We start from the raw sequence: 125,499 nt of genomic DNA, 5'->3' as shown, positions 1-125,499 counted from the left end.
CTGCAACACATGGTTAGTTTCCGCCTGAGTCGGCTCCATAATCCAGCCCAGCTCATAGTTACACAAACACAAGTGGGGCAGGACCACCGCTTGCCACAGTAGCATCATCATCACGGGACTAAGCCGATCGGGAAACTACACCTTGAGAAATGCTACTCGTGCAGCCTCAAGATGAGTGAAGAGAAAGCTTTCTGAGCTCTGTACTGCTTAGAAGCGTGCTTTGGAATTCAGAAACGGAAATTGTCTCTTGGAAATTGTTCTTAGCACAGCTGCGGGAAGAGGCCTTTGAATATGTATTTTGTCAACAATTAAAAAAGCTGTTCTTTAAACAATTTGCATGCACGCAGTCTTTCTGTCTTGATACAGATACGTGCAACATCATCCAGAGTACTGACTTACTACTCGGGTCAAGAGAAGTAAAAATATTTTATAAGATACTGAGAAAGAGTATGTGACCTCTATTTAAACACCGACCTTGTCATGCTGAAGGGGTAAAGACAAAGTCACACAGGAAACTGATTTCTGGGGGTTCACTTGCATGTGTTGGCATCCTGTTCTGTGCATAGTCTGGGCTCAGTATCATACTAACACTCCACCTAGCAAACATCTGTTTTTCTGGAAAAGTGAAAATCGGTGACAGAATGAGCTTTTCTTTTAATGTTTATTATTTATTGTTAATACATTTTTGTAGGACCAAAGACCCCAAGTCAAAGAGTTAAGAAAAGGCTTCACAAGTAACAGAGACAATTCCCTCTTCCAGGGGACAGCTCATGAGGGGCATATTCCAAAACAACAGCAGTACTGTGGCTCTAAGGGTGCTCTGTACCAAATGATACCAAAACTGCTCAGCAGCAGTACTATCCATGATACTAGTCTTTCATCCCACCCTGATAAACTTATCCCAGCTCCATGTCTTGCCCTACTTTTGTCCCCATGCTCCTCCCCGCTGGCAGAGCAATGCTTGCTGGACGCTGTTTCTGCTTCAGCAGCTGAGAGACAGATCCTACATGCCTTGGGGATGTCCTAGCTAGCAGGCAGGAGAAGAGCACTACTTCTTCTCAGCGCTCTTCTGTCAAGACTCAGTTTAATAAGCCTGCTCTGGGGCTGCGGGATCACATTCAGTTTCCTTTGACAGCTGAGCTCACCCCACCTAAGGAATTTCCATCTTGGCTGTTTGCACACTCTCCTCTATGTCTACATCACAATAATAAACCAGGTCAATGAACTAAATATAACCCAGCAAGAATGAAATTACGCGTTGTAGCTGAGGCAATCTGACAGCCCTTTGGTACCATCACATTCCTCCCCTCCTTCTCCACCCACCTGGCTGTCTACTTTACACCAGCTCAGGTCTTCAGCGGGCCCCGACTCCAGTCAACCTGTCTCACCAGCAGAAAAATTACACAGGATAAAGGAAGAGAAAACTGGATGGGTGAGTGAGTTGCATTGACTCTGATCAGCTGTATGGATGGCCCAGAGGAGAATGCAGGAGTTTGAAGCCAGAAGAAAGGAAAGTCTTGGAGGTCTCAAATGACTTCTTGAAAAATCATTCCCTTTCCCAACAACATCTTACTTTTTCTCCAGGGCACGCTCTGATTCACTCAGCTGCTCATTTTTTGTCTCTTTTTTCCTCTCTTTTTTCCTCATTTTTTCTTTTCGGCTAACGAGTTTTATATTGTTTCATTTTTTAGCTACGAACTCTTGAGGCAAGGATCATCATTGTTCTGAGTCTACAGAGCCATAAGTAGAAAGAGGCACTGATCCTGCGCTGGTTAGGGGAAAACTGCTGCACAATTGTAAGCCATAGGTTTTCAGATTTTTTTAAACATTCCCCTGCGAACGCTCATGATGTCAGTAGATGGTGCTATCTACATATTTTTAGGAATTCTCTTCGGCCAGGTTTACCCAACCAGTAGTATTTCCTTTGTGTTTGAGTGTGATATCCCTGGAAACCTAGAAGCTACACAATTTAAGAAATACTTGGCTTTTGTCAGGGAATCACTGCAGAGATCTAAAGGCTTTCCACTCCGTGGCATCATGTCGTATAGTACTACCTGTACTGTATGACTAATCATGGAGTGATTCAATGAATGCAAGTGTTTGATGTATGCAAGTGCTGTAGTTCTGATATTTCATTAGCTGATACATATTTTTAAAAAGTGTGAGGAACTATTCTTCATGCACTTTTCTTTTTTGAGAAGTGTCTCGACTTCCCTCTCTAAACCTAATAACTCTCAGTTTCCTTCAAACAACCTCATGTATTGTTCACGTGGAGCTCAAATACATCTTGCAGACAAACTGTGGTCATCAGGACCAGCTTTCCTGTATCTCAGTGTCAGATTGATTCCTCTTTTCGTTTCATCTTTGAGATGAAAATATTTTACTCCCTTACATACTTCATTTAAATTTTCTCTACTGCTGCTAACTGAAACCATATTAAGGAACCATATCATGAAAGCTATATTGCAAGGCTTTTTTGTGGTAGAGCAGATAATTGCATTTTAAAAAGACGAATCAATATTTACCTTTTATTTCTGTGGAAAAATAGAGCTTTTAAGTGTAATGTTTTTGGAAGATTAAGGCTAAAGGAGAAAAAGGCTTCAAAATCTTGTTATAAAACCAGTCTAAAAAGCTCAGTTAGCAAGACGCTTTTTACCTGTTATGGAGATAGATCACTTTACAGCAAAAAATTACTATCAAACTGATCATATTCCTTTAAAATCACAAAGAGGATGTGAGCTGTAGGGTTAAAAGAACAGAGAGGGAAAAATATGTATAATATTCTAGAGAAAAAGTGAAATACAGCTTAGTACAGTATGTGCCTAGTCACTTCTAGCCACTCTGAAGAACAATAATTTCCATCAGAAAAAAAATAAATCTGTTTCTCAGTGTGGAATAGACTTCTGTGAATTCCAAAGCATAATGGGGCCATATGCAAATAATACGGATGTGTGGGTTTCTATTCAGACTGCAGGGACCCTGAAAAGGCTCACTCTGCAGTTTTAAAAATCCTGGCCTCCTTGTGCCAGATGCTGACTATACGTATGCATATATATTGTAATGCAATTTAGCACACTTCTTCCCTAGGAAAGAATCAGATTTTTTTTCTTTTTGCCTTTTTAAAATTAATTTACATGTCATTATAGACACATTCTGTCTTTGTCTGCCATAAATGACTTAATGCCCCTGTACAGCTACACCGGTGCAGAAAGTTGAACTATCTAAAGCCTCATTTTTTACCAGTGCCATGAACTAATGCCAAGAAGCAGTAAGAGGAAGAATATATTATCCAGTAAACAGAGGTAGAAATCACTTATTCTGAGCTCTGAACCTTTTGAAGGTTTTTTTCTTCTTTGGATTGCATACTGTTATTAACGTACATGTCATATTTCTGTAACAGACTGTAGGCAATCATCGCTCTACACAAATACTTCGTTGCAAATGGGTGCACAAGGAGACTGCATCTCCCATAGCTCCTATAGGATTGTCTAGGAAAGAGCCAATAAAGAAGCTCGCTCCTTCCCTAGCACACAGGGATGCAAAGAAATGTTTATAAATAAAATCAGAGACTGATCAGCATTTCAGCTGCCTGTGCTGGACTTAAAGCCATTGAACTCATCTCTTTTCCTAAACCCCAGTCCCTTCTCCTTTGTAAACCAGCTGAAACATGGAGTACTTCAGATAATATTCCGAGAGAATCCTTTTTTATCACTCTTCCCAATTCTTAACATGTCTCTCTTTAAGAGAAAGCCAGAATTTCTGGCCTCACCTTTGCTGCAGACTAAGGGTTTTACTTGCACCAAGTACTGGCACAAAATTCTTTAAATTATTCTAACAGAATTTGTTATTATAACAGAAACAGAAAAACCTTTTTGCTGACATCACAGATTAAACCAGAGAGATTCTTTTCCCACGTCGCTTCTCAGGTTTTTAATTTTAGAGCTGCCTGGTTTAATCCCCAGGTTGTGGAGGGAACAGGAATGCTTTGGGATATTAACCTCACAGTAGAATCTTAACTCTATCGATCGGTAACTGCAATGGTAGGAGCATTATGGGAGACTTCTCCGAAGCAGTTTTGTTACTCTTTTCACGTCAGATGTTGAAGAGTCTGAGGTAAAAATACCAGAAGGCTATTTACAGTAGTGCTTTCATCAGGGCTACCACTGATGATTCTTGTCAGGGCTAAGGAATAGTGAAATAGATTCAGGAAAAAACCTCAGTATAAATAAGGCCTTGTTGATGAAAGTGTGACCAAGAAGGATAAAAAGCAGATTTGCTAACAGTGACCTCATACACGTCATTCCTTAAAGGCCAGCTCTGCCCCAGCAGAGCAGCGCCAGGCAGGGCAGACAAAGCAGCTCTTGTCATGTCCTGTCACTGGTACAATAATGGGTATCAGGCAGGACTGCACAATGCTGCTTATTTTGCCAGAACAGACTGAATGACACTTTCTGCCTAATTCAGTAGATACCCATTGTTGGGGACTATTGGTCATTATTCTTTGTCTTTTGCTCTCTGGTATCTTATTTCCTTTTCTCCTAATACTTTTTTGTTTGCTTTTCAACTATTTTTCCCTCTTTTTTGATATTTAGCATTTTTCCTTCCTAATCTCTCATTCCCTTTCCAACCTGCCTCTTCCTTTCTCTTTGTTAGACCACCCTGTTCCATGCCCCGATTTCCTTTGATCTTGCCTGAAGGCAACTGTCTGTTCTCTCCAGCTCAATGCAAAATGAACCTCTCCCCTCGCTCCCAAGCGTTCAGGTCCTCTCTGTAATCAGTCCTAGCTCATTCCATTTTTGTCTCTTCTTACTCTCAGTCTTACATTCAGTTTTCTGTTCTCCTAATGTGCTCCTCACTGGCTTCTTGCTCACTTGAATGTCATTGTTGCCATGTCTGGCAGGTAGCCACACTCTTCTGAGTTCTCCCCCGAAAACCTTGGATGTCTCCTAGCACATCCTATGAATGCCAGTAGTATTAGAGCAGCACTTGCAGCATGAGAGAATGTGATGACCACTAACCTGGTCTGCTTGAGGCAACATTCACAAGCTTGCCCAACAACAACCGGGTGTCCTTTGTCTTCCTACACATATCAGGTAAGCCTTACCTGACCAGCATCCTAAAGACTTTCTGACCAAAGGGGTCTCATTCAAAATGATCAAAGATAAGCCAAGAAAAAAAAACAGCACACGTTATTTCTGATATATGTTTACCAGAAAAAAAGCTGAGTGTGATAGGTGCCGTCAACCAGCATTAAAACAACAATCAGCTGAGGCATTATCTAATGGCCAGGGGCAGCTCTTCAAATATGATGTCTGACTCAAAACCAAAGCTGCTTCCATCTCCAGGTGAATCTATTGTGACACTTGTATTACAGAACAGCTGCATGGCAACAGCCACTCTAAGACACATCCTATGTTTTATTCACAGTCTCAAATGCCTGCTTGCCCAGTGGTCCAGCTAAAAAAAACCCAAAAAAACTATGCTGCATCCAAATGTGTTCCTTTCTGCATAGTATCTTGAGAGCAGAGGCCTTAGGACTGACTTGAGGGGTAGGCAGAGAAAAAAAATAAATCAGGCCACGAGGACATTGGCTGGCCAAGCATATCACCCTCTTGGTTCTTTCTTCCTAACAGCTATGGAGATGCAGATGCTTGTTAATTTTAAATTGTGTTGCATAGCCAGTTGCAATAATAGGCATGGGTTAAGATGCAGCCATGCAGAGCACTCACTGTTAGGCTTCACTGCAGTTTTCCTTCCAGCTGTCTGCTTTTGAGTTAACATCTCCTGAGACAGCTTTACTTGACTGATGGCGCTCACTGCAAAACAGCCAAGATGTGCAGGGCGATGGTAATAGCTGCACTGAATAACTGATTCCCACAGTGTGACCGCCAGCACTTAAGCTGCAGCCCATGCTTCCAGACAGGCCGGTTCTGTCTGGTTCATCACCCCATCTCTCTGGATCTGGAGATGCTGAGCTCGAAACAACCATAGAACGCAGTTTGGATTAATCTCATCGAACACCATGCTGCTGCTGGAGGGGAAGTCATGCCTCCACCTGTGACCCCACTCCCTTTGCTGCCCCAATGCAGCCCCAGGGGCAGACAGATGAGGGGGCTGACCCAATTTACCTGCTTTCCTTGCAGGATCAGTTTCCAGCCAGCTCACTTGAGCCAGCACGATAGGAAGATAGGGAACATAGGGTATGAAGGGCAGCACCCCGCTTTTCAGCAGCAGTGCAGTTTTAGATTGGCTCAAACCAATGAGGAAACCTCTTGTGGCATTACTAGTGGATTATTTCAACCTGCACTTCATCGAAGATGAGTCCACAGGTACATTACAATAAAGCACCCTGCTGTGAAAACCCGGTGGGCACACCAGGAAAAGTTCATGTGGCTCCTGCTATGGTGTTTTAGAGTAGTGTGGTGGTTTTCACTGATGGACAGGACATGCCATCCAGCAAACGCACTGAGCCTGCCTCAGCGCAAATTCAGCTGGGATAGCTTGCATCACCATGGAGGTCTGCACAAAGCACATGTGGCTACAGATAACGAAATCACTTGTCCATCAGCCTCTAGCCAGCACAATGTTTTGATGTTGACCAGGCCAGGCTATAATCTGGAATGAAGGCTAATAGCATTTGGATCTCCATTAGCACTTTCTTGAGTTGCAATAGTCCTGCAGTCAAGGCAAAGATAATATGATACTATGAGAGGTTATATCTTTGTAGGCAGAAATTAGAACTGTAATTCTGTAGTTGAGAGCAAACAAGTCTTGTGTTGCAATGTGGGGAACTGAAGCGTTCGGTTTTTGAGACACTGACCTGTACTGCGTGTGGTCAGAAAGAGAGATACTTGTAATGTTCATGAGCAGGTCCAGGATCAGCTCTTCAGAGAAGTCCTGAGCACTGTTACAGGGTCAGGTCTTCAGAGAAGAACTGAGCAGTGTTACGGATGCTTTTTGCCCCAGCTGGTCAATGTATGGTGGAGGGAAGAAAGGAAAGCACTGGTGCTTTGACTTTGTTTTTTCTTTTTCCACACCTGTGCCTTTTGACTCACGGATTTTTGCATTGGAGTGGGTGGATCTGATGGTGAACCAGTGAACCAGTCTCACTGAGAATTTTACACGTGGCCAAAGGGAATGCTGGGCCACATGGGAGGCTCTGCAAACAGGAACTGAGCAATGGGAACCAGCCTAGGAAATGCTTCCAGTCCTCCCACTGGGATCAAGCCCTCTCCTTCCCCAGGTACAAAAACAAATCCGGAACTTTAGTTTGGGTTTGGGAAGGTCAGCTGCATTATCATAACTGCTGTGTCCTGATCTGTCCACAATTATCACAGCAACTGTGACATGTAGGGCAAAATCCTGCTGATACATGGAATAACATGGGCACCAAAAATTCTTTTGTCAGGGCAGTGTTTGACTCCATGCAAAAGGCGGGGGTTCAGTGTGCTGTACATCGCTGCCGAGTTCCCAGACCTCCCTGTAAGCTCTCCGCCCCTGTGGTAGGCACTGTACAAGTTGACAAAGCACTACATACCAGGAGCGGAGCAGAGAGCTGTGCCTCAGGACTGGTGAGGTGTCCTCATCCAGACCAGGGAAAAAAGGGTAATAAATTCAGACCCTCCTCTGGAGTGAGTGCCTTGCAATTTGTGCACTAGGGCTGTGCACAGCTTTGGCACTGAAGGACCTGCAGAATGGAGCTACAAAAGAAACACAGACCCTTAATAATCTTTAGTTTTGAGAATTATTTCAGGGAGATTACCCGCATGAGCAAGACAGTCAGGAATGCACCTCCTTCCACTTGGCTCTTCTGCTAGTGCAAATCAATGTTTTTCCATTAAAGTCAATGGAGCTTTGCTGATTACATGAAGTCAAGATCATAATGTACCATTTATTGGCTCTAGTCATTTGATAATACTCTACAACGGGAAATCTTTTACCTCTGCTTCTTTTATAAAACACAAAGGACCCATACAGTTTCAGATCACTATATTTTGCTCTAGTCCCACCTTCTCAAAAAAATTCCTTTTGTTATTTCTCACTTGAGGGGGCAGCTATGACGAAGCGGCTGAACAAAACCTTCAGCTTTACCAAACCTGCAGTGGAGCTCATTTACCACCATTTAAGGCAATGCTATTCTTGGAATTCGCACTTTGAAATCTCCCCACCCAGAGAATCAGTGCTTTAGGACAAAGGTAGGCACCACTGTAAAGCCCAATTGCAAATACACCAAATAAAAGTTTCAGGTTAAATTTTGCCTTTCACATCTCATAGAAAAAGAGTTTCTTTGCTGTATTTCTTATTTTACACCTCCATATAATCACCCAACTGTAGCACTAAAGACCGAGGAGTTCCAGTAATACATCCTGGCAATGGATTTCCCCTCCAGTCTGGGCTGACCTTTCTTAGCTCTGGACTTCATGTAATCCTGTCTCCCAGTCATACAGTCACAAAATCAGCTCTGAGCCACCAACAGCTAAGACTTTTGCTTAATCATGACTACTTTATCTTAGAATGTACATTAATTTCTGCTCCATAAAACACCCCAGTGTGCTGTAGTAGTACAATACTGTATCAAATCCTGCAAGCACAACAGAATTTAGTTACACCAAGTCGGTACCTGTGGGACAAGCTTATGGGAAAGGACAGCAAAAAGTGTCATACTGGGGATTCATTAGGTGATGCTCTTCCCTCCACAACGATTGGACTTGGCGATCTTACAGGTCTTTTCCAACCTTAATGATTCTGTGATTCTGTGATTCTGAACCAAAGCCCTAAGGTACACAGGGCTCAGACTTCCACATGAATCATAAAATGTTTTGGCTGCTTGAGATGTGATTGTGTGTGACATGCATGATCCTTGTGATGTGCAAATAACAAGAGCAAGTAAGGTTCAACCAGGTTCAGTAAGGTGCTCTATTAAATCTACACTTTTTCAGGTCAACTCCCATCCCAGCAATCCAGCAATTCTTCTAACCCCCTCCTCTTTGGGTCATCTGCAGTTCACATCTGGTTATGAATCTAAAACACATCAATGCTGAAATTTATTTTAAGGATGTGCAACGTCACAGCTTAGTCTGAAGTGCTGCCAACTATTGATTCGTATCGGGCAACAAGGCTATCATGTAGGGCTCCACAGTTAGACAACAGTATGCCCCATAGTTGAAAGCTGGCTAAATGATGCTTATAGAATTTGTGAATGCCACCCACAATAAAGTTTATAGCTGTTTCATTGTTTTCATATTGCCCCTCTTTTGTACATTTCTGACATACTGTTTTATAACTATTAATAGAATATTAGAAAATCACTTAATTTGTTCTAATTATCAGTATTTTTCTTTTGAATGAAGTACCAAATATTTGGGGCTTAATTTATTAACAATAAAAGTGAGATACCAATCTCTTAGCATTAATTTTTAGATATATTCAAGAAAGGGAATACGTGAACTAGGCAGCTGCCAAAGCATGTACATCTGAGCTGAATAATGATCAGGATTTTATGACACATTTGGAAGGGAAACGTAGTAAAAGATAAAGCAGGATATGGAAGTGGGATAAAAATATCCACTTATCATTGATAAATTATTCTAGACTTGTTTGATATATTTATTTGATAAAATGATTGCCTGTTCTTTACAGAGATAGACACTAGACCTAATCTTGCTGGACTCCTGAATGTATTTTGTATAACATTAATTAAGATGAAAATCAAGAATAACATATGAACTGTAAAGTGTATAAGAAACTGACTGAAGAGGAGTCTTGTGTCAGGAGAAAGGGGAATTATTAATGGAGTTTCCTAGAGTCACTCTGGGAACAATCTTATTTAATCTTCTCATTAATGACCTTGGCACAAAAAAAGGAAGTAAATGAGCTAATGAAATCTGCTGACAACACAAAACTGGAAGGTACTCTGATACAGAAGAGGACGGGAGTATCATGCAGGAAGATCTTCATGACCTTGAGGACTGCAGTAACAGAAATAGGATAGAATTTCGTGGTGAATAACGCAAAGTGATGATCTTAGGAGCCAAAAGAAATTTCTATAAACATGAGGAAAGAGCAGAGGAGGAGAAAGAAGTAGATGTATCAGTCACATGATATATATCAGACTTTAATGGAAGAAGGCATAGGATTCTGTGATGCAGAGAAAGCAAGGCATTAATATCTTCATAACATGTAGTGATAAGGCCTGGTCAAACACGTTCAGGAAAGATAGATTCAAACTGGACCAGGTACCGAGAGGTGCTGCTAGGACAATTAAGGGGATGAAGAAGGCTATCTTACCAGAAATATCTTGGTGTGAACAAATAAAAGAAGAGACTATAACATCAGGGGATTAAAAAAAAGGAAAGGGAAGGCTATTCAAAGTAAAGAACAATACAGGTACAAAATAAAATGCCCAAGAAGATATTTAGGCTGGAATTAAAATAAGACTTCAAAACATCAAAGCAGGATTCTGGAACATCATCTCCATCGTAGTAGTATAAAGAAAAAAATTAACTAATTTTAAGGTGAACTTGCTAAATGTGGGGGGAAAATAGCAATATTGGCAATTACGCAAAATGGCAATAGCAAGTGGTTGGAATGAAAGCTCCATTGGATGGCATCAGGTTCTCCATTCCCCGTCAGCCGGATTTGCATAGAAAAATGATGTGCAAACTTTCACAGGCATAGCATAGAGTCCTGACCTGTCCTGCAACTGCTTACTACAGGTTTGGAACTCTGTGATCAGACTCGCAGACATTTCAGGTGCTGTGGAACCTCATACGGGCAGAATATGGGCAGGGGAAGCCTGTGTTCCTTTGGCTGTGGCAGCCCCATGCTTCAGCAACGCACAAGACCAAACAATCCCCACGTGGGAAGAAGTGAACGAAATAGCTTTGACCTGTTCAGCGAGTCCACTCTGCAAGCCCTGGCAACACGGGTAGTGCTGTATTTGCAGCAGGAATTGATGTTTATAGAAGTAGCTTAGAGGGATGCCTCTCTCACTTCCCATACTGTGAGCGTGTGGAAATATTTCTTGGCACCATCATTGGAGCTTAGGCTGAGAAAAACACATTCACCTCTGATCAAAGACAGTGATCGAGAGATCATTTCTGGAGGAAGTAAATTAAACACACAGTGATGTTATGCCGTAAAACTAAATAAAGAATTTTTCTGACAACTGAATCTGATTCCTTAGAAAAACCCACCAGGCTTATTAAAGAGAAGTACTAAGCAGACAAATAACATGAGTAAGACACGTGTTAGATGTGGAGATGTTCATGTTATAATCTCTACGAGCTGAATCTACGAAGTGCAAAGTGAGCTGGATATGATGATACATTATCACCACGATGATACAGACATCACCATGTCTGATTTCTAAATGTCTGCTCCCTAATCACTGACTAGTGGCTTCTTCATACAAAACATTTGTACAGTTCTGGAGGCAGAAACCAGGCAAACAGGACCCTAACCAGTAGTCGGTGTCCTTCAAGATGTAAAGTTCTGCAGCATTCAGCGTGAGAGTGACTGTGTGTTAAAGCACTTGAGAGGGTGATGTTTGCACCTGGGCAGCATCAAAGGATGAGTCTTGGCCATCAGGCCAGGCTGACACACAGGAATACCAGTGAAACCCCTAACCTGCAGTCCAAACAGAGACTGGATTCCACAGACCAGGCTAGGGCACTAACATGTGAATCAGAACTGTAACTAGTCAAGAGAGAAGTGAATTCAGGCTTCTTCCATAATGGGTGGATTTTCTAATGTTTTTTCTTATGGTTTTCACAGAATCACCGAATCACTAAGGTTGGAAAAGACCTGTAAGATCATCAAGTCCAACAATGTGTTGTATAAAAAGGTGTTTTGTATAAAAAATGGAGGGGATTCACCCATTTTCTAATTAATATGACAGTAAGACTGGGCTGTGCAATGTTTGTGCTGAATCCAGTGCTGTCAGTGTACACTAGTCACATTTAAAGTACCCTTACTACACTGGGGCACGGGGGAGACTCAGACAGGAGAGCCCAGCTTCTGCCTTACAAACGGGCCTTGATGTCAATGCTGTTGTCACAGATTCACAAAAATGAGTTGCGCTTCTGTGCACATACAGAACACAAGGAGACAGTACATGGGTGCTGATCCAAAAAGTTTGTAGTAGATATAAATGGCCACATGATAAAACAACAGCATTTATCATTGCATTTTGTGCATTTAAAAAGTGAGCGCTATTAGGTTAAATTAATACACCCAGAGCATTCCCCTGCTGCCATTAACATCACACCATGCTGTTCTAATGATTCCAGACACTAATGAACTTGTAATAAGCATTTCTAACTTCCACTGATTTTAATGGACCTACCCCTGATTATGCCTGGATTACATCAATCCTGACAAAAAAACCCCCAGCCTCATATATACTTAGCACATGCATGCACTGGTTGAATTCCAAATACTCACCAATCAGGTGAGCTATATTGCCTGTTACTCTTGTTTTCTAACTAGTCTGTAGCAAACTCGTAATTTACTTTTCCACTCAAAACACCACTAAATACAATTCACCTGGAATGCTAACAGAAAGCTGAAGTTGAGCAAACAAAGTTTCTCTCACTAACTAAACGAACAAAGCAAAACCCAAACGCTCTAGAAGTGCTGGCCCTTGGATATTCAAAGCTCTGTGACGTGCTGTACACGGAGCAGGCTTGCCTACACCCTTAGGAATACTATGGCATGGCAGGACTCCCAGTCTCTGAAAAGATTGTAGTCAGGACTTCAGAATCTGAGGAATTCAGTTAATTCATATTACGGATCTTCATGGGGGAAGGGTGGCCAGAACACTGTTGAAAGGAGTGAAGAGAGGAAGCGAGAGCTGGAGTCAGGCACACACATGTCTGATGTACTGTAACTCCAAGTTTCGTCTTAAGTTAAACATTAAAATGTCTTTACATGTCTTGTGCGGCATTATCAGACGCTGAGATTTGATGGACCTAATTTCTCCACTGCTGTATATACGTACAGGAGTACTGAAGAATATGCAGTTTAAAGTATGTACATGACAAGAAGCTGAGATGCAAGCGATCATCAGGCTTTCCAGATTTTTGCCTGAGATTTGCCAGCAGAAACGCATATGACTACGTCAGAAGCATTCAGTACTTACCAGAGACCCAAACATCCGATGCTTCTGATCTATGTTAAATATATTGTGAGTGTTCATATCTGCTGTGTAATATACAGACAGAGAACATCCAATTCTTCCTGGAAGAGCTGGACTTACTGTACAAGATGTATGTACACAATAGCCTGGCGTCGCCTGGAAATGCACAGAGCAACACGCAGGAGCACAGTGGCTGTCACGACCACAAAGTAGTTGAGCTCCTCCACAGACACCCCACATACCATATACCAAACTACCAAGACTGAGGCAATTCTCAGAAACATCTGAAACATTTCAGGCATTGTGCCTTCCTAAACAAGCAAAAGAATAACCTTTCCAAAATAAATGAGAAGTGTAGATTCCTAAATTCACTGCCTGGTCAGGCAGGTATAAGGTCCGGTAGAAAAGAGGGGGAGCATTCAGCCCAGCTTCTGCAGGAATCCCCCTCTCGTCCCACATGTCTCATTAGATTGCCTTCACTATGTTGTCGAACAGCACCCTCAGACGGCCCTACTTCATATATCTCTTCATCAGACTTTTTTCTTTTCTCTTTAAGATCAGGAAAAGGAAATAAATCCGCACTGCAATGCTGTTGGTTTCTAGTGCTTGTGACTGCAGGGAAAAGCCCAAGGAGATGAATAAGCATAATAAAAGGTTTCAGAAAAGGAAAACTCTTAAAGGATATTATATTACTATAACTTCTGATTATACAAAAGGCTACTTCATGATTTATTGAACTTTTTTATTTTTTGAACATGTGAGATTGTAATAAGGCCTTTATCCTTGTAGAAGTTTTCTATACATTTTAGAATACTGAGATTTTTGTTGATTTGACTATGCAGCAGTGCATTTGACTACGAACCAATGAGCTGTGCAATTAACTTCCAGGTTTCTATGTTGATACACAGTTTATTTCACACTATTTCTACAGTTTCAGTTTTCAATATACCATAAATTCATGCACCTGTATCATTTCCCCACACTGTAAGTACTTACCACTTTTGTGGAAGTTAACAAGTGAAACCAGATGCTTTAATGATTGCAAAAAAGGACGGTTCAGGCTTCTGGCACTGAGGAAAGCATAAAATAACCCAATACAGCAGTTCCCCGTCTAAATGGTGGAGTCTGGATTTCAGAGTTAAATCCTGTGGACAGAATGGAACTGTTCAAACATCTTGAGAGATTATTCCAAACTGTTTGCCACTTTGGTAAACTGTAGCCAAGTTTACCCTTTGAACAATTTCTTCATAAGGTCACATATTTTTAACAAGAGAAAGCAGTAAATGGATCAAAAGTGGTTTGGGTTTTTTTTTTCTTGTTTGCTTTATGTTTATGATAAAGACTAAAGCACACTGCTAATATGAGGGAACAGGACCAGAGGAGAACTGGAGCTAGCAGGGAGCGAAAAGGGTGATGATGAGAGGAGGTGCAACTGAGGTAACTGAAATAAATGGGAGGATTAGAGGGAGCAGGTGAGTAATTTCTGCATGTAGGCCAGAGCGGGAGAAAACGTTTTGGAGGAGAAGGGACACAGAAAGCAAGTCAAAGGGAGGGGAAAGACTCAATTTTGTCATTTTCCTCTTTAAGGAAACAAAGGCATAGCGGGACACTTACACCTGTTCAAAGGGAACAAAATGTTACTGTCTATGAAAATGACAAATTCTGATCTGAGAATATTTTTTATTCCTTTTGCATACAGAATGACTTGCACCTTTACTACCATTAAATGCATTTAACGTCAGTGATAACAGATACTATGTCACCACAACACCCTATGTACTCTTTCACACGGTGCCCAACAGATGGAAAAAGCAAGCTTGATAACATTATAGCAATTCCCCAAAATAGATTAAGTGAACTGGTTGCTTCTCTAACCTTCACTTTAGTTTTCAGCCCTGCAAATGACATTGAAGAACTACATTTCCACTAGTTATGAATCATCTTTTTAAAAACATAACATATGTGAAAACATCGAAACATTCTTCACAGGTATAAATAGTCTATATTTATCTGGAGAGCTCCAAATTTATAACAATGGAAAATGATCTCAGACTAATATCATGAAGTAGCTAGAATATTAATCTCTCTCAAATGCTGGTGCAAGGTTGATGAGATGGTCTATGATTATTTCAGGATTAAGCACTACAATAATAATCTCATTCCCACTGAGTGCTCCTAAATACTCGCAGCAAGCCCATTCGTCCCTTTCCTTAACTGTGATCCCATCCCTGTAGAAAGAAATAGCTCCATAAAACTGGGTCAGGCAAACAGTTTACTCTTTCCTACAGTAACTGTATATTTTACATACATAATACCTTCTTCCTTTGATAACAATTGCATCCAGTCCATATTAGACAGAAACACAATGCATTGTGGGGAAAGCAAGAACACCAAAACCAAGTAACAAACAAAACAGAAAGAACAGAACTTCATGGGCAACTTAAAGCATAAAAAACTTGTTAGCAGAGAAAAATACAAGCTTTAAAAAGTTACTAATTTTTTCCCCCCAACTATGCCCTTTGGTAATTAAAAGTTTTCATCTCATAGCTCAAAAACATGTGCATGTTCATATTAATACTGTAAAATGTGACTTAAAAAAATCCTATGTTTTTATCCATTAACCACTGATTGTGATCCAAACACTATTTTAAGAAGAAACTGAGGGGATCTGTATTTGCACAAAACGTAAGATGCTGATGCAAAGAGAAATAACTCTTCTCATCTTCCCACAGTTTGCTATTACAGCGGAAAGACTGGTTATTAACACCATTTCTAAAAAAAAAAAAAAAAAAAGAAAAAAAAGAGGTAAAAGCAGGAAGTTCCAGGTTCCTTAAATATCTAGGCAAATAATATTTAAAGCACAAACACGAAAATATCTTATTTCATTTCCTAGATATTAATTAGTAAACCTTTGGAAAAATCTTATCCTCGCTATTTTCCAAAGAAAACAGCTGTTAAATTAAAGTAAGATTCTGAATTAGTATCAGTGTTAAATATATTTTTATGTATCTTTATTACTTTGTGCACAGGATAACTGCAGATAAACACAGAGCCATGTGCTTCTTCAAGCTGCTGTGCACAAAGCTGTTACTGGAAATATCTCGACTTCGTATTTCACTATTAGAGCAACAGCAGTCCTAGTGTTCCTGAAGATGTCTTGAGCTATCCATCACTCTGACTTCTGAAGTAGGGTAGCACAGCAATGTATGATTCCTGAAAGAGAAATTCTAGAGCAGAAATAGCCTCGTGATGTTACAGAGGTATTGCAGGGACAGAGCTAGCGTGCCAGATACTCAAGACTCTCACCGCAGCTCTTTTCTGGAGTCTACCAAGACACGCGCACAACTCAAGTTTGACAACTCACATTTTGTACCCGCTGCAACAGCCACAATAGCTGAAAACAATTATGATGCCCGCATGTAATTCCGGTGCTGTACTTTGGCCTTATGCTGCACAGTGCTATGAGAAGCGTTCTCTTCTCCCTTCTCATTACCAGGAAAAAATAAAATTCATAGCTGAGACTGTATTACCATAAGAAAGAGCTGTAATTGCAGTCTGTCCGTTCTATTCAGAATGAAAAAGAAGGTGAAATGCTTTAGACCTTGATGCCACAGTAACCTCAACATATCCCAGGACAGGAAATTTATCCAGCTATGCAAGAAAGCAAAGTAAACTGCTCTATATGCATGCTCCAACACTTCTTCAACCCTATCATGAAGATCTATGCAGGTGTTCAGTCAGGAGCTCACTGGAAGACCACTTGACTTTCAAGAGAGCTGCCATCCTGCTTGCAAAACTGAGACCAGGCTATAGAAATAAAATTGATTTAAATTAGTATTAATTTTGATGATGATGACTTTTAAATGTTTTTTATGCTGTGTTGTGTTATATTGGCAATGCTGATCTCCAGGCAGTTAAAATTGTAATGGAGTTGAAGTGACTGAATTAAAAGAATAATGAGACCAAAGCAACTACCAGAATTATTGAAAGGTTATATATCTAAATATAGCTTGTCCTGAAGATACTTCCAATCATTGCACCTGTCAGGAGTAAATCTATAAAACTGGCTAGAATCAAAGCCAGGTGTTTTTGTCAGAACAGGTAAAAAATTTTTTTTAAAAAGTGGTTATCGCTGTGACACTGATAGCTGTTTCACTCAGCCTTACCGGTGAACAAGGCATTCAGACAGCTTGTAAAGACTTTATCTGAGAAAAATTAAGACATTATTTTCTGTTTTCCACAAATTTTCTGGGTTGGGTTGTTGCACACGAACCTGAACGGGCTGACATTCTCATCAGAATAAGCCAACAGTCAGAGATGGCACACTGGGCCAAACATGTTCAGTGGCCACGTAGGCTAATGCCATGCATTTGTTTCCTATGGGCATTCTACAAGATGCCTTTCTACTTTAGTCATGCAGAACAAATATTGTTTAGGAATTCTGGTTACTTGGAAAGAGAGTTCTGGGAACCGATTTTGAAGTGTGGATGCAGAGAAATAATGCAGGACTACAAAGGGAATTCACCAATGCAGAAGAATAAAAACCTTCAGGTGACAGATTCTGCATCAGTATAGTCAACGAAGAGCTAAAATTATGCTACTGCTTCTTAAAAGAATTTATGCAGGCAATGAATTCTGTGGACCAGGAAGTGTTTCATCTCTAAGTCACGCTTAAATAACAGGGCTAAGACTCTAAAATATGACCATAATTTATATTTGTCACTTGCAGTCTCCTAATTAAGAACTACACCAGACCATCCTCACTCCCAGTGTAATAGCTTGATTATTGTATTTGGTATAATCAAAACATACACATTTTTAAAGGGTTGTTCAAATGCAGCTTAGGTGCACTGCCTATATGATATTGCTAACCAAAAGCCCCATGGCTTCGTATTTATAGGAGCAAAACAAATTTCACCAATACAGAGCTGTATGTTCACATTTCATTGCTTAAAAGCATCGAGACGCTTGAGACTGTGGATTCAGTATGTTCAGGCAGAGCAAAAGATAACATAAGCTCAGTCTTTACAGTTACAAGCTCATGCTGAAATTAAAAGGAAACAAATCCTGTGCTGTAACCCTTCTTTTTCCCCCTCAGATGTACAGGTCTCTGTGAAAAACTGCTTCTTCTAAACCTTCCTCTGCTTCTCTGCACCTTGTTTGCTACATGGACATTCAATTTGCTGTTGAAACAGCTAAAATGGAAGAAAAGCTTAGCTCTCACATTAGCCTTAATAGAAGGTCACAGATGAAAGCAGTGCTGCCACGAAGAGGAAGCAGACACAAATAAGGCTCTCTAAACCGGTTCTCAAAATCCCATCTTTCTCCAAGCCAATGTATACCCTGCAGCTGTGCTCACCGGAGAGTGACTGATGCTTTTAACTTTCTGCATCATAGAAAAGCTTTTGAGGAGCGTAATATTACCGTGTTTAGTTTTTCTAAATCAAATCGCTACAATCACAAACAAGAGAGGGGAAAAATAGATACTAAAAGGTCCAAGTGGAGATTGTCTGTAAAGCTTTACAGAAGATGGTGGGCAGATGGTAGGGATTTGCAGTGACACAGCTGTTTTTAAAAATAAAGAGGTGGAAGAGGAGAAGGCATGATTGCAGCTACACACACATTCCTAAGCCTGTTCACACAAGAATAAAAATTAAGCTAACAGCAGGAAATTGAAGTTGGTGTATTTTTTTTTATCATCTGAATTGACATTTAGAAACTTTTAAAAATAATCAGCAGCACCTTCGAGTTTCTTTTCCAATCATTAGTTTTCTGAGTAACTATGAAGTAAAGCTGACAACAGAAACATTAACCTACAATGAGATATTAAAAAGACGTCAAAATTACTTTCAGTGCCTCCAAATAGCAGAGATTTTTGCTGTAAGCCTTACAACATGAAAATTCTATCATATCATCAACTAACATAATTTATGTTACCTGTTTGAATTTCCTATGAAAGGCTTTTTCACTTTTGTATTTTTTCAGATATTAGTAGATGGCAGAGATAAGCAGTGCAAGGAATAGGAAGATGTATGGGGGTTATTGTAGATTTAACAGCATGGGGGGACGAGGCAGGGAAATGCCCAAATTCAATAGGGTATCAAGCACTAGATATGAATATAGTAAGAATAGGGCATTTTTTTAACTAAGCAGTAATTTGTATAAAGATACTTAATTTCATAAAGAAACCTTTCACTCATTTTTAATGCGTATTCTCATATACATCCTCTACAGCCACATAGAAAGCTTATGTTAGGTAAACACTAAAAAGATTGTTCCTGTACAGCGTAAAAGCCTGTCTTCTCCAGAGAATCCAATGAAGCTGTTTCTTGACAACTTTGTTTACAAAATTAACTCTCTTCCAGTTAAGCTATTCCTAGATCCAAGAAGTTTTACATTAACAGGAGAGATACCACAGATACCAAAAGGGTAGTATTTTGATCATTCTTCATGGAGTCACCTTTTCCACACTGCATTGGCTCACTTCCTTCTAAGTATTAAAAATGATTTGTCGGTGTAAACATACTTTTTGCTACCTTTTTAAAAAAAAAAAACCATCTAATTTTCTGAACATATGAGCTGGGAACCTAACACAAGGAAAAGGTTATCCAGCACCAACCCACTAAAAACTTCTTTATACCTATCTCCAGAGCCACCAGTGCTGGCTTTTGCTATAGCTGCTTATTGAACTGAACGGGCTGTAGGTGAAACCCATTTCAAAAAGACACATATTCCACGCATTTACTCCATCATCTCTCCTTTCACATTGTCTGGGCTGCTCCCAATCCAAAGACAACAGCAAACTGATCAGTGTAGGTGCTGCCTAGCACATAAACATAGTCAACATCTTAAGACATTTAAATTAATTTTATTTATACCAGGTTTTCAAAATCAGAAATATTTCAAAGAAATTCAATACTTATAGACAGGTGCTACATTGATGATCTTTCATCCACCATTAGTGCCATGTTTTCATTCTAGTCATTAACTCGCCACCACAAACTAAAGGAAACTTACAGAAGTTTATAAAAAACAGGCAGACATGGAAGTTTGGTTTATACTGGAATTGGCATAAGAGAGTAAAGCTTATTATCAAATTGTGGCAATTGCTGTATTCCATCACTTGTTCTGAGGGAATGGTACAGCAGAAAAAGACTCCTCCACTTAAACACTTTGGGTTTTAACTGAACATACTCAAAATCCGTTTCATGATCTGACTAGGAGTCATTCTTACACTCAAGTCCATAGAAATTTAAGCTTTGCATTTCCAAAATCGCCACAAGCATAAACCTCACCTACTCACACTGGTCTTGGACCAATTTCCCTTTTCAGAGAAATCAAACCCATATGTCTATACCTCTTCCAGGATTTACCAAATCAAACAAAGCAACTGCTGGTTTTGAAGTCTTTTTTTAAAAGAAAAATGCCATTTCTGCAGAAGCTACTCTCATGAAAATTTTATTTAACATTTCTTTATCAATAAAAGAACTGAAGCCAAGATACCCAAAAGTCACGTCTACACGGAGATACAGAGAAGATACTCAACTTGAGAGGATTTGCCTCCACTTCTCGATCACAATGAGGCCCTCACCATTTTGCATAATGACAGAAAACAACAGCTGACAAACCATTTTGGAACAGATGCCAGCTGTCTTTCATTTGTTTTATAATTCAAACAGTAACAGTTCCGTAGCACTTTATTGGGTTTTTTTGTGGTTGGGTTTTTTGGGGTGTTTTTGTTTTTTTTTTTTTTAAAAGCAAGCCATCTGAATTGGACCTCGCATCAGTCAGTCAGTCATTTCAAGAACAAACTGAAGGCAGGCTGATCCTTTTGGATCCAAAACTTGTTTTGGTAGGAATCTATTACATAAATACATTTTGTGCTTCAATTTTATATCTACTTGGACTAAGTGAACCTAAGCTAGTTTAAAAAAAAAAGTTACCTTTAATATTCAACTTAGAAGCTACAGACATCTTTCCAGACTGTTTGCAGCAGAGACAAAGAATAAATTTAAACACAGTACTGCTTAAAAAAGTTTACTGTCTAAAATGAAATTCAAATGGTTTATTAAAATTTAACATTTTCAGGTTTGGCTTTTTCTAAAGAAACCACCTATACCTTGTGAAAATCAGTTAAAAGATCATTTCATTATACTGTACTGAACTCAAGTCAAACATAAAGCACAAAGTAGATCTTTACATTAAACCGGGCTTTGCACACAACGTGAATAATCAGAAATAAAGAGACTATTTTGAGGAATAAAAAGTTTGGGTTTTTTTAATCTAGACAACATGCATACCATCAGTTACTTCTGAACCTTAAAAGGTACCTGAAAGGAGAGTTTCGCAAAACAAAACCAAGACTCATTAATACACTTTAGTAAGTCAGTGGTCATCATGCCTTTTTAGTTAAATTCTAGTAAAGTTTAGTCTACATAGAACAGCTAACACAATGAGGTGTGCAAGTCACAGGGATAGCCAGAAGCCTGAAACAAAGTCTTAAAGTTCTACAGGACAAGAGAGCCTAAACACAGTACCACTAGGTTATTTAAACTACTTTAAAAGAAAAAAAAAAATATTTTGATGATTATCCACTTCCTTGTTGAAAAAGGGCTATGGACTGAACATAAAGGGCCCCTATTTAAAAGCTCCACAGTTCTACTCTACCAACTCTTTAAAATAAGGTAATGCTAGAGCATTCCTTCTAGTAGCACGTACAGTTCAGCTGCGAGTGGCTGCCTAACAGCGCTCCTTAATGCATACCAGGAGAATCATGTCCAGTTTTGCCATTTGTGGATAACGATGACAAGATACAAAAGCATGTGTTTGCCATAAATAGCTCTGGCTAACGGAGGATTGCTCACACAGAGCAGATCAAATTCTCTATAAGGAGAGCATTATCTGGCTCCCAGCCAAAACACGTCCCCGATGCAAGCCTCGGTCGTGGCAAACACTTTCCAGTTCTATTTACATAGAAGCTAACAGTAGAACGGTTCATTTAGGCAATTTCTTGTACCGAGTCCGTCTTAACTGCCACACTCAAGAAATAAAAATTATTTACCAGATTCATATTTGCATATCACATAACTGTCATTACACATCATCTTAGCGAAAAAGACAGCGAGCTGCAAGATTTTGTGCAGTTTTACTCTGACATGTAGAACTTTAAGAACATTCAGGCACGAAACACACTGCATGGTTAATTACTTCGTATTTTTACATTTCTGACACAAGTGTTTCATAGAACTAATGGTCTCTAGTAGTGGTAGCTTCTTTAACGGTAAACTAGGATCAGGTCCTTTATCAAATGATCAGAACAGAGCCACGAAGTATTGTAAAGCAGTGCCTAAATCATGATTAGGAATTAAAAACTTGCATTAAGATGAGATTAATGATTATCTTTACAATACTTTCCACAGAAGTTATCTGAAATATGCTTAAATTAAACATACTTAAAAAATGTATTTTCCAATGAAAACAAGGCAACGTTCTGTAATAAGCCACAAGTTTTATTGCAACGTGGCCTGTTTTTGATCTCAAAAAACAATGTTCCATTTAAGGCTCTTTTTAATACAGAAATTGCCACCATGACTGATGTTTTACAAAACTTTAGTGTTTCAAGACTCACATGGTGAACACATAACCTCTACTCCTGTTCAGTAGTGTACATTCAATGGAAAACAAAAGGCATCATAACAGCTACTTCATTTATAAAGATATGCATGTAACAGGAATGAAACTGAGGTACTACAATAATTTGATGACACAGTTACAGCAACTTAATTGGCATTCCTTTGGGGGGGGGGCGGGTCAAACATATTACAAAAAAGTGCTTTAAATGCATAGTGTTGTGTGCTGCCATGTCACAAAAATAGGCTTGTCAAGGCAGGTGAGGTGTATGAATGCACAAGAGCCTCATGGAACTGCAATCAAGTGCAACTGTAAGTAATACTGTATAGAGTCTACCATCCGACCAGTGGACAATACTTTCAAGGCATTCAATTAGCTTACCCTTTGCTGTCTGCTAGACTATTCACATTAACTATCACATTCATTGTACAATATTGCAAGGAATGCCTGCAAGGTCAGTTTTGGCTAAGAGTATGACGTGAAAGCATTCCTTGGATCCTACATAAAACTACCAGGATTAAACAGTCTAATGGCAATCACTGGTAGACTGCTTAACAATGACATCTCCTTCAGGGGCATTAGGGAAGGGACTTATTTTCTGAGGCGGGAAGGGGATGGGGAGACTAATACTATTCCAATTGAACGAGCTGCAGAAATGGAAGCTCCTTAGATCCAGATGGCACTTGTCTGTCTTTTTATAAGGGTTTTCCTTCAAGTGAAACTACCACGTTGCCTCCCAATTTCTCTCCGAGTGTTGAACGGTCCTTAATATCATCCAAACCATTTACTTGCCACTCATGTTTAATACCTGAAAGACAGACGGACAACAACATACTTGTGAGAACCTCAACATCTAGGCGGCATTATAATTAATGAGTGAAACATTTTTAGATCTGTACCTGTAAATTTCTTTTTAATGGCATCTTTAGAGCTTGCGTAGATCATCTTGCTTTTTAACGGTGCACTCTCAGGAGCCCTTTAAAGGAAAGAAGAAAAAACACAACAGAATAGTTATTCAGTCATCCAGTGTTAACTCCAGAATACTCAATTTTACAGCAAGCTTTGCTTTTACACACCAGAATATAAATACCAGGTCTTCTTTCTTAGATTCCTTTGTCTCATATGTGGCATCATACAAAGCATATCGGCAATCATTCAAAGGTAGCAACTTCACAAAGGCTGTATAGGGGTCCTCCACAGTATCTCCAATGTCACCAACCAGTATCTGCTTTGACTCCTCCACAATTATCTGTTTCTTGTCATCACTTAAGCAGAAGAGAACTGCTTTCTTTCTTTTTTTAATCTCTTCCGGGGTTGAAGATTTCCTTACTTTCATGTCATTAAAAACCTTTATGACTTCATCATTCACTGTTACTCCAGAAGCCTGTAAAATGAGATCAAACGAATAATTTAAACAGCAAAAATTAACAGTCACTAGAAACGATGATAGCCCACAGTGCTAGATAAAGGTGGCTGCCAGCCCCCGTAAGAATAAAAATACTACGCTTAATCTGAGCACACTATGAATTTAGTAGTACTTGTAGGATTGCAGCAGAAGATATAAAAGAGGTGTAAATTCTGTACTCTCTTGTTGCAGAACTCAGCATCTTCAGCCATGATTCTGGATAGCAGTTTTATACAACTAGGCATACAACTGTACTACTCAAGCAGTTTTCCATTACCTTATCATGCATTTGGCTTACTTGGGGGCAGGAGAGCGGGGAGGGGGGGACCAGACTGAACATAGGAGAGGAGGTTGTAATTTTAGGTTGGGACGGGGGGTGGGGTGGGTTTTTTTGTTCGGGGTTTTTTTGTTTGTTTGTTTGTTTATTTAGCGGAACAAACGCTACAGCAGCAGCTCACATCCAGCACTGTCACGACTCTCTTTTTGTTGGGTGATGTAAGGCTCTACAAGCAGCAGAAATGCTTTCTGCATTGTGTCAGCTTCAACACCGCGCGTTAAAAACTCCTGAATCTTACTTTGTACAGGGCAAACGGGAAGCTCACGGCTAAAAGAAAATAATTTAGCAAACCCCACTGCCAGCGAGCGAACTAAACCCATCTGCAGCGCCCTTGCTCTCGGTCCAACAATTACATCTGAAGAGGCGGGCGCTGCCAGCGCAGGCTGTTTGGGGAAGGCAGGTGCACGGCTCGCTGGGAGCCGCCGGCTTTGTCCCCGAGGGAGCCCGCCCGCCCCCTTTCCCCGCTTTGTTCGCGGGGACGGCCCTCGCCTCCCGGGAGCGGGCGTCCCGCCGCGCCGCGTCCTCCAGCCCTGCGCTGGGCCACCCTCGCTCCGGCCCCAGCGGCACCGGCGCTTACGGACGACCGCTCCGCCGCCGGCCGGGAACCCTCCTTGGGCGCAGGCCCCGGGCGGGCGGCAGCAACGGCTCCCCCGGGGGGCCCGCCGGGAGCCCCTCTCCCCGCGCACGCCGGCGGCGGCCGGACGCTCGCCCCTCACACACACAGTCAGGCACTCGCACGCCCGGGCGATGCCGCAGGGAGCGCTGCGCCGCGCCGCCCGGCCCCAACCGCCGGCTCCCGGCCCCGCCGCGGCCCGGCCCGCCCCGCCGCCCGCTCCTGCCCGGCGGCCGCTCCCACCGCCCCTTCCCCCGCACCCGGCTAAAATTAGACTAAAATGGCCGCCAAAGGCCGCGGGGCCGCGCCGGGCCGGGCCTGCTCAGCTCAGCTCAGCCCCGCGCCCCGCCGGGCCGGGCCGGGCCGCGCTGCTCCTGCCCCTGACCGCGCTGCCGCAGGCCTCCCCCGCCGCCCTCCCCGCTCGGCCGCGCCGCGCCGCCCTTACCATGGCGCCGAGTCCCGGGGCGGCGGCGGCGGCTGCCTGCGGTGCGGGGCTGCTGCACGCAGGAGAGCGCTGCGCTGCGCTGGGGGCGAGGCGGGCGGGGACTCAGGCCGGGCGGGGGATGAGCCGCGGCGGCCGGGGAGGGCCGGTCACATGGGCCGCGCCGCCACCACGTGCCGCCGGGCCGGGCCGCGCCGCGCCGGGCCGGGCCGTCCCCCGCGGGGCAGGGCAGGGCAGGGCAGGGCTGGGCCTGCGGGCGGCGGGGCCCGGCCGCCCTCCCGCCGCTCTTCCCCCCGCCCGGTGGCGGGGCCCGGCCGCCGGCGCAGCGCGGCGCGGTGCGGGGCCGCCGCTGCCCCGCGGGTGCGGATGGCAAGGCGCGGGCGGCCGCCTCGGCCTCGCAGCCCCGGGCGTCCCGCCTTGGCCGGCCCCAGGTCTACCCCGGCGGGTCGCTGGCTGTTGAGGGGGAGATGCCGCCCCTCAGCCTGATGCGGAGCAGCAGCAGCCGCCAGTCGCGGCAGGTGGGGGCACGATGGCGGCACGGCTCCTTGTGGAGCCAGCCACCACCGCCCGGAGCTCCCTGCCCTGCCCCACACCTCCTGCCCGGTGCTGCTGCCTTTGCCAAGGTGCTTTCCACTGCTCTAAAGTCAGGGTTTGGGCATCGCCCCCCCCGTTCGGCCCTAACGGCCCGGCGCTGCCTGTCCGCCAGCACAGGCCTGACAAGCCGGCGCAGGGGGCGTCCTGTCGTTGCTGCTGCTGCGGCGGCGGCTCCTTCTCGCCCCCGGCGCAGGGGCTGCGCTGCTGCCGCGGCTGCCTGGGCCTCTGCGCGGAGCGGCCGGGCAGGGCCTGGCGCAGGGGCGGCACCGCCGTGCGTTTGAAAGAGCTGCTCAGGCGGCGGGGCGGGTCACAACGTGTAGGGCGGAACAAGCAGCATTAACAGGCAGGAAGATAACTTACAGGAAAAGAAGGAAGGGTCACGCTCGCTGGAGTGTTTCACTCGTCCGTACTGAGCTGGACGGGGCTTCAGGCACAGGACACCGAACATGGAGCATTTTATCTCTAGCCCATCCAAGTGGAGAGGAGGATTGTCAGTACTACGTGGCTCTCTGTGTTACAGGGCTGTCATCTGCTTCCTGAACTCGTGAGTCTGAAAGCCAAGAGATCCTAAACGGGCAGGATCTTGACCAGCAATACGTATGAGCAGCCAGCCTGTGTTGTGGTCAGTCCGCCATCTCTCCCCAAACACCTGAATTGCTGATAGTACCTTGGTGGAAACCAGCAAACTAGTGTTTGTCAGCATGCATGTAGTATCTGTATACGTGTATATACATTCATACTGCACTGCGGCAGGTATGTGGGACTTTTTCCCCTTTCTGCATTGCTATACATCACCATGTTGACCAGATGAGCCACTATATTTCCAATCTCCTTTTTGAGTTACATCCTGCCCTCTCTGTATGCAGAATTCAAGACTGAATTGCATTCATGAAGATTCAAAATTTGGCCCATCAGCCTTGAAATCACTGACCTGGAGCTATGTTACCCCTCAGCTCCTTACATCCACGCATTCAGGAATCCCCACCACCACTCAGCTGAAAACAGCAAGTCTATTAGACTCAACTTTTTTCCAGCTGATGGCCACTCATTTAATCTTACTGCCTGTTCAGTGCCAGCAATGTGGGCCCCAGGAGGGAGCACCTTCATTGCATAATTGCATTTAAAGAGTCAACCATTACCTAATTCCATTTTCAAAGACAATACATGCTGCTTTTTGATCAAACAAGTAATTAGTTAGCATAGGTGAAAAATCATTATGGCAATTAATAGCACCAATCCTAAAATGGGTAACTCTCAAGACACGGTTTTATGGTTGGCTTAAACCAACACAACTCCATGTGAATGTCTTGACAGCCTCATTTCTGGGCATCTGCTGCTCTCGTGCAGCTTCATGGGCTGGGGTGGACTTCAGCAGTTTCAGATCCTCATTGTCAGGATGGTTTAATGTATCCCAAAACAGCCTTCATGACACTGCAGCATGTCATGGCACGCTGTGTGTGACACATGCCCTCCTCAGTGTCCCAAAAGAAGGTCTGCATCCTTGCAGCCATACACAATGTTGGGAGACCACTGTGGCAAATAGCAGCACGGGGTTCCTTCACCTTTGTAAGCAGATGTAGCCATGCACGTGTGCAGTACATCCTCCAGTGCCAGTGACCACAGTCATTACCGTGGGCTCAGCAGGCTGCTTCTAACGCTTGTACAATACCATGAAACTGCTGTGTGTCAGTGCCTTGATCTCATGCCCTTGCAGTGGACCCTCAGCCACCCAACGCAGGGCCTCTGCACGGCACATCCCAGGCTCGTAAAATGAAAGGTGGAGAAAGAGTTACCAGCTCCAGAGTTGCATGGCCAGGTAGATGCTCCAGGGATGACAACTCCAAAACTGCACATGACTCACCCTCCGCCTTCACTACCATGGAAACTGAATAATGAATCAGAAGTCCTCTTCACCTCCCAAGGTGCACAGCTGAGGCACCCAGGCATGCAGGGCTGCTGCTGCACATCACTGACTGGTATCTGACAGTCGTCAGAGTACAGAAGAAGCAAGGGCTGAAGAAGGAGTATTTTATGACTTTATAGAAATCTCTGAGAAAGAAATGCGTTTACCAGAATTGGAGAGCATTTCTCAGGAGAGAAAAACAGGTCACAGGTAAACAGAAAGGGGCTTCTCATTTTCAAGAAAATGAACGATGGACTCCTGGTGACTGCAGCGATCAGAGAAGGAACTTGTGATAGAGGCCAATGGTGACCTTGGAGGCCACAGAAATGGCCAATATCCAGCCAAGAGTAATAATGACCAAGCAAATCTTATTGCTGGAGCGCACTCAGGCAAAGCTGGTTCCCCACCTTGGCATCTCGCTGCACTCAGGAAGCATCAAGTTTCACTACCCTTGTGCCACAAGACCTCCATCCCACCAGGCACCACCGAAATAGCCCTATGATTCAGAGAGCCCAGCAGCAGCAGCACTACTAAAAGCTTTGTGAATGAAACCCTATGCGGAGCGCATGCCTCTGAGGAAGCCCTCCAAGCCTCCCCTCACCCTCCGTGGATGGAAGAAATGACTCACCGTGAAGCAGAAGTCACTGTTCATTTGGATTCGTCTCCTGGATGCTCATTAGTGCGAAGTGATTATAATGGACTAAGTTGCCTTATGCATTGAAGCTCTCTGAAATCATAGTCCTTTCCATTTGTATGATGTACATCCTCTTTGCTTCTCGGTCAATGTCACTAAACGCAATGTTACCATTTCAGCCTCATTTCCCATGGAAGCAAGGCCTCTGCTTGGCCTCCTCGGGCATCCCCTCTCTCACTTGGGCTAGTCCTTGTCCCAGTGACTTTTTAACTTCTTAGCTTATTTGAGTTAAATCTGGCAGAAGGATAGAGGTCACAAAAGTAATTAAGATCCTTAATTACGTAATTAAGTTTCATAAAATAATTCATTTGAGACATAAGAAAGTGGGGCTGTATGTCTACCAGTTCAACTCAGGAACTTGTTGGTTTCTGCTAGGAGACATTAGATCTCTTACGGTGTAGCCAGATTACCTTCAGGAAGAGGACTACAAAGGGAAAGCAGAGGAACTTGCGTAGGTGTACACGGAAATAACAGAAAGTCTTAATACTGTTCAGTATTAAAAATTAAGAAATTAAAAAATTAAAATTAAAAATTCAGTATTAAAACAGTCAAGAGAGAGAAATCTATAGGAAACTGCATTTGATGAGATCTGTTGCTCAGGGCACTTCTTTTTCCCCATTGCTCTCCTGAGAACCTCTGGAAAATGTCCAGTTTCCCTCCAACAATTCTGTACTTTCAATGGGAGTGCAAAGAGTGCCGGATAAAATCTAACTTCTTGTAATGTATTAGTATTAGAGAAATGAGTATCAGAGAAAACTGGAGTGAAAGGCAAACACTGAGTTTTTATGTCTTTCCTCACACTGCAGATACATTTCTTTTAAAAGATTATATGGTAAATATAGTTGAGTATAAGTGGTGGATCCTAGCACGATTTTGCTGCAAGTTAGCCAGACTTGCGGTGTCTCCCATGTGCGCTAATCCTGAGAGCCTGCAGCCAGGGGCAGGATGCGTGGGCTGGTGTGGAGCACGGATCCCCAGCCAGCCCCGACGTCAGAACAGGAGACTGGATTTGTCCCTCGGGGAAGCTCCAGCTCCACGTTCCTTGGCGGGGCCACTTCTGCTGGTTTAAGCAGCTTCTTCCACCAGTGTGGTCCCAAAATCCCTTTGGGGCTCCAAGCTGTCAGTCAGCTTTTCAAAGGCTTGGGCAGGGGTGAGGACGAGCGAGGCGCTGGCCGCTGCTCCCCGAGGAGTCGGGCCGTGCCTGCTGGCCTCTGCCCACCGCGGAGACGGGAGCGAGCCGGGCCCGTTGCATCACCCTCGCCGGGCGCCCCGGCCTCCCGTGCCAGGACATTCCTCCGGCTGAGTCACGCTCCAGGCTGCCATCCCGCGCGCCAGCTCTCGCCATGCTCGGCAGCCCCAGCGTGGCCCCGAGGTGCTGCCTGCCTGCCAGCTGCCACCCCCAGCATGGAGGGGCTGCCTGCCTTCCCCTCCGCCTTCCCCAGCCACCACCCAGGGCTCCAGGAGTCCTCCCCTCCGACGCGCTCGCTGCAGCCAGGAGATACGGCTGTAAGAGGTGGGGTAGGATTTCCTCGAGCTGCGATGCCGGCTTGAGTGCTGTCTGTCATACTTCGGTTGGTTTAAGCAGCCCCTTTCCCTGCCAAGTGGAGCTGCTTTTCTGACCGTGCAGTGATGTGGCTGAAGAAAAGCCACTTTTTTTTTGCCTTGGAACGCTCTTCAACCGTCTGTATACCCTGGCCCGGTTCTCCTCACGGCCGTACGCCGGGAGAGCAGGCAGAGGGAGGCAGGAGGAACCAGCAGCAGCCTAAGTCTGGCACGGCCAGCGCGGGTGCTCGAGGAGCAGCAGCCACATGCTTTTCGGGGCAGGGTGGAATTCCCCCCTCTCCCCCGGTGACTCTCAGCGCCGTGCTGGTAAGTCACCCGTGCTGGTGAATCATAACGCCGGGCAGCCACGGGCTTGTCATTGGTCAATGGACAATGAGAGATTTAATTAAAATGTTATGTCTTGTAATGACATCATTTCAGGGATGGTGTTTAAACATAACAAAAAAGGAAATAAAAATTCCTCCTATGAGAGAAACGTGGAAACTAATGGCAGAAAAATGGCTAAACGGAACAAAAAATTCCCCTGAACAGGGAAACTTTGCTCAGCCTTATTAATAAAAACAGAAGATAAAAATTACTTTGAAGTACTTAGCACATATTCAGCGTTTACAAATGTTTGCACATTTATAGCACTAGAAAAAGTAACTATTTACTCTGATAGCCTTCATAAATTCCTGTATGCCCTGCAAAGTGCATTTTCCCCATGAGCAGTTTCTTCCCAAGTCTCTCTTCTTGCTGCCTCTTGTTCACAGCTGAGATAAATTCACAGCATAAACCTCAGGTAAGGAAGGGTTTATAAGATCAGCCACTGGCTATATCAATTGTTCAATTCATTCACTTTGTTTTTCAGACAACGTTCACTTCCATGGTAAAGACAGTATTTTTTTTTCACTTCTACTTGTAGCACTTTTATTCCAAGGTCTCAAAACTCTTTATTAAAATTATTAATGAAGTATCCCTGCCTGATGAGTATTGTCTGTCCTTCTCGATGGGTTGCTCGGGGTCACCCAGGAAGGCTGTGGCAAGCCAAGGGGCAGAGCAGGGAGGCTTGGCCCCCCGTCCCTGCTTTAAACCCCAGACCATCGCTCTGCCTAAGGAAGAAAATGTAGGTCAGGCAGAACAATTATTTTCTTGAAACCTCGGTTTCAAGCAAACAGCAAAGCCAGACTTTCCTTCTCAATAAGCATCCTCTGACGACACTAGGTCTGAGGAATTTGATGTTGGCTGTTATCTCCAACTACCGATGTGTTGGAGAGACACATATCTCTCTACATACAGCGAGGCAGAACCCGGGCTACATAGCAGACATGGATGCAATATGGTAAATCCTATCTAAAGAGAGGAAATGTAAAAAGCAGCATAATTTTCTGGGAGCACGGTAGTTGCTGTGCATCCCAGAATAATGCTGATTACAGTGAAACGGCAAGAAGGGAGCCAAAGCGACCTTTAGAAAACCAGACGTATGTAGCTGACCTATATGCTGGGTAAGTGGATTAGGGGAAGAGCTGCCAGAGTGCTTTGGAAGAATAGGCTGTAACACTAAACAAGATATAGATTTTATTATTTGATTATTCTAATAAAATAAAAGTCCAGAAGTGTTCTTCAAGCAGCCATAAACCAATGGCGTAATTTGCTAGATGTATCGGTCACCTGGAAGAACATCTTCTGGAGAATCCGTTCCCTTCGTGTTCTTGTTTCGTATATGTAACTTTTTCCTGTAAAATGAGCTAATGGCAGAGTCCCCTAAAAGTGAAAATCTCTCACACTAAAAGCATGCCATCTGTGAAACCAATATGAATAAAAACCAAAACGTTTTCTGGTACTGACATCTTGTTTTCAGCTGAAGTACACCGCTTTTAGTTTGAAATACGTTATTCTCGCTATCTGTGTCTGCAGCGGAGGAGCTGCTGCGCAGAGGAGGGTAACGCATGGGAAGTCACGCCTGGGAGCTCCTGTTTAAGCACCTTTCCCTCAGCCCACGGCATCCACTCACAGCTGCAGATGAATCCAACAGCCTCGTACTCCTTCCCGGCACTAGTCAAGGACGCGCATACGAGTAACACAGAGGAGATGCCGTTAATAGTTTTGCTGGTTTCTGTCAGGAATTTCTAGCGGAGCTATAAAACCGGGATGCCTAAGGTTAGTGGGGATGTTAATCAACGCGATCTTCCCAGGAGGTGCTTCTTCAGTAGCGATTTCACCCCTTGCTAGCCTCTTCAATTTTATGGCAAAAATTCCGTGCCTTTGCCACCAGAAGAACTCTGTCTGTTACTACAGTGGGTGTTCAGCACTGTTCAGCCTTGCTCAAGCCATGTGTCTCTTACTGCTGCAATGTCCTTTTCCTATGCATGTGCCTCAGCAGCATTCAGCAATTTTTGCTCTTTCTCCGACGTCTTACGCTGGCAGTCTCCAAGTTTCTCCCTCCAAGCTTAGGAAGTCAAATTCTGCTGCCTCTTACGCTAGGATTTCAATAGACTTGCCACAGCACAGAAGCAGAATTTTTTGTTTCTCTTTAAAATTAGAATGGAGATTAAAATGTGGCCTGTTTTCTTACTCTGTGCTGTGGCTCAACACTTGGTTCTTTGCTTGCTCACAGCATGTAAAATTTAGTCCATAAATGTAATAAAACTTACACAAAGAAGGAGTACGGACAACAGTAGTGTCACCAAAATAAAGTCCACATCTGCAACTTTCCTAACAGTGTTTCATTTTATTCAGGTTTCTGAAAACTTGTTCAGCCACAGAGCAGCGACTCCTCTCAGCAGAGGAGCAGGACACCTGGAAGAGGTAATTTCTTGAACGGCTTCAGCCTGGTTCGCAGGAGGGCGACTGCCAAAATTTAGGATGCGGTCAGACATCTCAGCAGATGACACTATTTAAACTGGTGCACCTCCAGGAAAAGGTGGCAATGATTTCAGAAAGCTCTTTCCCTTCTGGATAGATGCATGCAGACCTTCAAGAGGCTGGGGCTGGCTGGCACATAAGGAATATAACGATTCAACTTTGTTACACTTTACAGAAGAACCCCCAAAAAGTGGGCCCCCTGAGACAGCCAGGGTTCCTGGTGGGACAAGGAATCCCGTGTTTTCCTGTGGCTGGACAAGTGCAAAGCTGCACTGTACATAGATTGCACACAGATTTTGGGCACTAATCCCAAGTTTTGCAGCCTTGACCTGACCCTGCTACTAACCTTCATCGTTCCGTGCTTCCCCTCCTACTGGGGTTATGTCATTGCGTTGGAATAAGGTCCTTGGAAAATGGACTGTTTCTAATCATGATCAGCACTTCTATGACATTGTAGGTCTGATTTAAGGAGACATCTTTGCAATACAAAAAATAGTCACCAGGAAAGGATCAAATCCTGTGCAGGAGATGATGGAGGAAGCCATCACAAAAGTGCCAAGGCAGGGGAGATTAATTCACATGGCCTGTTTAGATCGGAAGTCGCAAAGGCCAGACAAAAAGGAGGACAGACACTTCTGGTTTTAAGTTTTAACACTCTTAAAATTGCTCAGGACAGACCTAGGACTCGGTTTGCAGCATCGCATCTGAATGGAAGGAATTCTGTTTGATGAAGGTTGAACCCAAGGACTGGTTCTAAGAAACCTCTTAGAAGCAAAGATGGTCAGCTATGGAAACAAAAGATGCACAAACTAAACCTACTCAAGCATGGCAGAGCCCCCTCACAAAGTATGTTGCTTAAAAAGTTGATCTTGCCTTTTAAAACCGCTAAGTTTTTCTTCTTCAGATAGCTATCTAAAAATAAAACATTAGCTAAGCCTAACATGCTAAATACATGAGTTGAGATCACTTTCTGGTGGTTGAGGATGGGCTTTAGGATGACTGGGGCACAGGAATATTTATAACCATTGCTGGATCGCGGGACCTGTTGGTCAGTGCAAAAGTGTCCTCTGGTGACAGCAGCGCTCTCGAGTGGTGCCAGGACTGCAGAGCCCAGCATGTGACTCTGATGGTGGGACCTGCACAGGAATGCTCGCGACAGGCGGCTGTGAAGCCCAGCTCCCACAGGCAAATCCCCACGCTGCCCGGAATCGAATGCAGAACTGTCATCCAAAATCCAAACGTTTCAGCATCCTGGGTCACATTTCTGCCATTTCAAACGCATGATTCACAGCAGCCAAGCCCCAGCACAACCCGTCTCTGCAAAGTCCTTTCCTCTCCAAATGAATTTCATCTGTAAGGCACTTGGAGAAGAAAAATAGAAAAGCACATAGATTATTATGTGTGTTCTTATAGGACTGTTAATCTAGGAAATAGCGATATAAAGCCTAAATAAATTGGTAAGCTAAGAATAGCAAATTGACAAAACTCAAGTTGGGCTGTGTATTGCCCTAGCAGAGCAGGAATACCCTCTACGAGACAACTTTGGTACAAGGCACATTATAGTGCAAGTGTGCCATTTTCAGTTCCTCCACACAGCACTATTAAATCAGGCTGTACGCAGCACCAGAATACTCTGCGCTGCGACTTGATGCTAGCGCGGTGTCACTCAGCTACTCAAATAAAGACCCCTTCTTTCGTGGTTCTTTGAAACAAATCTAAGAAAGGAAAGGCGAACAACTGTAGAGAAGAATAAGTGAAAGCTGATCTCCTGTGGGCAGCGGCCAGCGCTTTGGAGAGCATGCTGTCATGTAACATCCTTGTAGGAAACTTGGCCCAATCAAACATTTCTATCATCAAAAGCGAGTGACCTGAACAGCTGGATATACTCCGTGAGCGGCGGGGAGGGCGCAGGCAGAGCGCCGGTGCTTGCTGCCTTCCCCCCTTCTGGCAAAGGGTGAGGGACTCTCGCGTGGGGCCAAGCACCTCCCGCCCCAGCCAGCCTCCCTCCGCATCCAGAGCCCCCTGCGAGGCAACGGCCGATACACTCCTGCATGCGGAGGCCCAGAAAACACCGGGGTTTTGTTCTTCTTTCGTACCCCAACAATTTTAAAGATGGAGTTGCAGCTAAAAAAAATATCTTAAAATTAGTTTCAGCAATTTTCCAGAAAAGCAGCACTACAAACCCAGGAACGTGATGTATTACGGTAGAGAAACAAACCCAAAGTTGGCCTCAGTACACTTTTTGGAAAACATATGAAGCCTGTGGCCTTCTGCCACTGAAAACATGTCAGGCATAGTTCGTATTGATGTTTAGCATTTTACTGCACTCCAAATATTAAAAAGCATTCATTTGGAAAAGTATCTGTTTGCCAGAATGCAGCTGCGGGTGTGTGGCCGAGGGTGGAGTGTTTCACCAGCAGCAGACCAGATTTATTTGATTACTTAAAAAATAAAACCAAGTTTAAATGCAGACCCAGCTACACAGTGTCACTGACGCTCAGACTAGCGGATGCTGCGGGGAGCGGAGGGAGGCAGGAGGAAGCTGGGCTTTGCTCCCAGCATCACTCATGGTCTGAGTAAATCACAGTTTTACCAGCACTTTTCGCAGGTACTGGAGATGTACCTTTTAAAGAAGTACACCGAAGTACAACGTTCAGGAATGATAACCATTATTTTAATAGTTGGTGGCTTACAGCAGTTAAAAATACAAAACTTTGCACAAGTATACACACATGCATCTACAAATAGACACACACGTTTTAGGGATGGTGCTACTTCAGCATCCCTGTTAGGAAACAGATAGGAAACAAGTTGACAGCTTTGCTTATCTGCCTTTTTAATTTTTCTGATTTGCAGCACAGTCATTTTACCTTTTGCATTTGACTTAATCCAAACATCTTCAAACCTGACTGCCTCAAAATGGGAAACTTTCTTATCGGTGGTAACTGGAGATTCTCCAAGAGAGGTTGTTATGCAGGCCTGGTATTGGACATACATAAAATCAAGCACTTAAAGGTGAAGTTTTAATAGAGCGCTGTTTAAGGAAGTACCAAATTGAGGGAAGTGGGTTGCTGATGAAGGGCCAGAGGAAGAAGACATCAGTTGGTCCGATGGTAGCAGGCTGAGAAATCTCAGAATACCCCCATGCAGCAAGGTGGGAAAAGCACAAGGAGCACCTCTGCAGAACTAGCCCAAGTCGTCAGCGCTGTGAAGATCCAGGTGGCTGTTTAACCGTGCAGGGGAGAGATCTCCCAGAGTTACAGCAACCGAGCTGAGTGCCGCACAGAAAACTACCTGTAGTTGTCTGGACACTGGCAGGTTTTTTAGAGTGAGAAGCCTCTTGCAGAGTAGAAACAGTCCTTGGTAGCCTCAAGAAGTGTTAGCTGAAATACTTGCAATCAGTTGTGACAGTGATCCACACTAGGCAATGTGACTAGTGTTAGATGTTATTTATTTGAATACAAACAGATAAAACTTAGGAGATATAAGATTGTTGCAGGGTAAGGGTTAATTCAGCAGTTACATCAATGATCAATCATAAACCACACGTGTAATCTCCTAAATCCTAAAGTACTAGATTACCAGCCCAGCAGCAACATGACGTTAGGCAGGACTCTGGCATGGTCTGGTGTCCCCAGGGATCTGCTCCCTGCACACGTCCATAGCAGAATCTCCACTCCTGGACAATGATAGTTTCAGAGATGGCTGGTTGGGGGCAGATGGCAGCCGGTGACTGCCAGGGTCTGTTCAGAGTCTGGCATTCTCTGCCTCCCTACAATTACACATGCAAGGTCAGGCTGGTTTTCGGCTGCTTCTTGCTGGTTTCTAATACCCATATTTGCTAAGATTATGCTAAGGTCATCTTCTTTTACAATTAACGTTTATGTGCTCTCTCCTATGATACTTAAGACTTCACCCTCCGCACAAGAGCCATCCAACACTGGATGCAGGGGTGGTGGCCCCAGCCCAAACCCTTTACAAATGAAGAGTGCTGGCTCACATCTGTCACACGGTCTGCCAGACCAAAGCAGCTCAAGCTTTCCAGTATCGCTAAAAGGTTTCCAGAAGTTCAACTTCCAGCAGGTGAATCTGACACTGGATGTGCCAGTCAAGGTGATCACCTGCCTCCTAATACAGGTGAAGGGGCCTGGCACAACAACTTCACTACGCTGGTGTTGCTAGCTGACACCTAAGCATGAACAGCCAGTATCAGCTTGACTGCAACCACCACACAAGGCTACATCCAGCATTTGAACAGACCTTCTCCTTCTGACCTTGTCCTGCTGGGGTAGGAAGGGCAGCTTCCAGTAATGGCAGCCACCGTAGGGATTTGTCTTCTGAATCTTTGACAGCCTGTGGTGGCCAGGAGCTGAGTTAGATGTCTTTGAGGAAACACTGAGATTTCCTGGAAGAGAGAGTCCTTTGGGTTGGAGCCCAATTCCTCCAAAGGAACTGGCCCCATGGTTATTAGAGAGTTGTGTACAGAAAGCATCAGAAGAAATTGCCTAGGGTGGTTACTCAGTAATTCCTAGCCCCGACATGAATGAAAGGGGCAGAATTTGCACAGCAGGAAAAACAGCTGGTACAGCAGTCTCTGGATACCTGCCAGGGCTAAGATATATCAGAGCTGCCAAGAAGGGAAAGACTTTCACTACTGGATCTTGTCAAAACGCTGTTTGGAGGACAGACACTAGGCTCAGAGCTCAAGGAAGCCTAGTGCCTGTTTTCCCAAAGAGTCTGGTACAGCCTGATTAGTCGGGGCCTCTGAATCTGAGATGAAGCCGTTGACCCTATCCATTTCTGCACCTTTTTGGCTTGGAGCCCTCTGCAGATACCACCAGGGTAAAGGATGTGCAGTAACAGCACATGGGATGGCCGATCACGGTAAGACACGGGTTTGTTTTGGGGGAAAGGTGGATGAGGAACATGAATATCTCAGCCCCTATGACAAGGGGGGAGCTGTGAAGCAATTCCCCTTTTTCCAAAGAGATATGCACGGGGGAAATAAACAGCCATAAAAAGACATCTTGACATAACTCAGAAAAAGCATAGCTGAAGTTTGAAAAAGCTGCAGTGAAGTGCCAACTTGGGCAGTCTGCTGCCAGGAGTAAGGGCTTGGTTGACGGCCTGTGAGCACCACGAAAGCCAAAGTTGGTCAGATCTGCATTGCACATGCAGCATACCTGAATATTTTAAGCACAGCTGCTCAAAGGAGAAGTGGGCACTTTTCTGTATTTCACCTTCAACATGTTTAACTGAGGCCCTAGGCTTGCAAACTTAATGACAAACTGATAACTTAACTCATAGCAGAAGCATACAAACACTACCATCACAAGCAGAGATTTGGGTTAAATGGTTCCCATCTGCTCTACCCAAACTCAAAATTACAGTTGTGTTGCTGAGGGGAAGCTATTGAAGAAAATAACCTTGGAGAAAGAGCGATAGGAATGAACAGCTGGGAGTAGGTCAGGGACAGTAACAATTTAAATTGCATCTGCCACAGATGGACTTGTTCAGCTCACTGTGCCCCCCCCCCCCAAGTATTCACGTTTAAGTCAATGGGGACTATTCATGTGAACAAAAACTTGCACAACTGTTTGTGCAACCTGCTAGTCACGATGTTCACATCCTCTTGGGACTAGACAGATGCAGGGTTATCAAGTACAACCTACATCCTGCAAAGAAGTCTTCTGCTGCTCACGTTCGTTACAGAATTCAGCATTCTTTGTGGTGGAAACAAGAAATACATCTTTGATCTGGACAGGACAGAGATGTCAGCTCTGAACAAGGAAAAGCTCACATAGAAACACTGAAGTATTAACAGACATTTCTAAACAGTATCCTCCACTGTTCTCATTCTTAAGACTTAAAAAACCAACAAAACCCCAAAAATCCAACACTTCAAACTGATCAGTCTCCTATCTACAACCATGCGTCCCCTAGGCTCAAGGGAACGCCCATTCTTGCCACCTCTAAGGCAAGGTAAGCACTACAGCAGCAAAGAAAACCCACAACTACACAGCAAGTAATCGTTCAGGTCTGTAGCATATACAGATCTTAATGCTACAACATAAGCTAGCACAAACATAGAGAAAAGTTGCTGTGACAGCAAACCTCATGTTTCAGTTTTTCCTACCCCCAAACTTCAGCTCCACACTGTTTTTGCAGAGTATGGCATATCTCCAGGTAGGCAAAACTGGTTTTAAAAGGGCTTTAAAGCTATTGATTCAAGCTGAGTTCAGTAAGTTTAAATTAATAAATACTGAAAGTAAAACTATCAAGAATAGTAATGATAGTTTAAAAAGAAGCTGCTAGTCAGCTAAACAAAGCTATGAGGTTTTACACTGTTAGAATAAAGATCCTAATTAAAGAACCATACAACTTATACACATACTTCTTACATTACTCCTTACATACTGATGAAACATTTGCATCACTCAGAGACCAGGTACCACACCGGCTGCAGCTGCTGTAAGTGCTGATTAGGGTACTCACACTGAAACCAAATTCTGCTGTGTTCTCTCCAGCAACATGTCCAAGTAAATTAATGGGGAAGATGATGTAGCAGTGTAACTCAGAAGGAAATGCCAGAAGCTCAAAATACTTTGAAAAATGTGTCATTTTATTGGTACACTTCCAAAGTTGTACGTAGAAACTTATAGTACAGTCCCGTAAATTTACTCATTGCTAGAAGAACTGCCAAGGACAGGGGAAGGTATTTATTGATTGATCATCAAGTTAGAGGGGAATAAACAAAAAAAAACAAAAACCACACCTGAAAAAAATTTAAAAAGTTATGGAACTCTCTCTTTTTTTCCTTTTTTTTTGTTTTTAATCCCCAAGTACAAATTTTATAAATACAAAACAAATTCACAAATTACTTTGAATGCTAAATAAATATCTACTTAATAAACTCAGACTGAATACCTCCAGCCAGCACTGGTACAGTACTTAGAAGATATGCAATTGTACTCATTCATGTGTAGTGTTGAGAAGATAAGCTCAAACAAGTTTTAAACATACACACAGTTTCTTCAACTGTGCTACAGCAGAAGATTTTATCTGAGTTGATAAAGCCCTCAATACCACAGCTCCTACAAAATCTAGAGGATGAAACAAGGTCATTGGTGCAGGAAAAAACAATGTACTTCTGGAAGATATTTGGACACATGAATGTATTAAAAATGTACAAAACCTCTGTAAACCAGTACTGTATCCAGTACATCTATCAAAATTATTAGACACTGAATAAAACTGTAGCAAAGGTAATCTTTCCTACATTCTCCTGAGTGCTTAATATTACATTGAGAATATAGTGCAGGCCACACTTCAAGGTGGTTAAACAGTTGTTATTGCTTTATACAGGTATGACGACTGTGTGATTTAAAATTTCATTTTAATGAACATAACAGATTTCCTCAAAAAATCCTTTGGAAGGCAGAGGTTAGATTCGCGACTTCTTCACCGCGGGAGCGGCGTGGTCCACGTTACCAGGTGTGATCGGAAGTCCAAGCTTTTGAGCCTGAATGTGGAAGAATGCTTGAAGTCTAGTTCCAGCTTTTGCTTCACTTGTGTTACGAGGGTTGTATTCAAAGCAGTTTGAAAACATCAGCTCAATGTCTTCAATGAATTCCGCTAGTAAATAAAAAGTAAATAAATTAATTGTGCATCTCAAGTCATCAGAAAGCCGTATAATAAAGCAGTATGACACCACTGAATAAGTACAATGATGCTACACAGAGTCGCAACACAAAAATGTCTTTACGTATGTGTCAAGTTTCTACCATTGTATAGTCAAGTGCCACATAAACATTCTGAAATTTCTCTTATTATCAATAAAGGAAATACAAATCAAGCCGTAACAACAGTACCTTTTCTAAATATTTCAGTGTCACTCACTGACACCAAAGGCTTGATAAATTACCAGCAGTTTCTCAGCTGCTCATTTCTTATCTATCTGTACATCAAGTATTTTGGTAGTAAAAGAATTATGTTCAACAGATCTTATTTTAAAAATATTAGTAAATGCTCTTAAAAAAACCCCACAAAACAAAACAAAAACCACCACAAAACCCCAAACCAAACACAATTTCAGCTTTCTAATCCTCTGACACAAATCTATTTTAGGACAAGAATTTATTTGAAAGTGAGAGAACAATAAATAATACTTACAGGCTAACTTATATTCACATTTATTCACTTTTTCACGGATTATATTTAAGGCAATAGGTTTTTTGATGATATCATAGTAGTCTGGTACCTTTAAAAAGAACAACCAAACAAAAACCCGAATGATTCATAGACAAACAAATGGAAACTTAAAATTCTAGTTATGTAAAAAGTTAAGCAAATCAGTATTAGCAGAAGGCATTTTAGTTTTGTTTTTAAATAAACAGAGGACCCCCAAGCAACCACCTCCATTTCCTGAACTGAATATCAGTTTTCAGGTATTGATTTTCCATGTTTTATATCATTAAAGTAGCAGACCACAACAAACATTAGCCAGCAATTCAATGAATACATCTAAGCCTAAATACCCTGTGAACAAGAAAATTGTATGACCAGATAAGCATTACAGTGTTCCAGCTATTCCCATCTGTCAAGCACAAAAATTATTTCCAAGATTTTAAAACTTTTCTTTTTCCTGTTACATATTACAGTATTAAAAGCTCCTTAATTATGAGTAACAGCCATTTTTACTCCACTATCATTCATCGGTTTGCAAGAGAAATGAAATCCTGAGATACCATTTAGCTGTGCTGAAAAGAAGGTAGTGAACTTTTCTGTAGCAAGCAGGACACAGTATGCAAGTACCAGAGATAAACAGCCACTCAGAACAGTGTTTATGTGATAAAAATGAGGGGAAGAAAAGGATTGCTTAACCCTTAAGGGCACTGATCATTTGGATCACAGATTTTGAATTTCAGATAAGCACCAAGTTTAGGGTGACTCCATCTCACTCACAAAGCAGGGCAGGGGGGGTGAATGAAAAAGGTATCTGATCCAAATTTGACCCTTTTTTAAAACCAAGTTCTTGGTTATAACCTGTAACTTTACTGTATCAAGTGCAACCTGCAAACAAACCTAGAGAAAGCATTAGTAGAGAAATAGAATTACATTGACACATTTTTCATTCCCTTCCCTTTAGGAGTGCTGTTTATGTAAGCACTAAAAAGAAAGGTGATTTTCTGGCTTGCCGTGCACTGATCAGTCAGTGTATCCTTTACATTGTCTTACAGGCAGCAAAAAGTTTAAAACAAGATTTCTATAATGATAAAGAAAATTTGGGTCACTCACGTATGGATTTTTCTTTCCGAACTATACAGAGACTATCCATTACTGACTGATTCAGGCAAACTGGAATGCACTGAATTCTAGCAGTTTCTTTTCAGGATCAAAATTAAGTTGAACTCTCCATCCCTCCTTAAGAAGCTTCCTTGCATTCATCAGATTATTGCACTTTCCAGTGTGATTCCCATACTTTAGTAGGGAGACACTAGTCTCTGTTTCATTCAAAATTCCTCTCCTCCTCTGTGCTTACATCTTTCATTCACACTTGTACATCACTCTTTTGGTCCAGATACATTAATCCTTCCAGCTATCTGTGACTCTTCAGAGTTTCAAATCTTCATTTAACAGCTATCACTGTTAATATTATTAGAGCACTTAAAAACATCGAGCTCTAGATCCTGCAAGGATGTCTACGCAGAGTTGCTCCAGAGGGCTTGGAGAGGACAGGTACTTTTGTTAGGGCAGGATAGTTCCAGCAGTGCCTTACAATTGACAAGCCAGTGCAGTGCAGCCTGCAGAAAAGCAGACATGCTTTGGGAACTTTTATTATAATACAAACCTCTAAAGCAGTGCTTACTTTGGGTACCTACTTTACCATCAAGTATTTTAAAATCTAAACAGAGGGAAATTAAATTAAGAACTAAGCTAAGAAATCATCTTTTTACTGCATTACAGTTAGCAGAGTGAAATTGTTTCTACCTTGTTATTTTACTGCAGGTCTGTTCTCAAAATACCTTTGCATAAATTGAAGATCAATTTAACTAAGTAATCAATAACCATAAGCTTACCTTTAGCCATCCTGTGCACTACTTGGGGGTTTGGGTCGTCCATCCCCCCCAAATCAAAGCATTTCACATTTTTAAATGCTTGATGGCAAGCATATTTAAAATTTTCCCAATTACAAAAGTTATTTCTGGCACCAAGTATTTGAGCTGAAATGCAAGAGTTCTCCTGAATCCCATTGGTTAGCTGTATCCCCCTGTTTGGGCAGTCCTATAAAATCCCAAGTTTTACTGGCAGGAAACAGGATTATCATTCTCTCTACAGTTCTATCAGTTACCTGGATTTTGGAAACCAGTTTCATGAAAGGCCAGCTGTCATCATGTCGTACCAGTTCCACTACGAGCTGTTCAAAAGCTGAGAGTTCATGGACTCCTCCTTGACGTCCTGAACTTCTCCTGTTCGATGAGATTTGAGGAGATGATTCTGGAAAAAAAAAACCAACACCCCACCAGATAAAAATAAAAACCTGACAAGTAAAATAAAAAACAATAAAAAAGTGAAACACCGTTATTCTTGAGTACTAAAACTGTAGTTTCACAGCACAACTCATGTAGTTTGGATTCAGCCTTGTTATTAACAAATAAATGTCTCTTTTGCTGTACAAAATGCTAAGTACCAGGACTTAGCTGGGTTCCTCCTCCATTCTCCTTCATTGCATTGATTTTGGAAAGGATTTTTAAACTGATTTCAATTTTAAAACAATTTGTTAAACACTTAAAGAAAAGCCTTATTAGAGAAAAACAGAATGAGCTGCCTACTCATAACTTTTACTTCCGTAAAACCTCTATTCAGAGTGGTTTTATCTGCTTTCAAGAGTAGTCAGCAGGGCAGTTAAAGGATAAGCCCAGAAACTCCCAATGGTGAAGAACAGAAATGGTGCAGAATACAAGGCTGCCACACTGGGCTGCAAGCTCTTTTACATGCTTCAGTCTCACACTGGGTCCTTTTTGTTTTTAAAAGGTTATTGTAGCTTTCCAAGTATTTCCCTACCATCAAATACGTGGTATTAGCTTAACAAGCAAGACATTGTTAGCCCTATACCAGTTAGATGACATTTTTCTGCTGGTAGCAGTTTCTTGTTGTACATGTATATCTCCAATTTCACTACCTTGCCTACATCTGTGTTCTTCACTGTTGAACTCTTTAATAAAACAAAACCATAAAAGCTGTAAGTAAAGATTGTATTTGCAGGGGTTAAGGCATAAATATTACCTTCACATTTTCTATTCGCTTATTCGCAATTGTTCCATATTGTGTGCAAATATGAAATATCAAATATGGATATGATAAATCTCCTTGGCAAGTTAAGTATTTGTTTTTAGATGAAATTTTTTTTTTAGGTTCACTTCCATCACTGCAAAAGAAGGGAACTGTCTTGTTGGAAGTGGTAAAAATGCCTTCAACCACCACTTCTAGTCTCCTTGCTCTACCACACAAGTATTTTAGCAAGGAACAGAACATAGTTTTCGTTCTGGAGAAACACATTTCTCTAACCTGTGGATTGTCGTTTCCTGCCTCTTCTCTTGGGTTCAGTAACAGGAAGAGAAAGCTTTGAAGCAGAAACTGGATACTTCCTAAGCCGTTCATTCGAGTCTGCGGTATCAACAATTCTAAATCCGAGAGAATTGGAAGGGCTGTTTTCCAGTGTGTTATCAGCACTCTTTCTTCCTCTTCGCCTTCTCCGAGGACTGAGTAATTCCACAAATACATCTGCTTGTAATGAACTTTGGCTCTGACGAGTGGTCCGGCTATTAAGTCTTAAAGAAGGCTTTGTCACTGATGTAGGGGCTGATTTTACCCTTCTTAATCCCCTTCTGGTCACTTTAGATGAAGATTCAGTTTGCTTAGGTGTGTTTTGCTGACTCCGAGAAGCATATCTTGCCTGACGCTGGCTGTTCGGACTTGAGAATGGATTGTTGAGTTTCGCTGCTCTCATTTTTAATGGAAACTTGACCTGGGGTCTTCCTTGCTTTGATGGGCTACAAGAAGTGAACAATTACATTTATTTCTCCCAAAATTCCATTCCTCTCTTTTCCCTCAGTTTTCTAATTCAGGATTTAAAAAGCCCAACCATTCAAGCTGGCTTTCAAGCTCATGCAGTCATCCAATCACTATTATCTTAAATACTGCTCTGAAGTCTCTTAATTAAATATTATGTGGAGCACATACTTTAAAGAAATGCTCAGAATTCTGATCACTATGAATGCATTAACTGAAGCACCAGCTATCAATTTCTTTAAATCACTTATTTCTCACAGCAACTGTAACTACTAAGATTTTTGAACAATGTTTTCAGCTACATAAAGTGCAGTTCTAAAACACTAAGTATAAAAGTTATGCTCTAATCAGGGTTTCTAACTAATACTCAATATTCTCCATCCATTACAGGAGAGAAGGAAGATCCCAGAAATAAATTTACTTCAAGGAGATGCAAGTTCTCTCCAACTATTGAATCCCAACTATCAGAGCCACAAATAATCTTGCTTCAGTTAATTCAAAAGACCGTACCAAAAAGAAGAAAAATACTCTGAGATCAGGAAAGTTTCCTTCAACTTTCACGCTCCTGACGTGTATCAAATCCATCACTTGACTGAAATTATCACATTGGATTATTCAGTTGTTTGGGTAGGTTTTTTTGGTTTTGGTCGGTTGGTGGGGGCGGTGGGGGGAGGGTTTGTTGTGGTGGGTTTTTTGTTTTAGGTTTTTTTGAAACAGCTGAAGTCCTCAAGTCCTCCCAATGTCACATAGCCTCCAACAGATGACCTTGTCTTCCCTAATGTTCCAATACTTATAGTATGCATCTAGTCCCCCAAAATTCAAAACTGGACAAAGACAACTCCAGGTTTTCTCCAGAAAATCTTTACTGTTTGAAACTCTCTCCACTTCATATTCAAACAGTAGCTGTACAGAACTGCAACTCTGATGGCCATCTCTCACCCACACATCCAATTTCAGGAATTTTCATCCTGAAAAGTGAGTCTAAGTCCAGCGGACCCAACTTTTGTTAATATTAAACACATGAATAAGAGCCAAATCCATAACAAGCCGTGATTTTCTTTAATAAATGTCTTTTTCAGACTGGATTTTCAAGATACATGCTTATGTGAACAATTACTCCACCTAATAATCCAGATGATATTTCAGTAGGAAACCACTTTAACAGATGTCTATTTACCTTATCTCTTCTTCTTCTTGAGATTCATCCTCCTCATCTTGTTCTTCTTCATAGTGCTCTTCCTCACTTTGTCCCATTTCATCATAGTTTGCCTCTTCTTCCCCTTCTCTTAGTCGTTCAGCAGTCTCTTCATCACTTTCCACAGAAGGTCTCTGTCTGGAGGAGAGGCGCCTAGAGCGCTGTTTTGGTCGGCACTCTGGACAAAACCAGTCTCCTTCAGGAATGACCTAGAAACAGAAGAAAAAAAAAAGAGAAAGCATTAGTAATACGCAATTAAGTCATAAGAACTACTCAAGTTTTGTGCGAAAAGGGAGCACTTCTTTTTCCTCAGATACCTTGAGTTTGGGCCTGATACAGTAAGTATGATAGCCTCGATCACAGCCATCACACAGCACCATGCTTTCTGCATCGCCTTTCTTTCGACACACTTTACAGCGAGCATTGAGGATGGACTTTGACCAGATGACACTTCGATCCAACGTAGACAGATGAAGGAAGACTTGGGATAAGCTGGTAGAAGAAAGAAGCGACTCTCTCCAGCGATCCAAAACTGTTTTATAGGATCGTCCACCATCACTGGCATCTTCCATTAAAGAAGAGGATTAAAAACAAGAAAAAAGAAAAGAAAAAAGCAGGATGATCAAACTTCTTTTTCAAACATCCATGTTATTCTAGACTATGAGGTAAGCTTCTGACTTTCAAACAGACAGCAGTAGTACACTGGGATAATATTATAACCTTTGTCACATCTCTTCATTACTTGAATATTTCCTCCTTAGTTTCCAAGCTGCTGAAGCCATAAGAATTTACTCTTCAATACCAATTCAACTTAGAACTTGCATATACATTGGACATGAGTAAGACATAAAAGTCTTACTCAGATGTCAACCTGGAAACCTAATAATTTGATGCAATTTTAAAGTATAAATGGAGATTACTTAAGATTTAAAAAGAAAAAAAAAAAAAAAAATCACACTCCCAATTTACCTTCCCTTGTATGCACATTTTGAAATCCCAAAATATTTACATTTAAAGAATGTACGTGGCATTAAACAGAGACTTCACTAGCAAAAAAACAGCTTAAAGGGCTTTTCTCACCCGCACTTGCCCCTGCCCCTGTATAGTCTAGCATAGATTTTTCAGCCCTCTCCCCACAATTCAATGCCTTTATTCCTGGCCTGCATAAGAACCTGCAAGTCTATGTGGTTAACCAGATTGGATGACCCGCCTGATTGAAATAACTGTTTTCTTGATATTTTATAAACAACATTGCACACATGAATCTGTGGTACACACCTAGTGGCAAACCAAGCAAGACCTGGGATCCTAATTAAGTTAGAAATAAATGGGGGGCTGGGGGGAAGGGGTGAGAAATTATATTGTATTTTAAACAGGTTTGGTTTGCAATCCAGGCCACCAAAGTAGCCACACAAATACACACACAGAACAGTGAGGGGGGCAGTACCAAACGGGAATGAACAGCTGAGAATTACAGAAGCAAATGGGCTGTTTGAGGAGCTAGAGAAATGAGAAGGTATAAATTACACCCTGCACTGCTACTGCTGAGCAGAAAGGGAATTTCTTTATGAATGTTGAAAGCTATTTCTTGCCTTTTAAAGCAACAAGGTTTAGGGAGAGGAAGAAACAATACTGCTGTACATTTGATTATAGAAATATCCACAGATTTCCCTTCTAAAAGTCACAGTCCAGTTATTACTGTGTGATCTCTAGCTGATTAATGATGTACTCCAGTATAAAATGTCACCTTGCCTGCTGCACTAGTCACAGTGGGCACAGGAATGGCCTACAATCCACCTGTCTGCCAAATGATCTCTCCTCAGGAATAGGAGGAGAAAATATCTAGTAACAAGTAAAATGAAAGAACAAAAATGAGACTAATTGCTTTCCTGTCAAGGCCTTTCTGCCTTCTCATCAACTGGCTGCCAGGATTTGCCTAATCTTGCATACATTTGCATTAGCAGCAAGCAGCACAAGAGAAGTGATGGGAGAAGGCAGAGGATAAACATGCAACACAGCTTCATAAATGAAATATAGCCACTCCTGAACTGCGAATACAAATCTGGATTTCCTAAAATTTCCTATTACTTCATCCTCAGGTTTCCTGTCGCAAGTTCAGTCTTACTAAGGGTAGTGGACAAGGTCCTTTTCACAGCATTGCAGTCTATATCTCAATGTATTTTTTAAAATACAGCAAGAAGAAAATTAAAACCGCTTGTCAGGACACTAGAATCTAACATGAGACCCACTTCAGTTCTCAGTTCTGCTGCAGATTTCTACTATAACTCTGGCAAAGACACTTTATCTTAAGTGTATATATAGTTGGGCAAGCATTTCTCTCTTGCTGACAATGGCAGCTCGAGCATTATTACTTTTTTTTGGCGGTTATTTCTAGCCTGGATTGCCTCATCAATATAGTTCATCACACAACACAACAAATACTTGCACTGCAAAATGGCAGTTGCAATATAGATAGAAATTACTGACCATGACCTGCTTCAGCACATCCTGTTGCTGAAACAAACGACACCCACTGTTTCAGATCCCAATTTGTAAAATAAGAATAACACTTTTTTCTTTCATCCATCATCTTCCTCATTTATATTGTTAACTTGGAGGAGAAATGGCCTCTTCCTTTGTGTCTGAGCAGTGCTACATTGCACAGTGGGATACCTCTCTGCCAGCTAAGCCCCCCAAGCCTTGCTACAATGCAAATGAAGTTGTTTGACAGATCTATGCACTCATCTATCAATAGCTAATTGAGTTCAGGGAAGGGTTTTCCATTTTAGTATTTCTAGAAAGGATATGCAGTTGCATAATGCTGCGAAGTTTCAAAAAAAAAAAAAAAAAAACAAACCAAACCACCACCAAAACAACCAAAAAATCAAAAAAATCCCACCCAACAAAAAATGGGGACATTAAAAGGAAGGGAGGGGGAAGGATTATGTGAACTGGCAGATTTCTGTCCCAAAGTGATAAAAAAAAATACAGTTCTTTATCTCTGGTTGCAGAAAACTTAAGAAAAAAAAGAATTTTTTTTACAAAATCTTTGAGCTGTATTTGTTTTACTACCCATGTTTAAAGCTTTGGCTTCAATACTGCAATTCCTTCAATGTAAGGAACTGGCTACAAAATTATTAAGTAAAAGAAAGAAAACCTGATAAAATATTCAATACTTTCTAATTGTTAGCAATACAAGTAACATTTAAAATTTACCATCTCTCTGACTAGTCTTGTCTTCCACTCTCCTCCTCTTTTTATCCCCCCAGTGGTTCCTTTTATCATCTTCTGCATTACCTAATATTAAATTCATAAAGTTATTTCAAATACCTTTTTGAAGCACGGTGGATTATTTTTTAACTAATTTTTATAATCCATACTTGTGTAGTCTAAAAATGTAACTACAACAGTGGTTCCCAACATATGCATGTGGAAAAATCCCAGGATTTCCTTTGACTCCCACTACAAACAGAAGGCAAACAGAAGGTTTAAACTGAAAGCTCTTAAACCTACCCTCCCTTACCTTTTGGTCTGTCTCCAGTACAAATAGCTATAGGAGCAGCTTACTGACCACAGGTTTCTCTCTCGGCAAACAAATTGTCTGGTCTGTGCCACCGTGAACCTCCTAACATCTCAAAAATATAACTAAGAGAACTATCTCATCTGTCAATGTGAAATGACATACTTAAGAAATTTACTATTAGAAAAATATCTTAAGTATTTTAAGTGTTCTTGAGTATTAAAATGATTAAATTACTCTCTGAGTAAATAAGAGCCACAGTAAACCTCATCTGCCCCAAACGCAAGGTACCTTCTTTGACTGCCTTCTCTGAAAACAAAAATTCTTCAGCAGAAAAAAGGCCCACTTCCACCTTCGCTGCCTCTGCTCATGAAACTCCGCAGGGAAGTAATGAAAGCACGAGAACAAAGCATGCATATAAACTAATCCTATCCCAGTTCACTGCTGGAAGATGTCTGATGCCATTATGAGAAGAACAATTATAAATAGAAAAGGAAACAACTTTGGGAGTAGAGGAAACAAAAAAATAATCAAAATCTAGAAAGAAAGGAATGGAATAAAGACAAACAAAAGGGAGCAAAAAAGCTGTGGTTTTTTTTGTCCCACAAGAAGTGCATGGCACAATTTACAAAGGAGGTAAATGGTTCCCAATATCAGTCACAAAGGTGCTCCCATGAATTAGAATCCAACCTTTCGTATGGAAATCTGAACGATGCTTAATGACTGAAGTCCTACACTAGTGCAAAAAGCAGGGATTTTTTTCCGTGGCTGCCTCACTGAACTCCAGGGCAACCAAATCACTTTGTTTTATATCTCAATTTTCACATTTATGTAATAGGAATGATGAGATCTACTTCTCCACTGCAAAGTATTTTGAAATGTAAGAAAAAGTAATTTATACTAAAAAAGAAGCAAAATCCACAATAAAAACTGAGGGGAAAGAAATACAAGCAAACATATTTTTTATCTGAGAAGTAGCACTTCAGAGTTTCCATCAAACAGCTTTTTTTTTTTTTTTAAAAAAAGGCTTTTTTACATCTTAACACAGAATTTTTGTGGGAAAAACATGTACTGCAAGCTGCATCCCCTTTTGTGATTCTCCCCAAACATTACCTTGGGCTGGACTGAAGGAGGAAACCCCAAATTTTCATAGCTAATGTGTAATGAAAGGCTTTCTAAAACACAATTCATAATTAAGAAATGCATACAATTCAAGTCATGTCACATTTAATCACCAGACAACGTAAGATTAGCGGCCATCTAGCAGCTCTGCAAGGCAGAGGGTGCTGTTTCTAGATCTCCTTTTACATTGCTATCTTCTGCGTCAGTCTTTTCTTGCTCTTCCACTTGAATATTTGGTATGCACCTCAACTCTAAACTTATCAGAATCACCAGCGAGGCTCTTGGCAGCCTGATAGAGCCTCAGAACAAAAACGGAGCAGAGAGGAGCAGCTGGTCCTTTTATTGCTGTGCTGGGTCCCTTTGTCTGCCCTGCACCCTGGAGGCCATCGGGATAAACTTGCCGGTGACTGCAGTGAATTTCACTGTGCTGTCTTTAGTACTAGAAGCTGTAAATAGAGTGAAAACTAAAAATTGTTAAGTATGGCTCCATTCCGTAACAGGAACGGAGCACAGTGAAGCGGGAGGAGAGGGAAAAGAAACTCTGCAGTGAAGACAACAACTGAAATAATGACAAAGCCCGTTCAGTTTGGTTTAAAGCAGACAGTACAGGGGAACCCCTGCATGTTACCAAAACAGAACTCCCAGCACTTGCTTGACTTCCAGTGTTTTTACTTCAGTGGTAATTAAATCAGCCTAAAAAGTTCGGTTTGTCAGATTTAACATTAGAAACACAGGCATTTCGTCTAGGGGACAGTTCCATTAAGTAGTTCGAACTACTATAAAAATAATTCATGTCAGAAAAAAAAAATGAGTGCACGGACACAGTGGTCTATATAAGAACAGGCAAACAAAAACAATACACCCACAAACCAAAATCCAGTGGTTACAAACTAAAAGCTTCCTTCTATCATCAGAGTACTGTTGGCCACTTCACATGGGGATCAATGAAAGAGGGCATCACAGTTCTGAGCACAAGGCAGTCCCCGAGCAAGAAGCAGTGTCCACTTTTTATTAAAAGTTTAGTAACACTATTAACACCTCCTTGTCAAGCTAAGTAGAGAATTTTTCTTTGCCTGTTATACATATGCGAGTTGCAAACTAAGAAACAGAACTTGCTGTGATAGCATGTAAAGACATTGTCTCCAGTCAAGGAGCATAAGCTGAATGTAAGATTATGCAAATTTTAAAGTCTTGGTTTTTTTAAGCATGTCTAACTCATGAAGAGTTATGTCCAGAAAGGGCTGCATCTAGAACCGCTGCTTGACCTCTAAAGTGCCTAAGTTTGCCAGATGCCTCTCAAACACACAGGTTTCCTTCACACTTCGCAGTTGCACCTTCTGGTCACGCCCAGAAGTTCCCCAGTCAGAGCATGTTTCATATAACTAACTGCCTAGCAGTCAGAAAATCATCGGCGAATAGGTATGTGTTTTAAACTTTTTTTACTATAGAGCCACTCAAAGCCACAGCTCCTCCAAGAGCTCTCTAGTGACAAAACTAAAATCTTGCCTTCATTCAGACTTGTCTCCTGCTAAAAGTGGCCCATTACGCAACTGAAAACATGAGACACTTGGCACTAAAGGTAAATTAAGGAAGAGGGAACCTGACACTGTTGCTTAATGGCTAGGGCAGTAAGCCAGAGCAGAGGAGACCTGGGATCCTTTCTGCTCCCTCATCTATGTAGGTTATTCTATACATTACAGTAGTCTTACAGTGGTACCATTTTTCAGAGCAGAAGAGATGCACAGGCACAGTATGGTAAATGAACATACAAGATTTAAGACATGCAAATCACGTAAGATTGCTTTCTCTATATACCTTCTTTGTCACACAGTGTAAAGCACCTAAAGGCAAACAGGATTCCCAAGTTAAAAAAAACCAAGAAACCCCACCATCATCAAAAGGTCGGGCAAAAACACAAACCATCATTAGATTATGGCAGAGTTGGGACCACTGAAAAAAAGACACAGGAGGACTGCTAAAAAACTTTTCTTTCCAATACTTCAGAGACACTTTTCTTCTTTTAGTCCTTTTCCTCTAACCCAGGATACCTGATCTATGGCCATAACCTACTAATAACCATGTTTTTCCCCTTAAGGGCACACTGTGGTAAACTTACAGCTGTCAGCAAGATCCTGTTGCCAAAATACTCCCAGAGAGAGTTTGGAAATGGAGGCATATACTGCACAATGTATTTTACAAGCTGCACATGCAGAGTAAATATGACAAATGCTAGATGTACTGTCAATTAACCGTCCCATGCACATGTGAATCTAGTCACATAGCAGGAAATAAGCTGTATCATGCCTGGCTTGGAACAGGCAGACATAGTTGAGTTGACCAAACACTTAGCCAAGTAAAGCTTTTAAACAGCTGTGGTTTAAACTACTCCTACACTCTCCCTTTTCATCTCAATCATTTGCTGCATTTCCCTCTTCTAGAGGTCATCACACTGATAATGAAAGCTTGTGGAAGGGAACCCATGCCTGTGTGTCAGTCTCTGGCACGCATCTAGCTCAAACTCATCTTCAGTGGCAACTGATATCCAGACACCAGACTCCATGCAGGAGCAGCCGAGATGCAGAAGCAGTTTTAGGTCAACTGTGCCATGGGGCACTAATGTCTAGTGTTAATACACCAAAACGTGCATTTTCTTCTTAAACTACTGGAACAAAATCTGCCAGAGCCTAAGGATTTTTGTATGCAGTCATTATCAGACGAGAGTATCAATTTAATAAGATGTGTAGCAGTTTGTGCTCTGGAGGACCCCTGGTATGTGCTGTGCTGGTAAACCATGCTGCACTCTTGCGGGTAAGAAATAAAGCAGTCTGGCCGAGCACAGAGCACAGCTTGTCCTCAGTGCGGACAGGAAGCATGGCTGAGACAGCTGCCTCAGGAAGGATGAGCCACCTTTACATTCTTCTCCAAGACAAACACCCAGTTTTGAATTGCAAAAGGATCCTAAGGAGTCCAGACCTAAGGGATCACTGGAAAACAAAGGGATCACTGGAAAACAAAGTGACTTTATGCACTTTGGATCTCCTCTCTCACCCCTAGACCATGTCAGAGGAATTCAAGGAAGGAATATGTTTTAAAAGTCAAGTTATAATCACGCTTTGGTTTAAATTTTTCTTGCAACCTTTACTTTCCAAGTTTTACAGCATAAATGCAAAACCTAAGGATCTGAAAGTTTACATTGTAAATTTTTACTATGTTTTACTGTAAATATTCTGTTATTGCTGAACAAGGTGATCCAGACAAACCAGGCCTATACTGCTTTCACAGAAACAGTATAAAAAGGAGCATTCATTTTTACAACCTAAAAAACACACAGAAGAAATTCGTGATATAGTGGCACGATACATTGGCCTCAACAGGAATGCCGAATTACAGAGTATTCCCCCAGAAAGCTCACTCATTTCTGCCTAAGGGTACAATTTGTCTCCCAGTTCATCAGTATAATTGTAGGGCCACATGAACAGGATCACTGAAATGATCCAGGTTAAAAAGGCATGTATTTAAGAGTAAAATATGCTGTTATTTAATTAATATATGTAATTCAGGACATGCAAAATAGTAAGAAAAACATTACTATCTCCTCATGATCTATGGCCTTGTAAACTGACAATCCAATATTTTTTGGTTTTACAATGGTACATAGCAATAGGTTAGTTATTTGTTCTTTTCCCCAACACATCCCTCTAAAGTATCCAGTCTTACAAAAGAAGCAACTGGGTTTGGGGTGGGGTTTTTTGGGGGTTTTTTTTGTTTGCTTCTTACATCATCTTACACAAAATTAGAGACATACAGTTTCAATTCTGAAAGCTTACCAAGAGGTGCTTTGAGAAACCTGCGCTCAATTCCTTGTTCTATCTGAAGCAGTGCGGATGCCAAGTAGTGGACCACGTTATTAACTGGCTGAGGAGTACTTGTACTTGTTGATGCAGCACTTGGAGCTTCAGTTTTTAACCCAACAAGTCTAGAATAGAAATGTATTAAATTATCTTCTTTAACATAGTTTGAATTTAACACCACAGCAGATTCTTATTTTCACTTCATTTACATGCATGGACTATGGACATGAACAGATACTGCACAAGTGTGATTAGTTATCCCAGTTCGAGTTTGCTTAATTAGTCTAGTTAATCCAGATAAATCATCTTTAGGTAACAAAGTTATCTAAATTTCAAGAAATGCAGATGAAAAATTTCAATATAATTATTAAGATTTCCAGAAGATTTGATGCAACATCCCTCAGCTAGTTTATGAGAGATTTCTGTGAAGAGTATAGTTTCAATAATTCTTCAGTGAAAACATTTCCAGTGGTGAGGTGTAGCCTTTTAGAATGCTTCCATCTGCAGAAGTTCAACTACCTATATCCCCACGATTAATAAGATTTTTGAAAAGAAAATAAATGAAATAAAACCCAAGAGTAATTTTAGAATGTTAAATCAAGAATTGTTAACTTGTATGTTCTCATTCTCGGAGGATTTTTATAAGATACTAACTCTGCATGTAAGGGGTATAAAAAAAGAAAAAAAAAAGGGTAGGTTTCCAATAAAACAGCTTTCTTTGACCAAAGACTAAGTAATCATTTCAAAGTGTAGTCAGTCTCCGTGAACCACAAACATTAAGTATAGTGTAGGAGAGCAACTCACACTAATGAAAATAAATTCAATTTCTACTTGGGGTTTATAAAAAAATAACTAATTAAGACTGTCTGGGTTCTGCTTTATTCTGGTGAATGAGCAATGCTTTTGGTTGTCCCTGTTCTTTTTTCCACACTTAAAAGCTGTTCATTATATTTTGCAGTCACACACATTTCGAGAGCCTGAAAGCAAACAGAAAAAAGCTGCATAGTTATTTACATTTCACTAGTCAAACTCCAAGGTCTTAATGAGATGTCACTCGCTCTAAGGTGGATAAAAAGCCCAGCATCAAAAGCTATCTGTCACATGATTTCAGAATCCCACAGTCTCTGCTTTAATATGCAAGTCTTTATTAGAGTAGACTTTATTCAGAAACTTTGACAGAGTCAGTATCAAATGGGAAAAAAAAATGAAGCAACAAGCTTCTGCAGTTGAATTGAGAGTTGGCAATAGAGCAAGAGCCCAAGGTAACTGGAGACAGATAAATTTTAGCTTCTTAATTAAAACAGTTGAATATTTCTATGTTGTGGTTTTCAGGAATCAAGTGTCTGTAAATTGTGTCATTAATATAAAGAAGGATGACCCTATTCATTTTGCATGCAACTAGAGAACTCAGATCCGAGCACCAGTCTTGCAAGACAATACTAATTCAGCAAACTGAAATAAAAAGGGAGAAAACCTTGAAGAACTTTAAATTCCTCCATCCAACACAGCATTCAACAGTCCACCCAGAAATAAAGCTTTCATAAAAGTCTAATTACAGAAAACCTCACAGAACACATAAGCAAACAGTATGTTAGTGCAACAATTGCCTCCAGTGAATCTTTTTTCCTGCAATATTTCAACATTCACATCCTATCAAGACATACAATTTTATATGTATTAAGTAAATTAAGGTAGATCTTTATTTCTGAGAAGTATGTAACTTCTGAGAGTTAAATATTTAGAAATCTTCACAGTTCTATAATTTCTATAGTTTGATTTACAACAAACACCAATATAGTGTAGAGTTCCACATCTGTCTCAAACATTTGTTTTTTAAACAAACAAAAAACAACAAAACACTTTTACAGTTGCAACACTACATGATTTGAGGGCTCCTCTCTTTTACTATATTGCAGCTTGCTCTACAGAAGGATCATCATTCATAAAGTTGCAAGATTGTATCTCTGTTTTGCTGCAGTGCTAAAGGTTAATCCAGACCATGGCCTGTTGCACTAATGGTTCTTACTGTGATTCATGAAGAGGTACACTGGCCAGTTCAACCAGCAATTTGTTACTATTACCATTTTCCCTTTTAAACATTCCTACTCTTTCCACAAAGTGTCCCAGAAGAAAAAAAAACAAAAAAAAGGCAGAAATCGCCAGATTAATTTTTCTCTGCATTTTAAGTTATTTTAAAATGAATTCACATATTCCTTATTTGATAATTAATGTTCACTTTGAGCAGTGTAATATCTGAATAGTAGAAGTTGTAAAAACTGGTGTCTTTGTCTTATGGTAATAGAACAGTGTCATTTAGAAAATATAAACCAATGCAAAAATATCACAACTCAAATCTTAAAAAATACCATTCCAAAGAATTTCAGGGTAAAAACAATTCGAAGGTTAAGAAAACAGAGCACTGCTGTAAAACTCACAGGGAAAAGCCATCATTTAAGCCATAGCTCTCACCTGTCTTTCACAATAAACTTATCTTGATCATCAGTTTCCATTTCTTCAGGTTCTTCATTCACAGTTTTAATTATGCCATTTTCTTTGTTTTCATCATTCAGAAACTCATACCGCCCATGTTCTAAGGCTGCTCTCCAAGACTGTCTGTCTGTAACCTGAAGCAAACGCACAAACTTTAAGTTTCTAAAGAATCAAAGGCCACAAACTTTTAGTGCCAATTACTGTCTACACTTAAATTAATTATGCTTTCAGTAAAACTCATAGCATGCAAGAGTTCTCATTTAAGCTACAGACTCAACGGCACCACCGTGCTCCTAGGTATTCTACAATTCAGAAATACCTTAATAGCCCCCAATGTTCCTTGGTAGATCCTATCTTCAATGTCCAAAAGAAAGTCTCTAAGTCTCAGTTCTAGCTGCTTCTCTGCAGATATGTGAGATCCATCATGGGCATTCTGCATCCTTCCCCGTCCTGAAGAAAGTCTGATGTCACTTTGAGGTTTGTCTGCAAAAATACCAAGTAACTTCGTGTTAGTGGACTTTGTTCTTTAAAGTAGCTGCTGCTGGAGGGAGCAAAAGTAGCACAGGGCAGAACTCACTCAACACACAGGTTCAAAACTCCCTTCCTGTAGCGACAGTTGCCCACACCAAACACCTCCATGCCAACTAAGGCATCCAATCCAACCAAGCAGAGTATACTTTTAAGGGAGGACCTATAGATTAGCATCCGCTCATCCCAACACACAGGATGAGAAATTCTTGTCAATTTAAAAGTCATTCTTTTCTCTAAAATGCTTTCTAAAGTAGTAGATAATCAACAACAACAACTCTGCTATAAGTGCAAGGAAAAGAAAAAAAACCCACCATGAAAGAGAATAAAGTCACATCTAGTATTTTTCATATTTGATGGCCCTTACTTTACAGGAGAACTCCTCAGTTTTCTTTCCTGCATGGATCTTTATTATGGCAACATTTAAAACAAGCATGTGCAACTGACAATCACAAAAATTAACAGAACAAGATATATTCCCTTTTAAAAACTTAACTTTAAAACAAAACAGACAGACAAAGATAAGATGACAGAGGCACAGACTAGGCTGACTGTGTCCTCTAATTAAAGGTAGGGGGAAAAAAAAAAAGGAACAGCAAGATAATTTGTGAGAAAGAAGGGAAGAGCTGATGATGGGCTGTAAAGCAAAAATATCTTCATAAGAGAATTGAAAATTCATGCAAAAGCTCAAAAGCCACAAGGAAGAGCTGAAAGTATGCCCAGATCCTAAATTAGTGCTTGCAAATCTGCATAGGTAGCAAATGCATCTGTTCACAGGATTTATCTTAAATCCTATGAGTGCAGCGATGAGGAAGTATATGCAAGAACTTAGAGGTATTTAATCAAAAATTACCATAAAGTTGTTAAGGAAGTACAGGATGAATTTTAAGACATTCTCAAGTGCAGAAACAATTCCCTGTAACTGAAAGTAACTATGCAAATATTCTCAAAATGTGCGCTAGCATACTCTGATGTCTGGATGTGGGAAACTTCCTTTTTAGTTTAAACGAACAAGAAAAAAAATTTCATTTCTTCTTTAGCAGAACTGAAACAGCAGCAATTGGCTTGCAAATAACTGATGAGGAAAAGTTAACGGGTATTAGAATAAAATCAAGTAATAGCACGTATCAATTCTATTCTATTTCCATGCTCTTTTGAGTGGGAACTGGAAAAGAAACAAGGGCAGTCTACAGCGCAAGAGAATCACGGAGTAGTTCTCACTTGTCCTGAAAGTCATTTGAGTGAAGGCAATAGGGCAGCAGCTGGAGTCCACTGCAGTAAAGCTCCCTCTGAAGTGAGCTACACGTGGACACTTACCACTGCTTATCATGCGGAGGAAGTGACATTGGTATTGGACCACTGCATTTGAACTTTATTGATCTCTATTAAAGTAAAAGTCAAAGCTGCCTTTTGAAAAAAAAAAAATTAAAAAAAAATCAATGTTATTCTAACATAGAAAAAGAAGAAAAATCTATGATTGTGGAAATCAAGTTGCTTCAGGGCAGAAAGCAACATGCAAAATACAGATAAAGGTGCAGCAACTAAGGAAAATAAGGAACCACAAACACAAATAAATCAGAAAATGATAGAGATTTTCTCACCAGAAAACACAAACATAGCCATAAGGCCTCCAAAACAAAGCTTAATTACCATGCAGAAACTCTGTCCTGTGCTCGTTTCCACCAAAAGAAATGGTAGATCAGTTACAGATTTAGTAGTATCTGACGTGTTTGCGGCATGTCCTGGGGTACACACTCCAGTAAAACACAACTCGGCTCTGCTCTGAATAATTCTCCCTTGCCCCAGTACAGATACACTGAAATCCTCACAGTAATTTGGCATAATTCAAAACAAAAATGCAATTTCTTAACCCTTACCCTAGGGAGTTTCATTTTGGTAACATCCTCTATCCACCAACACACCACAAGCAAGCCAGCTGCAAGCTTGCGTACACAGAATTTTATCAGTGATTTGAGGTAATGCCTTGTCAATAAATGGCAAAATACTTGGCTAGGAGAAAAGGGAAAAAACCCTAAATCTTAGGTCTAGGATGGTTTTAAGTATATTCCTACACTTTGAAACCCATAAAAACAATACTGCTCTGCAGATGTCTCCTCCTCCTGTAACAAGCATCTGCCAAAAGAAGAAAAGGAAAAAAATAGAAAAGAATAATATCACAGAATCCACTGCACTGATGTTAAGCCACATAACAACCAACACAGCTACACTATTCCCCCCCCCCCCCCGCAAAGGTTTTAGTATGGCCCTGCAATATGCTATCATTCCTTTGTTCACAACAGGCCAATAAAGGCTTTTGAATAATTTCATGCATTATAATGTTATGAAAGAACATGTTCTACTCAACAAATCAAGGTAACAGTAATTCCCTCCCTTTGCGATGTTTGTCTCCAGTGTCGTATCTTGTGTCTCCTTTCACCATAGTGGAAATGAGGACATCAGATGATCAATACTATGATTTACCTTTAGCAGATATTAATCTTTATTTCCCAGTTAATCTTTTCTCAAAGCTCACATTACTTCCTAGAGATGTTTGTTTAAAAGCCAATCCCGTTTTACTACACAGTGAGATAACAGAAAAATTACTTCTTTTTTTAGCATAGAACACCAGAAAAACACGACAAAGATCCATCAGGGAAAAAAAAAAAGAAAAAAGAAAAAAAGGAAAAAAACAAACCTGTTTTCCATAGAGCGAAACAATGCTTAAGAATCATTCTTATTTCTTAGGAATTACAATTAAATCAGAATTAGAGGTTTCTAGAACTTTATATAGAAATTACAGCTGTGGAAGCAAATTAAGATGAAGAACCTTTCATTTACCTGGAATATGGAATTTTTCCACAGGAAAACTGCTTAGTTGTTCATATATTCTACTTTTTTCTTGTAAAAGAGTTTCTTTTAAGGCACTCTCCCTGTGTCCTCGGGAATTGAGAGCCTCTAGGAGTTGGTCCAGTTGTTCCCGAGAATTGTAAAAGCACCAACGGTTTGGTTTATATACTGGCCTTGGCACCTCTACGACAACACTGGTGTGTGAATCTTGGTCAATATTGGAGGTAGATTCAGAGGATTTCAAAGACTCTCCAGTTTTACTGAATACCTGAGGTTCACTTGTGCAAGACTGTACACTATTCTGAAAAGAAGAGGTTCGAGGCAACAACATGTCTTCTGTGAGACCAGAATAGTCCTCTTCTATAAACAATCCAGGAACGGAGGGGAAAATCCAGTAGCGTCGGTACAGACGGTCACGACCTAGCGGGGTGATATTTGTGCAGGCTGTTGCATTCTGAATCTTTTCTAAGAGTTCATTCTCTTTCTTTTGTTGCTCCTGTTTTAAAGCTTCTTCATCTTCAGCAGTAAGAGGTTCACTCTTTCCACAAGTGGTCTCTTCTTGTCTTGTAAATTCTTTATATCCATTTTGCCCTCTCCTTCCTACAAGTTAAAGGAAGAAGAATGATAGCAACACGCTTATAAACTCTTTCTTTAACCAAAAAGCTCAAGGAAAGGGTGGGTTTTGGTTCTATCCCTTTCTGATTATCTAAACTTACACGGTCAAGGACCATCAGCTCAGTGAAGAAACAATGTTAGTCTTATTAAAAGAAAAATTCACGTAATTAACCCTGTCCCTTGATGAAGCATACTTTCACTTTGCAGAAACTAGACCAAGTCTCATTTACTGACGTTGTCATTTTTAACAACACAAAAAAAAAAATCAAAATTTTAAGAACTTAAAAGTATGTTATAGAAGTATCTTACAATGATCAAGCAAAATTCTAGCGATTTCATTACTGAATACAAACTATGTTTTGGACTTAATTTATCGTATTCAATGTGATGAACTTAAACCCCCCAAAGACCTCAAGCAAAACCAGAATCCCTGTGTAAGAGCTTTTATTGCAAACTCAGTTACGTTACTTTATCCTTTTCTTTTTTTCTGAATATAGACACAACTATTTTTTCCCCTCAACTTGTACCAGCTGAAAACACTCCAGTTCACACCTTAGTTTACCAAAGAATCAAGTCCTGATAGTCATCTAGAAAAGTGTATCTTGTAATAACACATGCAACAGTGAAAGATGCTGTCAGCACTCAATTTCTACTGATTTCTAGCGTGCCCTTCAGTTTCTCCAGTTGTAGGAATGAAGTGACACTTGTTTGCCCTTGAGGCACAATGTCTCAAACATGGGTATTTGAGAAACTTGAAATTCTGTTTAAGACCTCATTGTTTTGCCATCATAAAGCTATAGTAAACATGCAAACCTGTATTACTGAACGACTCAGAATTTCTCTCCCAGGTACTGTTAGGAACTGTAGAAGTTTGCAACCTTAAGTCCACAATGATCCAGGACTTTCATTGGCACAGACACTAGCACAAAACCTTCACCGGAGAAAGGTACAGATGAGCTAGCAGCCCAAAGCCATCAACAATTCATCCTCCTGTGGTGATATCTATGTTTAATTATAAATAGCAGGCTGTGCCATCTACTGCACCACAGCTCCTACCAGCACACTGCTGAGGAAATTAAATCTGGGCATAAGTCTGGTTGCCTTCTTGTACAGAAGGCATGCTGCTTCATTAACAAAGGCAAACTAAACCCAACCATTCAATATAACATTTTCTTTTAAAATGCCTGTTGGTTTTGCAGCTTCCTAATAAAAAGAATCAAAACCACACAATACCCTATTAGATGAGACTCCTACAACTCTCTCTCTAAGCGCACTACTCATAACTGTAATGGTTTGTCAGGCAACAGCCTGGGGTTTTTTTTGACAAAAGAGGAATCCAGACAGCAAGTATGGAAGACGAGAAACAGACGTGTGAAAGAACGTAGTTCTAGCAGTCAGCTGTACATCAGGCCAGCTCAATGCACTTAATAGCCCATTATGATCCTGTTTGGGTGTTGTTTTTTTTCTTTCCCTTTAAAAATCTACAGGGAAGATTGATACTTTATAAAAATTTACTATAAAACCCAAGAACTTCCTGGGTGCGTGTATGCATGCATATGTGCATAAATGTATACAAAGGAACAAATACATTATAGCATTACCTCTTCCTCTTTTTTTGTTTGGTCCCAGCTCTTCTTCATCCTCTGTCACTGTGTCCATGTCTTGCTCTTTACGTTCAATTTCTTTGCTCTCTGTACTAGTATCAAGATCTTCCCGTTCCTCCTCCCTGACACAATAAAATAAACAAAAGGTGACTAACTGACCAACCACATATTAAAAGCTGAATGGAATGAAAAAAAACCACCACACACTAGAATATGGCATCTTCAACACAAACAGTATTTTCCTCTCAGAAATACTTAAGCTAGTAAAAGACTTATAATGCTTTTTAAAAATAAACTTCAAGTCATAGAATATATTAAAACCCAGAAGAAACACACTGAACTGTAAATGGAAAGTTACATATGAAAGACTAAAACCTGCTCTTGGGTATTTACTCTTTCATTTGAAAAGCACTATTATAGTCAGATCTTTTTTGGAGACATCTTAGTGTAGTTCTACTGACCTGAACTATTTGTTTCATGACTAAAGTGTTTCCTCATCAAAATGTATACTGTTTTATAAAATGTTTATTACATTCCCTCATCTAGCAAATATAATTAAAAACCTACGTAACTACATGCAACCATTACAGGATAACATTTATTAATTTTTCTCAATTATAGTTTCAAAAACATCGCACAAATCTGTCTTTGGCCCATGCTCACCTTTTGCAAGCAGATTTATTTAACTAAGTCCCTTCCTCAAGCAGGTAAAGATATAGTGTTGTATATACACACTGCTTTTTTTTCTGGAATCATATACAGCTGCATGTGCATGAATCTTACCACCTGAAACCATACAGTTTTATTAATAGAACAAAAAACCCTGGTTTTATGGAAATCACCTGGGATAGCACAGCATTTTAAAAAAAAAAATACTGTGAGGTCAGTATTATCTAGCTCAGATCAGACCAGTTCCTCAAATTAGAAAACAAACTAGAATGGTCTGTTATGAAGATATTAATAGATATGAAATCAATGCAAGAAAAAAGTAATAAAAAAATTTAGATTTTACAAGTTTCTCTTATCAGTAGGTAAAAACTGTCAAGCTTTCAATAGAATTATGAGTATAGTAGAAGTTGATTTTTAAAATAAAATCACTTTCATACAGCAATTCTAGAACACTAGGAAGAAAAATAAAATCAACATTAAGGGCTATATATTTAAATTAAAATACACCTTTGTGTATTGATCAAGTCAATGAAAACTACATAGGTAAGGTCTGGCCACATAACTGAGAAGTGCTATATCATATGTATCATAGTAATACTGCATATCATACCCAACAGAAACTTCTACAGCAGGATTTCTTTGCTCTTCTTCCTTCAGCTTTTCTTGTTTCTCTTTCATTTTCAACTCTTGTTCTTTTAACCTTTCTTCTCTCCTCTTACGTATCCTAACAGTAAGAAGAATATAGAAAATGAGTCACAATTAATCTAACATCTGATCTGGGCACATCTTTTTTCTTTTATACTACAGCATCATCTAAAAGTAACAGTAACGTAGGTAAGCACAATGATTAGCACAATAAAGACTTCTGTCTAGGGTCTCAAGAAACCAGCATAAAACACAAACACTACTATTGGTTCTTATATGCCTTTTGCAATCGAGGAATTAATTGAATTTGTAGCAACAAAATTTAGCCTTCCATATTCTAGTTTTACCTTGCTGCTGCTGCCTCTCGTTCTTTGCGATGCTGTTCTGCCTTTAATTCTCTGAACTCTTGTTTTGCCTGCCGTAACACATCAACAGAGTCCTCAATGAAATCTCGAGTGGAGACGAGAGTCAGAAGTTTCCCACAGAGGGCATGAAGGATCTTCATCTTTTCTCCTAATAAAATTCAGACCAGTGTTTATATTTCATTATACAACTGATAAATAAGCCTTACTCTTACACACTCCAGACTGAAGATTGGTTCTCACTCAAGAAAAAGTGAACAGTCAAACATCCGTAGTGCACCAGCTGCACTTGCAAAGAGGCATTTCCTGAAATATGCTTTGCTCACAGATGCAAGCCTTTATTTTAAATTTATTAACTTTTAGCACCAAAAAAAGAACTAAAATGCAGTATTATCTTCAAAACAGAGGCAAAGGAACAGTAGATAGTAATTTTTTCTCCATTTCCAAACAAACAAAAGACCCAAACCAGAACAGCAACAAAAAGCAGGGGCTGAGTCAAACACTTGGATGTTTCTCCCAGAGATCCCCTTCTGCAAGTAAAACTAACATTTTTTTTTAATGGGGTTTAAAAAAAAACCAACTACTTAGAAGTAATGAGACTGCCTAGCTCTGCAATCTCTGATCTGGTGGGACCTGCTTGTGGGGGCTGGAGCATAGGGAGTGGGTATTGGTCTAGGTGACCTCCAGAGGTCCTTTCCAACATAAATTATTCTATGATACAGTAAATTTTGACCATTATTGATTTGAAGCAGTTACAAAACCGATCACTTGAGCAATCTAATCATCTATAACATTTATTGTCTTTTATTACCTGGTAACAAATCATACACTGAGGTACTTGAAAGTTTCTTCAAGAGACCAGGATTACTTAATCTCAGCTCCATGCAAGCATCATCAGTAGCATCAAACCCTCCTCGTTTCTGGTAACGGTATTTTGCATTGGCTGATGTTACATCAGCACCTGATGCTAGAATATGAAGTCTGAGAATCTCAGAAAGAGTGCAGCTATCAAGATCCAAGTTTTTCAAATTGCAGCCTACAGTTGAGAAGAATGAACAGTTATTTTATACGGACATTTAAATGTATATAAATACAAAAAATGTGCTTTAAAATACAGAGCAAAATAAGAATAGTAACAAAACAAGAAGTGAAACCCACACATACCCTGATGTAACTGGGGCCATGCAGCTGCCAAAGTTGCAACTGCAGACAGTGCAGATTTTGTGGGGTCTGCATCTTCATCCAAAGCCTCTGTTAAATCTTTAAGGAAATAAACACTTTATTCTAGTGCAAATTAAAACTTGTACTGTGGAGGGGAGGAAAGCAAGCCATTTTTTGAAAGTTGCAGACAAAGCGAAAAGAGGACTGATATTTACAAAAGCATCAGTGTATTCAATACTCAATTCAACATCCAAATTAAAATTTACGTATCTTTAAATGCAACTAAAAACCCAACTAAAAGCTGAAGACATGCACTACATGCTATACACTGTTCTCCCTATATACAAGCTGTTAAAGCAACCACAATGCACAAAACATGCACAAAGGCAACATAAAAGGCAGCAAAAACAAATCCATAAACACACTTGAAAGCAAAAACAAATAATGGAGGAACACCTGTATTTCATTCACTCAAATGACCTGTTATTTCCTATCATCACTTTGTTTTTAGGAAAGAGCATCCAAACGAAGCAGACATTTTGATACTGGTTATCACCATTCACTGTATACTTTTAATCTGTAACTTAGATATAGCCTTACTGTTCTGCACAAATACAATTACCAACCCATTACAAAGAAACCATATGTCACCAAAACAAGCATCTGCATTTAGTAAGGAGCATCACACATTAGCAAACTGACCAGGAAAGCAGGACAGTGAACGGGAGAAATAGCAAAATTCCTGACAAGACAGAAGTTTCCTTAGCACTTACAGGTATTTCTCCAGAGGGTTGGCAGAGTTTTTTCAGCATTGTATGCTTTTTCAACAATTTCACTTTATTCAAGTCCAAATCATTAAGCAGTTACAAAGTCACCAAGTCAATGAAGAGCCATAAATCCCAACTAAGACTACATAAAAAGCAAATCCACAGAGTCTTGTATGATGACTGATGTTGTTTGAAAACTGTCACCCAGACATGGCAAAATTAACCTCTGCACCTCCCCTCTTGCTGTATCTGTATAGCAGGGTTTGAGAAAGTACTCTACACACCAAAACCCCACACCCATGGTGTTTTCTGTTGCAGAAACACTGCCTGTACAGAAATTACGTGAGCAAACATGCTGACTACTACTACTACTTTTTTTCTGATCAGTCCTATTAACAATAAAGAATCTAATCAACTATTTTAAGATTACCAGATAATGGAATCCTTACTTATATTGCCCAAACAATGCTCTCAGTAGTTAAAAGATACAGTTTAATTGTTAAATTCAACAGTAATTAAAATACAGTCTAAATGTGTTAACACCATATCAAATCTGTAACTTTATCCAATTAACAAGAGCAGCCTCTATTGCTGAAGATAGTGCCCATGTTTTACATAAAAGACATTTTATAGATTGGACATAAATCTTAAGCATGAGAATACACAGTCATCAAGGGAGGAATTAAAGGAACCTTCCTGTACCTCATACATCTGTCTTATGGGGAAACTACAGGATTCACTTGACTTAAAACAGGGAGTGCTCTTACGTTCCTATCTACCTCTAAAGACATAAAAGACTAGCAGGAAGGGTCAAAGCTTCTCCTTTAACTAGTCAGCAAATTTGGCAGTCCATAAACACAGGACATACTAGACAACTGGTGTGGCAAAAGTTGCCTTCCCTTTCCACCAAGCACTGCAGAAGGCAAAAGAATTGGGAGAAGTCTTAGACCTCATATTCAAAACACAGAAGGTACATGCAACAGTAACATCTTAAAATATCTTCAAGACTCCCAGTCTGATGCATCTTTCTACCTCCTCAGTTACACCAACATGCTGTTTTGAGAGTCCATCACTAGATAGTTGACGAGCTTAACAAAGTAGTCAGATCAGTTTCCCAACCCACAGCAAGGCTTCATAAATAGCTGAGCTGAAAAAAAATAAGGGAAAAGCACCTTGCAAGGGCTTTAAAAACCAAAATTGTGCAAAGGGTATATAGAGAATTCTTTAAGCTTGTGTTATTGACAAACACTTTGCAAAGCACTCCATGTAGCATCAGTAAGATCTTACAGGTAGAGCGCTCTGCAGAATGAGGCTTAGAGCAGTCACAGACTGTGGACCAAATTGCTGAGCTGTGTGAACACAGAACAGAAACAGTCTACTAAGGATGAAGACACATTATAATGTCCCTGACCCCATAAATTTGGAACAAAGCCTGCACTCCTTTTGATCCGTGGTTAGCTATGCCAAATGCCTCTGAAAACGTGGGCAACGTCAGCCTTAGAGTGAAGGCCAAAGGCAGAGTGACTGTGAGATCCTTTACTGGAAAAACACAGAGACATAGTAGTATCTACGAGTCGTGGATGCATACTTTAAGTCTTGAAGGACAATGAACATTGAATTCTCCATTATAGTTGTGCTGGGGAGTTTTAGTTTTTAATCTAGTTAGGTCCAGAATTTTTTTTTTTTTATATAGCTACAGATAAAGGCCTTTGAGAAGATTTAGGAAAATGCCTTGTTTTGTGACCCTCAAGAGAAACACCTAACAGTGCTGAAGGAAGAGGAGGAAGGTGAAGATGAGTTTCCCTCACCTCCGAAACATAAGCAGTGCTGTTAAAAGCTTATTATGCTTTGCTGGATACAATTGTAGTAAACAATGAGCTTGCTCTTTCTCTATTCCCCTAACACCCCACCCTCCATGCCCAGTTTAAAGCTTTAATTTAAGATAAAAAAGCAAGTCCATTTACATACAATATCCATGCATAATAAGACAAGGTTAAACAAAGGAATGCCATAAATCATGCAGTTTAAAAGTTAATTCCAGTGGAACGTCAGTTTTTCAGCAGTAAAATTAAGGATCTGACCTTTGGTCTCAGCATCAGCTATTTGATCTTTGGCCACTTCCTCTTCCTCTTCGGCCATTGCCTGAAAGATGGCAGTCAGGAAGAAAAACAGCAATTCACACAGTGGGCCTTCAGTGTCATTTCCTACAAGAGCTTCCTCTAAAACTTCTGTGAATAAAGTTTAAGAAGTGTCACTTTGGCCACAAAGTTGGAAAACGGTTATGTACTGAAGAATGAAAACATTTTTTTTCCCCTTCAGGTATGATAATCAAGTTACTTTTCCATAATTTATTGCACATATTCCTAAGGTCATGCTGTCAGAAAGTGCTGACAAAACAACGTTATTTTCTTAATATGTAACTGCAAGAGTAAAGTACAAGTAGACATTTTAATAAGTAGATTAACAGCTTCTACATTGAAATTAATTTTGATTTTATAAACACTGCAGAAGTTGACTGTGAAGAGAAAACTGGATTGATATGCACATGTAAACACTGACATATTAAAGCTGCACACAAAGTTTTGTATCACTGGTACTTGGGTGCACTCAAGATGTTCGGTAGGAGAAGGGACACCACAAAATTGGGCCATCTTGCCACATAAACAACAACTTGCCTAAAGTCACTCCTTCAGGAAATTCATCTTGAAGATCAAAAAGTTCCCCAAAAGCATATAAAAACTCCAAAACCATCAGAGCATCACCAAAGATCTCAGGAGGAAGTCTTGTCTTCACTGGCATTGGAACAGGAAGTTCCTGCAATCCAAATGGGACAACTTAATATTGTATTTGGTTTCTGCAGAGTACACAAGTGATTAAAACTAGTCTATGATTCTAAAGAGTGTATCTGTTGGGTTTCTTTACATTTTAATGAAATCAGTTCTGCACAACACATAATCAATTATAACGGTAACATCTGTGGTAGTACTAACTTTAAAAAACGGAAGAACATGCAACTTGGATATAAATCTTTTGAGATAAAAGTTTATTCATGTTCATGATGTTGAATGCTTTTGTATCTTTGTTTCAAGGAACTCAAATCCACTACAAGTTAAGAACACTGTCTGTCAAGATTTTTTCCTTTAAACCTGTATTATTTCACAAGAGTTTTGAATTTAAGTTTGCTGGAACTGTCCAGACAAGCAAAAATAAAAATATTCTTAAAAAGTTACTCATTATTGCTTGCGAAGACAAGCAAACAAAAACCCAACACAGTCACATAAGAACACGCCCATCTAATACTAGGATATGCAAGATCATGTCTAATGACTGAATGTTCTGGCATTTGGGGTTTTTGCATTGGTAAGGCAGTTATGATAGCTGAAGACATTTTAAAGGGAGCTGATATAACTGTGTAACAAGACCACTTAACAGAGACACCACCTCCAAATCAGAGATGACGGCATCTAACACTGAGTTTGACTTTCAAATTAGTATCTTGATGTAACTCTTCCAAGATTTGTCTTCACTTGATGTTTCTTAGGAGAGTCAAACAATTTCCAGAAGGATGACTCCGTTCCACAAAGGTGGTAGTTCACAAACATTAACAAGAAGAATACCAAATACTGTGTTTTCAGAAGAAAACAGTAAGGTATTTGACACATTTCCTGAGAAGGGAATTTTTTTTTTTTAAAAGCCGTCTGTGGGTGGATCTTTCTTCTTGCTTCCTCACCTAAACTCATCTTTATTCAAATTCTTGTCAATTTCCACTGTAGTGGTGATACTACTTTCCCACCCCTCTCTGTTTTCTTTTCCAATTGAAACAGAGCAGCACTGCTTTGCACAGCTTCCTCTTGTTTTGACAATGCTATTCCCTTTCTTCAGTTTCTTCTCCCTTTCTACACACAGCTAAGAGTTTTCACTCTCATCGTTAAGGGCCTATACAGCTCTTCTTGCAAATATATTCAATTCTCATATTCCCCCCCAACCACTGGTATCACTTCAATTCATTTAACACTCTCCTCTATTCCCACTTGTCCTCTGTGCGCTGCTGTCATGTTTCCCTGTGTATGTCAAATAAACCTCTGTCCTTGTGTTTCTGACAATTTTGCTACCTTTTTCTGTCCCCTACCAAAATTAAATCATAAAGTGTACATAAATGTATAACATGAGACAATCTTTTGTCATGTACAGTCACACTATATTCTTGTTTAGAACATTTAGAACATTCTTTGGGAGGTAAATTCTTGTTACTTTCTATAGGTCTCCAGGATCATCCAGAAAGATGCTCATTAAGCAAGGATACTGCTAGAGTTTAAATCAGAAGAATGGCACAGGCAGTAACAAGCTAATGTCCTTTCTACCTTCTGCAGCCAAAAATTTGGTTTCTTCATTACTCAGATCTTTTAAGTGACTCAGGTTTATTTTAGGTGAGCTCATCTCGTATATTTAACAGAAAACTCAGGCATACTCAATGCCCTCCACTCAGTAAGGTCAGTGCTTTAAAAATACATCTGTTCCACATTAAGACTGTAAACAGCCTGTAAAGTTTTTCTGGAGGGTGAAAATGCAGATGCAGACAATCCTATTAGCATCACCACTGGGAAATATTACCTGACTGCAGGTGATTCACAACCCCTAGCATTCAGATCAGATCTAGATATGCCTCTGCATTAGGGAATCTAGCTTGGGGACCCTGTAAAGTATAAGCTTGAGCTATTCCAAATTCAATCATACCTTAAGATCATCACACTCCATATCTTCTCTAGGCTTACTCCACTGTTTCAGGTATTCCACATATTTTCTTTTTTCTTCACGCAGCTTCTCTCTTTCCTGAAAGAGTCACAATTGTCTATAAAATATGGTCAGATTGCCCTATTATAGTTTCTAGAACTGCACCACTTACTATTTCAATCACATTGAAAAATAAAACTATAACATATTTAATTAGAATGAAATAATCTAATAAATTATTTTGCAGAAGGTGATAATGGCAAAAATGTTTAGAAGTAAACTGTGGTGATACTTTGTTGCATTAGACATGGGGTTTTGTTGGGGGTTTTTTTGTCTAGTTGGGGTTTTTTTTGCTTTTTTTAAACAAAAGTGGCTGAGGAGAAACAAATATCTAAAAATAAGATTATTTATGAAAGCTGCCACAAAAAAAGACCATCAAAATAGATAGTGGATGTGGCTGTGCTAAAATATGGTGGAATAAATAATTTCTTTATATTCAAAGTGAGAAAAAGTTATTTAGCAATTTCCATCCAATGAGAAACTACAAGGAAACCCACAACCATTTAATATGCTGTGAATCTGATGCAGTACCGCGTCTTTAACACTTAAGTAGAAGACAACCATCAAATCAAGTACTGTCATGCATTATTGGCAAAAAAAACCCCACCACATTACTTCAGAAGTAAGTTCAAAGTGAACTTTTTGTGAACTAAGATTATAGTATAGAGAATGTTATCCAGAAATACAAATCCATAATCATATGTTATAACTGCCTATTCTTCTAAAGTGCATTTCTATGAACTGAAAACAGTTAATGGAAAATAACTTGAGGCAGATAGCAACTAAGAAACAAGTAAACTATAACGGCATTATACTGTTCCTATATGAAATGAATATACTGCAAATGCATTACTTTTTCCTTTTCTATTTTGAGTCTCTCCTTCTCTTCTTTCTTCTTCATCCTTTCTTCTTCCACAATCTTCTTTAATTCTTCTCTCTTTTTTTCCTTATCTTCTTTCTCCTTTTTCTTAGCTTCTATAGCATTCGCCTTCTCTTGTTTTAATTTAGCTTTTTCAAAAGCTATATAGGAAAAAACCAAAAAAGTTGGTTTTCTTTTGTAAAATGTTAATTTTATTTAACTGTGCTAAATAGACTGATCTTTTTATAATTACCATATGAAAAAGATATTGTTATGAAGACTGAATTGTTTCTATGCCAACCAGAAATTCAATCACTTGAAAGTTCTTTAGAGAATCAGAATTTTAAGCCTAAGTATTATAAATGTTTTACAAGGTTGTCATTACTGTAATAAAGTAAAATCTTTCTGTTTTTATGAGTATACAGAAGTTTATTACTTGTTTATTGGCTTCTATCAAGTGACATATAAAGATGAGAACTGATTCTAACTGCATATAATTACAGCAACATATTTAGTAATGACTGCTTAATAAAAGCATGTCACAACTAGGTGTGGCATGTAACCATGAAATATTTGTGATAGTAAAAACCTTTAAATAAGTGATCTTTAAATACTTATTACCAAATTACTGAAAAGTCAATACATTTGAAACCTACTTAGTATTTCAGTGGGTTTTGTGCAAGTTTTACTTCTGTTATACAGTTTAAGCTGAACTTTAATTGGTAATAAATGTTATTGCCTGATGAGATCGAGATTTCTTTGTAGTTGTCTGCAGAAAAACAGCAGGATACAAATTTCCACTTTCTGTGGACAGACAATGTCTGTCACCCCATACGCAGGCTAACAAATAAAAGGGAGTCAAGGGGCTTACCATTTTAATTAAATAAACAAGAAAGCTAGAATCACAAGTGAAGAAAATTAAAAGAAGATCCTTACTTCTGTTACCAAGTGGATGGCACTCAAAAAAAGATTGTGCTTACATTTTCGTACAAAATTCTGAAAATACGCTAGATTGCTTTTGCAATAGTTACTACACATACCAGCAATGGCTCTCACCCAAACAAAAGCAGTGAGGCTGATCCCCCATAGTCTACATACTGAGAAGGTTGATTTTTCAAAGTACTTGGTATTTTGCTACCTTTTCACATCTAAAGCAGCTCTTTAAAAGAGACTTTATGAATGCTAGTAATTGCCATTCCAATTAAACATTATTTACAGGTAAAATGTTTACATTAATATTCAATTACATTAACATTGTATATTTGAAAGTGTACTTTTAAGCTTATTGTATGGATGGGATCATACTTTTAAAACAACCAGTATAACATGTTGCCAGTTTCAAATTAAAGAATTTCATCTTTAAAAAAAAAACCTTCATAATCATGGGCCAACACATTTGGATCTCCATGTCATACGACTTATTTCAAGGCTGATTGCTCTTTCATTGTTTGAAACTATGTATTTCAAGGGCATTGGGTTTTGAGGATAACACAAAGATAAAATTAAGCCAGAATGTGTCTTAACTAGCCTTCTAGAAGCTGTAGTTAACACCACACAGGAAAGGAAGCAGCTTTGATGTTGATCAGCTATTACCTTGTCCTGTGCTGCCATTTCCAGCACATAAACAAATAAATGCTAGTTGTGCAAAAAAGTGGACACACAAGTTTAGTGGAGCCCATTAAACCCTAGTGTCCCCATCTCCTATGAAGAAAAGGCGCTGAGCAGCCTCCAACAACTTTGCAGTTATTTAAGCAGAGGTTGGAGTAGATAATTTCTAGACATTCCTGCCATCCTAAAACATTCTATGATAATGAAAACGAGGAGCAGAAACCAGAAGTTCACGGAAATATTTTCACAGATGAAAGCCTTTCCTTAGGAAGGACATCGGTGCTTACAATCCAGAAGAACATCTCCTTGTCTGAGCTTTCTCTCATCAAGACAACGCACCAGTTTACCTAGTTCAGCCCATACAAAAAAGTATGTGGGACCCCTTACTTCATTTGAAATCAAGTTTAAATAGATCAGAAACACGTCAAAACTAAGCCAGAATAATTCAATCAGTCTGAAATAAAAATCTCTTAAGTGATTTGTGCTCTTTTCATTAGAAAAATTTGTAAACATACTGTAAGTAATCTTGCAGAACAGTTAGACATACCTTAAATATCTATGCACAGACATCTTCAGAAAGTCTCAAGATTTCCTTAAGGATTATTAAAGGTTTAGAAAGTACTGCAGTTCTAAATTTTGAGGTAGTTTTTTCCATTTACGGATTTTCCTCATACAGACTGATTTGTGTTAAATGTTCATGTTTTGATATACCTTCAGCTGGTAAAATTTACACATGACTTCAGAATCCAAACTTCTGCAAAAATTTATTTTGCTCTTTATTTATCTGAGATGGAAATCAACACAGCTGGACCACAAGCTTCCTACATTTTCCCAGTTTAGTAAAACTTCTAAAAAATAATAAGTAATTCAGGAAACAACCATTCTAACCAGTGAAAGGAGCACTTTGCAATAGTGCTGTGGCAGTGCACTCTTGCTACATATTCACTTTGAAAGGTGCAGCCCCAAAAATACTCTAATTATGGCCTGCTCTCAGACCTGCAAAAACTGGTTCTACTAGTCAGAGGACTAAACCTCAACTTACCCATGGCCTGTGTGTCTTCTTTTTGCTTCTGGAACTTTGTCTTTTCCCTTGCTACTTTACTTTTGTTTCCTTGGGTATTTTGTTTAACAGTAATCTCGTCCTCCTGATAGAGAATTCGGAGGGGGAGTGGAAAAAAGAAAATAGTATCTACAGTGAAATGACCAGCAACAGATATTCCCAATTTTTCAACAGTTCTCTAAAACAAGAATAAAAATAGGCTGTACGAGTTTCCCCCAAACATACTAAGTACTGAGAGATCCCGCCTAATAGTTGGGGGAGGGGAAGCAGGGGCTAGGGGGGTGGAAGGAGAAACCCCAAAACTTTTTCTTCTAGCTTTCCTTTTTAAATAAAGTAGTTTAGAGCACTAAGCTTCACTGCGTTTAAATACAGGCAAGTGACATAACTGTATCTGAGGGCAAGTGACATAATTGTATCTAAGAATACAAATTAAAGTTTTTTAGTGAATTATTTATTAATCATTCCCAGAAGGGACAAGTGCTGTATGCACCTTCACAACACACTGAAAAGCTAATTTCTTGGTGGGCTCACAGAAATAAGAAAGATAAAAACAAGATGATAACATATCAAGTATGGTCCCTTTTACCAGCTTAACTATAAAGCAATCTACTTTAACAGCAATTATGTAATATATCCCAAATCATCCTCAAAGAAAAAAAGCACAACGTCAACCTTGCATTCCAACTGTTCTGAAAGTTCAGAGAAAACTTAAAGACTATGCTGATGTGTCTTCATCTGGAATTAAAAATGCTATTACTTACAAGACAAGCCCTCTTTGGAGGTCTCCCTCGCCGTCTGCTTGCAGGACTGAAGATAAATGTGGGTGGGTCATCAGGAAAGAAGTAGGAGAAATTTTGTTCTGCTAGATTATATTTTGCAATTGATGTTGCCTTAGTAAAAAAGGTGAAAACAGATAGTCACTGTGAAATTCTTACCTTTTCATAAATATAAGCTAATAAATGAATCATTAATTCACAAAAAACACAATAAATGTAACTAGATTCACATCTGGTTAGCTTAGGATAAGAAATAAAACTCTGAAATAGTGTAACTGTAGAGTTAATCCACCCAAGTTGATAATAATGTAAGCAGCACACATTTGAAATTAGAATTTGGCCTCATTTGGTAAGATTTTATTTCTTTAGATGCCTTTTAGCAACCACAGCTGGACACCACCAAAATGCGTTGAGAATTACTTTTGACAGAGAAAGCTGCAAAATTAGTTTACTGAAGAATCACATAATTCTCTATCACACTTAAACATTTCTGAAAGAGGAGAAAATTTAAGACTTCTCTCATTCTGAATTGTCAAAGTTTCTTTTCAAGTCTGCTTTCTCAACCTGCTGACTTCAGGAGGTCTGCCCTCATCAAGTGATACAGATGAGGATACAAAGGAGACATTCCAAATAGGACATGTTCACATAACTGCTGAAATGCAAGGCAGTCAGCAAGGGAACAAGGATACAATCAACAAAAAGCCCAAACAAGGAGAAGATGACAAATGCACACTTATACAGAACATAACAATTTTCCTGAGGCACCAGAAAGCATCGCTAATAGATCACTAGACCCAGCACACTGTATCACATCAAGGACAACGTGATCGCTAACAAGCCCAAGGAAGGGGGTGGTTTACCCCTTTCAGCTCTATTTTCTTCTATTTCCATTTCTTTAAAAGAGACAGGCTTTAATTTCACAAACTTATTTAGAAATTAGTTGCATTTGTTATTTTCCACAACTTTCAGAGGCAAGACTCTCACTGATGCTCTCATCTCTGAGCTTTCCTGGGCAGAACGAGGAATTACACAGCTGTATAAGGATTCCTCTTAAGCAAACACACAAAGTACAAGACATAATAAACAAACATGCTACTTTCTAAAAACAAGATGAAGGTAAGAAAGATTTCAGGGTCAAGGCAATATGAAGTGAAAGAGTCCAGGATATCCCATGGCACAGCAAGCAAGGCAAGTGAAATTGCTGCCTGTTTGGCAAGTGGGGGAAAAGCTGCTCAATTCCTTGAGCACAAAGAAACAGAAATTCTCAGAGTCACCCTGCACAGACTAAGATGTGAACTTTCGTCTGAACTTGTACTAAGTATCACCATGTATCTCCACATAAGATGACAAAAATATGCATCTTAACATCTTCAACATCTAAGGCCTCATCAAAAGCCCATTCCAGCCACCTGAACTTTTCAGTACTTCTGTCTCACTGAAGAACTGGAGACTGAATTCAATCCACAATAAAATATTCTCCAGCTAAAAGCATTACAACAGAATAACATTAGCTTACTGTACCCAAACCAGAAATAGTTAATTTTTATTTTACTTAGAAATACCAGCTGCATACCTTGAAGAATGAAAACAACTCATGTGTTAGACTAAGCAAAAATGTATTATGTTTTAAAAAATAACATTTTTCCAGGTAAAAGCTCCCATTTCTATTTTGGGGACTTTTCTAAAGTGGTAGCTAAAGAAGAAATTCTAGAATTAAGTTCTGCTTCATGTACAGAAAAACTACCACCTTGTTTACAAGCAAAAGTTAACAAAAACCTGTTTTAACAGAAAAAGTTACAGTATTCAACCTTTTATTTTGGAAAAGTCAAATACTAGCTCAATATATTAACTTACAAAAAGCTAAACTTGATGTAGTTTGAAAAAGAAGCTCTGAGCAGCAAGTAGAGAAGAGCAAAAAATAGACTGAATAGGGTCAATATTCTATCCCACAAATTATTCTTTCTTATTTACCTTAGTTTTAATGACTCCATCATGTGGTTCACAGTGTTGTTTCAGAAAAAGTTTAAGTCTATCACGAGAAAAGAGATGTTTCCTCCGGCTGTATTGAGAAAGAAAGGTAGCATTATCAACTAACATCTTTAATTACTGTTTAAGTACAGCTGACAATATGCATAAGAACACATGTAACAGATCATATGATTGAACTTTTTCTCAATTTCTTAATTATAAATTACACCCTTACTATTGTAACTGACAGCCATTCTTTGCAATCACAATTCAATCAAAAATTTCCTTACAAACAAAATAAAACCCAAGTAACACTTAAACCGTTGGCTTATGCATCTGTGATTTTTGTTTTGAAGATCCTGGTATGTCCTCATTTATACACACATACGAACTCCACAACCTATTCATTCCTGCTAGATCCTCCAAACATTCCTTTCTATCACAGTAGCTTTTAAAATCCCCAAATAAAACTAAAGTCTGACTGTTTCAGAAGAGGGTGAAAACAAACAAGAACTACAGGAAAGCAGCATTCACAGCTCTCAAACAGGGAGGTAAAGCACAGAAGTCTCAAGCCAACAAGTGAGAGGGGTGAATTCACAGACTGCTTAATCAGGTTGTGGCACTCCTCGCTACAGGAAAGCATGCGCTCTAAATGCTTCCTGGCATCCCAGGGAACCCGCGCTACTTCATGGGAAGGAGAAAACCAACTACACAGGAGCAGTTAATGAAAAAAACAATCTCGATTTATGCTGGAACTAAGTGACTTGAAATCACTGAAGTTTGTTTTTTTTTTTAAAGTATCCAGTTTATAAAGTTTTGATGCACAATCTACTCTAAAAAAAAAATGTTTTCACTAAATTCAAGGCAAAATTATGATATTTAAGAAGCAAAAACTCTTTGCAGCTTTCTATTTTAAAGCAGTAAAGCAGTCTGATTGCCAACATCTGCTCCAGCATTTCAAACCAGTAACACTACTACACAGAGAGAGAGCTCACAATGTCAATAGTACATCAATATTATAGATTAGGGTTCTCAAACTTTTTTTCACCTACTCCATCAGTCGCAGCAGTAGGCACAGGTATCAGAAGCAACAGCAGGTCTTATCTGTGTGCCAACAAAAGCATGGGGACTTGTAAGGAGTTGGTATCTGCGCTAATACTAGTAAAGCTTGGAACCCTTGCTACAGAAAGTCTGTGAAACACAGTATTTTGTTCCAGTGCCTCTAATTAATAGCTCTAACATATTATTTTTAAGTGCCATTTTACATCAAAAACATTTGATAGTGACTTACACAACTCACACAGTTAATGAAATACAATTTTAACTTTCATATACTAATTTTTACCTTAGTTGAGATGCTTTAACAATAACAGTTTCATATAGTTCTTTTTTAATAGGTTGGACTTTGTATTTGAACAAAGAAGGATCAATTATGGCTTTCTTCTCCCTAAAAAAAATTTAGAAATTAAAAAAGTTATCTACAATCACAAAACTTCAGTCTTACATTGTACACGTTTAATATATTTATACACATACTCAATGGACCTCTTGAAATTACCTGCCCATATTTAAATATAGGCTGTAACTTCCACTGGTACAAGAAGAGGACCTATTCACTTCTGCCAACTTTTCTGCCACTAGATTTAGATATGCATCAAAGCCAGTTCCTGCAAGGAACAGGAAAAGGGATCAGGGATGTTGGTTTTCTTAGCAGGGAGATGGGAGATGAGAAGGGAAGGAAGAATACAAAGAGAGAGACAAGTAACAATACATCCCCGTCCCTCAGAAAATCATCTCATTAATACTCTCAGTATTCGCGATAGCAACAGGAAAGCAGGAAAAAGGAGAAAAAGATGGTGAGGAAGGAGTCAAAAAGACAGAGTTAAAATAAAATGGATAAAAATAGCAGCCATAGAGCTACGGATCACATCTCAAAATTAATAAAAAACAGAATATTTTTTTGAAATACCAATTTAGAAAAAACACCCTCACCAACTATATTCTGAAAATAACAGGAATCATAAGGCAATGCATCTACACTTTAAAATAAACGCTTACCAAGTTACATGTTTTCTTTCCCAAAGTGTACTTCCCTTTTACAGCTATCAGCTACACGGAACTAGATTTTTTTCCCCCCACGGAAAATATTTCTTCAATTTTAACATAAGAGTAACTGCTTTCTTACACCTCTTCTTAGGAGAGCAACCACACAGGTCTAGTGTGCTACCAAAACAAAATTCACTCCTTTAAAAAACAAAGAGAGGGTTTTTGCCATAGACAATATATTTTAAATACTGTGGTATATTTATGGACAGGCTTCATGAATAGAGTTCAACAACTGAGATTTTCTTTAAATAATGTTGCATTTTGCTATTGAACAACAGAACTAACTTCTCCTAGGGTGGTAATTTGTAATCAAAAGTCATATTGCTTTTTCAGGAAGAATTCAACTGTCATCTTATTTCATCAGTAAGGGAAGGTGAAGAAGTTATGTGGATGACCTAGGAGATTTACAGCTATGCATATCATCATCAGTCCTTCTGGCATTTACAAAATGCTTGAAGGTGGAGTCTGTGACAAAACAAAAATAAATCAATACACCACTTGCTATTCTTTATCCCTATGAAGAACACACACAAGATGTAGTGAACTGTTGAATATGAAATTTGCTCCAATTGTTATTTTCTCCCCACTAACTCTGTGAAATAGAAGTCCAAAGAAATGCAACATTCAGATGCCTAATAACAAATATATTCATTCATACAAATGAAATATAAAAGAAACAGCACTTATCCACAGTTAGTGTCATTTTAGATGAGAATTATTTTTCTCCAGAAATTTGAAAATTGTTTATGATGGTTAAATGATCAACATAGTTAAAAACAAATTAAGGGCCAGAAAAGAAGATTTAGACTTGGAAACAGCAACACGTCTACTGGACCTACAGATAAGCACTATGATATACACTGTCTGCCTTGCATGATGCTATCTAAGTTAAAGTCTCAAGCTGAGTCACTCAGACCAACTAGCATTTAAGAAAAATAATAAAAAACCCACCCAGCTAGTCATATTAGCAAAACAGAGATAAACTGTATAAACAAAGTAATTCAGTATACCCACTGGCAAGATTTAACACCTCTGCCTATAATTTTAAGTTTGTTAAAAAAGGCATCATATTTTGGGCATACCATGACTTGGTCTTCCATGATCATCTTCAGCCTCAAGATCGGAAAGCTAAAGTAATAAAGGCTGTCGCTACGAATTTCTGGATAGTATCAAATACAAAAACTCATCCCCTCACCCTTGTGTTTCCAGTCCTTTAGTCTAAGAAGGACTTTAGCTAGAAAAGGACCCAAACAGCTAATGTTCAGATACAAAATAAAAGGCATCAGAGTGCCAATGTTATACCAAAAGTATATTAACTTATTTATACATTAATAGAGTCTTAGCTTTGATACTGTCTGTAATCGAAAGCAGGGCCCAACGAATAATCAAGTAGTTAATTCTTGTATCATTAACTTTCACTTTTTAGTTTGAGTAAATCCTTCTCTCACCGTCAGTGGATCATATTTAAACAGCCCCAACCTAATTTCCAAACACACTAAGTTTTTTCTGCTTAGTTTCTGAGTTTCCAAAGATTATCCTAGGAAGTTAACATATTCCTGAAATCCTCCGCCAGAAATCCAAATTTAAAGTCAAAATTTTGCTTAGTGCAGAAGAGGAATAAAAAAGGTCATTTAGTACATGTAGAAAGCTTTAAAAATTACATAGATTATCTAGTCACTTTGGCATAAAAGTCACAATTTTTTTTGTTATATTTTACTTTATAAAGCATTATATAAACACACAAGAGTTAGCAAAAGGTTAGACCCATTTCGCAGCAGAGATGCCCTACAGCAAGTCTTCACAGGACAGCTCTGAGAGACCATCAGATCCAGAGGAAAGAATAACAGAATATCTTGTAACTTAGTAGGTGAAAACTGGAACTGACTCACATATTATACTAGTTTCTACTGCACTCAAGGTAAATGTGCCTAGCACCCGGCAGAGTCTTGCATTTTTTGAATGAGGTTATTCTGAACCACCAACATATAATAATCTCATCAGCCCTTCAATTACTTTGGCACAGTGACCACATGACCTGGATATAAATTGCTGCCTACAGTCCTGCTGTATTATAGTCAGACAGCACGGTCTTCAGGTAGCTTTACCAAGAAACTTTGAGACCTTGTCCAGGACATGACTATTTATATTATCTCCTATGAGTCTTGCTGGAGCTACTTATATCTTGCAGTATTAACAGAACTAGAAAAATTGCACAGAAAAATACTGAGGGCTTAGAGGATCAGGAATGCATCTAAAAATGAATGCTGTCCTCCTTTTCCAAACAGAGGCAGTGTTGTTTCTTCTTCTCTTTGACTAAGTTCGGGAATGGGAAAAGCTCCCTTGCAGAATGCTTACTAAATAACACAATCATCTATGGTCTCCTTATGCTCTAATGCAAGCCGTACACAGAGGTAATCTGTCAGTATATTGATCCTGACAGAAAAACTGGCCTCTGCACACCTTTGAAGGTTGCTGCTGCCAAGCTACTTCATACTGAGCAATTGCAATTTGGAACTGCAAGTATTTCCTGGAATCTGACTAAAATTTCAACATGGAAATACAGCAACCTGAAGACTGAAAACAGCATGCTGATGATACCATTCTAGGGACAAGACAACAGGATTTTGCAACAAAATCCTGATTTTGAATCTTTTGATGAAAATTTTCAGCTGCCTTTTATCCAGTACTGTGGTCTTTCCTTAGAATACAAAGTGGACTAAGACCTACCATCACTATTATTAGATTCAGGGGAGGGAGAGGCGAGAAAGGAAGAAAGGAAAAAGGAAAGATAAGACTTAAAAATTAAGAAAGATTTGTTCTCCTAAAGACATGGTATAGCTTTAACGATAAGCTATACCGCACTTTTTGAAATATCCTGTTCATAATCTCTTCTCCAAATAGAGGCAGAAAACTAGGTTGAAGGTGGTAAAAAAATCTAGATGGTAAGGTTCCACTGGCATTACTTCTAAAAGCTTACTGTTACGTGTGCTTGCATCCCAAAATTCACAGAAACAATTAACCCTTCCCCAAAGTAAAGATGATTATTCAATCTGAAATGAAGTAACATCCAAATTTACTGCCACAAACCAGCCAGCAAGCCAAGAAGAAATTTTTTTTCTGGTATTTCTGATGTGGTTGATGGTTCACATTACTCATAGCCCTGGCAGAAGAAATGCCATGAATTAAGTTGCAGCTAGTATTGTACATGTTTGGCAGTACAAGCCCCTCAGTCTCCAGTCTGCTGCTGAGTGCTAAAGCAAATGCAGGAGTTCAACCCTACCCCTAAGTCTAGCAGTTTAAGGTATGAACACTGCTATTTTATGACAACCACTATCCTGTGATACTAGAGGGTGCCAGGGTATAGCATCAACAGTTTAAGATCTAAGAAGATTGCTACCTTTTGCTTTGCAACCCAGGCCTTACAACACAGCCTGTTTTTCTGAGGGAGTGCAGGAGTGAGAGCATCCCGGCCTCTTTATCTCTATACAACCTCAGCTTTTGCTGCAGAACACAATAAAAAAGGTCAGCAGGAACACTTGTACAGAACACGTGGCTATTTCTGCCCCATGCAGACAGAAGCAGGGTCAGAGAAAGGTTGGGATCTCTAATGACATCTATTTTCAGTTAAGATTCTCTAGCCTTACAGATTCTTCAGGAAAAATATTTGCAGATGGCCCATCAATCTGTGCTGTGCTCCCCTCCCCCTCTCTCACAAACACCCAGAGCATCTGCTGTACCATTGTTTAACGGCACTGCAGCTTTGCATGAAGGCTGGGTCTCAAAACCTGGAGATTTGTGCGCAGACAGAGGCAGAACTGTGGTTCTGCGGATATCAACTTGACACTGGTCCCAAGGCAAATAACATCCATATCCTCCACATCCAAGTTTCTCCATAAACAGCAAAATACAGTCCCTGAAGGATTAGGGCTGCAAAACGATGTCATTCAGTTCAGCAGTATTTCTTACTGTTATGAGTAAGGGTATAAAGAATCTTAGATGCCAATATACCAAAATTGACAACAATGCTCTACTTTCAGACAGATTTTACAGGTACAGCAAATAATACTTTCCAAATTTGCACATACCCAGAACATATCCAGAAACTAACTGGAGTGTTATTACACTCTTGCATTTGTTAAAAAAAAAAAAAAGACTCACTTAAAACTTCCAGGAAGGATTTTAAAGCCGTAAGAGGTTTGCAATTTAAGCTTGGAGCATAAATGTTAGTTAGGTATGCCACAGAACAGTGCTTCAAAAATTTGTATATTCTCACAAGATTTCTCCTTCTAAGAGAAAGAAATTATTTTCCCTCCCTTCTCTGCATTGTCAAATTAAGTAACCAGCTGAGGAGAGCCACAGACTGACTGGGAGTGTAAGACTCAGTCTTACTACCAGCTCTGCGTGCATGGGAGTGACAGCAATATAAAGGGATCAATCCCACAGTCAGCTCTGTGCACGCTTGCATTATTCCAAGAATAACCTCCTTTCAAATGCCATATGCCTTGTGGAACATAGAAAATGCATTTATTTTCTCAAAGATGTAGGACGTCTTCATGAACAGCTTGGACACTGCCTTCAAGAGACAGCAGAGAATTAAAAAAATTATTTATCCCATGTTATTTTCTTAGCCAAGTGAGGAGCGCCACCCTAGTTATTCAAGGCATGTCAGGACATGGAAGTCCTCATGCAGCAATCAATGAGAATAACTTCTGCATCCATGTGACATCTCAAAGTCAATGACAATTCATATAAATCCTGTATGTTGCTAGATACAAGATTGGGGCCCACTTCAAACCCTCTTCTTTCATCAACATCATGCTTGTGAAGCACAGAAATCTTTCTTCGCCTTATACTGCTAGGATAAACTGCATATATAAGCTCAATTACCAGTTGGTAAAGACCTACTCCAAATTAAACACCACAATTACTGCCAGGAAGCTCTCTTATTCAATGTTATTAAGCTTACAGGCAGTTCCTTAAGACAAGACACACGCTGTTTCACTGCACCTACAATCATAATCAAATCCATGAAATACAATGGTATATATTTATATGGACACATGCACAATGAAGAAAGCTTTGTACCTTTTTATATTACATTTACATTAAGTCTCTGGAAAGACTTTTCAGAGAGTTCCAGTAAGAGCATGTCCTCTTATTATAAGGCAATCTCAATTCTGAGCCCCATGATGGAAGTGAGGTAATACATCACGCTAAGTAATACCAGACTGTAAAAATGTAGAATATGAATGCATTTTCCAAGCTATAGCAGCACAGAGGGGACTAGTGATAGGCATACATGGCTCTTCCATCATCTCTCAACAGAAAACACTGTCATTCCAAACAGATTAACAATGATTATTCTGTAGGTACTCCATTTCTCACAACACACAGTTCTCTGGTGGATTACACGTAGCATAACTGGCACCTGTGAATATTCAGCTTGTCACCTTCAGCTGGCTGAACACTCACGATCCATACAGATCAACTAATTTGTTTCAGTCAGACACTGCCACGTCTGCTTCAGTCTCATTACCACCCAGCCCAAATGCTTTATACTGTGAAAGTATCATTTACCCATTTTGTGCAGAGCTATTGTGTGTTTCTGAGTCATCACTGTCGCTGATGACAATTGTGTCTCCGTCAGTGCTGCTGGCGTGGCCGTTTGCCATTCCATTGTGATGGGCTGGAGCTATGACTTCCAAAATCTTGCACTGCAACCTGAAATAAAACATAGACTTTTATTACCAAAGTCTTTCACTAGTGCAAGGAGTCTAAAGTTGTAGCAGATGTTATTTTAAAAATACATATATAACTGAACATTGTATTGTCTACTAAATAAGTAAATACCTAAGAGCCTTATACTGAAATACTAGGTAAAATATTAATTTCATGAGTTCCGTCTAATAAATGAACAAATTCATCTGCTTACAGAGCTATCAGCTTCACTACTCGGGACAACAAATCAAGTCACTGGTAGAATTATTTGTGGTTGTGAATTTTTACTTTTTTTCCCCATTCTCACTTAAGTAAACTAAAAGTTAACTTAATGTGTTACTTTAAAGCTAGACATGAAGCCTTTTACATTTATTTTGATAGCAGTCTAAGAAAAGCAAAAGATTTTCAGATCCCGAAGTATTTTTACTCATAAGAGATCATCTTCTACTGCTGTTGATGACCTAAATAAACAAGGCTGAAATGATCATTATGCATCTAATCTTAATAATGGCCCATTTATCTGCTGACACATATTAAGGCTCCATCTGGCATGCACACAATTCACAAAACAAGTCTATCCCTTTGCCATCCTGAATGCTAGTTATAAGAGGCAGAATTAACTACATATTAAAAGTATAATTAATCGACACTTCATGCTGGGCAACTGTATTATAGCTGGTTCTTAACCACTAACTCTCACCCCTTTCTGGAATTCCATGGTTCGTATTTTTTAGTTTAATCTCCTAAAGTCTTGTTTGCTTCATGAAAATTAACTATTGCAGTCAATGGATGCTGTCACATACTACCACTAAAAGCTCAAAGGGTGGGGGGAGAAAGAACAAATAATAATTCTCTTCTCTGGGCACCACACACTGTCACTTGAAATGAGTAAAACAGAGAATACATAAAGCACAGGGCTTGAATTAGCATGGCATCACACCTAAGTTAAAAACAAATAAAACCACCCCAACAAATCTATGACAGACAAATTCTAAGTGTTCTATCTGAACTGAACACTGGCAAAAAGTAAAAAATGTCAAAATATTTCTTAAACACCTTTTTCTCCAAGCAGACAGTACTATTCAAAATCTGCACACACTGAGGAGGAAAAAAGAGGGGGCAGAGGGAAGAAACTTGAAAACATTAAAATATCTTAGGTCATATTCACTTGTGAATTTAGCTGGGACCAGTAACACAGTTAGTGCCTGTAGCTGTCCTCCCCAAGCCTCTCTCCAACAGCGAGGGTGCTCCAGGATGCTCCAGCAGGATGTGTTATTTAAAAAAAATATAAAAATAATTTAAAAACCCCAACCTATTAACATCTTTATATATGACAAATGCTTAATTATCCACAGGGACACCAGAGCCGCCTGCATGCAGAGGCAGCCTGAGTCCACTGGACTCACTGACCACAGGCACACTGCCATTCCAACGCAGCCAGCCCCATTTCCAAAGCTGGCTGGTCTGGAAGACACATTTCCTGGTGAGTGGAGCCTAAGCTAATTAACTGTGCAAATCTAAATAGACTCCGTGTAAAGAACCAAAAGTACCCAAGTATGTAATGGAGACAGAGCCTAGTGGCTGTTCACAAATTAAGTCCAAGTCCAACGAGGCTTATTAAGGTCTGGCCCAGCACCAGACTCTGGCCGAGTCCTAAGAGAGAAGTCTATCATTACACTATCTTGGTTTTCCAGTATTCGGAACATCACAGCCTCCTCTTCATACTAAATAATGTGGAGCTGACTGCATGGCACAATGTGCATTATTTGGCTGCTTTTTTTAAATCCAGCAAAGATTACTTGCTAAAAAAGACAACTTAGTAGAATTACTTTTGTTTCAGATAAAATGTATTTCCTAGAGAGTTCAATTCAATTTAAAAAACACTTTCAAATTAATTTCTAATGGAAAATAATCAAAACCACCAATGCTTAAGGCTACTGGCACTTTTTCTAATTTGTTTACTATTTGAAGACCACTAGAGGGAGCACATATACACTAAATTTGCAATCACAGTAAAACAGCCACATGAAAGCTAAATCGCAACGTACGATACCTAATGCCATGAAAGGACAAAGAGGCTAAAAAACACACACGCACACAAAACAATCCTCCTGGACAAAGAGACTTGAATATTTAGTCACCGAGTATTTTACCAACACTTAATTTACCTGTTTGTCCATTGGACAGCCCTGTAATTTACAGGGTATCACATCTCCTTCTGTAGGAACAGCAATTGTATCTTCTATACACTTGATTCAGTAAGTAGCAAAATCTCCAATACAGCTGCTTTTTTTTTTTCCTTTTTATTACTAAACAGGGAGAATGACTAATGGCATAAGCTATCCCAGAAAGCAAGTGATTCTCCATCCTCTATGCCTTCATTCAAATAATTACCAGAAATCTTTGGGGAAGGAATCAAGTGCAACACACATTACCTGGCTCAGTAAAAGCATAATCCAATGAAATTTAATGGTTACTGATAGACAGGGGATTAAAGAAAGTGATGCAACCATTCCTTCTGGCATTAAAGAAATAATAATCTACGAATGAAGACTTTTTTTAACGTTGCTACAGTCAAGTCATAGCTAGTAGCAGCCAATTCCCTGGGCTAAGAGAGGCAAAGACACTCTGCTTCTAGTGCGAACGAAGGTCTGCTCTTCTCAATAACCTAATCATTCCCCGAGTTCACTTATTACAACTCTTATTTTATATCATAAGGCACATAAAACAGCAGAGCTGAAAGCTGAAGCAAGACACTCAAGTAACGCATACTACTTGAAATACTTTCTAAAAAGGATACCTTAAGATCTTTACAGAGCTTATGTCAAAGTCAAACCACACTCACTCACTATTTCCCATAAAATAAGAACGGGGGCACCTCAATCTGAAGAGAGAGTGGCATTAAAGTAAATAAATACATACCCCAATATCCCCCTCAGCCAGGAATCACTTTCTTCAAGTAACAGTAAGTATTGTGAAAAAGCTTACAGCCACACTAAGTGAATCCCAAAGGTATTCAGAAAAGGATCAGATAAATTGAGAATAGAGCCATCATGAACTTTTAGACAATAGCCCCAGCAACTCTTATCTCAGACACTGACAGACAAAAGCTAGAACAGTAAACCTGCCAAAGGATTACCCCATACTCCAACAGTTTTGCACACCTCTTTCTGCACTACAGGCTGCTATCAACAACAGGGTACAGGTCCTCTGACCTGTCCCAAGGACAGCTTTTATGCTTACAGCTTTATTTTTTGCTAAGCTCAGAATCGAAGCTCTTTGAGGTCCTCTTATGTTATGGGAAAGGTTCCAAGAAGTGCTCAGCCTATACAATTAAATCAGTTGCTTTTGAAGAAAAAGAACAACACAGGACCCCGGAAGATTTAAACACAAAGCCAGAGGAGGTATCACCAATGAATTTTTTTTAAAATAGCAATGTACACCTCCTTTTCTCTCAAATGAAACAAACAAACAAAAACCTGAGATCTTCCATTGATTTCCATGAATTTCAGGAAGGACTGGTCCACTGCACAGGTCAAAGAACATAACTGACTCCAGCAATCTAAGGGCAAGAACCACTGACTGGTGACTGTGGCATAGGACATAGTTTCTCTGGAAACCCAACTCCATCAGTCTCTCTATCGAAGAATGATTCTGGGCTGTGCTTTGAAGAGCAGCTTAACACAACTAGCAGATAACTTTAAGGTAGGACTGAACCTTGTCACTCCCAGAAGAATGGTAAGGAAGCGGCAGGCTGAAGGTGTACAAAAGCAAACTGCACCTGCAGCCTCAGGTTGCTGCTCCATGAGATGCAGAGATGACTTAACAGTTCAACACTGCCAAAAGGGGGAAACATCCCCTTGCCAGTTCTCCTTTCAGCCACGTACTTCACAGAATCATTAAGGCTGGAAAAGACCTGTAAGATCATCATGTCCAACCATCAACCAACACCACCATGCCCACTAAACCATGTCCCACAATGCCTCGTCCACACATTCCTTGAACACCGCCAGTGAGGGTGACTCCACCACTTCCCTGGGCAGCTTATTCCAGGGTCTCACCACTCTCTCAGGAAAGAAATTTTTCCTAATATCCAGCCTAAACCTCCCCTGGCACAACTTGAGGCCATTTCCTCTCATTCTATCACTTGTCACTTGGGAGAAGAGACCAACACCCAGCTCTCTGCAACCCCCTTTCAGGTAATTGTAGAGAGCAATAAGGTCTCCCCTCAGCCTCCTCTTCTGTAGACTACTTGGTGCAGTGCTTGCTTTTTGTAGCTCTGGTGCTCAGTATCATTTATTGATTGCCATTAAAGTCAATTCACTTACCTAACAAAACAAAAAAAACCACCAAAACACCCCCCCCCCCAAAACCCCGGAAACACACGCCCCCCCAAAAAAACCCCCCCAAAAAACCCTAACCCAATGTGAAGAGCTGGGTAAGTTTTTGTCTTACCAGCTACTTCAAGCAGCTCACTGAAGGACCTGATGAGAACTAGAGCATGTGCAAGAGGCAAATACTGGCCACAACCAAAAGCGGAGGAGGAAGGAGAAGTAGTAAATCCTCCATCATTTAGAGGCCCTGAGATACTATAACTTCTTGAATAGCTCAGTGTTTTCAGTAGTTTATCCTTCCTAACTGAAAAATGACATCTAGGCAAATGAACACTGGGTCACTAGGAGAGTCTGTTCGAGGGAAACCACACACCTAACAAGGTAGTCGGGCAAGACATGGGACTACTGATGAGTTTGAAGCATGTACAAGGTGAATGTGATTCAGGAAAACCCAAAACTAAGGGTAAGTATAACTTACTTGCCACACTTCTCTTCCATTCAGCTCAGCAACTCAAAGGCACATACACAAATTATTACAAGTTGTGGGACAAGCAGGTATCTCCATCTATTCCCACTGAAGCAGCAGAAGAACACAATTTGAAGAGGAAAAGAGAAGCCGCACTCCACTATGTGATGGGCAAAAACCAGCCATAGCAGGATGTCAAGTGGAAACCTTAACCCTGCAATTATAGGCACTTTCACTTAACTTGGAGAAGTTCTTCCCAAATGCTGAGTAGGCCTTCACACCCAACCACAGCTGGAGTTGGAAGCTGTGAGAGACCACCTCCCACTGCCCATCAGCTGAGCATTCTGCATAACAGCTTTTGATCTGGCTGGCGCTAACTACTGTGATATAAATAATAGTCTGGCACTCTGCTATGTTCTCATTTCAGGTAAACCCCCCCCCACCCCCCAAGATTCCTTGAAGGCCCAGGTGAGTTATAAATGTGCCTCTGTATGCTTTACAATAAGCAGACAAAAAACATCCCTTGGATACAGAAGTCCATTTCAAATGGGGTGGGAAGGGAATACTGCAATACTTTTGAGGCCAACTTTTAACAAAGAAAACAATAATCAGTGAGTCAGAAGCAAAAGGAAATTCGCTTTTTAAAACAGACACCCAAATGAAAGCAGTTTTTCAAATGCCAAAATTAAAAAGCACACCTTTTCTAACAGTGTGTAAAGTTAGTTGAATACAGAAAACCCCAAAAGAGTCAGTAATACAAGAAGCTATAGTAGCAAGTACCAAGAAGTACCAAAAAGCTATAGCCTCATTCTGTTTTCTCAGCTTTTAGTAAGTTTAAGAAGTAAATGTCAGGTAAGTGCAGTAACTCATATCCTTGTCCTAACAGTTCTCATACACTTGAAAGTAATTACAGAGATAAAAGCAAGACAAGATCTGAAGGAACAAGTGACATCTTTTACTAAGCTAACTGGTACATTTTATTGCACACACAAAAAACACACAACAAGGAGACAAGTTTTATGCACATAATGGCTTCCTGAGGTACCGTAAGAGCTGCAGTTTTCGAGTTTTAGTATCTTCACTTGTCTGTCAAGTTATAGGTAAGATTGTATGCTTTCAAAGAAACTAGTAAGCAGCATGTTTTTGCTTAGGACAAGAGAATCCTATAAACACAGTAGCTGCATCGGCTGTCTCCTGTGGAATGAGGACAGCACTAACACCAGCATATGCATTGTTTTGACTGCCCAGCCTTCCATTCACAGTATTGTACTGATTAAAAAAACCAAAATCATAAAACAAACAAACCAGAACATGTACCTTTAAATTTACAGTTACAAAAGTAGAGAGTGTGCACAGAAATGAGAGCGCTAACAGATTGGCAGTGCCCAAAAATAGTTGTAACAGCTGTTCAGCAATTTATAAGAAAGGAGTTGCATGTTCTCTCCCAGATATCATCATCTCATAGCTTCCATTAGCCAAATACAAATATATTTATTAGTCAACAAATACATTTATATCCCAAAGGACTTAAGGGCAGTGGAAAGTGAATTCCTTAAACTTGATTTTTCCATGCCAGGAGTGGACTGATCCTTAAAACAGCAATGCTGGAAGAATGCAACTGTACTTGCACTATGAATAGGTAAGCTGCTCTCCAGTACTATCAGCTTTGATGTTTCATAAGCACCACACTAACTTTGGTACTGGAATTCAAATTCACCTTTTGAAATAAAGTAGGAAACTTTCTTTGTATGCAGGAACTTATGCTTAAGCCTCACCACCAAAAAACCACACTATAACTTTCTGATTCTGTAGACATTAGCTCCAGTGCCTCTGCACCCGGACAGTTTTGAAGCCTATGTGTCAAATCGTTGGTGGACTAGAAAATAATTTAAATTCACCATAACTCATTAAAGTCTAAACATAGAAGACACTTTGCCTTTTACCACCTAGTAGTCTTATATTAAGTTATCCTAGTTCTCAGAAGACAACTATATATATAAAAGCAAGTAATACCATGTCGCCAGTTTGAATGAAAAAATTGGAAAATTAGCTATAATCTTATTTCTTACAAGGATTATCTTCTACCATCCCAACTCCGTATCAGCTAGGCTTCCTGTGCCCCAGTTAAGACTGACAGAGATGAAAACAGTATGCAAATCTTTTAATTGGCCTAATGCAGTGGTTAATCCACTATGACTAGTCCTAAAGCACTGGGACACCAGCCAAAAAATTGATGAGTTAAAAAAAAGAAGTTTCACTTACAGACAAGGTTGCTCCATGATTATCTACATTTCCTACAGTTTGGCAATGGTCAACATCAGATCATTTAGAGCAGAGAAAGGATGTTAACCTACACCTAATGTATGATCACATACAGCAATCTTCCTAACAGAGAACGTCATCTACTACTTCTGTAAACAGATTCATTTTAAAACACTACATTCTCTCAAAGCATTCTGATGTTGCCTGCTCACAAACATTAGGCAAGTATTCTTTTGCAGTGGTGTCATCTAGTGGTCAAATTCGATGAAAAAAAAAAGACATTCCTTTTTTATATCTGTATGATACGTTCTGTATGATTTCTTCCTTCTTATACACTACCTTTAAGCAATCTATTTTAGTCTGCAGGTGGTTGACTTTTTAATTAAGTTCCATACTAATTGTTGGACAACAACTGGTTGTCCCCCACCCTCTGTGGAGAAGGGAAGGCATCATCACATAAGCTATTTTTAAGGGCGGGGGAGGGGGAGCTGAAGAGCTAGTAGACTTGTTCAACCTAAAACCTCAGATCTCTTCACTGCTCAAGTCAGACTGCAAGCTTCCAGATTAATTAACTAATTATCACCCTGCTCATTTCTATACCCTAATAAAGACAGCCATTATATCTTGTGATAGCGTCCAGTCTCAGAACACTGATGATAAATCACAACTGGTTGTTCACACATGCTTTAAATCTAGTTTTTCCTCTGACAAATTAAAATAATTTAAAAAAGCACACTCCTGACTTCAAGGAGAAAGGAACAGATCCTACAGGTGAGTGAGTTACACAGTTGTAGGTTTTATTTGGTGTGTCTGAGGCATTCACTGAAGTTATTTCAGGTAGACCTTCCATAGTGTTTTATTATTGGTACTTAAAACTTGTGAAATTGATTTTCAACATCTTGGCATTTGAAGTCAGTTACCCAAAAGTTGGAACTAAGACAGCAACAAATGGACAGGTTACCACAAGAGATGCCATTCCTTGTGGAAAAACAAAAGGCCAACTAGTATCATATGGGTCTTAAACTTTCAGTTCTGAAGAGCAAATATAGGAAACAATTCCAGCGATGTGGTCAACATTTTTCCTCTGCTTCAATAAAGTGTGAGCTAAAACATTAGCTGCTTATTTTACATCTTAACTGACCATGGCCAACATGAAATATTGCTCTAATTTCCCCCCCCAACAAAATCTCGAATAATTTCCATGCCTTTTCTAATAAATTACTTTCCATAAATAGCAATTTGACATTCTAAATAACAGTACTTACAGTGTCGGCTGTTTTCAATTCCGTGGAAACTCAAACTTAATCTCAGATTAAGTTTTCTGTCTATATGATATGATGTTTCTGACTGGTGTTTCAAATACTAATTTTGTCTTTCATGAAGGCAGTACTAGGAAAACGTTACACAACTCCTACAGTTCTTTAACTGGGAATCCAAGCACCTCATGTTTTAAAGCATAGTACAGCTGCCACTTTGGAGAAAAGTCAGCCCCAGTTTGGCCAGAAAAGCTGGACACATACAAACCAAAAAAGCTGGCGATTTTTAATCAATACATCATCTGAAAGAGTTAAAGAGCAAGCAGAATTATCTCCTTGTTGCTTCTACTGGATTACCAAATGGCATGCACCATTTTCAGAGACTGCCTGAACAAGCCACATCATAGGACTGGGGGGGCTTTCTCTGCAATTTCTTTCTGGTTGATAAGGGCTGTTAAGACACCAGGCATACCAAAACAACAGGAAGACAGAGTATCTCCCAAAGTCTCGAAGTTCCTCCTGCCAGACCTCAGCAACAAGGCGGAAGCAGCCAAATTCAAAACTGAGCAGCACAACAAAAGGCTAGAAACCACAAGAGCCTGATAGGGACATAAGATCAGAAAAAGCCATGGGGCGTCAGATTGTGCAACAACCAGAACACACAGGTTGGATACAAGAACCACCAGTCTCCAAAAAAAATCATCTGCTGCCTAGCCTCTGCACAAAGCACTTGTCCTCTTACTCTTTCTAGATACCTGTCCATTGCTTACAATACTATAGACTATTTCATATGCGCAAGATAAAAACATTTACATTAAGCCAAAATGCTAACTCTTCTAGTGTTTGGGTTCCCTCACATTTACTTTGTTCAAAATCTAGAAAGCTGCATCAAAGCAATCTGTCCTACAAGAATATTACCTGTGCAAAGTTAGGAACTACAAAATATTAATACTTAAATTGCTTGAGCAACCCCTGGTTACACACGCATTATGTTGTAGGCTTCACGTTAAATGATGCAGGGAGCTCTGATAACAAATGATCCTGCTGACATTACATGTGAAAAAAACTAAACGCAGTGAAGGAGTTTACAACACCACGACACAACTGAGTTTTCACAATCTGCCAAATTCTGTTGGTCTCATAGGATGCTATTACACCATAGATAGACTGTGACCATTTTTGCTAGAAAAGATCACAAAAACATCACTGCACAAGACAGACACACAAATTGCTCTGTTGAACAGCCGTGTTATTTACAAGTAACATGAGTCGGTATACTTAATCCCCAATGTAGTACTTCAAAATATAGGTCAAAGTCAACTGTTAATTGGGCAGAAGAATAACTATGCCTCACCTCCCCCCAACTTTGTATTTTTAATTATGTATTTCTAAGCATAAAACCCCCTCTGCACTACCATGTTATTTGCACTGTTTCCTGTATTTAGTATTCAAGGTCTGAACTAGCTCCCTGCTATACATTTGTCTGGAGTATCAGTGGCATACAATTAGCTAAGACAAATTTTTCGTGCTTCATTTTACCAGACACCAGTTTACACCTATGCAATTTTAAAACATACAGATTAATTTTTGATGGAAATAGATTTTATCTGAATCTTCAGTATTTTGAATTATATCTAGCCCACCCCAAAGGCTTAAGAAATTTAGCTTATATCCTGTTGATATATTGATCTGTGAAAGTAGAGCATAAACGCAAAATTGTTAGATATGTATCTCAACACATTTTTGAATAACTAAGAAGATTTAATTAAAGGCTGGTAAAAAAAGTATAGCACTATCTTCATGAGATAGAATCATATCACAACTTTATCTGAAGAGAATTTAGCTTGCATGGTTAAGTAGAAACCATTTTGTTACGGCAAACTTAAAAGCCTATTTATGATGGTCTAAAAAGAAAAGTGAAATGGATTCTGAATTTCAAGAGACGACGAAACAGGACAGACTTGTATTTATTGCATATAATTCTACTTTTCATTTATGCTTTGAAAAGCTGAGATGCACATGCATAGGTATTTTAACAAAGAGTTTAGAAAAGTAAGAGAAGACAGGAGGGTTGTTCTTGGGGAAAAGTTCTTTTTGCCTTTAGTTTGGAAACTTGACAGTATCGTCAAAGATAGACAGCAAAGGCATTTCATTGAGCAAATGAAAGCCAACAGCTGAACCACACTCACAGTTCATAATATTCAGGTTTCCAGTTAAGAAAAAAAAAATTATTCTCTAAGCAAAATCACTGTAATACTAGTGGTAACCTGGCTTTAGTCATTAGACAAGTATAAAGATGAGAAAGATATAAACAAACTTTGGCTATAGGTTTTCTGTACAGAAAGCAGCAACTCTACTGAAGTTGTTCTTGCCCCGGCTTTGCAGACTGGGACTTCCCCGCTCTACTCCTTTCAACCAGTGAAGAGATGGAAAGTTTCTCTATTAAGCACTGACCTTATGTACATACCCATACAAATTTCATTACAACTTATCTCCTGCAGCACATCAACAGATTTTTCTTTCTGGTGTAGTACAAAATTTGCCTTAAATAAGATCTGGATCAGTCACTAAAAAACTCATACAGAATAACTATGTTCTCCAATGACCACTTTGAACCAGCCCACTCCTATCACCCAGTATACACTCCAAGACCTCAGGCTACCCACAGAAGCCAATAGGTTGTGCTCTGTCTACTCTGCAGTGTAAGCTGGCACCTTCCTCCTGAAAAAAGGAAAACAGAACAACCCCACAAGCAAACAACAACAACAAAAAAAAAAACAGCAACAGCTGACCCCACAAAGGCTTTAACACACATTCTGCAGGTATTTCCAAGTTAAGCATGTTTAAGTCTTTCCTGTTTTAAACCTCAGTTAGGTGAAACTGCAAACTCATTTAGAGAAAACACGGACCTTCTCTCGTCTTCTCCCAGAAGCTGCTTTAAAGAAAGACTTAAGCTAGCTACATGTTGTAAAACAACTTATTTATACTACAGAGCATATGTACCAATGATATGAGAAAGAAAGTATCTGAAGCTCTAAATTCTTCCAAGGTTTTAATCAGTCTAAGGTAACAATAAGAACGCTTGCAATATATACATCCATATAAAAGTAAACATAACACTGACTGGAAAAAACCCATCACAATAAATCCCAGATAATCACCTATTACAAACATTTTATGATTAATTCCCAACTTCTCTGAAAATGCAGTCACAATTTTCGCCACTACCTAAAAAGCAAAAATCCAACTTTCATCGATTCTTTAAGCTTTCAATAGTTCTGCCATTCCGAGTACACAAAACACTATGTGATCAATTATATTCTGGATGATTTCATCAAAACTTTCACAGTTTCACCTAGTTTCTAATTAAATCTCATCCTACAAACAACCCAACCTTCTCACTCCAGGGGACTGACACTCCTTTGCAAATCCACCACATGGACCAAAAAACTGCCGTGTCAAGACCCAAGAGAGCTGTCCTGCCTCCACAGCTGCTTCTAAGCTAAGGAAAGAGATACCAAGCCCAGCAATACAATCCTACTCTTAATTAAAGTAGGGAGGAGCAGTAACAGTATCATGAGCTTAAGCATCACACCTCACTTCAGGCATGTTTGATGGAGTTTATTATCCTGATCTTTGGTTTTAAAAAGTGCACACAAAACCCACACGCACCAAATAAAAAGAAATACATATTTATTTTTAAATACACTTACCTTGCACCATTGTTTCTAACTACTTCCACTGTTTCACCAACAAAATACCGATCCTTGACATAAGCAAAGATTTCATCACAGATCTCATGAAGTCGGGAGCGATGGGTAAGGGTGGCCAAGTAGAGAACTGGAATGATGAGTGCCTCTGGAAAACTTTGAAGATTATGTCTGGCTTTTCTCTCCGATTCTAGTGCTTCCTGATATGTGAGTCCTGGTTTACCTGTGACAGCACAGCTCCACACAAGGCTGTTGCACAGAATGGTACGTTCAAAAAAATCACTGAAAAGACAAGAGGGTGGGGAGAAAGAAAACAGTTGAGTTCTGACTAGCGTTTTCAATTTGCTCACTATTAACACAGCAGCAAATTTCTTTTACAAGCCTGAAATGCAAAGGCAGCTCTACTCCTGTACAGGTTGTAGATAATCAAGGGTTATTGACTACTTTTTAGCCATGGCATGGTAAATTCCTATAGTAAAACCAAAGTCTCCTCTCACTACAGACTACAGTAACAGTATCAAGACCTAGAAGTGCTGCAAACAAATATTCACATATAAGAAGCCTTATGCATAAGAATAATCACAGTGAGTTTAATAGGTGTCATATCCTCCTCACATCCCCCACACTTTCACAAATATTTGCAAGAGGAGGGTCTAAAACTGTACAAACATAAAATAACCTTAAGATCACAGAAACATGTTGAAACTTGAACAAGTTTCAGATTTTGAGTGCCCTAGCTCAGAAATTAAAAGATGGGAGAGGTAAAAAAATTAATGTCAAGTAGTTCTCTGAATAGTTTTTATTCCTTCACTGTTTGCACTGCTCTTAGAAGCAGCATTAAACTATTTTTTCCTACAGATTCTTCTCTTCCCTTGTTCCATTAGCAAATACTGATTCTCCTCCCTCCCTGTATTTCCAGTTAATGCTAAAATTACATTGTTGTTATTGCTTGCTTACTAGTTATTATATTGGAATCAAGAAAGAAGAGCTTTCGTTAGTATCTGTCAATTTTTAACAGCTATCAGAAAAACAGCAGTTTGTTAAAACACTTTCTAGATGAAGTAGATGATGTAGCAATTCACAAAACCATGTTAAAACATATCATATACTATGGATTAGTGACTGGACAGCAGAGCAATCTTTCAATACACCCCAGTTCAAACAACGTTTTTTATTTGCCTTCCTTTAAAAATCTTAATGGACTAAGTATACAACACACAACATGACAAATTGAGTTTTGTTTTGCCTTGTATCAATTCAACATAGCTATTTCAAGGCAGACACACAGTCCCTTCAGAACGCTGCATACTACATGAGATACCTATACTGAAGTTTCATTCCTCAAAAAAAAATTACGCTGCACAGTGTTCCCATTTTTAAAAGGGCTGAACTGTTCAAATTATTTCTAGTAATAGGCTTAGAGAATTGGACAGTTCACACTTCAAGTTTTTTCTTGCAAGCTCTCTGCAAACTCAAGCTGGCAAACGTGCATCAGTTAGACTGATGCAGATGATGTTCACTGCAATGGACAGATGAACCATAACATTTTGTAAATGAAAATGGAAATTCCAGATTGAGGACAATGGAGAGTCCTGGATCAGATAATCCTTTCTCTATGAGCACAGGATTCCTCTGAGTGAGAGAAAGACACTTTTTATAAAGAACATCAGCTGAAAGAAAGGGAAAAGGACAGAAGAGGAAGAGATATATTATCTGAATAATATTTAATAGCTACAAAATTTCAGGTTTTTACATCACCTGCATCTATTTAATATATTCAACAATACATAGGTCTAACACTCCTAAGTAATAATTTGGGTATGCTTACTTTAAACAAGAAAAGGAGAAGAACAAAGGACGGAGAATGAGAGAAATTATTCTTCAATATATGAAGAATGGATGGCAGTCAGTCATTCTTTGTGCATAGGACAGAATATTCCTTTTTTTTTTTTTTGCTGTCAACCATGGTGAATCAGTATCTTATAGAATAGTTACTTAAACATTTTAAAGAACAGGTTAGACAAAAATCTGGGGGGTTATTGTTTTTTGGGGGGTTTTTTTTTGCGTTGGTTGTTGGTTTTTTTTTTAGGTGAGGGAATACATAAAACATGATCTCTTCAGGTCTATTCCTGCCCTACATTTCAATACTTCTGTATTAGATTCACAGTAATTTTTAGTAGTCTTACTGACTTCAATGGATAAAGAAACATTTACTCAAATCTTCATGCAGCTGTGTGTCTCTACACATATCTTTGTGTCTCACTTGCCAAATATGTTCTTGGTAATTATCTTCAGCCAGGAGAGAGAAAACCACCCTAAGAGTTATTAAAAAAATGTACTAGAACATAATTTTCAAAAATTATGAAAGTAAAGGGGGGCGGGGGGGGGAGAGAGAGCAGAGAAAAAGGGAGAGACTGAGGTTGACACTGACAGTGTCCCTTTAAGAGCTGCTGTTATTCTTTGTGAGGGGACACCGGGCAGTCATGCTGTTTAAAGCAACAGCATTGAACTTACAGGGAAAAAAAAAACACAACCCCACACAAACCCATCTCTAAAAATTTTTAATCCATGATTATTACAAGTGCAAAATTCTAAGATTACTTTAACTGAAACATATTTGAGGAAAACATTTTTCCATTTGCATACAAGAGTAGTTTGTGTATCTAGTTTCATTCTCCCTCATTTCCTCTTTTGTTTTGTGTGGCTTTTTCCCCTGTGAACTTACAGAGAAGGAAAAAAATTGTGCAAAAAAAATTACATTTGATTTTGAAAGCATTATTTGTCTTTAGCTAGTCATTACCTATAGCACATCAAAACCATATGTGGCTTAGTCTGTTAACACAGTTTTATTGCGATGTTTTAATGATCTCACTTTAACTTGGTTTGAGAGAGAGGAGAAAACAAAATCCCAACAGTGTAACATTAGATGTTATTTGTACAACTCTTTCTGTCCCTGCCTCTCTCTGGTGCACATCAGTTATCAAAAAAGATCTACAAAGAGCAGACAGAACAGCTACCAAACCAAGGGAACCGTAGCAGCAGCGATACTCTTTACTTAAAGAGTAATAATGCACTTGATCATATTTTACATACAACTTCAATTCACAACAGCAAGTGCATCTGCTGCTACATCACATCTGAAGCCTTATCTACATCTTTATCTAGGGTATTACTTTGTCTTTGGGGTTTCCTCACTGGTTCAAGACCTCTGTAACTCTTGACAACATGGAGAAGGAAGTTCATACAAAACACATCCACAAAGCTCACTTGCATGGTCCCATCTGCCTGTGACAAGTCAAATGGGACTGCAGCACCCTGGTGAAGATGTTCACATCAGCTCAACTACTCGAGGAGCAAGGACTAAAAAAACCTAGTTGTCTTTGTAGTAGTAATTAATGCTGAGTTCTCAGCTGGATGTCTTTTTTCATTTACATTATATAGTTAGTTTTCCATGCAAGGCAAGGTAAACAGCAAAATTATCAGCAAATCATTGAGAAGTAGTTTAACACTGCTACTTGGTAGGTATTTGAGAGGAGGCAGTTCATTAACAGAAGCTAGAAATAAATTACTTGCAGTCCAGCCTAGAGATGACAGATGCCTTTTGCCTGAACTAACCAAGTATTCCCAAGTTCTACTGTATTTTTACTGTGTTTCAAGAACATGTTTGTTTCAAACTATTTACTTTCATTTTCTTAGCATATATTAAAAACAAGTTGGGGGGTGTTCTTTTTATAAACAGAAGAATTATATATCCGAGAATGAAAAGATGAGAAAGGCATGTTAAGCAAGTGACATTTAAGAGAGAGGAAAAAGCAGGCAAAAAAAAAAAATCTATGGAATCACTAATTTGTAATAACTTATTTTTAATCCTGAAGCCCCTATAGGCCTCTAATATATAATCTATTTAGTCTATGGTAGGAGCATAATCACGGAAGACCAACTCTGCCATTATGGATCACAAAAGCGTTCTTGCACTCTGCCTTGTCTCCAGAAGTGGTCAATAAAACATATTACAAAATAATGCACAAAAGAAACAAACAAACAAACAATGAGAAAGATAGATTTCTTCCTTAATATTTACAGGTTAATTATGCATTAAGGAATATTTCAAGTTAGGAGTTTTCCTTCAACAAAACAGAAAAATCCACCTAATTTAACTAAGGACACTTTAAAAAGTCTTTTGAACAGATCTCTTTTTGACTGTAACCAAGAATTCCACAAGCCAATCTATAAAGAAGTTTCAATAAGTTTTGAAGATGCAAAACTGTTCTTTATCCCCCGTGTTTTAGAATGAGGAACATTCCTACCACTGTATCTATGCTACTCATTTTCTTTTTCAGGCTGTCTTCACAAGAAAGACTTCCCATACTTTAATAGTAGCTTTCACTGCACATCTGTATCAGCTATTAACTTTCACAGACAAGGTGTCAAAAGATTGTTGGTAACATCCCACTATTTTAATGTGTCTCTTATGCATCCATGCACCTCGCGCATCCCCACACTTGCTTTGCCAACTATTACTATGGCTCCAGAGACTCTTTTGTGGGTCTGTTCCTCTAACCCGAAGTAGAGCCAAGTATGAAGAACATCAGTTCCCCCAGTTCCTGTTACTCCTGATAAATACAATCAAACACTGCCACCTCACTGCACCCCCTTTTAAAGAGTTACAAAATTATGCGATGGTATTTCAGATTAAAAAGGAAATACATTCTTAATAGGAAAGTCACTTTACAAAATACTAGTCTTGCCAAATTCTACTCACATTAGCATAATGATTTCTTATATAGCGAAGAGAAATACTAATGTATGATTTGTATTCATTTCTACTAAAGCTGCCATGGGCATGAAAGAAGCTTTTCAACACTAAGTTTGTGCTCTGTAAAAAAACCGAAACCACAAAAAAACAACAAAAACCAAACAAGAAAACAACTTAAGTCTCAACCATTTGTAGTAATTAAAAATGTTCATATAGTTGAGGAAGGGGGTGAATTCAGGTTACCATATGTATCTATACAGACCATTTGAGATCTAGTCAGACTCTAATTTTTAAATTCTCCCCTCAAAAAATTCAAGTTGCTATTGCAAAAGTAGATTCAGAGAAGCCTGATTTAGACAATGGTTTTCTTTCACGAAACAGCTAATACAATTTTTTAAAAGTGGGCCCTCCCATCCCTATTAATGTAATCACCCTTGCTTAGGCAAAGAAATGGGTAATGTTTTCAGAAGACATTAGCTATTTGAAGCATCACTTTGCAACCAGCAGAGACAAGGATCAGTATCCTTAAAACTTGCTGAAGGATGACCCTATGTTCTCCGGTAGATTATGCCACAAACAACTAACATTAATCTAAACTTACTCATACATGCCAGGACACCTTGCTAAGTAAAAAATACTGAACTTTTCAATCCAAAGCACCAATTTTACCCAACCTAACAAAAAAGCCAGAAGAGAATTAAAAAACAAAAAAAAACCCACCACACCAAAAAACCCCACCCCACATACACAAAAAAACAAGCATAGCAGAGTTTTCTGCAGTTTTCCCAAATACTATTCTAAGCCCTGACCTCTGAGCTAACCACCGACTGACATTTCTAGGGATTGCCTGTGTGAACACAAGTCTAAATTTATCCCTTAATTCGTGAACTTTGGTTAACTGGAATTTGGTCTTTCATACTTTTTCTTAGTGACAACATCGTTGCAGTGTAAAAAAGCCTGTCAGAGTACTGAGAATATTCACCAAACCCTGTGAGAGCAGAAAGATGTTTAAAAGGATACTTTTCATGCTGAAATTTTAGCAAAACTACAGGTACCTGAAATGTATTTCAGTGCTCTGTCAACAAATACATGAGAGTCATCTAATTATGCGATAATAATAATTGTAACCAGAAAAGCAGCTTTCAAAATATTGGAAGCTGAGGGAGGGGGACTTAATTCCTACAGAAACAGGAGGCTGTTGGCTCTTGCTCGTTCGGTTCTTATATGCCCTATAACAAAAACACTCCATACAAAACTTCCAACAAAATATTCAACACCCCCTGTCTCCCCCAGAGTATATCATCCAGGAAATAGTAAGGCATTACCCTCCAAAGTTACCTAATCCAACTTCTTTAAAATTTTATTAGGTGAAGTGTATTTGAGTAAGAAAAAACAAGTCTAAACATGAAAAAGATTTAGGTGTGCTCTAATTTCATATGCTGCAAATGAGAAGTATTTCAGATTTAATCTCATTAGCCTGCACATCTTTAAAAAAAAATAAAAAATGAGACAACAGTTTGGATGCAGGGGCCTTTTTCTAGGCGGGGATGGTGCTGGATCAGACAGGGGGTGAAAACACATCTATTTATCAGCTTCTGAAAAACGTCTCGCTAAATACTTTCTATCCATTGTTCTTTAAAGCAATAAAGTAAGTGGCAGCAAGTTCGGCACTACCCGTGCAATACACCTTCAGCGGTTAACGACAATTTCACAATTTCCATCGGTCTCTTTACACACAGAGAAAGAAAAAAAAAAAAAAAGAAAAACGAGGGAAAAAGGAAAGGAAGGAAGGGACGGGAGAAGGGAGAAAAACCTCACGAGAGAGAGAGATCCTGAGGGGACAGGTGTGCCCGCTCGGTTTCAGGCCGGTTTAACCGCCGCGGTGCCGCCCGGCCGGGCAGGGAGGGCTCCGGCTGTGGGACCCGCGCCCCACCGGACAGGTGCAGCGACCCCCCGCGCCGGGGCCGCGCTTGCCCCGCGGCCGGGCCCGCCAGCCATTTCCAACCGGGTCAGAGACGGCGGCTTCCCCCAGAGACGGGGCGAGCGCGGCCCTGGGCGGCGCAGCGGCTGCGACACCCCGGCCCGGCGGAGGGCCAGCAACAAGGGGTTAACCACGGCGGGAACCGGCCGGGGAGCCGAGCCCGGCGGAGCCACCCCCCGCCCCCCCCCCCGGCCGCTACCGCAACAATAGGGCGGCCGGCACATGCCGAGCGGGCGGCCCCGCTGCCCCGCGGCGCCGGCTGAACCCGGGCCCGGCGCGGCCCCTTCCGCGGGGCGGCCTAGTGCCGTCCGTCGCCGACACGCGGCTGCCGGCGGGGGCGGAGGGGAGGGGGAGAGCCCGGGCCCGGCAGACGCTCGTTACCGCCCGCCGCCTCCCACACGCTCAACTTTCACTTCCCCGGCGAGGGCAGGGGCGAGGGCGACACTAGGGAAGGAGCGGGGGGGGGGGGCGGTGAGGAAGGAGCCGGCTCCCCTCCTTCCCCGCGAGGGGAGGGGGCCGCGGGATACCCCCGCCGCGGAGCAGGGATTCCCCCTGCCCCGGGCGAGAGAGAGAGATCCGCCCTCTCCCCCCACCCCCCTCGGGAGGGCACGGGCTCGGCGCCAGCCGCGCCCCCCCTCACCCCCACCGGCAGGGCTCCCCGCGGCGCTGCCGGGGAATCCCCTCCCCTCCCCGCGCGCCCAGGTGTCAGCCGTTCGGGGGTTAAACCGCTGCCTGCCCGCCGCCGGAGGACGAGGGGGGACAAGACGGACACACGGACGGACACAGGCACGGGGGTTGTCTCTTACTCGTAGTCCCTGAAGATCTCGTTAGTGACCCTGCAGTAGAAAACGCGCTCGTCCGGCCGAAGGTCCGCGGGGGGCTTCTCCCTCACGAAAGGCTTTCGGTGCAGCAGCGGCATCGCCCCAGTCCGCGCTTCCTGCCCCGGGACCCGCTTCGAGGGGGAAGGAAAGAAAAAAAAAAAAAAAAAAAACAAACACGGAGGGAAGGAGTGAGGGAGTGCGGGCAGCGGCTCCCCCCCGCCCGGGGAGGAGGGAGCGGGCCCGGCGTGTCCCTCCCCCCGGGGGAGCCGGAGAAGGAGCGGGAGAAAGCGCCGGCGGCGCGGCGGCCTTTTGTGTGCCTGACACGCCGCTGCCTGCCTGGAACTGCGCGCGGAGCGAACGGCGGATCCTTCCACCCGCCTCCGCCTCCCTCTGCCTCACAATGGGGCCATGACGCCGAGCGGCGGGCGGAGGCGGCGCCCCCCGCCCCAGCCGCGCAACGTGCTCGGCTCGGGGATACCCCGGCCGCCGCCGCCGCCGCGCTTTGTCTCCTCCGGCGCCCCTGCCCCGGGGTCACCCCCTTCCCCCGCCTCTGACCCACACACGCCGGGCCGGACACCAACTTCCACTCCCCCGCCGCCGCCGCCGCCTCCGCCTCCTCCTCCTCCCCACAAAGCAAACACCCAGGAGGGGCAGCGCCGACCACTTATCTCCCTTCCTTCCCTTCCTGCTGGGACGCTGCTAATGGGGGTCCTCGCCCTTCCCTTCCCGCGTCTCGCCCCGGCCCGGCCGCCGCCGGGCTCCGCGGCCGCGGGATAACGCGGCAGCGGCGCGGGGGGCTGCCCGCCCTCCGGCCTGCCGCAGCGGGGGGCTCCGGGGGGGGTCCCTCCCCTCTCGCCCACCTGGTGTGGCTGCAGGCTGCCTTTGCTGCTCGGCCGGTGCGAAGCGCGGTCCCCCTCGCCGCGTTTCTGCCCTTTCCTCTGCCCCCCCCGGCTCCTGGGAAGTTTTTGATCTACTTCTTCAAGCCCTCAATCAGGAAGAGCTGCGGGGAGGAGCCTTCCCCTACTCTCCCCTACATCTTTATTGGCCGCTCGGTGCCTTCCAGCGTGTGTCACACAGGAAGACAGCGAGCTACATTATTAATTAATGGCTGAGAGGGCGCATCCTCCATTTTTGAATTATCAGCCGGAGATCTCCGGTGCGGGGGGGGTGGGCCCAGGCCGGCTGACCGCGGGGGGGAAGGCGGCTCTTTCCGCGCGGCGCTGTCGGCCGGGCCGGGCCGGGCCCCGCCGGGCCGGGCTGCGGGCGGCACGGCACGGCACGGCACGGCGCGGCACGGCACGGAAGGGCGGCCGAGCCTGCGGCGCTGCCCGCCCGCGCCTCCTGCCACCGGCATTACCGGCGCTTCCGAAACCGGCGCCGAGGAGCCGCCGAGCCCCTGGGAGACCACCAGCCGCTCGGTGCCGGAGCGATCCGCTGCCCTCAGGACCTGCCCTGCGAGCAGGGGCAGGCGCGTCTCCTGCAGGGCTGCTCCCCGCGGCTGAGCCACAGCGGCTTCGGCGTTTGACAGTGCAATTCCGGAGACGTTTCTCTCTCAGTTACAGCCCAAAAGCCGAGGGCTGTACTGCTATCAGAGCGCGCAGGGACATAGGGATATATTTTGCTGAAAGTGAGATTACGTATAAGTAAGATGCGCGTGAGAGTTGTACGTGGGCCCCTTAACAGCGCCTCATTTTTCTTCCAGTTCACTGAAAATGTCACTACATGCTTTTACTAGTGTATTAATTTTTCACCACTTTTTTTTTACACTAATGCATTTACAGTGCTATTGGTAATTAGATCTGGGTGTTAATTATGTTCTTAAGAGTGCCAGCCAGCTTGAAGACAGAAAACCACAGAAAGTCCACGTCCATTATAGTTCATCATCGCAAGGTTCAGCACCTGCATGAAAAATCTACAGAATAATTGTAGAAACCTCACAAAACTATTGAGGTGAATAATATCTGAAGGCTGATATCTAAATAGTTTAAGTTTACAACTTAAAATGCAGCTCCTGCAAATAAAGGTGCTGTGCTGTTTCCTGCACCTGTGCATATGTTGTTTTCTTTACCTCTGCAAGTAAAGGCAACGATCGGCACTGCTGTAGCCTGTGTGACTAAAACCTAAAAGAATGTTTACATCCAATCCATGAATTACTTTGTTTAAAAAGTGATCAGGTTTTAATCAAAAGCACGGAGAAATGTTAACGCTCACTTCTTCTAGTTAAGTTTACAAAATATGAAGTTTGAGCTACAAAACAGGTTATTTCGCGAGTCCTACCAGTTTATTTTCATTTGCCAGTTGGCTTCACTTTCAGTTTTTAATGATTTTCTAGCAAAGGGCACAAATGCAACTTGAGTTAATGCACTTGTATCTAACATCTGGTAATTTTTAGTTCGTTTTGCATCAAAACTGTACAGTATGCCATGGTTATGACATTTACTGTTGCCAGCTCTTATGATTACAGTGAGAGTTTGCAACACTTAGCTTTGTTTCAAGCTCTAGCTCTTCAGCAGATGTGATTAAATTGGAACCTCAGGTCTCCTTAAAAATAATTGCATTTCTAAATCTCAGGTTTCACAGAAAAGCCTGAACATACAAACCCGAAAGGCTTACAAATTAGAAGGGAAAGAAAAGCTTTGCGTTTCAAATTTTTGTAAATCTCATTATTTTTAAGCCAGTATCATGATGTTTGGGAACTCAGGTGATTTTTTTTCATGCTCGGATTGTCAGCACAGCATTATTTTAGCACTAGTTGGTACCCATGAAAAATGCATGAGTTGATAGAACTGTGACATCAAAAGCAATTTCCCTTCTCCTTTTTGCTCTCTCCTGCCCTCTTTCTCTTTTCTTCTCACCTTTTCCTCCTCCTCTTGTTCTTCCCCCCTCATTATTCCCTCCGTGATTTTCCACTGAAGAGATCCTCATTGAGTAATAGGGTTGCACTGTGTTTTCATGTTCTTAGGATACAGAGGAGTAGTTCATTTAGTTTTCACCTCTGAATCCAGCTCTGTTCTTTAAAATCCACGAATCCAGGCTCTGACTCTGCTCCCAATAAGGTCTGCAGGAACTAGAACAGCTTTTTAAGACAACAGCTAATGTCTCCTAAGTGGGCGTTGAGAATTCAATGGAAATTAATTCTGAGAAATCAGAAAGAGGTTACTTTCCTTCCATGGGAATATTTATTGTATTTTTACACTGTGTTTAATTTTTGCAATAATTTGGAGTTTTTAATTCATCACTGAAAGTAGAGTTTTTATTCAAGATACAAGAATGGGATTATTGACGACATTCAGTGGGGTTGTTGATGTGGATTTTGCCACAAAGCGGCAAAAAAGCAGCTGCTTTCTTTTTAAAAGATGACTTATACACTAGCAGCCATACTAAGTGGAGTTTTGTAGCTAGGGAGGTTGCAGTTCTCATTTATAGAACTTCAAAAATAGTTGTATTGGGAACATAAAATAATCTTATAAAACACTTGGTCTCTATGCTTTACAAGGGTAGAACAATTTCCTAGGGGCAGCGTCGGCCCAGGCTTGGGGCAGCCCCCCAGCTGCTCCTTCAAAGCTCCCCACAATTTGCAAATTTTTTATTTATTTTCACTTGCTCCCTGCTTTATCACAGATTTCTTTCCTTGTCCTATCGTATTTCTTCCTGTCTTTAAACCACCAAGAACTTTGGTGGTTTACACAAAGATGCTCCAAAATATCTATTCAGATATTCCAAAATATGTATTCAGCTATATCCGTTACCAAATAATTCCACATGTGACTATTGTTATTCTGGAACAAGTAGAGCACACGGAATTATTTTACTAGAGTGCTGCCACTTTAAATTCACACCTGACTTTATATTGGAATAACTAATGTTTAGTCAAATCATATACTTGGAACTCTGCAAAAGCAAAAATTTTACTCAGTTTTACCTGTATTATCATGCAATTGTGAGAGTTTTTCCTGCAGAGTATGTTTAGCCACTTGCTCACTTGCTTTTTTGTTCTTTTTATTTTTCCCCCAAAGTTGCCACTTTGTTCTCTCAGGGTTTGGCTGAAGTCAGAGAAAAAAATTCATTGGATTTCTTCACAAAGAACTTCCTTGGCCTTTGAATGGCATGCTAGGTTCTCAACTCTAATAATTGTTGAAAAGATAAATGTGAAAAATGCACTTATTTGTGTAAATGATAGATTGCTAGTGAGTTGTTCAGTCAAATGACATAATATCAATAATCTCTACCTTTTTCTCAGTTGACTGGAGCATGTAAAAAAGGATAAGTATAACATATATGTAAGCATCGACTCATTCTAATGCACTGAGTACATTTTTGGGGGATAGTATCATCCCTTTTCTTTCTAAACACTGTTTTGAAAATCCTGCATTTCTGTATCAAACCATAGATCACTTTTTTAAAGCTTACAGCACCCAGCAAAAACACCTTATTAACCTGATTATGCATTTTATAACTTACCGATACAGCTTTTTTTCACCTTTTGCCCTTTCTCCGCCACCTTGCTGAGCCAATTTACTCTTTTGATCATATATCTTTATTTAGACTTTAAACTATGTGAGCAAAGACAATGTGCTGGTTTTATCAATACACTCCAGCTGTGGGTAACGGTAACATTTGGTCTATTGTCTTTTACTGGCTGTAAAGCGCTATGCTCAGTTTTTAATAACATACTCGCTTATAAACAACATACTTCAGTCAAAAAAAAGGAAGAGATACGCAGATGCTTTTTCACAACACATTTCATTTTTCCTTCATTCTAGCTCAGTTGAATTTCAACATGCTTTTAAAGCAGTTCTGTAATCACAAGGATAATAAGAGGTTCCTTATTCTGCAGCTGCTGGACGCGTTCAGCACTTGTTGCTTTCACATGCATCACAAATAAAGGTAGAGAATCAATCCCTGTGGTCAGTGAATTTTTGGTATAGTCACATTGTTGGTAGTTTCTTAATAGTCTTAACCCAAGCATTCCACTACTGCAAATGCAGACAAAATCTTTGGGTCTGCGGCTATCACAGCAGGCAGAAAGTCATGGCCCGAGTCTGCTTTGCCTATTGCTGAGGTTAAGTACCACCCAATACAGCAGGGCCCATTCCTCAACAAAGCCCTTGTGGAACACTGGCATGTTTCTTATATCATCAGAGTTATTCTACAGAAAGGCATTCCATCTTCTTCATTTTTTTTTCACAGTTTATTAAGATTTAGACATACAGTTCTCACTGCTTTTAACAGATATTTCATGTTTAATTTCCATGCAACTCCAGAAATGAAGAGATATGTTCCTTTAAAGTTTACTTTAATCATATCCTATTTTTTCCCTCTCAGAAAAGGCTATTAAAGGTGTTTAAGCTGATAACCTTATACTAGTGGGGAGGAACTCTGATCTCATCTACTTTGCAGCAACGACCACGTATGATTGGCCTCTAACCTGATTACAAAACAATAAAATGATGTTGTGAAACCACTATTTGTTTCCTAATAGTGTCTCTGAAACCAGCTTAAATTCTGAGAGGATTGGTACTGCATTTGCTTTCTTACAGTTGTAATGCACAGCATACAGAGTATTGACACTACTGTAATTTTCTGACACTAAAATATGCTGAATGTCTCATTGCTAACCAATATTTAGAATGAATGATGACTGATGAATGATTTTGAATGAATGATGGGTGAATTTGCTATCTTTTGCTACATACGCGCGTTGTCACTACTGGAGTGATGTATGGCATTTTACAACAGATTTAAACATCCTGCATCAGCCAGCTTGAAACCTGGCTCTGGATCCATAAGATATTCTTCATGCAGTCAAATTTAAGATTGAGAACTCTCGAACTGCGTAACACTAATCTACCATTTACTTACTAAGTTTGCATTCATCTTATTTGATTTACTTATATTGAATACCTCTCTGTCCAGTTGATGAGTAGAACTGGTAATTTCAAGGATGTTACTTTATGATTTTGTAATATGACTATAGAGTCCGAACTTTTTTTTCAGTAATACTGAGATTAGGCAAACCTGCTTGCATATTGAAAGAGATCCCATGCAGTGCAGTTTCCATTGAGGAGCACATGAAGAGAAGTTGGCCCAGTAGCTGATCTGAGTTATTTAGTCAAAGATTACAGTGATGAGCCAGCCGATCTGAAACATGTAATTCTGCTCAAATATACACCATGTTGGATTTTCACAGAGTCAGTCACTCGACACATGTGATGACTCACGATTGTCACTAATATTCTGACTTACTTATCATCTGTTTAATGTGGGACTCCTTTGGCCCCCACCTTATTTTCCTCTGTCTTGCTACTCATCTCTCATAGAGGGCTTTAGGAAGGATGAGGCAAAGAGATTAACTGTCTAGGCACTATTCCGATGGTAGATGCCAAGTAAGAGCATTGTGGAAGAAGCCGGTAGCTGCTGTAGCCTCAGCCTGACTAGATGAGGGGACTCTGGATGCCTCCCCACCTCACAACAGACGGGTGAGTTGTGGTGTGTGCAGGTGAAATGGCCCCACCATGGTGCTCCTGCATGTGCTTAGACCCTGGTTACCACTTCAGCCCAGGTAGATGAAGGCTGGAGTAACGTGGTAGCTTGCTCTGGGTACAAAATAAGCTACAGTTTTGATTTCATGCCTTTGCAGGACACTGCTTTTCCATAACTGCTTGTATTAACAGGGTGCTAGCAGAGTGATCCAAGCCTGGTGTGCTGAGTCCTAAAGCTGGAGGGGAGCTCACCATACTACGTCATGGCCACAGGATATATTCCTTAGGGGAATGCTATACTCAAAGGAGATCCTCCAAAAGGAGAGCTCCTGAGACACAGCCTACATGATGATTGACCCTCCTCCCACAGCTCCAGGCACAGGCATGAATTAAGTGGACACCACTGTCCCACAATGCCCGTGTTGGGGCCTCGCACCCAAGAGAAAGTGAGATACTGACAGAATGTCTACATTTCTTAAAAGTCAGGCACTTGTAAATGGGTCTGGTTTATACAAAGCATGCACGTAGAGAAGAACTAAAGGAAAAACAACTTGGAAGGTGGTAAATCCAGTGTGTGCTTTGGTCTTGCTGGGTTTGGAAGACTTAGGACAGCTAGAAAGTTAGTATGACTGTTACCGTACAATTCTAATTATACAATGCTAAGCATTCATAGCAAGGAAGAAAATTTAAACCTTTTTGTTACCGATACCAATTTAGCTCAACAAGTGATAGAATGAAATTGTTAAAGATTCAGTAACTTGTGAATTAAGAACTGAAAATTATTTTGGTTGTAATTTCCAGTCATCCAATAAGTTCCTAAACAAAAAAGCAAAGGCAAGACTTTACGATCCTAAGACCACCTTCACACATGGAAGTTATAGTACCCGAGACCTCATTCAGTACAACGCCACAGCATGGACGTAGATATAATGTTGTAAAAATGCTTATATCCACATAGTTTATTGTTCTATAGGAACACTTTCTAGTGATGCAATTTATTGTTATGCATCTCTAAATGTACCCGTGTTTAAGGTTGAATTGCAGGACATGGTTTAGTGGGCATGGTGGTGTTGGGTTGATGGTTGAACTTGATGATCTTACAGGTCTTTTCCAACCTTAATGATTCTATGAGTCTGTGAAATATCTTAGGCTAAAATACTTTCTAAAAGTTTGCACCCTAGTTATCAGAATTACAGAATGTCATAAAAAATTGTATGTAAATCCAGGTTTACAGAGACAGTAACACTTAAAACAGCATATTGACCATCCCGTTGTCCCCCAGGAATCAGAAAGTTACTTTTAACTGCAAGCCTCCTTTAGGGCAAAAGAAAAGGTCACTTACAGCTCTGCCTAATACCTACTTTATGCAACAGGTTAGACCCCTCCTTTAAAAAAAGCTTTCAGTTACACTCAGTACCACTGACTCATCTGAGGTGCAGTGACAGAAAGGCAGCTAATAATGAGAAAAAGGAGAAAGTGTGCAAGATGGTTCTTTTGTACCTTATCATGGTAAGTACCCCCACTACAGTCAGTACCAAGGAGAAAGGTTTAAAAGGTCAGATCAGGTTTAAAAATGTCCATGCCTTCCCATCACTGCCCTGAACTACCTTGATTTTTGTTTTCTTATGTCTGTGAGTGGGTGTGTTGTGCCTCTGTGACAAAACTAAAGTTCAGTGAGAGAATTTCCTGCTTCATAGATGGGTTTTTAACCATGCAAGGCATACACATGACCTCAATTCTCCATTTCTTGCCTGTTGTGCAACTTAGAGTTTAGCAGCAAAAGGAGTTACAACCTCAGCATTATCTAATACTTGTGCATATTGCATGCGCACATGCTTGGATAAAAATGTTTAACAGCTGACATAAGTTGAAATAAAAAACTTTCTTCCCCCCCAAATAATACTTCATTCACATAGTCTGAAGGCATCTCCTGGCAGGAGGACAGTTTGTCGTAAAAATCAGGAGGAGAAAAGGGAAAGGTATGCCAGGAAACACAGGTTGGGTCTGTGCCGATGGTCATGTTCTCGAGGAGTTCCACAACAGCCTGTAACTACAGCCCACCTCTGAGGCCTACACATACAAATTCTTCTTAATGTTCACATAAAACCTGGTTACAAAAAGTTGTGACTTTCCAAATGACTTTGCAGAAGCAAATAGAAGCAGTGTTCTTCCGGCTGGCCAAGCTCGGTCCGACTGTGTGAATGACTAAATGCTGCCAGAAAAGTTTAATTCGCTCCCCCCATTTTCTATCTTAGCGTTAGGCCGACGCTGCCACCCGGGCGGGCACCAGCTCCGCAGGCTGGCCCGTCAGTGGGATTTGGACAGGGTTTGGCACAAACTGTGGGATCTGGAAGAAAAACACTCCTGGGAACTAGGCGTTTTCTGAGGAGAGCGGAGGAGGCCAGGGGCCACTTCCACGCCAGCCGGTTTTTAACAGCCGGGGAACCGCCAGGGCACCTGGGCGGCAGAGGGAGCTTCCACTGCGGCTGGGAAGGGCTGGCTGTTTTCCTGCCCCCCTAAACCGTGGGCGGTTCGGCATTGGTGCAGGACAGGGACGTCCAGCCACCACGGGGCCTCGAGTCCCTCCAGCTGCCAGCGCAGCTCACCTCTGGGCGGCGGGCGGCCGGGAGGAGGCCGGGCTGGCAGGGCAGGCCGTTGCCTGGGGCTCTTTGCCCCTGGGCGCCCGCCCTGTCAGCAACCCGGCCGCGGGCGCTGAGAACGGGGGCCCGGGCCCACAGCGGAGGCAGGCGGCCCGGCCAGGGCGCCCCCTGGCGGCGGCGGGTGCGGGCGGGGGTCCCGGGCAGTGGGGTCGCCGCTCTCCCCGCCGCGGGGTCTCTGCGTGGGCGATGGCGGCCGTACGACGAAGCCCCTCGCAAGCCGCTCATTAGGGGTGGCCTGGTGGCAGGCCGAGCGTCTGCGTGCTCGCCTGTAGATAAGGTGGCTGGTTAAAGCTTAACCCGAGCAGGCTGAGGAGGCGAGCGTCGGCGGGAGGAGGCGTTTTAGGGAAAGCCCTCGCAGTTTGTCCGGCCCGTCTTCCAGGGGGTGCATGGGAGGCTGAAAGTCGCTGCTCCCCAGGCGGGCTGCCCAAGGAATAAGGCTCGGGGTTGCGGCTGCTGCGGAAAGGCCGCGCAGTCTGGCACCTCGACCTCCTCCACGCATCCCACGTGTGCCTCCAAATGGCGCGTTAGGAGCCTCAGCGGCAGCTGCTGTGGCTGGCACCGGCACCGGCACCGGTGTGACAGTCGTGCTGCGGTGGCCCGCCATGAAGTAGGTCACGCCCTGCCCAAGGGAGGCCCACGGCCCTCTCCGCCTTTTAGGCCTTTGCCGAAATTGGGTAGGAAGTGTCTTTTGACTCCAAGCCACGTGAAAGCTTTGAAGCGTGTGTGTTACGGGCACGGGGCTGGGCCGCCACTTTAGTCGATGCACTCGGTTCAGCACTGCGAGCTGCGCTGTTCCTCGTATACCAGCCGGATCACGTCCAGCGCTCAGCATCGGTGCGTGGTATATATAAAACCTCTCAGAAGTTAAGAGGTCCTTCCACTGGGAGTCATAAAATGTAATCAGTTCCAGTGGGGGTCAAACAACAAAATGCTGCCGGGAATAATTTGGGCTTTGTTTCTTCAGTTAAACCAGAATTAATCTATATAACTCGTCTTTCATATTTCCATGGTGTATAGACCTTGTGCATGTGACCATCCTTTTTTGTAAACTCAAAGCTGTCCCTTCTGTCCCTTTATTTTACAAACTATCAATTCATAAGAATCTAGGGAAGGATAAAAGCCCCCATAAATTGTTACGGTTTCACAGTGTTAGGGAATGCAGGAGGGAACTTTCCTGACTCCTCTTTTCTTTAACACAGTCTACTCCTAAATCCTGCTCTTAGATGTATTGTGAGCTTTGCATGCAGACAAGACCATGAACTAATTTAACTAGAGTTATTTTGGCATCAGTTTAGCTGCTGTGGTGGGAATTGTAAGGTGGGCACACTGAGAAACAAAGTGTAAACATTATATTAGCACATTAACACAGAGTTTTAAAGGTATTTAATTAAGTAGGTGTAAAAAGTGATCTAGGTGAGCCAGCACAAGCTTTGTGCATAGACAGTTTTAGCCTTATTTGGAATTAAGTTCCTTTTGTCTGGACTTCGCCTGTGTAGGAACTCTGCCTAATTCTCCATCAGATGACTGGTATAAGTATATGCTTGTCCCACCAAAGGGAGATTTGCCTTGAAGTATCTGAAATATGTGATACAATATGCTTTCCTCCTATAGTATCAGTAAAGCTAAAAATTCAACCCTATCAGCTGACTTACATGCTATTTTCTTTATACTTACATGTAATTTATTAATTCCTTTTAGATAGTGACAGTCATGTATTTCAAGACATAAGTATTTTCCCCATACAAGTATGTTCCAAAGCCTTTGCAAAAGATCTGTGAGAAGAAAAGCTCATTAGTGGGATTGAAAGTCTAAAGAAGTTAAAGGTAGGCTGAGCATTAAGATGAAAAACTATCCAGAAGGAGAGAATGTTACCCCCATAAGTTCAATCATGCTAAAATTACTCTTTAGTTCATTATGAAACCTGATTATTTTTTCCTAATAAAAATAATATGGATGAATATGATCTTCAATTTTTCTGAAGAAGTAAGTGAATACACACACACACAAACCCCTTGTGAGCAGGATCTTTAAATATTCACTGGTGTTCGGTATGTGAAAACACTTGAGCAGTTCTAGGATCAGAAACCAAAGGCCTACAAGCAAGGATGCAGCACCTGGGAGGGTGATTAAGGCAAAATGAAAAATGCTTACACGGGTCCTATTGTAGTTTCTATTTAAATAATCCTATCTGAACTTAACCATTGTACTAAAAGAATAATCAAGTCTTGCAGGTTACTTGCACTTATGCAACTTGAAAACAAAATCTATCAGTTGAGCCAGGTCCTTGGCACTACTCCAATAGTTCAAAACAGGTCTAGAGCCAGCTTAACTGCCCTGGCTATAACTATTTTCACTTCTCCAGGAACAGCTCTGCAGGGCATGGACCCACTGAGACAGCCTACACTTCCCTACTTCTGAACTCTGACTCCAGGACATAGGCAAAGAAACAAATGGCATGGGCAGCACGTACCTGCTCTGCAGTGCCTCTGCCTTGGTGAAGCTCCCCCTGGGCTAGGAGCAGCTAATTAATTCTTTAAACAACAAAACAAATCCCAAGATAGTTAAACAAAATGTTCACTGTACCTTTCCTTTTTTTTTTTCCTTTTTTTTTTTTTAATTCTTCGTCTTTGGGGATAGGATAGAATCAGCATTGAGCAACTATTATTTTTTTAATGTCAATTGATAGGGTTCGGGCATGTTTGCTTTTCCTTGGTCTCTAGTGAGTCAGCCCAGGTATCATTTTAGAGTTCCTGTTGCATGTTTTATACAGACATGCTCTTAAGCTTCTGTCTGGTGAGGAAGTAATGAGAACTGGTGGAGTAATAAAAAAGAGTCAACATTTTACAATGTCAAAAACTGTTAATAATCAACATCAAAAGGCTTTAATCTGTTGACAGTCATATACTTGATTTATACAGCTGGCTGGCCTACTGGCTCTTCTTTCAGGCTGACTGGAGGGTGCTCTGACATATGTGTCTTTGTACAGTGATAACTCTGGAAACATTGAGGTAGCAGCTATCCAAAGCAATGGGTTGAATCTGAAGGCCTGAGCAAGAAGTAGTCCAGGCAGTACGTGTGATTTTCCCAGGCTGATGTGAATTAATTAAAAGCAAAGGCAATGCCTCCAGGATCAAAAAAAACCCCACCAACCCCAAAACAAAACGGAACAAAAAAACAACCCTCTGTCTAGCAGTTGCCTAGAGCAAGGGGACGGAAATTTTGTTTTCGTGTTCTTGTTGCCTAGAGTCATGTAAAACCTTTGCCCTTTTACAACTAGTTACAAATCCCGGGGCTGACTGGGTATTACCCCGTGTGAGAAGGAACATGAAAGAAAAGAGAAAGAGCCCTTTGGGGCTTTGCATGGGCCTGAGGACCAAGCACAGGGTTTGGGAACAAGAAATTGCTTACTGTCTGTTTATTTACAAAGACTTTAGAGGAAAGGCTGGAGCTGCTACTACCCCTTTGTCGTCCTGATAGACACACTAATTCAAAGACTCCAATAGTGACTTCTAAAGCCAGGAAGAAAGTGTTATTTTCCCCTTTTATGACAATCAGATGTTTAGTGGGAGGAACACTCAATGTGCATCTATGAGATAGGTGATGCCAGTTATGAGGAAAAGAGGACTTCACACCCTCAAACTAAACTAGTTTGGTTGCCAGTAGAGCAAGCAGCCTAAATAGTGCAGAGGTAGGTTCATAGTCATTTAAAGGATAGTAGGTAACACATAAAAAGCCTTATCTAGAGACACCATAAACTTTCAGGGCTTGCTTAGCAAAATGAAACAATGGCTAAGGTTCTCCAAACGTGGGCTAGTCTCTTTCCAGGTTTGACTGAGAAGGGAACACAACAAGGACACCTGAAAGAGATGCTGATTTCAGCTGATTTAAAGCTGCTTCACTGGCATAAATGATTATCACGTCCTGTCCTCTGTTTCCGCAGGTGCATGAAACCCTGTTTCAAAGAAGGATTTTCATCAGTACCATATTTTGGAAGGTCAGGCAGCAACAGCGATGAAAACACGACAGCCAAAAAATTAAAAGGCAACACAGGTACTTGCTTGAAAGTACTCTTTTCATCGTTTCAGCACTCACCTTCTCCTAATTTGCTCCATCTCCTTATCGCTTCGTGTGAACTTTGTCTCCTGGAAAGATAAGAAAAAGATTATGCACCAAATGATTCAGCTGACTCCCTGTTCTGACAATCTGCAAGGAAAGTGGGATATAAATGTTATTTGTACAAGGTGAGTTTCACCTTGCTTTTCACTGCTCGATTTAAAAAATATTAGATTTATAACATTTCTGTTCATGTTGTCCTTTTCAGCTTGTTGGGGTTTTTTTCATATCTTTGAACATGTTACAGTTTCCTTGAATTTCTAGTTCCAGAATAATTTAGATCATTAGGAAAAATAATTTGCTAGTATTGTTTTAAGTGTGTCCTTATCAATCAGAAACACAGCTCAGCATTGGACTGTCATATCCAGTTTTACAGCAGTAGTGTACATCAAAAGTTAGCTTGCTCTGATGTTATAAAATGTTTTTAGGGGAAAAAAAGGAGTCACAGTTCCTTGGGATATTTAGAGTATTTAAGAATGCTTTTAAGTAACTTGTAATGGCAGATGCCATCGGGTACTCTGTCATAAGTGGTTTTCTTATTCATAACAAGTAATGCATATTATGGTACGGTTCAAGCTAGGCCCACATTAAACTTTGTAGAAAAAATAAAGGCCACATCTGTATTACTGCATGAATTCCATTTGGATTTTGTTAATGCCACATTGTATTTTGATTTTTGTATTTTGATTTTTTTTTTGTTTTTTGAACAGAGCTCTTAGGTGGGGTTTTTAGCCATCAATTTGGTAGTATAACACATGATGGACTTCAATGGATTACGTTTAAAGCACCAACACAGGTATTGATGGCACACACTGAACGGTGTTACCATGGGGTAGAAAATGGACTTGTTACAACAGGACTAACCTTTGAATGGCTTGAGCAAGAGCCCCATGGAGTGAGATTCCTGTTCCTCCAAGTGCTGGCCCCTTTCTCCCTTTCTCAGGAGGCTACCTCCTCCCACCTGTACTACGCAGCCTCTCCCCAGGCGTGCATTCTCTTCCCCCAGGATACGTGGTTGTGGATTGCTGCCTCAGCAAACAGGGAGATGGCTACAGCATGTCCTGGCTTGGGTTAGAGGAGTAAGAGGGACTTAGAGGACCACTGGGAACTCAGAAAGGCTGGGGTACCAGTTCTGGGATCTAAACAAACTCCCACTGCTCCAGGAGGATCCCAGATGTGGAGCTAATAGTTGGCAATGCACTGGAAAGACAGAGTTAGGAGTTATTGACCTGTAAGTGATAGGATCAATTCACAACACAGTAAGTCTTCCTAGAACAGGACCAGGCCACATTCTAACAAAAATTGCCAAATTTGACCAGATCTAATGTTTCATTTCTGCAGGCTAGAAAGCCCCACTCCCTGGGAAATTACTGTGGCTTCTCACACTGCATGTGTGAGGCTCCTAGCACTACTACAAGGGTTTTTACCTTATTTCAAACAACACATTTTTGTCCTGTATGCCCCAGTCCCACTTACTGTCTCTGGCCTTACCTTTGCTTCTAGCCCTGATCCCTTTCAACTGCTGCTCTTAATCATCCAGTCATAAACATGCCTTTTAACACGTATTCTCAGCTGCCACCTTGCTTTTCTTCTTCTAGAACGGCTGTGGACATTGATTATTCAAAGTTATACTGTAATTGGCAAGTAACAAGTGATTTCACAGCTGTTGAAAAACTTCTAAGAAAATAAAGTTGGAACTTCAGGGCCATGTAGATAAAAATATTTACAGCTGTTGCTAAATAGGTTAAAAAGTAGGTCATTCTTCTTTTTATTTCTTCTCTTTCCTCTGCCATTTAACATCATGTGTGAGGATTTTCCTTTTGTTAAGTTACATAACTGCTTTAATCAGCACTTCTCTCCCTTCTCACAGAAACGAAAGAAACTGGATTGGGAGCTTCTCACGTGTTCTCAGTTGAGGCCTCTAGTCCAAACTCCATCTTAAGCACCGTTAGTATGATCCTCACTGGGAAGATGTAGTTCTGCTGATTTCTGGATTTTTTTCCTTGTTTTTTGTTTTAATACTTTTATGTAGAACTAAGCAGATAAATCTCTGTAAGGTGTGCCTCGACACGCTACTTGAGTCACTCTGGCTTTGTTGAAGGACTGAACTGACACCCGTCTTGGTTTACTGCTCTATTTGTAGCTGCTGAGTCCTGCCTACCACAATTGTTCCACAGCCTCATAGCTCAACAACCTGTCCCTTTTCCTGTCAACACAACATTTCTCTAAAGAATGCTGTTGACCAAACAAATACCTGCAGACAGGATGAGACTGCTATTGCATGTGTAGCTTTTTAAGTGTCGATCATCTGCTGAGGTGATTGAGAATTTGGGGAATTCTGTGCTATAAATACACAGATGTTTGTACTACATGTGTGGCTTGCTTGTAGACAAAGCCAGCACTCAGGAGACATCAGCATATAGAGAGAAATATAAATAGGAGATGTTTAGTTCTGTCCTAGTGAATTACGTATCAGACACAGAGACTGGGGATTCTGAGGATTATGTCTGAAAAATCGAGTGTTCGAGTCCTACACCATTCCTAAATGCCCTCAGTGAAGCAGGGGCTGAAGGAAGAAAAGTCAGATTCTGGTGGCAAAGGAAATTTTTATATTGCTCCTAGCCTACAGTTTTCAGTTACTGCCTTTAATTATTCTTGATTCGTATCATATTAGGCAGGGCTTATTCAGGTGTTTCTCAAGGGCAACGAGGGCATTTTGTTTCAGCAAAGTGTAAGTGTTACTGAAAGAGTGACTCCCAGCAAGTAATAATTCAGTACAGAAATGTAGATTTCATTTGGAGGAAACTATTTTTAAGATGTGTCATCACCAACAGAACAGACTTTGGTTGGTATAAGCTAGTTATTAATGGCTTTCTGATGTTAGGCACAGTATAGGTCTGAATGTGATTAAGTTAGCAGGAATTCTGCCACTCTTCAGTGACAATGATGTTGAGTCCTGAACTGAAAAACAGGAACATCTTAGCAAGAGAGTAGCTATTCTGAATAATTCAACTAACATTAGAAAATTTCAGGGTAAGTGGAAAGAGCAGACCTCAGCAGGAGTGATAAAAAAGAGCTACAGTTGTTAAGATCTAATTATTATGCTAAGATTGAGAAGCTTAAAAAATCTCTCAAGTTGCAGTTTACCATTATCAGCCTTTTGAGTACCTTGTTTTTAGGTGATGTCATGATTAACATCTAACTATGAAGGCAGCTTGAATTCCTTATAATACTGCTTTATCTGTTAGTAATACTATCATCAGCCCTAGCAGAATCCCTAAACCTAGTTTTCAGCATATTAGTACAGGAATAATTTGCTTCTCAACGGTTACTTTGAAACATATTGATTTTTCAGCCTACACATGTTTTTACTTGTTTGTGATCTTATCTTACTCACATTTCAGAACCGCACAATTCACTGTTAAGATAAAGAATGCAAAATTATCCACCCAGTTTGGCTTCAGACAAACAAATGCAACTCCACACAAACAAAGGGAGTTGTATCCAAACGTTATTTGCTTGTGTTCTTAATATTTCAGTGCTCTGTGGAAGAAAGCAAGTTGGGTAACAAGCTGTTTTGACTTCATATCCAGTACACTTTCAGGTTTCTCTAGTCTCCAAAGCCAAGAATCCAGTCTAAAGATGCCACAAATCTTCAGCATGCTTAAGGCAAGGCAGTGCCATGCTTTTTTTCGATCTTGGTTGCCATACTTTGGAATAAAATAAAAGTTTTGCTGTAGATAAAAAGAAAAGCATGTCTGAGACGTAACCTAAATCTTCTACGCCTATTCCATATATGATTTGTGCTCAGAGGAAGAAACCTTGGGTTGGAGCTGGTTAGATTTGCTTTTTCTGCTGAAACAAGCTCTGAGCTCAAAGCGTTTCATTGGAAGCACCCTGCTTTGATTAACTTTGAGCAATCAAAGCTGAAGCCAAGCTCCTCAAAACGGGGCACTGCACTGGCTGGGTATCCCATCTCCGACCCACTGGCAAATGGTTTGTGGAGACTCAGCACCCAAATCATCCGTTGCGATTCCGGCTGACACAACTTCCTCAAAGAGCAATTTGTGACTTTTCCAGGAAAAGCTCAGGCCTCACAAGTGTGGATGTTGGCATGTGACTGTTGCTCTTGCTATCATGTAGGAAACGGGGTCAGCTTTGTAGAGAGCAGCCTCTTGACTGCTCTGGGTTATTAAACTAGCAGCTTGAAAGCCAGCCTCCCGCAGCCCCCGAAACTGCCTCCCGAGGGTTAGCAAGCCTGAACTGTAGCCCTGTGAAGGACTGCACTTTCTAGCTAAGTAAAACTCTTTTTGGTTCCTTGTCTTTTAGTGCGGTTTCATTTTGGAGTGACTTGTTTGTCCCTGACAATACCAGGGAGTACAGGACTTGACTTTTCAAATAACTTTTGTTTGTCCCCAGCAAGACTTGACACTTCTTGCCCATGTTATGCAAGGCTGTCCTACCCTACATGTGACAGAACTGTTTGGCAAGATCTCCCACCACCTTTCGTTACAGGCAGGGACGCTCTTTCAATCCTGACTGAATGGAAAGTGTTTGCCAATTTGTGTGTGTTTTATTTTCATTTCCTCTGCACAGATCTGGAGAGTGCCTGCCTATAAATACCTGCTTATAGGGTGCTTGTGGAACCACTGTTTTCTCCAGGGACTAGATCGTGTTTTCAAGTCATATCTTGCCATGGAAACAGACAGGTAATGAAGGATCTGAATTGGATTTCGCTGTGTCAACATCTCAGTCATTCACTCAACCAGGTGGCAAACCCTTACTACAAAATAAAGGCTGCAATCCAAAATGGAGGCTACAGTAAAAGCAGGACCCCAAAAACAAAGGGTTCACAGTGTAATAGAGATAAGCAATCTTTTCCGAATCAAAATAAGTAGTGCAGTGGTACCTACCAAATATGATAAGGAAATTTTCAAGTCTTACTATAAAAAGTTTTCCAGTCAATTCTGAATGCGTTTCAGACTGGCCTATGAATTAAAAAATGTATATTAAGACAGAGACCAGAATGTGTGACTGAATTCTGATTCAGTCTTTGCAACTGAACTCCAGACATCATAGAATGATTTTCAAGATGATATTCAAAGCAATGGTATATGTATTTTAAAGTGAGCTTAATCTTGCCCAGATTTTGCACAAAATCTATTGCAATTTGTTATTACACCTTAGACTGTTACAGTATTCAAAAAAGCTATTGGAAATTAAAGGCTATGAACCTGCAAATATCACCATTAACTTTAATAAAACTACCAGCATGTTATTAGGGGCTGCTGAATACCAAGAGTTAATAAATAAAAGTTTTCTTAGAAGTCTTTACTGAACCAATACAAAACTATGTCAGCATTAACAATAAAATTGCTCAGATTTTCCAGGATGCTATTGAAATTATCACGAATTTCTGAATATACAGGTCAATCAAAACAACCAGTCAAAAAAATGAGGGTTTTGGGAAAGACCAGAACTTTCTTTGACAATATACCACACTGAAATGCCTAGAACCCCTGCAATGGATGTAAAAGATTTTCCGTGGTACGTCGCTCTATGCTCTTGATCAGAACAAGAGACAAAGAGTATTCCCAAAAAATTCACCATGTGTTTGACAGCCCTTAGTGAAGACTGAAGAAAGACTTAGGAATCTGCATTTGTCCAGGCAGAGCACACAGTTTCTATCAGCTTTAGTAAACCTTGTAATAGTAAGTCTCATTGCATTATTTTAAAGATTATTTAAGAAACTTAATCTATAATAGTAGTTTACAGTACTGTCATTCCTGGGTAGGAATTACTAATTTCTTGGTGCTGTTAATATATGTTAGCTAACTGGAAAGTGTTATGGAGATCAGAGAGAATGTCAGTAGAGAAATAATTTTCTTATCTTTTGCTTTGCTTAGCCCTTTTCCCTCTTCCGTGCAAAAGAGTAGTGGTAACATTTCGTTCCTTATCCTCATTACTCCATGGAATTATTATTTTGTGTCTCATCGTCATTGAGCCCAATTTGTACCTCGCTCACGACGCTGGCCCAGTAAAAAGGGTGGTAGCAGCATTCCGCCAGAAGGTGAGGAAAAAAGCTATAGAAGGACTACCTAAGTGAAAATGTTTGAAAGTCAAAGGGAGGGCACATGTTTGACTTCTTCACAAAAGAAAATGCTGGTTTCTGTTGCAACATTGGTTACACAATCACATAAGGTTTTATTTTTAAAAGCAAGTAAAAAAATTACAGTGCATCAGCTCCTCGACTGGTGTAAATCAACATGGTTTTATTGACTTTGATGGAGCTTTGTCGATTTATACCAGATGAGGATTTGGCCCACTGTATGGGGATATTTTTATTTCTCTTCTCACTCTATCAGTTAAGGAAAGGGTAATAATCAGCAAGCTGGAAGCAATTATGTGTGTGTGAGGAGGGGGTAGTTTCATAATAGCTAACTTGATATTATTTCCTGTAAAATGCATCAGGAGAATAGAGCCTGGAGCCTGCTGACCAGTTTGTTTTGTAAAGAAATATTTGTTCAAATCTGTTTATAAGGATTTGTCAAACGATGGGCAGAGTCAGCTCAAGCACTTGCCTTCCACTGACACCGGAGGTGGCAGTTCTGGTGCTGACCCAGGGCACCAAGTGACAGCTGGCGAGGAAAGACCCAGGCAAAATTTGGCTTTCTTTTGCAGCCGCGTAAATCTGGAGCAATTCTACCAAAATCAGTAGAAATATTCTCTATTTACAACAGTGTGCCTAAAAGCAAAATTTGGCAGAGTTTTCAACCGAGCATTTATAAGCTGTTTCTGGCAGCAAATAAGAATGGGGGAGGGGATGAATATTCATTGCAGATGCTTTGTAAGATTAACAGAGGCTTTCTGGTGACAATACAGTCTACTAACACAGTCACTTTTAGAAAATGCTTTTTAAAATATGATTTGAGGGAGTTTTCTGTCATCCTTTGATTCTTAGAGCATTTCATGGTGATAAAAAGTGCTCACCGAAACCTCAAGTGAAATGATCTAAATTGTTCTTTTTATCCTGGCGAGGCAGATGAGTCCCGACCTGCGATACCAGGTGGGCTAAAGCAATTGATGGGAAGATAAGATTTCTAAGAAATCATTTTGGATAAATGCATTTCATAAGGTTCAGCTTTAATTATTGTTAAGCAG

The 125,499-nt window shown here is 40.6% G+C and overlaps 2 protein-coding genes across 2 annotated transcripts; both read right to left on the bottom strand.

Annotated features, from left to right (window-relative positions):
• Positions 1 to 21,188: 21,188 nt before the first annotated feature.
• On the bottom strand, positions 21,189 to 25,627 carry CFL2 (cofilin 2). The gene is made up of 4 exons (XM_059819326.1): positions 25,569 to 25,627; positions 23,845 to 24,152; positions 23,668 to 23,744; positions 21,189 to 23,576 (listed from the first exon to the last, which is right to left on the bottom strand). Exons 1-4 carry the CDS (start codon positions 25,569 to 25,571, stop codon positions 23,464 to 23,466), a joined length of 501 nt encoding a protein of 166 aa, XP_059675309.1. The 5' UTR covers positions 25,572 to 25,627; the 3' UTR covers positions 21,189 to 23,463.
• A 14,211-nt stretch (positions 25,628 to 39,838) lies between these two features.
• On the bottom strand, positions 39,839 to 105,181 carry BAZ1A (bromodomain adjacent to zinc finger domain 1A). Its single transcript, XM_059819266.1, is given in 26 exon segments — positions 39,839 to 40,798; positions 41,336 to 41,423; positions 43,515 to 43,660; positions 44,732 to 45,216; positions 46,413 to 46,639; positions 46,748 to 46,995; positions 54,900 to 55,048; positions 57,393 to 57,547; positions 57,733 to 57,896; positions 60,780 to 61,388; positions 63,005 to 63,129; positions 64,287 to 64,400; positions 64,669 to 64,834; positions 65,495 to 65,719; positions 65,848 to 65,943; positions 68,693 to 68,839; positions 69,287 to 69,425; positions 71,346 to 71,441; positions 72,256 to 72,422; positions 74,912 to 75,014; positions 75,646 to 75,819; positions 77,677 to 77,764; positions 79,019 to 79,120; positions 85,357 to 85,500; positions 97,529 to 97,807; positions 105,069 to 105,181. Coding segments are annotated over 26 exon segments (4,740 nt in total). The 3' UTR covers positions 39,839 to 40,607.
• Between the last annotated feature and the right edge of the window lie 20,318 nt (positions 105,182 to 125,499).

Source organism: Gavia stellata, chromosome 7 (genome assembly GCF_030936135.1).
Source record: "Gavia stellata isolate bGavSte3 chromosome 7, bGavSte3.hap2, whole genome shotgun sequence".
Classification (NCBI taxonomy): Eukaryota; Metazoa; Chordata; class Aves; order Gaviiformes; family Gaviidae; genus Gavia; species Gavia stellata.
This window is presented reverse-complemented; position numbering and strand designations above follow the sequence as displayed.

Coding starts and splice junctions, on each gene's coding strand:
- CFL2 (XM_059819326.1), bottom strand. Junction 23,745..23,844: donor GACCTGGTATTTATATTCTG/GTGTGTAAAAGC, acceptor TTTCCTTTAAAG/GGCTCCTGAGAGTGCACCGT. Junction 23,577..23,667: donor CATTAAAAAGAAATTTACAG/GTACAGATCTAA, acceptor TCTGTCTTTCAG/GTATTAAACATGAGTGGCAA.